Genomic DNA, 121939 nt, shown 5'->3' with positions numbered 1-121939 from the left:
CACCCTTCATTCACCCGTAGCTAGCCAGGCCCCTGTAGCTGGTGCAGCCGAAGATGGCGTAGGCCCCGCTGGCTGTTCCCCGGCAGATCCCAAGCAGCTGGGGAAAGAGGGCGGCTGGGTGACGGTCAGGAGGAAGCATAGTCCTAAACAGAAGCCCCAGGTACACCACCAACCTGTTCATGTGTCTAACCGTTTTTCCCCACTCGGCGACACACCCGCCGGGGGTCAAACTCTGGTAATTGGTGATTCTGTTCTCAGACATGTGAAGCTAGAGACAATACAGTATCCACATCTGAACCGAAGAGTAAAACAGTGAAATGTGGATTATTAAATATTAGGTCTCTCTCCAAGTCTCTGTTAGTACATGACTTAATAATTGATCAACAAATCGTTTACTCTGCCCTACAGAAACCTGGTTGCAGCCGGATGATTATGTTAGTTTAAATGAATCAACACCCCCGAGTCATTCTAACTACCAGAAACCTCGAAGCACAGGCCGAGGGGGCGGTGTGGCAGCAATTTTTCACACCAGCCTATTAATCAACCAAAGACCCAGACAGACTTTTAATTCATTTGAAAGCCTGATGCTTAGCCTCGTCCACCCCAGCTGTAAAACTCAGAAACCAGTCTTACTTGTTATCATCTATCGTCCACCTGGGCCTTACACAGAGTTTCTGTCTGATTTCTCAGACTTTATATCTAATTTAGTTCTGAGCTCAGATAAAATAATTATTGTGGGTGATTTTAACATCCATGTAGATGCTAAAAATGACAGCCTCAACATGGCATTTAATCTGTTATTAGACTCAATTGGTTTCTCTCAAAATGTAAAAGAACCCACCCACCACTTTAATCACACTCTAGATCTTGTTTTAACATAAGGCATAGACACTGAACATTTAACAGTGTTTCCTGAAAACCCTCTCCTGTCTGATCATTTCCTGATAACATTTACATTTACAATAATTGATTACACAGCGGTGGAGAGTAGACTTTATCAAAGTAGATGTCTTTCTGAAAGCGCTGTAGCTAAGTTTAAGAATGTAATCCACCCACTGTTATCATCTTCAATGCCCTGTACCAACACAGAGCAGAGCAGCTATCTGAACGCTACCCCAACAGAGTTCGATTATCTTGTTAATAATTTTACCTCCTCACTACGTACGACTCTGGATACTGTAGCTCCTGTGAAAACTAAGGTCTCTAATCAGAAGTACCTGACTCCGTGGTATAATTCTCAAACACGTAGCCTAAAGCAGATGACTCGTAATCTGGAGAGGAAATGGCGTGTCACAAATTTAGAGGATCATCATTTAGCCTGGAGAAATAGTTTGTTACTTTATAAGAAAGCTCTCCACAAAGCCAGAACATCTTACTATTCATCACTGATTGAAGAAAATAAGAACAACCCCAGGTTTCTCTTCAGCTCTGTAGCCAGGCTGACAAACAGTCAGAGCTCTGTTGAGCCAACCATCCCTTTAACGTTAACTAGTAATGACTTCATGAACTTCTTCACAAATAAAATTCTTATCATTAGAGAAAAAATTACCAATAATCATCCCACAGATGTAATATTATCTACAGCTACTCTTAGTACCATTGATGTTAAGTTAGACTCTTTTTCTCCAATTGATCTTTCTGAGTTAACTTCAATAATTACTTCCTCCAAACTATCAACATGTCTTTTAGACCCCATTCCTACAAAACTGCTCAAAGAAGTCCTGCCATTAATTTATTCTTCGATCTTAAATATGATCAACCTATCTCTAATGATCGGCTATGTACCACAGGCCTTCAAGCTGGCTGTAGTTAAACCTTTACTCAAAAAGCATCTCTAGACCCAGCAGTCTTAGCTAATTATAGGCCAATCTCCAACCTTCCTTTCATATCAAACATCCTTGAAAGAGTAGTTGTCAAACAGCTAACAGATCATCTGCAGAGGAATGGTTTATTTGAAGAGTTTCAGTCAGGTTTCAGAGTTCATCACAGCACAGAAACAGCTTTAGTGAAGGTTACAAATGATCTTCTTATGGCCTCTGACAGTGGACTCATCTCTGTGCTTGTCCTGCTAGACCTCAGTGCAGCGCTCGATACTGTCGACCATAATATCCTATTAGAGCGATTAGAACATGCTGTAGGTATTACAGGTACTGTGCTGCAGTGGTTTGTATCATATCTATCTCATAGACTCCAGTTTGTGCATGTAAATGGAGAGTCCTCTTCACACACTGAGGTTAATTATGGAGTTCCACAGGGTTCAGTGCTAGGACCGATTCTGTTTACATTATACATGCTTCCCTTAGGCAGCATCATTAGAAGATATAGCATACATTTACACTGCTATGCTGATGACACCCAGCTCTATCTGTCCATGAAGCCAGATAACACACACCAATGAGTTAAACTGCAGGAATGTCTTAAAGACATAAAGACCTGGATGGCCGCTAACTTTCTGCTTCTTAATTCAGATAAAACTGAGGTTATTGTACTCGGCTTAGAAATATGGTATCTAACCAGATTCTTACTCTGGATGGCATTACCTTGGCCTCCAGTAACACTGTGAGGAACCTTGGAGTCATTTTTGACCAGGACATGTCCTTCAACGCACATATTAAACAAATATGTAAGACTGCGTTCTTCCATTTGCGCAACATCTCTAAAATTAGAAATATCCTGTCTCAGAGTGACGCTGAAACACTAGTTCTTCCATTTATTACTTTCAAACTGGACGACTGTAATTCATTATTATCAGGAAGTCCTAAAAACTCCCTGAAAAGCCTTCAGCTAATCCAAAATGCTGCAGCAAGAGTCCTGACAGGGACTAGAAAGAGAGAGCAGATTTCTCCTGTTTTGGCTTCCTGTTAAATCCAGAATTCAAAATCCTGCTCCTCACATACAAGGTCTTAAATAATCAGGCCCCATCTTATCTTAATGGCCTTGTAGTACCATATCACCCTATTAGAGCACTTCGCTCTCGCTCTGCAGGCTTACTTGTTGTTCCTAGAGTATTTAAAAGTAGAATGGGAGGCAGAGCCTTCAGTTTTCAGGCCCCTCTTCTGTGGAACCAGCTTCCAGTTTGGATTCAGGAGACAGACACTATCTCTACTTTCAAGATTAGGCTTCAAACTTTCCTTTTTGCTAAAGCATATAGTTAGGGCTGGACCAGGTGACCCTGAATCCTCCCTTAGTTATGCTGCAATAGACGTAGGCTGCCGGGAGATTCCCATGATGCATTGAGTTTTTCCTTTCCAGTCACCTTTCTCACTCACTATGTATTAATAGACCTCTCTGCATTGAATCATATCTGTTATTAACCTCTGTCTCTCTTCCACAGCATGTCTTTATCCTGTCTTCCTTCTCTCCCCCCAACCAATCACAGCAGATGGCCCCGCCCCTCCCTGAGCCTGGTTCTGCCGGAGGTTTCTTCCTGTTAAAAGGGAGTTTTTCCTTCCCACTGTCACCAAAGTGCTTGCTCATAGGGGGTCACATGATTGTTGGGTTTTTCTCTGTATGTATGAAGCGCCTTCAGGCGACTTTTGTTGTGATTTGGCGCTATATAAATAAAATTGAATTGAATATGTTTTTTTCTATGGAGGTGATACACACATCCAGATGACACAAATCAACTAGTTTAACTACAGGCATCCATAACTTGCTACTTTTAAATTCTGAGAACTCTGAGTTTATTGCACTTTGGCCTAAAAATCTTCTATTTCTTCATTTCCATTTAATACTTGTACAGCTGCTGTTATTGTATATTTATATTTGTATTTCTTCATACATTCTTAAATATTTCTATACTGTGTATTGTGTATTTTGTTGTACAGTTATTTTATTTTCAACTTTAACATATATTTTATCTTCTTTCCCAGTTAAATTTACCCTTCATTCTAATTTGTGTTGTACAGTTATTTCAGTTTTATATTTTATTTTATTCCATCCTAGTTAAATTTACCCTTTTTAATTTTCATATTTATGTCTCCGGTTCTGTTCATAATTTTTATGGACAGGATTTCTAGGCGCAGCCAAGTGGCGGAGGGCTTTCGCTTTGGTGGCCTCAGAATCTCATCTCTGATTTTTGCAGATGATGTGGTTCTGTTGGCTTCATCGGGTGAGGGCCTCCAGCTCGCACTGGAACGGTTCGCAGCCGAGTGTGAAGCAGCAGGAATGAGGATCAGCACCTCCAAATCTGAGGCCATGGTTCTCAGCCGGAAAAGGGTGGAGTGCCCACTCCGGGTCGGGGATGAGTTCCTGCCACAAGTGGAGGAGTTCAAGTATCTCGGGGTCTTGTTCGCGAGTGATGGGAGAAGGGAGCCGGAGATCGACAGACGGATTGGGGCTGCAGCTGCAGTAATGCGGACGCTGCACCGGTCCGTCCGTCGTGGGAGCTGAGTGTAAAAGCGAAGCTCTCAATTTACCGGTCGATCTACGTCCCTACCCTCACCTATGGCCACGAGCTGTGGGTAGTGACCGAAAGAACGAGATCGCGGATACAAGCGGCAGAAATGAGCTTCCTCCGAAGGGTGGCTGGCCTCTCCCTTAGAGATAGGGTGAGAAGTTCGGCCATCCGGGAGGGGCTCAGAGTAGAGCAGCTGCTCCTCCACATCGAAAGGAGCCAGCTGAGGTGGTTCGGGCATCTGACAAGGATGCCCCCTGGGCGCCTCCTGGGTGAGGTGTTCCAGGCATGTCCCACCGGGAGGAGGCCCCGGGGCAGACCCAGGACACGCTGGAGAGATTATATCTCTCGGCTGGCCTGGGAACGCCTTGGTATTCCCCCGGATAAGCTGGAGGAGGTGGCTGGGGAGAGGGAGGTCTGGGCCTCTTTGCTTAGGCTGCTGCCCCCACGACCCGGCCTCGGATAAAGCGGATGAAGATGGATGGATGGATGGATTTATTTCCTATCCTATTCATAGCCTTTTCTTTTTTTCTTTAGGTCACGAGCAGTTGTGTAAGCATTTCACTGCATATCGTACTGTGTATGACTGTGTGTGTGACAAATAAAATTAGAATTTTTAAACATGATCTCTAATGAGTCTCTCTCTTGCAAGCAGGTAAAGCACTGCATGTGTTATATAACTATCTGTGAAACTGAAAAGAAAAACTCTACTCCTCCAAAGGAGAAATTCATTAGTTACAACAGGATAACAAGATTAGAATTTCAGCTGTTACAAAGAGTATTTGTAGCAACATTTTTGACTGACATGAGATAAATACTTTATTTAACCAATAAGCAATACACATGCAAAACAAAATAAGCAACAGCCAGTGTAACCTCTACTAAAACTTTGCTCAAGATTAGCAAGCAACTGAGTCTAAAAGTGGTGACTTCCTGGCATGAAATATATTTTATTTTATAATATTATTATATTTCAAAATTATACATGTCACACACACACATCTTAGACTTCGGTGTTTTATTGAGGAACAATAAATATCAGTAGAGAGCAGTCAGTCCCAACGCTGGCATGAAGTGTGACTACTAGGGTGGATGGTCATCTTCCACACGTCGTTTCTGGTGCTGCCAGAAAAATAGTCCGTACATAAAGACGTCCAGGAAGAGGTGGAGGAATCCATGTCTGTGCTTTGGAGCTGTCAATAGTCCCACAGGTTAATCAGCAGGGGCACATGAAGGAGAAATAGTGGTTACTTTAAAGGTGCTTAGGACGCATCGACTTACTCCACAGGTTTGTCCACCATAAAACACCAGTGCTGCTGTCAGCCAGTCAAAGTCAATATAAATTAAAAACACAGGAAGGCAGGATGCCCATCACATACTCCGTTCTGGAAACAGCAGAAATGCAACCGTGTCCACATTTTGTCGTAACAAAGCAGATAAACTCCCCTGCTATTTGTAATCCATTAGAGTGCCACATGAATACAGCTTAAATGACAGCGTGCGTTGACAATATGTACACCTGAAAGTATCCATTTAGCAACAGGCAACACAAAACTGCTAATGCTGCAAAAGTTCAAAGATAGGACATCTGCCCAAGATACACATTTCCAAACATTTTACTCTCTGCTGCCAAACATATTTACATTTTGAGCGCATTTAGAGGAGGTGAAACATAAATATGGCGCGTCCCTTCATGACACATTTATGGACCACAGAAAACAAGGTTAACAATTCTAATTGTGAAATTCATCCATTTATGCCAAGTCTGCAGTTTACATAAAAACCCCTTTAAACAATTAAAGAACATTTAGCTTAGCATAGGCTAGTTTGCTTTATTACAAAAAATAAAATCTAGATTTTAAACAGTGTATAAACAGCCAGTGCTACTGCGGCTGTTACACAGGGACTAAAAACGTAACCTGTGACTGGCTTGAAGTGGGACTTTACGGGAATCATGACACACACACAAGCATGAAAGTTGTTAAGACCATAAACCTGCTACTTCTCGCTTCCTATGCTAATTGGTGACAAATGGGTGCTATTACACTCAGTCTTGTTTATAGAAACGTCATTTTGTGAAGTAAACGTTCTAAAATTTCAGCTTATTCCTGATGTTTGATATGAATGCAGTAAAAAGCTGAACTGTGTATACTGATTATTGTTTTTGAAAGAACCGTTTTGTTGTTTTGTGGAAAAGTTTAATAACTGCCAGGACTTTAATTCATTAATGTTATACTTGAATTAATTTCTGTCGTATATTGTTAATGTGTCAGGTATCTCCATAGTGTAGGAGTTCACACTTTTGGCCCACACACGCTGGTTTCAAGGAAAAGGCATAAATCAGCTGAAATTCATTTTTCATTCTTAGATGAGCCTGTGTGTTACAGTTTAGCTGTTATTTAGTTGTTGAAACTGGCAAACTGGCAAGAAATCCTACATGAATTTGTGTGTAGGCAGATGGTGTAATTGTGTTTGTAAGGCACACAGCCTTAAAACCTGATCTTACATGCGCACATCTGTGAAGTGAGACATAGATGTATAATGTAGGTAGGAATGTTAGCCACAGGTTAAACTCTTAACACTGAGTCTGTCATTGTGTCAGTGATCCCTCAGCTCAGTCTCTTCATGGCATCGTACTCTTTCCGTGCACAAAAGCATTGTTGCTCACGCTAACAACAGTTAGGTTGATGCTACTATAACCAACAGTTACAGGTAAGATAATGCATCTACTCATACCAACTGAAGGGGGCTATGCTACACACAGCTGTTACATGTCTGCTGCTACAGCTATGTCTCTATGCTGTCATTTCAGCATGCACTCAATTTTTTGTTTTTCTTCCAAGCAGCCATATTTCAGTACACTAAGAGAATCAATAAGGCAGAAAGATGCTGTGATTCATATCAGCAACGACAATCCTGCAGCCTAGAAAAGACCTTAAAGCAAAAACAATATAGAAAGTATTTTCATGCTCAATCATCAAGGTAAGGAAATCCCAAAAAGTGGATTCTGTTCATCTGGACGTTTCGTCACTCATCCAAGTGACTTCTTCAGTCGTACGCTTGGCCACCGCTACGTCCAGATGAACAGTTTTTGGGAATATAAAAAAGTAGTTCCCTCAAACATGACAGTGAATAACTGCTTTGCAAAAGTCTTTTTGGAACAGATTTTTGACTTGCAGCTTGAGTTTAATGTGAGCAGGAAGCCAAACAGTCATTTTCCAAGTGTACTGAAATAACAAATACATGGAAGGCAGGAAGTGCTTCTAAAAGCTGATATGTCTGCAGAAACCTGTGCACTGTGATGAACAGCATTAGTTCATCAAGTAAAAAACTACAGATCCTTGGTCTGATCTTTTGTTTAAATAGTCTTTGAAATTCACAGGAAGAGTGGAAATACTGCATGCAAGCTCATGGGTCACCCACAAATTTTAACGTCTCTCATGAAGAATCAAGCAACATGAGAACATGTGGAACTTATTGCTTTGGTTTCCAAATTGTCCTTTCAATTTAATGTCCTCCAAACCTTATCATCCATCTAATCACAAGGCCAAGGAGCTAACAGTTAGACGGACAGAGTGAACTGAAGAGGAGGACAGAAAATTAACCAGAGTCCTGTGGAGCTAAAGGTTGATGCCTTTGACCAGTGAGGCTTCCAGTGTGATGGAGAAGTCGTGCAGTGTCTCAAGGACGCTAATAAGGGTATTGAGAGTGGAAGGGTCTCTGAGCATTGCTGTGTCCTCATACATCTGCAGGATCACTGGACATTCCACGAGCAGGGGGAGCCACTGGGGCAGCAGGCGGTCTCTGTGGGGCCAACAGTGATCAGAATTATTAAAACTTCACAGTTTATCGCATTTTAAATTTCAATTTTTAATTCAATTTAGTTTTTAAAAAATGTTAGTTTCAGTTTGGTTTGATTATTTTTATTCATTATTGTAGCATTATGTCACAAGATAAAGCGCCTCGAGGTGACTGTTGCTATATAAACACAACTGAACTGAATTAGCTTCAGTTTGAGTTGCTACACAAAGCCTCCCATTGCTGAGGTGACAATCCTGACCACACTGACAGAGACTCAACCCAAGGACATCTCCTAATTATTGTTTAGTTTGGTTTTAGTTGAACGCACAATATGATTTGGTTTAGTCTTATTCAAGAGTCCAGTTTAATTTTAATTTCAGTGAACAATGTTTTTCTGCATACCGACAGTAGTGTTAGCTTTAGTTTTATTAACTGTAATAATGAGACAGACAATATAATATGTGTAGTGTATAGTAAATGTGTGTGCTTATGCTATGAACAATATGTAAGTAAACAGTCTGTGTCAGTTAAACGTAGTAAGAGTTAAATCGACTTAAATGTTAATCAGTGGTGAGACTGCAGATTTTCAACAGGACTAAAAAGATAAGCAATGTGGATTACTGGGTCTGGTATTGAGATGAAGCATGACAGGTGGAATATCCGGAGGCTCAACACAGGGCCGGCAATGAAGACAGAGACTTGGGAAAGAGGCCAGAAGAAGACAAGTTGAAGCCCCTCTGGAGAACAAATGAAACCCTCAGGAGTCTTGAGAGCAGGCTGTCCATAAGAAGACAGAACAGGAGCCCAGCAATGAAGACGGTGGACTACCAGAGATGACTTGGCCAGCGATGGTGAGGCAAGACAGGGAAGCAGCAGCTACGGCAGAGGCCATCTGGTGGCCCAACAGGAGGCCAGCAATGCTTGGGAGGAGGCCGAAGACAAGGAGAAAGGCCGGGAGACTAACGGCTGAGGGAAAGCCGAGCTGGTAGCTGAATTTAAAGCAACTGATGGTGAAGCACAACAATCTGCTAGCTTTGAAAGTAGCAGCCATCTGGCTCAGACAACATGGGACCCTCTGGCTCAGCTTCTGGCTGCTCATGTTCAGCCTGTGCAGGACCCACTGAAGGCTCTGGTGACTGGGAATGTGCAGAATCCACTGAAGGTTCCTTCTAGGATCTATGCCCAATGAAGAGGATCGGCTCCCTGGCTCAAAGTACTATATCATCTCAAAGGAGCACTTTGCGCTTAGACTGTGGGATTTCTTTTAGTTCCTAGGGCATTAAAAGTAGAATGGGAGGCAGAACCCTCAGCTTTCAGTTTGGATTCAGGAGAAAAGCAGGTTTTCTACTTAGATTAAGCTTAAAACTTTCCTTTCTCATGAAGGTTGTAGTTGGGGCTGTATCAGGTGACCCTTCTTTAATTATGCTGCACTAGGCCTAGGCTCCTAGGGGCTTCCCATGATACATTGTGCCTTCCTTCTTCACTCACCATGTATTTATACACCACTTTGCATTTAATTATCATTAACTTCTGCCACAGTGAAGAGAAACAAAGAAAAAAAGAAAACAAGCCAAGTGTCACCTGTGGCCTGTGACTCAGTGTTTGTGTGCTTTAGTTATATTCTTTAATTATTGTAATTCGTGGGTTTTGGTTCTGCTGTGTTATATTTTTAGTCCTATGGTTTTGGTTTCTGTCATTAGGCTGTCTCGTGTTCCTCGTCTTGTCACACTCGTCCTCGTGTTCCCTCTGTCTTCCCGGTCAGCCATGTCTCTCTGTCTCAGTGTCAAGTCCACATCTTTGTTATACCTGTTTTATTTTGGCGGTCCCTCGTCTCATGTCAATGTATCTAGTTTTGCTTCCTTTGTCTCGTTCTGGCTAGTTAATCCCAGCTGTGTTTCCCTCCCATTTCCCACTCTGATCACTCTGGTGTGTATTTAAGCCCTGTGTTTTCTTTGCTTTGTGTCGTGGCGTACCCTCACCATGCTGGTGGTTTCCTGTCTGTGTTCATGACTAAAGCTTAGTTCATGTTTCTTAGTATTTAGTTCTTGAGTCCAGTTTAATATCTAGTTTGAGGTTTTACTTTTTTTGTTTGAATGAAAGCTGCTATTAGAGTTTCACTCTTGACGTCTGAGAGTCCTGCATTTGCTGCCAGCCACACAGCACTCGCCTCGACAGTGAGCATTTATTTTGTCCTGTCTCCCCTGCCCTAGAGGAAATCCAAGACAAATGAAAACTTCTGACCACAATCGTGACATGTTTTTAATATGTCAAATTTCTGATCGAATAATCACAAATCAAAAGATGCTATCAGAGCCCACACCTGCGCAGGAACAGCTTCCATCACAGCTCACAACATAATTTACATTAATTCGTTGTCTCCACACTGACCTGGCTCCGAGGCAGACTAACAACTGGAACTTTCCGTCCTTGCCGATGTTTCTGGAGGTGGAGTTGATCGCATTGAAGTAATGACAGAGTGACTGACAGGTCATCTTCATGGCCTCAGTGGTCTCCTGAAGGTCTCCCACCTGGTCAGCTGACTCCATGTAGGCAACAGCCTTCTCTGTAGGGTTTTAGAGGAGCATCACACACCATATCAGCTTACTTAAAGCGCTCTACTGTTGTGTAACAGCTCAACAAACTGAGAACACTAGGCTGAAGGCTATGTTACAAATTCATTTGAAAGCCCAGATTACACAAAAATAATTGTAAATGTTGTATAATCCTCTACAAACATGTATAAAAACCATGACACATGAATAAAAAGGTATTCCACATTTTTTCTTTAATCCAGTAAAACCAGTACACATTGTAACACAGTTTAGCCCTTGATTTTCTGCCATGGGCCAAACTGAACAGTTTTCCTCATCAGCAGCAGAGCGTGCCGTCTCTTCACACTCACCCACAAAGTCCCACACAAACACAGTCTTCTGGAAGAGCCTGGCAGATTTGAAGCCGTGATGGAAGAACTGTTCCAGAGCCGCGACCAAGCTATTCTCGCCGCACAGCAGAACAGTCAGACTGCCTCTCTGTGCAACACACATCAACACGTCAATGCACAAAAGCAAATGTTGATACAATGTAAGAAGTTTGACATTTAGCAAGTGACGCTGTTACTTTGTCTGTTACTTAGTACACACATGTAACGAAGCTTGCTTGTGTGGGCAGGTAACTTGGCACCCTGTCATCTAAGTGGCTTAACACTTTTTGCTAATTACACTATTCCCATGAACGTTGGAGTACCTCTAAAATTCGATTCAACAATGTGCTGTGACAGACTGTCACTGAAGAGAAATGACTACAACTTGAAAGATCATCACTCTTTCAGACTTTCTATGGTCAAAGCACAACTTTACTTATGGAAACATAATGAATGCACTCCCTGATGGAAACAGGAAAACAGAACCCACACTACTCAGAATTCACAGACAGCATAGCAGTAGTTAAGCTATAAGGCACGCACTCATTAGAAAAGGATTTCAGAGTGCTGAAAGTCACTGACCTCTTTCTCTGGTTTGTGGAAGTGTTTGATGATGTTGTTCACTGCCTCCCCAATCCCCTCTTGGATTTGTGCTGAATTCAGCTCTAGAATGGGGAAAACATCTGCATCAGTACAGACTGCTACAGACCTCTGAACCCTGACAGCCTGAGGTAGCAACAGCTAATGTCTGTAGCTACCATCCTTCCTGGAAACGCTGCATTTTTGAGCTGCAATGGAAGTCTGAGCTTTAAACCACACTTTAAGAATTACCCATATAATTGAGTTCCTGGCAGCTTAATAAAGAGATTATCATTATTATTATAGAAGTTGATATGCCTTAAAGTTTCCAAAAAACTACTGCAGAAAGGGTTTTTAAAAAAGCATTTAATGGAAGCCTGGCAGTCTTATTTTGATGATATTATGAGATTCATTGCACATAAAAGCTCTAAAATAATTGAAACATCGATAGAGCCTGAAAGTGTTTAGTGAGGTGGTGGATGACTGAGTAATTGCACACAGACCATCTTTTGTTCCTACTGTGGATAAAATCTATTTAAAATCCTGCACTTCAAATATCAGAAAGTGCGGCAAAACCTGTCAGGAAATGAAAACATTTCATTCTCAGTATTAGAGATTTCCTGTTGTGTGAGAACGCTGACAGTTACTGACTGGTATCTCGTCCGGTGAGCGATGTGATGCTGATGCGTCTGCCCTGGGAAGGTGAACGCTGTAGCGGGGGTGTACGGCAGGCCCTTGCAGAATCATCCTCTCCGCTGGGCAACACTAATTCCCCGATTAGGACCCTTTCCAGGCTGCCGTCATCCACACCCTTACCGAGCCATCGACCGCAGGGGAACCTGATGGACAACAAGGTGCTGAGGTTACACATCAACGCTCTACATCTGTTGGCATCTTTCTATTTGTTCTTCTGATTTTCAGGGGAGATATTTTATATTTGACTTGCTATCAACAAACACGCAGAATGGTTCCTACTAACTAGCACTTGGTGTGCATCAGAGGGTGATGTACTAAATGTGGTTCAGACACACAGGCGGGCGAAATCTACGCGTTTTCCATCCGTATATCGGTTTGTTCTTTCTCCACACGTCTCCGCTCTGATCTTCTCTCTTTGTCTTTCGTATGTTTTATATTTTGTATTTTTCAGTGTCTTGTTTCTTTTCTTGTCTGCTTTTTGACGTTATGAGAAACAAACAATTTAATATTTTCTCCGATTGGGTTATACAAACAAAATTGACCTCCAATATTGTCAGTGAGCCACACATTCCAGTTAATTTAACAAATGTCTCTATAATATAATATAATGCTGAATGAATATGCCTTTTTTAACTCACTAACAACAAAAAACACTTTATTAATTTTCATTTTAAATTCATCAAAACTGCCGAGAAACAGCAAACTATTAAATGCCCAGAGTGTGACACGCGTGCGCCAGCAGTTACACTCATGACAGGACGGTTATCGGCTGCTAGCTGCACTCTTATTGGTCGTAATGTTGTCTGAGGTCTACAACAATCTAATTTGGCTGCACAGAAAAGCATGTGAGGGAAGTTTACTAAATGAGTAACAACAACAGAACAAAGACAGGTCCTCTACTCGCCTGTAGGTGTGTCCTGTGATCTCGTTCCGCACCATCACACAGTCCACCAACCATTTAGCCAGGAGGCCGGCATTATCGTGACCCAGCTGCACCGTGGTGAGCTTCCCCAGGTTCTGACACTGAACACAGAGAGCAACTAGTTAATCAATACAATATCAGATCCTACTCTCTTTCATTACTGTGCATGATATACTTGTCTGTCTCTGGTTAATTCAGTTATTTGGGCACAAACGTTTTACTTTTTATTTATTTATTCAGCATATTTTCCTAATAGCTCCAGCAAAGACACACAGAGCACAACTTCAGTCAGCACTCATGTACGCAGGGTAAAGGAGCAACTTTGAGCAAGTCAAACACAGAAAAGAAAAGCAAGCATTTCAAAGGGATACGCTTGATGGTGGGAGATGGAGCTGTAGAGCAAGGGCTTTGCCTAACCTTGAATATGGCAGAGATGTGCGTGTGAGGCCTGAAAGCAGACTGAGGGAGATGGAAACATACGTTAAGACACAAAGAAAGGACAATAAAACTCACTCATGCATGCAAACTAGGCTTGGCTCACAGAAATCCTACTTGCATGATTTGACACTGTAAAACAAAATTGATTTATTGGAGTGCACTGCATAGAAGTGCAACTAGAGGGCAGTCTTCACATGACCTACATCACTTCATAATCGATCTTGCTTGATGGAAAATTTCTTGAGGTAAAAGGAGAATTGTTTAGGGCTTAGGAAGTAGACTGCTGTGAATGTGATGGCAGATGCTGCTGAAATTCACCACAACTGGTTCACTTTTAGAACTAAAACAGCAGCTTTAAATGCTTCTTAGTCAGGATGGGCGATAAACTCGCGCAGGCGACTTTTTTGTGAATTTATACGTTTTGTTTGCAGCGAATATTTTACTTTCTTTTCTTGTTTGTTTCAGAGTTATTATAGCTACTTTTTGGATTATTCATTTATTTAAGATGCACCAAATCGCACAAAAGACTTAACGTTACATCAAAGATTTATTTTTATGTTAGCTGGAGGAGAGATTTTTATTTTTAACTTACTTTTGTGTTTCATTTTGTATTTGTTGTTTGGTCGGGTGTGTAAGACGGATAAACACTGGAACGACCTGTAAACACAGTTACAATGGGGAAAAGAAGCCAGTTTCTTTGTTTCCCTCCCTCCATTGTGGGTTTTTAAAATGTAAATAATATAATAAAGTTTTTGTTTTTTTTAACATGAGTTTGAGGAAATGAATGGCTGAATTTGGGCGCACTCTGAGGAGGCTGCATGTGCCTGCAGATGGAAGGCAGTGCCGTTAAAACAGTGTTATTTTTTTTTTCCATTGGCTCCTTCTACTGGGTTCAACCAAAATTATTAGCAAACTTACTCATGGGCGAATAAATGAATGGCTCTTGTAAAAATGATCGGCGAAAGGCTCGGCCTATCGTCGATGGTCGATGCATTCATCCACTCGCCCAACCTTAGTTCTTAAAACTGCAAAACTCGTGCAACGTGGACACAGAGCAGGAGAAATTCTCCAGAAGTTATGGGAACTAACTCTCCAGTCCAATATTGCCTATTCAAGAAATGCTGAAGCCAAGGCAAGAAGCATTTTACATATCACTTCATGTTTTGGAGCCTTGTCCCGAGACTTCTGGGATGAACTATTCTCTTTACAGCACCTTTAAGAAACACTGATTTTTGATTACTGTGGCTTTAAATAAGCTGCAGTGCACCATGTGATGTTTGACAAACAGTGACAAGGAGTGAAACATAGAAAACACAAACTCAATGCCTGCACACAACATCAGAGTGGCTGACAGCATGATCAACTTGTGGGAGGTCAAAGGTCACAGTACTCACATCAAAGGTCATTTCTAATACGTTCTTGGGGATCTGCATGATGCCCGAGTCTCCCAGTTCCCCTGAGACGCACACCCAGGGGTTGGATGTGGTCATAGCGTTGCTCAGCTTCTTGATGGGGATGATGACGACTCGGTATGGGATCACTGCAAAAAAGACAAAAAAAGCCTCACAATTTCACAGTCAGCTATTGATCCGTAGCTCTATGAATAAAGTAACTGACATTTTTACTGTAAGGCTTCAGTAGGTGGTGCAGGAGGGCTGAAGAGCTTTCCAGGAGTTTGATGTCATGCCATTATAAACAACACGACCTCATTATAAACAACAACACGACCTCTTTTCATAGAAATGCTGCTGACACACAATTTCAGTTCCAATATACGTTTATATGTGTGAGTGTATATATACAGTTCATAAAAATACACATTGATATGTGACATATTTAACAGCATAATTTGCTGTTTCCAATCACCTAAAGCTTCTCGTCTTAAAACGTTTCTTTTGTTCAAGAAAAGCATTGCTGTGGGTGGCCAGAGGTCAGAGGTTATGTGTAGCTGATGGAAAACTCACTGATGGTGGTGAAGACACTGGTGAAGCAGAAGTAGTCAACAGCATTGAGAGAGAGCAAATGGAAGAGGAACTGCTCCTTCTCCTCCTCACAGCGCAGGAAGGCGTAACGTTTGTACAGCTTCCTGTGGCGGTCAGTCAAGTCAGGTTCAGATACAGCGAAGTACATCACATCTCTCCTCATCAACATCCATGTCAAAAGTCTTTTTAGTTTGACAGTTTTTGCACCCTTAATAACTAAACAACAAAATAAAACGTTATCTTTCTAGACTAACAATTAGAGAGCCCGACCATGAAACTAGCAATGAACTGAAACGCTTCTGTTTTGTTTGAAGGGGCAAAATGGAGGGGTGCAGGGAAGCTTACAGTTATACTTCACTCAGAAATGGATGTGTGGAAGTCAAGTGGGAATGTCATTTGGCCAGATGGACCTTTTACCTCCTGTAAATGAATACAGCAGAAAAATACTCCCAGTGCTGCACTGGTGTGGCTCAGGGTGCTCACTGCTGCCCCCTGTGGCATGATCAAGCCACACAAAAAAGAGCCACTTTCTCCCACATCGTATAAAACGGAGGGTTTCCTACAACTTTGTGTCATGTGTTTTAACTGTATGCAAACCCTTACTGTGAAAACGACTGCAAAATGTATGTTTAATAGTGCACGACATGTAAATATGAAGGTGGGATTCAGTCACCAAAATGCTTACTTGGTTAAGGCTTGTCGCGACAGCAACTGTTTGAGATGCTGAGAGAGCAGCTTCTTTTCCAGGGACAGGCGAATCCAGGCTCTGGCTCGGCCAACGTCCGTCTTGATCTCTGACATACTCTGGATATGCCTGGGACAGACGGAGAAGAAGAATAACGCTGTGGTTTTAAGATGAAGGAAAAGTTATTTACTTTAACTTCACTTACAGATTTTATACATTTTCACAGATGCACCAACACGGACATACAAACTACTTGTTTACAGTATGTGCAGCGAGTATACTGTATATAATATGATGTTTAATACTAACAGGAACACCTAAACAGTGTTACTCTAGTCTACCTGTTGTAGAAGAGGCTTGGACAGTGCAAAGGACAACAAAGTCATACCTCATATCCTGAATGAGAGACACACGCAGAGAAGGCATCGCTATGGAACTATCAGACTTCCTCCTCTCAAGAAAGCGAGGCGCTACAAGGAGAGATGGATTTTTTGTTGATGCTTTAACATGTGACTGAGGCTTTCGACTGCGTGTGTGTTCGTGTATGTTACCTGGTGAGTCAGCCTGCTGCGCCAGCATCTCCTCCCGGGCCTGATAGTGCAGCAGATGAGACCACAGAGCAGACTTCCCCTGAAACATCACGATCAGCATGAGAGAGCCGAGGACAGAAATGACACACATAACAGCAGTTATTGCACCGATGGATGAGGCATCACATTATACACAGACACAGAGGGAGGAACCTCAACATCTATAGCGTGTTGAAGAAACCTAACATTTGTGCAGCACTGTATATATCTTTACTTCAGTGTGTGTGCTGACCTGTTTGACCTGCAGCCCGTGGCTCCAGATTCTCTCTAGCAGGTCACACAGACTGGCGATCAGAGTGTTCTCCTCTAATCCAGTGATGCTGGCCTCGCCATGACCCAGCTCCACCGCCTCGCGGCCCATCTTCTCCACCAGCATACGCTTGGTCTACACACCCACATACAATTAGAGGAATCACTGTGATATATTATGAACATACTTAAAATCCAAGGCATATGACACATCCATGTAACCTACCCTCCAGTTATATTAAAAACCACTGCATTCTGTGGATGGACGTGCCTCTTCATCATTTCTTATGATGGCTAAATGGGCAAACTGGAGTAGAAGAGCCTTGCTTTGTATTGTGGAGAATTTGTGTCATAGTTGAGGAACTTTTTATGTGTATGGGTTAGAGATGGCACGATACCACTTTGTTATGTCCGATACCGATATTGATATACCGATAAATTTGGATATCGGCCGATACGAATCCGATATAGTGTGTTTTTTAATCAATAAAAAAAACACTATAAATAGGGAACCACCCCCCACCCTCCACCTCATGATGCTTAATCGACGTAATCAACTTTAATTCGATGCAGTGTGAAAAAAAATGCACAGAAATCAATTATTTTTCCACAATAATTAAATAGATTCAACATCTTTCTTCTACAGAACTGCAGACTGCACAGATGGTACCTTCCCAAAGGAAAAAGTGCTACAGCTTACTAGGGTATATTAGACTTAACAGTTACTATATACAGTAATGGACTTCTATATGTTTTACATCAGATTAAAACTTTGGGTGTCAGATTCGGATAATTATTTATTAAAAGCTCGACATTTTAAATGAGAATAAGAAAGAAAAGTATGTCTTTGTGCCCCCTTTTCCCTGTTCATGCCCTCTCGGCCCCCCTGGCTAAACTTTGCTAGATCCGCCCCTGCACAGTTACAGCCGTCAGCTGCGTAGAAAAAGATCCTCGAGTAGAAAGTAATATTAAATACATTAACAACAGCTGATCAAGCTTAAACGTGCTACTGTTGTTCAGCCGCTGGTTTCCTCTTTCTGGTGCAAAGTGGGCCAAAAACAAACAAGAGAGACGGACTCGCGACGGAAAAGCCGATCAGCTGATCATTGATTGAAGTGGCAGCAGGAGAGAGAGGGAGAGGCAGTCGCTCCATATATCGGTTGTTAAGCCTAATGCTGGAATGCTTTACAAACATTCAGAGATGAACTTACACACTTGCTTTACTTCTCTCTGGGATAACTTTCTCTGGGATAAAATGCCGGTTTGGTAGCGAGGCTCCAAATGCTCAACCAGACCACCGACAGGTCTCACACGCCACAGCCGCTCTATCACGTGACGCATACTGCTCCGACGTGCTACGGTTATGAGCCGAGTTACGCCATGTCGCAAGTTTTTTGAGGTGCTTTTTTGATATTTGATGGATCGATTACATTTTTTATTTCCCTCCGATATCCGATCCAGTAATTTAGGTCAGTATCGGACCGATACCGATAAGTAATATCGGATCGGTCCATCTCTAGTATGGATTTGGAGGTACTCTATGCGACACACTGCAGTTCATCGTTAAACATTACAGGAGTCATTTTGATAGAACGCAATAATGTGGTAATTTCACAGTTATTACCACTCATTCACCATGGTAGTTTATAAACAGGAAACAGAGCTGCAAAATGCAAAACTGCCCGTTTCTATTTAATAACATATTAATAACCAGGTAAAAACCCTTGGAAACAAACTTAAAGAATAGTAATGACTACCAGGAAACTCCTGTGGCAGTTTATGTGTAATAAGCAGCAATTTAATACTATGGTCATGATAGCTGATTAAAACAAGCATCAGAAAATCTGTAATGAACTGGAAACACTTATGCAAAATGTCAATAATTAAGTTTAAAAGAGTAACCCTTTAACTGAGAAGTATAAACTGTATATATATTTACAGTTTTCAGTAATAACTTCTGTAAATGAAGGACAGCGAATGAGTGCATGCAAGAATCAAGAATCATGGGTCATTTCCAAGTGCAGAAGCATTGCTGGGGTTCTGTTTCACCTTCATGCGACACTCCTTGAGCAACCCTTCCACAAACTTCCAGTTGGTCTGGGCGATCACGGCAGGCGACAGGTCGGAGAGTTTAGGCTGTCGCAGATTCTTCCCGAGGCTGCGGGCCTCCTGCATGTACTTCTGAAGTGCAGACGAAGATATTTAGTGAGATTTAAATAACAGGCACTGAAAGTGTCATTCTTTTGTATGAATGTTTGCAGTTAACACGTATTAGAGGTTGAGGTAAGCATCCTCACTCCTGGCACAATCTCACAAATACGTGCCTTCCTTATACACTGTTAATAACCTGTTCTAGTAGTTCTGTGACTGTTAATGGTAATTTTGTTCATGTGAGACACTTCGAGGAACTTAAGTGAGTTAAGTTAAAGGGTGTGACACAGGAGGCGAGTAAAAAGAAAGGCTGTGTTGGCAGGAAGTATCACTCAGTCTGGAGCATGGCATACCAAATTCAAAATGTTTCCTATAATGAGCTCTGAGTGCTTCGCAGAAATGAGAAATCCATGCTCTTACATCACTGTTCTCACAAACAGAAGATTTCCCACTGCTGCTGTTTCACATTTAAAGTGTTCAAAGCAGAACATGACATGGAAATAGCTGGAAATACTGTCAATGATGTATTTGATGTCCTTTTTTTTTTTTCAAATTAAAGGTTCAGTGTCTAAAATCTTAACCACTAGATGTCAGGAGATTGCAGTTAAATTAATTCTGTTTTTTTTTTACCATCCCAGTTTAAGAGGAAAATTCTAGCTATGGTGTCTGCTGTAGGACAAACAACTCAGGCTGCTGTAGTGAACGTAGGGTGTCACTCTGCTGTTCCCCTCAGCTGTCAATACGCCTGCATGTGTATTTACTCTGAAGGAGGCTGTACAACTTTGTGGAAGAGTCCGACATGTGTTGATGAGTCAGTGCAGCTCAAGTCTGTCTGGGGCAGGTTTTTGAAGATGTCATAAATGTTTCTGTTGGTAAGAGCTGCTGTTTTTGCCATTGTTAGCTGCTGTTAGATGGCATCAGTGAAACTGATGGGACTTTTTATGACACTGAGGCCTAACATTGGTATACTGGTGTAATGGCTATAACTGTCTGGATATGGGATGGTCACATCTTCATCTACTCACAGTGACAAATTGCAACAATATGAAGAAAAAACAAGCTTGTTTATGCACGTTTTTGTGTTATTGCCCGGACTTCAGTCAGGAGACGAGGCTTCAGGTAAGACAGAAGAGGATGACATACATACATACATAGTAGATACATACATACACATACATGAAACGATAACACGCATTTAGGTAAATCTCGACCGCTGTGTTCAAGACAGGAGGGCAACATGGTGGTTTCCATAACTCGGTGCCAGGTCCAATATATTTCTGATGGATTCACTCACAAGTTTATGAGAATGTAAATTTTTTGAAACACACAATTACATATGAGTGCAACTTTTTTCCTCTTGAAGGACCTAAAAATTTACTTGCGGTACCTTAAAAGTGAATCTCTCTGGATTTTTGACTGCTGCACATTCAAAGCAAAGAATTGGAAGATATGCCTTTGCTAACTGTGCAGCTCACCGAGCCTAAACACCCCTCAGATATGCAAAAAGATTGTATTTTGCTTGTTTTATTCTTGTTTTCCTTTAGAATTTTATATTTTTTACTATTCAGCAAGGAATTGTGCCTTAGAGAATGTGGGAACCTCGGAAAAGTAGGTGGAAGTGAGGGTGGAGGCTATGAGAGGGAATCCAAAACACAAGCATCTCCTGCACATACCAGGCAGGAAGCAGAAGCAGATTTTTTAGGTGGTTTGACAGGAGGAGGGGATGCATTGTCCCACTCCCAAAATGCCATGGAATTCTGTAGGACCAGGCAGCCCTCCACCTGCTCGAGGAGGAAGAGCGGTACAACCCGACCCCAGACGGACCGGAACAGGACACACAGCCAGATAGAAGACGACAGAGCCAAAAGAATGGAACATAAGAAGACAGTGAAGGTAGCATAAACATAACATAAACCAAACAAAGAAAGCTCAAACAGAAGGAAACATAAATGTAGTTACACAACAGAACAAAACAATAAGCAGAAAATAAAGATGAGAGAGTTAGAGAACAGTGGAGACCAGGGAGCAGTCAGAAGGATGGTTTTTCACCTCTTTCAGGTCATTATCAAGGGTTAGATGTTCCGTTTGTTGTCTGTGGCGATCTTTTCTGCGCTGAGCTGTTGTTGCCTTGTGACACCACCTGCAGAACAAACACGCTGTGAATATACTGCGTAGCCTTTAACTATCTGTGCTCCTGTGAGTCAAACTGAAGGGAGAAGAAAGTACATCAGTTGTATAAAGTTACTTTAAGATTTAAGGTAACAAAAACATTTGCCTTTAACAGTAAAGCAGTTAATTCACAACAGTTTTTTATGTTTTACTTCGTCTTTGATTTGAACTGCATTTTAACATTGATGATATTATTACGAGCAGCTTAAAACAATCCTATTAAACTATTCTATAAAGATTTTTCAGCAGTGCAAACAGATTTGTCAACATTTTTGAAGTTTTGCTTGTTATGTATCACTGATTATGGAATGCCACACGAATAAAATGGAGAAAAGGAAATAGGATCTGAGTGCATCTAGCTGGGCTTTCAGTTGTATGTGTGTAACCTGATCTAACCAATCTCTGTTGAACCTACATTCAAACTGTACTGGAGTATTCTGACAAAGACAGCCTGAAGCTTCTGCTGTCGTCTGTGAAATCTGTCCACAGTGGAGGCTGACTCACTTGTTATTGCTCGGTCCTGTGTTGAGCACTTCGGTCTGCAGTTTGGGGAAGAACCCCTGCTCGTACTTCCCCTGACCGATCTTCATGTCCAGCAGGTGTGGGTGGATGGCCGTGTGGTCAATCTTCATCAGCCGCTGCTCAATGGCCTGAGCTAAACAAAAGACGGTACAGATTCAGACAACGCTGTAAGGACGTGAAACCATCATGGCATTTGGAGAATTCCAGTAGGTGTCACATTACTGAAGGTAATTTCAGATTTAAACGCTGCAGGCATGCATGTGGATTTATGTGTTTACTGATTCCACCATCTAGATCGCATCTTATCTGAACACACACACACACACACACACACACACACACACACACACACACACACACACACACACACACACACACACACACACACACACACACACCCACCCCACTGGAAAAAAAACTGCAATTAAGATGTAAGACATTGAGTGATATGTCGCCGTCCTTCACAGATAAGTTTTGCTGCAAAGAGTGACTCAGCTTCCTGTTTGTTCTATTCTGTGTCACTTCTAGGCTGTACTTCAAAACAGGCTGTTTATATATTAAATCACAGCATGATGTATGACGTTGTGGTTCATTCTCTATAGAGACCTGGTCTGACTGACTCTTACTTGTTGATCCTTCTAAAGATTAAACATCATCAACAGCAGCGACTGCAAACACACTCCATCTTCATCTGTCATGTGGTTATACTGCGTTTGTCTCTGACTGAAGTCCTCAGAGAGCAGGTGGCGTGTTCTCTGAGTGGAGGCACTGGAGGGAGGCAGGCAGAGGAAAGGCCTGTCCATTGTCTGCATAATTAAGTATGCAGACCATTGCAAATGAAGTCACCCTTGGCAACTGCAGTTCACATGGACTGGCCTATTAGTGCATGGAAGTCGGAATCACTGAACACACTGAGCCACGGCAGCTCACTCGTACAAACAGCGTTATCTTGAGCTGACATGTGAAGAGTTATAAGCCACTGTTGTCGATCTCAGCAATGATCATGAGAACTGGCAGGAAACCAGAAGAACACCAACACTGTCAGAACATTGTGCTCCCTGCTTTTTTTCTAATTCTTGTGTCATGTCCTGCATTTTTAGCATGCTACCAAGGCACCAGCCCACACTTCATCCAAGGGGATTATTTCTAGAAGCAACAACTGGTCTGATAGAGACTACTCCTTATTGTCTTCTAAATGTTGCGAAATTCCAGACAAGGCCAGGTTATTATTCTTTGCAATTGTTAATAATGAGTTTATATGTTTTAAATGGTCATAAAGGGGGAGAAACTTTGCCTCAAGACAGTTTTTTAAACAGGTGCCTGATAGGATTCAAAAAGCTACTACGGACAAAGGCAGAGGTAATGCACTTTAAAACTGTCTGACAATGACGAATAGACAACAGATTAATGGGTAACTTAGCAAAGAACCAATTTTAATTTGTGTCTTTAGGACTTTGATACCATTAGCCTTTGCAAAAAGTCATAATTTATTTTTCATTTCTATAGTTGAATCACAGTTTGACAGGCATTACATCGTCTTTTGCAGCATCAAAAAGATCCCAAAGAGCTGTTAGTTGTGTTTTTAAAAAAACTAGAGAGGGGGACAAAAGGACTAAAAATGACCCACAGCAGATGAATAGCATCTCAAAATTATATCCTAAAGAAACTGGAAGAAATCCAGCAAAGACCTGCCCTTCAGAATGGCTTCTTAACAAATATTCTTCCACTGAGACAGTGCATGGATTAACTGAAGTATGGAAACTAGAGATGGCACGATACCACTTTTCTATGTCCGATACCAATATCATCAATTTGGATATCAACCGATACCGATATGAATCCGATATAGTGTTTTTTAATCAATAAAACAGTTTTTTTAAATATCTTGCTGCATTTTGTATAAGTTCATACTCAAGTTTAAAACAAACACTAAAGCTATTCTGTTACACCTGTATGCAAAAAATACACTGCACCCAAAATATTTCATAGTTCAGCAATACTGATCAATCTAATAAACTTAAACCTGCTCCATCCTCCCTATTCTGGTATTTTAAAGAGTTAGCAACCTAACTAATAGGGTTCTAAAACTCCCAGCAAAAATAAATAAATAAATAAAAAATAAGGAACCACCCCCCACCCCATGATGCTTAATCGACGTAATCAACTTTAATTTGATGCAGTGTGAAAAAAAAATGCACAGAAATAAATTATTTTCCAAGAATAATTAAATAGATTCAACATCTTTCTTCTGCAGAATTGCAGACTGCACAGATGGTACCTTCCCAAAGGAAAACGTACTATAGCTTACTAGGGTATATTTTACATCAGATTAAAACTTTGGATGTAAGATTCAGATAATTATTTATTAAAAGCTACACATTTTAAATGAGAATAAGAAAGAAGAGTATGTCTTTGTGCCCCCTTTTCCCTGTTCATGCCCTATTGGCCCCCCTGGCTAAACTTTGCTAGATCCGCCCCTGCACAGTTACCAGCTGTCAGCTACGTAGAAAAAGATCCTGGTGTAGAAAGTAATATTAAATACATTCTAACAACAGCTTATCAAGCTTAAACGTGCTGCTGTTGTTCAGCCGCTGGTTTCCTCTTTCTGGTGCAAAGTGGGCCAAAAACAAACAAGAGAGACGGACTCGCGACGGAAAAGCCGATCAGCTGATCAGTGATCAGTTTCATGATTGAAGCAGCAGCAGGAGAGGGAGGGAGAGAGAGGCAGTCGCTCCATATATCGGTTGTTAAGCTTAACGTGGGAATGCTTTACAAACAGAGATGAACTTACACACTTGCTTTACTTCTGTCTGAGATAACTTCCTCGGAGATGAAATGCTCAACCAGACCGCCGACAGGTCTCACAGGCCACAGCCGCTCTATCACGTGACGCATACTGCTCCGACATGCTAACGTTATGAGCCGAGTTACGCCATGTCGCAAGTTTTGTGAGGTGCTTTTTTGATATTTAATGGATCGATTACATTTTTTATTTCCCTCCAATATCCGATCCAGTAATTTAGGTCAGTATCGGACCGATACCGATACGTAATATCGGATCAGCCCATCTCTAATGGAAACAGGAAGAAAATGTTGCGCTTTGCCAAACTATGCTGTGGTTGCGGTTCTGTCATGGTGCAGGGCTGCATTTCAGCCAGTGTGAAGATGATCTTATCTAAACAAATGGAATTATGAAAGTGACAAAGTACAGTCAAATTTTTATCCACCACACAATCTGGACAGTGTTTAACCCTTTAAGACCTGCCATAGAACCAAGTCTGCCAGAGCTTATAGTATATTTTTACATGCTGTGGAGCCATTTTTGGGAGCATTTCAAGTTGCTATACATCAATACAACCATTATAGCCCAGATTTTAATAATATGTCTGCATTAAGTGCATAGAAATTACATAAATTGCAAAAGTGCAATAAACTACAAAAAAATTTAAATTCGTTTTTGTTTTTTTAACATATATTTCTAGTTAGAGAAATTTAAGAGGCTTATCCCTCAAAACTGTAAATACAAAAAAGTTGCAAAAATAGTTTCCCACCAAAGGAAATTTATTTTAATTGTCTTCATAGTTTTATTTTTGAAATACACCAATTTTTATATACTGCAGGAAAAACGAAAATAAATATTATAATGCAAATTTGCAAAAAAAACCCAAAACAGCATGTGCATCAAAATAAACTATTTCCAGCAGTGCAATATGAGTCCTCAGCATCCCAGAAACGACACCGAAAGTCATAAAGTCAAACATAACTTTTAAAAACACCAGTATAGGCTCACAAGGCCCTGATGGCAAAAAACTAAATTTCCGCAAAATGACGTCACTTCCGGTTTCGGGCAGGTCATGGTGGACATGCGATAGTTCGCGCTGATGGACGTAGGAAGTGTTACAAACAGCTGATCGGATCGGCGAAGCGTGTTTCCGGAATATTATGTTTTTGTTGCTGCAAGCGCTTTTTATGCAGTTTTTATATGTGGAAGGAAACCGTGACCGAGGACAAGCTGATGGCATCAGATGTAAGTACAACTCCTCTGGTTTCATATGCAAAAAAAATTATTGCGCTAGCTTACGTGGTTGCAGTGCTACCGGGATTTAAAAATAGTTACGCAAAACGGAGCGTGCCCGCTCTGACCGGCTTTAAAGGGTTAACAGACAACAACTTCATTTTTCAGCATGACAACAATCACAGACCTCAGCATTACTGAAGCAGTATGGGATTATGTTGACAGAGAAGTAACAACAGGCACACAACATCCAAAGAAGAGCTGTAGCATGTCCTTCAAGGAGTCTAGATGACTATTCCTGAAGAACATTCAAAGAAATTCCAAAACAAGCTGTGATGAAGAATAAAGATTGGCTTTCAAACTTGATAAGAGCTGTACAAACATCTTCCATCTATGTTTGTACATGGTTTACATGGTAACTGCAACTTTGCATCAATCACTGAGCTAATTCCCATTTCATAAGCAAAATATAAAGAAATGTATCAACATTTTTGCATAATCTCTGAGCAAACACTACTTACATATAACAACTCTTCCACTGAAAGCAGGCACTGAAAAGACTTATTTCACTTCAGTGAGAAAGTTAATTAGCCTGGAATATTTTCATTTTCACAACACATGCTTCTCAAACCAACAATCTGAACCATGTTCACACAGAAATAAATCTCTCACACACACGTCCCCATCTGAGCTTACCAGACTCTTTGAGGATGGAGCACCTCTGGTAGCAGGACGACCGGAGACTGGGAGCACGGATATTATAGAGGCGTGCCTTGTCAATACGAGTGTCAAAGACATGGAGCATAGGCTCCTTCTCCTCCCACTGAGACATGATCTTGTTGTCGATGAAGGTGGCAAACATCTGTGTCTCGATGAAGTGAGACAGAAAGGGAAGGTAGGGCTCTGGCTGGTCTGACAGGAATGAAGCCTGTTCACAAGAGCATATGTATTTTCAGTACTGTGCAGTTCAATGTCATTTATATAGCATCTTTAGTAACTTTAGATTTTAAGGTAAAGACAGCACAATATTATAGAAAAACCTCAACTATAAAACAATCCCCTACGACAAGCACAGGGAGAAAGAGCCCACTTTCAGACAACAATTTGTTTGTAATAAACAAAGCTAGCCTTAAACCACAAATGCCAGGAAAATGTAAATATAGAATTTTAACAGAAAGGAAAACAACACAATGAAATAAATAAGTCTAATCAGCACTAAACATTGACTGAAAATATGCAGACTGATTCCTCAGTTTAAAATACTGTCCATTCTTACATAAAATACTTTAATAGGAAACAGTAACAGGAACTAACAGGTTTCACAAATAAACAGAACAAAGAAAATAGAGTCCAAAGAGACTACGCTATCATTTCTTCCAATTATGGATGATCTCCAGCTAATTCATGATAAATCCTCTGGCTTTTCTTATGATCCACTGTCCTTCCCTTAGATATGCCCTTCTTTCCATTTGTTCTTTTGCTTTTTAAATCACTACCAAGTGAGATGAACTACAACTTATTTGGAAACTGTTTCCTCCTGTTTATGTCATTTTAGGGAGGTAAGCTGCTGTTTTTTTTAGTTATTTCTTGGTTATATTGTGGTTTGTTTGTTATTTTGGCCTCATGTTCTTTTGATATCATTTTGTACTTCTGTCCAATAATAACTAAAACATCTTGGGACTTGGAAAAAAAGGAACTGGTAAGAAGAAAAATGCCTCTTTTACAAATACCATGAAAACGTTGAGTACAACACTTGTTTTCCAATAAGGTACGACCTTTTTACAAACATATTTCTGACTGAGGCACAACGGGAAAGAAAACCTTGATCACCTTGTCAAAGTTGTGCATCTGCTCCCTGTTGGTGAGCCAGGACTCCAGATCAGGAGCGCTCTGGATAACAAACGATTCATAGTCTGCAAACATGGTAGTGAAGCGGCTGGCGAACACCTCCCTCAGCTGAACGTTCAGTTTGGCGTTCCTTAGCTCCTCTTCTTCACCTCCTGTTTGGTTTCCTCCGTCGGTGGGCTGACCTTTGACTCCAGCCCTCAGGGCTTCCACACGTGCCACAGTCACCCCAGTGCGTTTAGTCAGTGCCTGCAGTCTCTCCAGCGTAGCATTTCCCTGCAGCAGCTCCAGCACCACTAACTCCTCTCCTGCCAGATTGCCATTACGTCCATCGTCCTCTAGCTGTCGAAGGGTGGCGGATTTGCGTTCCCTTCCTGGGGTGGACGAGGTGCTGCCAGGACTGGAGCGGGTCCGGGGCGGGGCGCCAGTGTTGGCAGAGAAGCCAAAGCTTAATAACACCTCAGTGAGCTCCTGGATGAATTCGGTCTTGTTTGGGAACTGAGGGAAGTCCTCTGGAAGCTCGATGGAGTGGTTGTCAATATCCACAAAACACAGGTTGGCCTGTGAGAGGAAAACACGTTTTTATTAGGCTCTGAAATAAACTCTAATGGTGCAAGTTTCAGTTCTGTGATGTGCATTTCTGTTGGCACAACAAGTGAATTCAAATGTGTTCACCGCAGACATTGGATCGATGTGTCTTCTGTGCACTGCAGACAGGAGAAACAGCTGGTGGAGGCAGGATTAGTAAAGACAGATCGTTTTTAGGAGGTGGAGGTATGATGGGGGTTGGGATATGGAGTGTCGAGAATATAGGCCAATGGAATAACAGCATATATTCAGACACCAATCCAAATGTGATAGGATGGAATTTGCATCACGCCTCATGGGGGATTAAAGCAAAACCTCTAGAAACACTAAACATGTAGAAATGAGCTTCTACATATCACAGAATACAGACTGCTAAAGGACCTCTCAATTTAAAACGTTTTACAAGGACTATAAAAATGTTGCCAAACAGACCGACGTACACCACAGCTGGGGGAATTTCTTAGTTGTTAATTGATTGAATGTCCAAGTGCAATTCCTGTTTGCTGACTTCTAAATGTAGTAAATCTCACTGAGCAAAGTAAAAGAAGGTTTGGGTGAGAATATTGAATGAGTGTAAAAACAGACATCGAAATTAGGTGAGATGTACGTGGAGTTCTGTGAGATAGCAGTAAGGCACGTGAGCCCATGAGACTGTAAGCATACAGACACAACCAAAAACCAACTTGTTGAATTAAGTTTACAGAAACGTTCGTTTGGCTCTGGCCTCTCATAGCTATACTTGCAGGCAGAGAAAGGCACAGTGTAACAGAGCCAAACATCTCTCATGCTCACGTTTTTAATAAACAGGGTTAGAAAAAGACAAACTCTGGCTACACTTTCCTCCCTCTCATCATCTACTCTTTGTGTGGCTTTTCATTTCTAGGTCACATCCACTTCAAAGGCAAACACAGGGACAAACTGTTCATGCAGGGGCTCCTGTGAGGGGATAAGGAGGAGGTGAGGAGAGTTAGAAGGGAGCTGTGGGTGATGCACAGAGGCATCCTGCACTGAATTGGATAATTAACACCCATATGTAAAGTCCCAGATTAACGACCCAGGGTGATGATGGGGGTGTGAGCAAAGCCAGAGGCCTGAAAGAATCGATTTTCTGCTTTGTTAGAGCCTTATCGTGCCCTAACACATAAACACACACACACACAGTAACTGTAACCCACCCAGCACTGGACTAATACAATGGTTAAAATCCAGGACACATTCACCTCCTCACTGTCTGACTGAGGCTGAAAAGTGACAAAGCAATAAAAGACTACTCCTGTCTGGCTCTGCCTTGAGGTGAATTTAACGATAACAAGGAAACTGACTGTTTTTCATTTAATTATTTCATATCAGTTTATTTATATGTCTATAGCACTTCGCTCTCGCTCTGCAGGCCTACTTGTTGTTCCTAGAGTATTTAAAAGTAGAATGGGAGGCAGAGCCTTCAGTTTTCAGGCCCCTCTTCTGTGGAACCAGCTTCCAGTTTGGATTCAGGAGACAGACACTATCTCTACTTTCAAGATTAGGCTTCAAACTTTCCTTTTTGCTAAAGCATATAGTTAGGGCTGGACCAGGTGACCCTGAATCCTCCCTTAGTTATGCTGCAATAGACGTAGGCTGCCGGGGGATTCCCATGATGCATTGGGTTTTTCCTTTCCAGTCACCTTTCTCACTCACTATGTATTAACAGACCTCTCTGCATTGAATCATATCTGTTATTAACCTCTGTCTCTCTTCCACAGCATGTCTTTATCCTGTCTTCCTTCTCTCACTCCAACCAATCACAGCAGATGGCCCCGCCCCTCCCTGAGCCTGGTTCTGTCGGAGGTTTCTTCCTGTTAAAAGGGAGTTTTTCCTTCCCACTGTCGCCAAAGTGCTTGCTCATAGGGGGTCATATGATTGTTGGGTTTTTCTCTGTATCTATGAAGCGCCTTGAGGCGACTTTTGTTGTGATTTGATGCTATATAAATAAAATTGAATTGAATTGAATTGAATATAGTGCAGGGGATGATACAGTTAAAAAAAACATCACCTCATCCAATAAAGAAGAACAGCATTGTAGCATTATAAAGCATTAAAACTGCATGTTAGGCTTTTATAAACTAAAACTACAATAAATACAAAGATAAAGATAGCAGATCCAGAACAAAGACAACATAAAGACTGTATTTCATCCAGCTGAGCTGGCTGCTGTGTCCTTATAGAGACTTGATCAAACGGAACCATTATTAATAAAGTTTGATTCAGTTTTTTTCTGGTTTAATAAGTAAAATGTGTGCCATGCTCATTTAAATGTGCAAGTGTGTTTGTTTTGTGTGTGTGTGTGTGTGTGTGTGTGTGTGTGTGTGTGTGTGTGTGTGTGTGTGTGTGTGTGTGTGGTTAGACTTAAAGGAGGTTACCTACACACCTGAACAGAAACTAGAAGATGTGAAATTATAAATTAAGTTCTATGTTATTACAATTTCCTGTTACAAGCTTTTCAGTTTGGGTGCTCCGAAAAGGAACATTTTTATAAAAATACAGATGACATCCTGATCTGGTGTAAATGCAAAAATCCTAGGTGACATCTTTCTGGAGTTTTGTGTTCACAAGAGTTTCAGAAAACCTGACCTCTGACCTCTTAGGTGGGACATAACAAAGTACTTCGTTACTGTATTTATGTAGAATTTTCAGGTATCTGTATTTTTCTTCTGACAACTTTTACTCCCTACATTTTAAACATGCCTGTTACTCTAGGTTTATTTAAAGAGAATAATGTTTTTTTAACCCTTTAAGACCTACTATAGAACCAAATCCGCCAGAGCTTACTTTATATTTTTACATGCTGTAGTGCCATTTTTGGGAGCATTTCAAGTTGCGATACATCAATACAACTGTTATAGCCCATATTTTAATAATATGTATGCATTAAGTCCATAGTAATTACATTAATTGCAAAAAAGTGCAATAAAGTACAAAAAAATTGAAAATCATTTTTGGTTTTTTTACATATATTTCTACTTGGAGAAATTTAAGAGGTTTATCCCTCAAAACTTTAAATACAAAAAAGTTGCAAAAAATAGTTTACAACAACAGGAAATTTATTTTGAGTGTCTTCATAGTTTTATTTTGGAGATACAGCAATTTTTATATACTGCAGGAAAAACAAAAAACAATCCTATGATGCAAATTTGCAAAGAAAACAGTAGGTGCATCAAAATAAACTATTTCCAGCAGTGCAATTCGAGTTCTAAGCATCCCAGCAACTATTCAGAAAAGCATAAAGTCAAACATGACTTATAAAAACACCAGTATAGGCTTTTAAGGCCTACAAGTAAAAAAAACCTACATTTTCCGCAAAATGATGTCACTTCCGGTTTTGGGCAGGAAATGGCGGACATGCGATCGTTCGCGTTGACGTCTTTTTCAATGTGGGAAGGTTACGAACAGCTGATCAGATCAGCAAAACCTGTTTCTGGAATATTATGTTTTTGTTCCTGCAAGCGCTTTTTATGCAGTTTTTGCAAAGCTTTATGTGGAAGGAAACCGTGACCGAGGACAAGCTGATGGCATAAGATGCAAGTACAACTCCTCCGGTTTCATATGCAAAAAAAAATCATTGCGCTAGCTTACACGGTTCAGGTTCTACAGGGATTTAAAAATAGTTACGCAAAACGGAGCGTGCTGCTCTGACCGGCTTTAAAGGGTTAAGGGGCATCCAATGTCTGCACAAACATCAACAAACACAGAGAAAGAGTGAGAGACAACTTCAGTCAGAAATAAAGATGAGAAAGACAGGACAGGAGAGGAAGAAGAGAGGTTGGATTTAAAGGTAAGGACGGCTCAGTAACCGACAAATTTAAGACATTTTGTCTTATAGCTTGTGAAACATCTGCTTACATCTTGTTGAAATCAGTTTTGTAAATCCACACAGAGCAGCAGACCAGCTAATCACAGCCTGTACACAAAGGAAATCTACTGAAACTCACATTAGAAATGACTGTGAGCTGTGACTCTTTTCCCTGTGCTGAGCCACAGCACATGCTGTATCTCACGTTGACCCCTGACAGTACTCATGTGTGAAGTCATCCTCTTGATTCAGTAATTTGATATTTACCGGAGTATCTGCGCTTCTACTTAAATACAGAACGTCTGTACTTTTTCACCTCTGCCTGACCCAGAGTCAGATTTAAACTAGTCCCAAATTTCTAGGAGATGCACCTGTGACATAACTATGAAAATCCTTCATTCTCGAGTTACGGCGTTCACAAACTTGGCTGCCTTCTGACCATTGTTGATGCAGTTTCATGAATCCACAGCTTGATCAAGCCCAGTGACAGAAGCACCATACACCTACAGCACTCAAAGGATCTGCGGCCAGCATCCTGTGCCAGACCATAGACACCAACACTGGTACCCTGCCTGGTAGGACTCCTGGTCGATAGTAATTAATATTATACAGCTGGTTTTAATGTTGTGGCTGGTCTGTGCATTAACGCTACCCAGGCTGATGTTGTACCTCCTGAGGAAGCTCAAGTTTGGAGCGGTCAGTGCCCTCTTTGGACTGCAGGCCCATCAGGTAGGGAACAGGTGCATCTAGGAAATGAAGGAGGGAGGCTGGCAGGATGGGAACATAGACGTGCTGCCACTGGAAGGGAAATAGGAGGGTGGTGATGCCCTCTGCCACTGTCATCAACCGCTGGTAGTCTGAGAAACACAGAGAAAGAAGTGTGATGTGAGACAAGAGCATTACAGCAACACGTAGTTTCATGTCAGTTGTAAAATTGCACTCTGATGATCCTAAATTCACGCTAAGCTCCACCAAACACCACACAAGCACTGCTACAGTGTCTTGCAGGCTGAGTTCAGCAGCAGTTCAATCAGATTTCATCATTATGGCCTGAGTGAAAAGTCCACTTGGAGGAAACATAACTAAGGTTTCATGAATTCATCATCCTCTCCTCTCCTATGGTCCACTCCCCCTGGCTCAGCCAGCATCTCCCGATCTGTATGTGCACCTTCACTGAAGGTTTCCAAAGTCTTAACCACAGTCTGCGTGTCGGAGATACAGCTGGTTCACTTATCGGAAAACGTCCGTTTCTAGAAGCAGAATGTATTTACAATTGTGTTTAAATGTCTATATAAACACACACACACACACACACTTGGAAACAATTATAAGCACAGCTGCTCTAGGTAAGTGTGTAAAATACATGTTAGAATAAATGTCACACACTCAAATAAAAAGTGAGGCAATAGGTCTTTTTCTTTTGTGTTGGGAGAATTAGTGATGTCTAAAGAACCAATACGTGTCATTCCTCTCAAAGGCAAATTTTGGAATCTGCAATAGTACTTGATGTTTTTTTTACTAAGGTAAATACCACAGGCAGCAAACCAAGGGTGCAATTGTTCTGAAACTAAAGGGGGCAGCATATACACGTATTCTAGTCTATTCTTAAATAAAGAAGAAGAAGAACGGCAGCTAGGAGCACTTCAGTTTCCAGGCCCCTCTTCTGTGGAACCAGCTTCTGCAATTCTGCAATGGCAACTGATGTTAAAGACTCATGACCAATTATCACAAAGGCTTGATTAGGTTTACAGGGAAATTACTTTTTCAAACAGCATCAAGTGGGTCAGGATCGCCTTTTTTCAGTCATTATTTAAAAAGTGCATTTTGTATTTACTTAAGCTTTGTTTAAGATTCAAATTTGTTTGATGATCTAAAACATAAAGTTGTGACAAATATGCCAAAAGAAGTAATCAGGAAGAGGGCAAACACTTTTCCCATCGTCATTAAGAACCTCCACAGGCAGAGTTGCTAGAAGTTACTAAAGCTGCTACCACAGCAGACACTTGTGTATGTTAAAGCTCTCGTGGTATTCAAAGCCCCTCGTACACATCATGGTACTGGGCACTATTGGCATACGGGGCCATATGGTAGAGTAAAATGTGGGGCTAAGTTGGCGCAGTGCTGAGGTTTGGGCCTACTTTTTAAACTGCATTATAACACATATATGAAGATTACCTTTCATGCAAATCTAAAATAACTGCACTTAATCAAAGCACGATTTACAGGTTGGCTGTAGCTCAGGAAGTTGAGCTACTACTAATCAGAAGACTGGTGGTTTGATCCCCGTCTGCAGACTGGCAATATTAACCCCAAGTTGCTCTCCGATCCATCCGAGGCGAGTGTTAAATTTAGGGGTGAATGAGGCATAAGGACGCATTCTCAAAGTGAAAATCTGAGTAATTAATAAATGTTTTTGTGGGAAAGAGACAAGCCAGGTTTTGAAGCTCCTACCTGTAGGCGTGTGAGCATATTTTTCATATGTCTGTACATGTTCAAAGTTTCTCCTTTGTGTGGGAAACACAGCAAGCAAATCTCACAGAAACACTCCTGTTTCTTAATGTTGCAGCATGTCTCATCCTATTTGCTCTCTTTAGCTTTAAAATAACAAGTTCAGCTGTTCTACTTTAGTCATCAACACTTGCTGTTCTAATCTGACTTAAGTGGCGAGGTGCAGTATCTCATAAATTCCCTCCTCTTCCCTTTACTCACACTGACAGACTTTAAACTTGCTAACTCGAGGCACCTTCAGATATATTTTGGAAAGCCCCAGCAGTGACAGGGCTCAGGGTTGCTGTTGTTGTTATAGAACTGAAAAACAAGACGAAACAGGTCAAGTCATTGTGAAACTGTAACGGTGCATTAGGGCCTGATAAAGACCAGCAGCTCAGTCTCACAAGGCAAGAAGTGAGCAAGTCTGTGGTAAACAGCTGTTACTGTCAGGAAGCAAGTTGTCATCCCATGACAAGTCAAACACGCTGATTAATCACACTGTGTGAAAACGCTGGCCGACTGCTCTGGATAAACGCATACGATGCACCTTAAACAGCAAACAGACTAACAGTTCTTGTGAAGGTCAGGACAGGAAATGACATTTGCATCAGTGCAGTGTTAGTGCACACAGGCACCTGGCTCTGTCTGATGCTTTTTAAGCAGTTCAAGCAATTTCTGTATATAGAGAATAACTGCAGACAGATTCTTAAGGTGTATCTACAAAACACCTGTGAATCTCCTGCAGTGGTCCCATCAACATCCAGTGAGGTCAGTGGTTCCATCTTTGGCCTGTGATTGATCCACCGACCTTCTGCTGCTGGAAGTTTTTTAGCATCTACACATTTTTTTCTTTCTTTGAGTGGTTGCCAAAGTCAGAGACTCTGAGTAGGAATGTGAACATTATTAAACACTTTCACTGCATGTGACGAATAAAGAATCTTGACTAATCCTTCCGTTCTCTAACTGCATGTCTTTGGACTGTGAGAGGAAGCTGGAGCACGTGGAGACACACAACCTTCACACAGTAAGACCCCTGATAGTGGAATTGAACTCAGGATCTTCTTGCTGTGAGCCGACAGTGCTAACCGCCATGCCACAGTGCTTAATAATAACGGCTAGCTTATTATTAACACAATCAATAACGACACGGCAGGACAGCAGCTCATTAACGTTTTTGATCACTCGTGTTTGTGTAATCTGTGCAGAATGTAAAAAGACGAGGAATATGCTCATTTTTAATCAGTTTGTATTATTGAGTATTATTGTGGATTTTCAAAGAAAGTAATTGCAGAAACCGGCCTAATTCATGATTTCAAATCCTTGATTTTAAACTTGTGGCAGAAACAAAAGTACCTATAAGCATATTAAACTTAAGCTAACATTAAATGTAGCAGTTCAACTGCAGCTTAAACACACAGTCTTTCTGGAATTTGCACTCGTGAATTTGTATTCTGTAAGAAAGTTTGTTGACCTAAATTGACTTTGACGGTAACCTCAGAACATGCTGAAACAAGGAAATCACGTTGACATATGCCAAGAATGTGATTACAGTCATAGTGTCTTCATGACTGCACAGATGAAAAGGTTTTTATTTGCCTTTAATTTGGAGCAAAAGCTTCAGTGCTTGTTAAAGTCTGACATCATTAACTCAGTCGGTTAAGCACACCGTCTTTGCAGCTATTAATTGTATATCATATATGTCATTTGACACTTTAATATAATTTTTTTTGTAATGCAAACATTTTAAATGCAAACCTCACGTTCTCGCAGCAAATCTCCTTTGCAGAATAAATGTGACTCGGAAGGGCCACAAGAATCATCTTTACTAACAAGCTCACACTAAAATGTGTTGAAAAACCTTTTCTTTACTAAGAACAATACACAGTGAGGTGCGTGATCAGATCCAGAGAGTGAAGATTATTTTTATTATTGGAATTAATTGGAATTATTAATTATTAGAACAAGTCTGCCAGAGATCAGTAATATCTTCCCCACTCGCTGTCTGAGGAGGGTGCACAGTATCCTGCGGGACCAACATCACCCTGCGCGCCACCTTTTCCATCTGCTGCCCTCAGGGAGAAGGTACAGGTCTATACAGGCCAGAACATCCAGACTGGCCAACAGCCTGTATCCACAGGCTGTGAGGCTCCTGAACTCTCTGCCCCCCTCTCACGGACAATAACCATATCCAACTTCTTAATAGCAATGAACTGGTCTGCATTGGTGCATCATATCTTTATTCTCTTCCCCCTCCTGCCCCCCCCCCCCCCCTCTTTCTTAAATACATAACTATCATATCTGATATCATATCTCACAGTACAATAATATTGAATGGGTTGCATTGTTGTATTTTGTCATGTTTCTCAGGTCTTTGTCTGAATTTCTACGAACATTATTGCTAAGGATTGTCTTATTGCATTGGAGTCACACTGGGTTAAATATGTACACTTGGGTTTTAAGGGGTATTTATTATTTTCTTCTTTTTTTTGGGTTGTATGGAAGCCCCAAATGCAATTTCATTGTTCTTGACAATGACAATAAATAAATAAATACTAAATACTAAATACTAAGATGCCAGAACAATGGAACCAGACAAGATTTTACAAATGTAGAAAGGATCACTGGGACAACTTTGACATCTATAGTGAGGGAGTCGAGTTTTTGGTCACTCTCATTGATGCCCACTTCAATTGCTTGCCTCAAAGTTGAGAAGTTAAATGTCCCTCTTTCAGCAGAGTTTGTTCTGTCTGGACAGATAACTCCTTACGACATTTATCAGAATCCCATTTAATCAAACGTGACTCACAAACTAAAAAAGGGTTTTCCTCTTCATTTATTTACACGAGCGATTTCTACGTGCCTACAGAGAACCTGGACCTCCTAGAGGTAGTTTCTGATGGTTGTTATGAATGCCGCCTTTAAAACTGGTGTTTTTTGATTTGGAGTTGAAGGTCTGGTATATGAGCTAACAGCTTCTTTTTGCATGACTCATCATGCACAGAAGATAAACAAGCTGCAGAGAGAGTGCTGAAGCTGCACTGAAACTGCAAAAGAGTATGACTGAGGAATGTAGGACAAATAATGATCTCAGTCTACACACTAGATTCTCTGCATTTGGCTCTAATACTCTAACACAGTGAGGAACGCACACACTGCGTCTCACTGCAGCTGTCAATAATAAATGAAAGGAATCCTAGAAGCAGGGAAATCTGATCACTGTGTATCTGAGTGTGATATGCACATAAAGCCTCATTACAGTGTTCTCTGTTTTCATCTGAGTTTTTACTTTACAAGTTTCTAATGCTTCTCCGCTTCAAAGTATAGAAAACAGGAACAGTATGTTTTCTTTTCTGTTATCAAACTGTTCTGGAGAACTGGTGCCAGAGGAACAACCTCCTTCTAAACGTCAGTAAGACAAAGGAGCTGATAGTGGACTTCAGCACTAAGCAGGAGAGGAACTACCAGACCCCCGTCATCAACGAGTGCCCAGTGGAGAGAGTGGACAGCTTCAAATACCTCGGAGTTCACATCACGCAGGACCTGTCATGGTCCTGTCACATCAACACCGTGGTGAAAAAGGCCCGACAGCGTCTCTACCACCTCAGACGCTTGAGAGACTTCCAACTGCCCTCCAAGGTGCTCAGGAACTTTTACTCGTGCACCATAGAGAGCATCCTGGCGGGAAACATCTTAACCTGGTTCGGGAACAGCACCATGCAGGACAGACGAGCTCTACAGAGGGTTGTGCGGTCAGCTGAGCGCACCATCCGCTCCGAGCTCCCTGACCTGCACTCAATCTACAGCAGGCGGTGCTGGACCAAGGCCAGGAAGATGGTGAAGGACCTCAGCCATCCCAACAACAGACTGTTCTCTCTGCTGAGGTCAGGAAAGCGATTCCGCTCCCTGAAGACCAACACAGAGAGACTGAGGAGGAGCTTCTTCCCGCAGGCGATACGGTCTCTCAATCACACCACCACACAGTACTGACCCACACATATGGTTCTTACACACACACTGGACTTTCTGGACTTTGGTTTTGCACAACACTGGTCACTATATTCTTCATTTCCGGTTAATACTTGTACAGCTGCTGTTATTGTGTATATATTTATTTATATCTAGATTTCTTCATACATTCTTATATAGTTCTATGTTGTGTATTTTGTTGTACAGTTATTTTATTTTCAACTTTAATTATATTTATTTATTTTTATCTTATTCTTCCCAGTTAAATTTACCCTTCATTCTAATTTGTGTTGTACAGTTATTTCATTTTTAACCTTAATTTATATTTTATTCCTTCCTAGTTAAATTTACCCTTTTTAATTTTTCATATTTATTTCCTATCTTATTCATAGCCTTTTCCTTTTTTGTTTCCTTTAGGTCACGAGCAGTTGTCCAAGCATTTCACTACATATCGTACTGTGTATGACTGTGTACGTGACAAATAAAATTTGAATTTGAATTTGAATTTCTCCCACTAGGAGCTCAGTCTGAGTGGAGTTTTTTTCTCCTCCTCTTACCTCATGTAGTGTATTTTCGTTGTTTTTTCCTATCAGCCTACCTTCTGACATGTCTGCCCAATGTGATGTTTGTGTAAAGTTGGTCAGAAGGTTCCTTTGTGAGTGCGCATGCGCCATTAGCGTGCTGCCTGCTGTAACCCTAATTTCCCTCGGGATGAATAAAGTATTCTGATTCTGAAACAAATTTTCTCCACAGACATCCACAACTTCTGGCAACCAGACAGAAAGCCTTACAATAGCTTCCAGTGGCTAAAAGGCCTCAAAGTAAGAAACGACGTCATAGCATAATAGAGTGAAGACAAAAATGTATCCACTGAAACCTCTGAAGTTGATTAATTGAATTTGATTTCATTTTTTTCTCAAATATTTTTATTGAGGTTAACCAAACAGAATACACACACATTAATAACAAGCACAATAAAAAAGAAAACATCGCAGAGGTTGTGAAAGGGGAAAAAAGCATATTGCAATGAGGTCTTAGATTCTAAGAAAGAACAGAGCTAAACTTAGTTATTGTTAAGGTGGCAGTTAAATAGAGAAATATATATGTAGAAAAAATAATATAGAATAAGAATATATAAGAATAAACAAATGAATATCTACATGCAGGCTCATAGAGCAGTGATGAACTCAGGGCCTGGAGATTTGCAAATATTTCAGCAAGGACCCTCACAGCTGTTTGTATGTTTTGCTGGTATCGCTAATCAGAACAGATCTTTTCCAGGCTTAGACAGGACATCAGATCTCTCAGCCAGTGCGAGTGGGTCGGGACAGAAGGATGTTGAATTTATCAACTTAAATATTGAATCTCACATATCCTCAGACAGAGACATGCTTAAGTCCTGCTCACAAGCAGTTTAATGCCTGACAATCGAAGGGCCTTTAATGCCCACCAGCATGTGACAGATAGCAGATATTAACCCTTTCTGAGTTGGACACAAAGTTAGGAACATATCTGCCGTCTTCAAAGTACCTCAGGAAAGTTCGACATCTAAGACTGAAGAAAGTGTCTAATCTGAAGACGCCTGAATAAATGTGAATTTTCAGAGAGTTTCATAAAAGATGCTAAGTTATTATCAGTGAACAAATCATTAAAGCACCTAGTGCTCCGTCCACGCCAATCTTGAAATACAGGATTGCTTGTAGATGGTTAGAAAGGGTCATTTGATGCGATTGGACTCAAACAAGACAAATCAGTCAGACAGAAGTGTTTTGTCATCTGAGCCCATATCCTCACAGTGTGCCAGACCAGCGGATTATCAGATGGCTGTGGAGTGGAGATCCAACTACTGCCAAGACAGATGCATCTTTAACATAATTTAACTCCGCCGGCACCCAGGACGCTGAATTGTCCCAATTTTGGAAATGAAACCAAAATATGCTGATCATATGTTAGCTACCCACAAACTGGCAACATAACAATGATTAAAAATGAAAATGTGCCATCATCTTACAGTGACCAAAAGCTAGGGACCACAGCAAGTCTTCCAGGTCCTGATGCAACAAAACAGCCCCATCACACGACCACCACCATCTTTTACTGCTGCTATGTCCCTTTTCTGAAACGCTGCATTATGCAGTGTGACACACGCCTTCCAAAAAGTTCAACTTTTGTCTCGTGAGTCCACAAAGTTACCTTTGCTACTGGTCCTGGCTACTTGCAGCAGATGGCCCCGCCCCTCCCTGAGCCTGGTTCTGCTGGAGGTTTCTTCCTGTTAAAAGGGAGTTTTTCCTTCCCACTGTTGCCAAAGTGCTTGCTCATAGGGGGTCATATAATTGTTGTCTGCATGTATTATTGTAGGGTCTACCTTACAATATAAAGCCCCTTGAGGTGACTGTTGTTGTGATTTGGTGCCATATAAATAAAATTGAATTGAATTGAAAGTATTTTCCCACTTTCCACACAGGGCTGTGCAGGGTTGGATTTCTTCCCCTTTAATAATAATAATAAACCTTCATTTAGAAATTTAGAAACATTTAAGTGTTACTAACATAGAAAAAATAGGAAATCAGGAAGGCGGCAAACATTTTTCCCACTACTGTATAATGTTACAGTAGTGTAACAATTGTTCATAAGGCAACATAAGATATTACTAAAATAAGGTAAACTGAAGCTGATGACTGGACATTTAACTTATCAATGACTCTCCAGGTCCTATAACATGTTAAAATGTCCATTGAAACCATGTTGGAAGCATGTTTAGAGAATAGGTTAATGGAACTATCTAACAATGTGTGGTATAGGTGACACAGCCTGTTTGTATTCTGTATGCAGAACCAATTCAAAGTGTAATAGCACCAGAAATCCAACAGCATGTGTAGAATGTACTTACCCTGTGAGTACAGCAGAATCTGCATCTCCAGCAAGGTGCAGGTGAACACCTGGACCAGGTTTTCCACGCCTAGCAGAGAAAAGGCCTCTGCCAGGGGGAAGTCGGCCAGGGGAAGCTCTCCTGGTCCCGGCCTTTGGCAGACAATGGATTCGTATATGCCGTGGAATTTGAGTGAACGCCCCAGAGCAGGCAGCGGCACCTCGTACAGGATGTTGTAAACGTAGCTCTCCAGTGGCAAGGGGGGTGCGGTTGCAGCTATGACAGCAGAGTGCATCTGTGCAAGGAAGCGCCGGCAGGCGTGCATGAAGGGCATAGGCGTGATCAGACACAAGGCTTTGGACACATAGAGCGTGTCCCGTGACGAGTCATAGCTCCCCGCTGCACGAGATAAAGATGATGAGGATGATGAGGTGGGGGAGTAACCATCATCTAAACTGCTGGCTAGTGAGTCCATGCTGGAGGAAGAAGAGGAGGAGGAAGAAGCGGCATTTGTTTGCTCGGCATTGTGCATCTGGTAGAGAGTCTGCATGGCAGAGCAGATCTGTGGGCTGGTCACCTCCTCATAAAAGGTGTGAACGAAACCATATGTTCGAGATCCATCCTCCTTGGTGATGATGAAGGAGTGGAACTGAGGCTCGCGCTGGTCTGCCTGTGTCCTGAATGACAAACCTTTGGGCATACAGAGCTGCAGAGAGAAAGGGCAAACAGAAGTCATCGCGTCAGTTCTGATTCACTCACGCTGGAATCTTTTTATGTGTCCATAATCTTTCACTTTTCCAGATCTCATAGGATTTTCAAACACCGGTAAAAATGCTGCTTACATTTAATTCTACAGGTGAAAATCTTACAAGAAAAAGGCAGCGATTCTCTGCATGACCATTCTCAAATTTGAATTTCTGCGGTTTTATGCTTTTGTTTTCCATTTTATTGTTATAATGAGTTCAATAAGGAAGATCTATGGCCTCACATTTGTCTGCTCCAAGGTGCTGCCGGCTAAATCTGAGCTTCATCACTTCCATTCATGCCACGTACTCTCACTGCGTCTTTGTGCAACCCACCACCTCTCCATCTCATCACTCAAGCTCCATTCAAGCCACCTTCATCTCCACCAACGGTGTCTAGGCTCCAGGGGGTCCTCACCTAATCCTTTTTACAGCTGGGGTTCTGTTTTGCCGAGACAGACCATCGGAGTATTCTGTGATTCTTTCTAATGATCTGTCCTTATTGAACTGATTTGTTTGTTGCTGTGACAAAACAAAATACCTGAATATGTTAACTACGGCACTGAGGAAGTCTTTCATGGCGTCTTATACCACACATCCACTATTTTCAAGAAATGAGGAGAAGATTAATTATTAAATAAATTTGCTAACTCTCTATAGCAATCACGTGTCATATGATTACTTGATCACTTGTTGCTTTCACAGCCAAACTCTATCAGTTACTGCCATCATCAGGTTTACTTGGCTGCTGAGACGAAGGACACACTGTGGAGACAAGTCTCAAGTCACCATGTCCATGCATGTGTACATGCACACAAACTGTTATCCACAATAATTGTTTTGACGATTTGTTGACATTTTGAATTCTCTTCCTTATTGTGCTCTGTGCTGACGGGCATCTAAACAAATATTTAGGCCTGATTGGATTATCCATGGCTCTTAATGAGCAGTTCAGTCAGCAATGAAAGATAATGATATAAATGATGACATCTGGCAAGTCTTGTCTCAAATAAGCATTAACCAGGCTTCAGTACAAGCCTGCAGAATGAACCAGGAAGCAGTAACAATCATCTAACTACGTGAGTGAGGAGCAACACAGGAGATACCGGTGCAGGGTGGCTGTTCATGTAGGAGCCAATATACTTATGAGCTCCACGATGTAGCAGTTAAAGGACAAAACAACCAAATTTAAATGTCTTCCTGTTTATAATACTGATGTGAAAAAGAAATGAGGACAGCAGCAGTTCAACCTATGTGCATGGTTTATTGTTTATGGTACAGGAAAACTGCTGCTCACAGACTGCAACACATCAGAGATCTAGTATGTAAAATGTGGTTTAACTTAAAGAGCAAGAATGGGAATATATACACTAGTATATTAGTATATATGTATACTAGTATATATATTAGTGTAATGTAAAGTTTTGAAAAGTGTGCGATTTCTGTGCCTGCAGAACATGGGCTAATACTCATTTGGTTGTATTTATTCTCTTTACTGACAGGACCATATCCATAAGAAGTGGGCAAACCTCCCTGCCATTTACAAATATATGATTTTCCCTCCCAGCAGAAACCTAAAGAGGAGGAGATTAGATTCCACAGACGGTGAGACGGTAATAAGATGAAGAGATGATGGAGGTATGTAGGTAGAAGAGGAGATTTAAGGCTATAATGATAATGATTTAAAGAGCTGTAATGATCAGAAAACATGGGAAAAGAAAGAATGATATTTCTGTCATTAAATGCCCTTGACATGGCATCATCAGGTTTCAGCTGCTGCACTGCTGCATAATGGACTGTTTCCATGTCAATGTAAGGAGAGATGCGCGGCTGAATTATTTAAAAGATGTGGTGCTGGGTGAGGTGGAAAACAAGGTGTGTACTCTTTATCCACACGGAGAGTACACGCCTTTGTTTCCATCACGAACACTGTGCTGGTCATGTCTCCTTCATTCCTGTCCTGCTGTCACATGTGGTCCATCTCTGCTGTCTAGGACTACAGTTGGAGATGGTAGGATTTCTTCTGCTCGCAGCAGGTGGAGAACTAGCTGACGGCCCAGTACGTTGGGCTCACCTATGCTTCAGAGCAGAGCAGGGACTGCCATCATCAAGTTTACTTTTGCATATAAAATGAGAGATTCACTCGAAAGGCAGCTGATTACACTACTTAGTAATTTATTTATATGAAAGCACTTTAAAAATATTTTATTTGCAGAGTAGAAACTCCCTTTAAGGCACATATTTGCATGTGTGCGCATCACCTTTGCCACAGGTAGAATGTAAAGCTATATATTCAGTACATAGCCTGTCCCTTTTAACTGTTGTGTTGCTATAGATCTTCCTAGATGTCTAAACTTAAAAATCTATTATTTCTTCATCTACATGTGATTCGTATCTGTTCATATATGTCTGGTATCTCTATCCCAAATACTGTTTGGCAGTGTGGAACTCTTCTCTTGACAAGATTTTAAAAGACCTAAATCAAAACCATAACTCTGCCACTGTCAGTACAGCTTTAAATGTAAAACTTTTTGGAGGGGATTTGTATTAATTGCTTTGTTACCCACAATTCCTTGAGGCCCAACTGTGTTTTAAATCAAAGCCTCAAAAGCTTCTTCCTCTGCCTCTGGCCAAAACCACTAATCTGCCCCATTTCCTCTAGAAATGATCCCATTGGGCTCTTCCCGCCGTAATTTTGATAGAATCCATAGCCTCCTTTATCCTCTGCCTATCATTTCTCCAGAAATCACAGTCCACATACCATGTTAACAGCATCCTGGTCGAATGGGTTCCACTCCACATTTTCTGGATAACGTGCAAGAACTTTGGACTTGAATGTCCTCTTCAGGGGACTCTGCTCAAAGTTTTCACCTGGACAAATGAGAAAGGGAAAATAAAAAGGTAATAATGCATCAACAAACAAAAAATCAAACAACTTGGGCCTGAAGCTGCAGAGTCATGCTCCAGATCAGCTGAGCTCAATGCCAGCCCACCTCAGTTTTAGCTAAACGGATACCCGTTTGGCGTGCTGTTCACAAATAGCAGGATACTGTTTGCTGGTGACTCTGTAGGATGCTTTCCCATGCTTTTTCTGACTTAAGCAATGCCATATCTGTTATATTAATGCCTACTTTGTTCTGTGAGGGCTATTGCTGCTAAACTCGATGCTTGTCTGGTGTGCTTGTCATGTATGCAGGTGAAAACGCAGAGATGGGTTCTTTCCCCTCTTTAGAATTTGCAAGAAGGTTTTGGGAGGTTCCAGAAAATAGGCATATGATTTTACAAACACATTACTCCAAATAAAATATCAACCCTAGTTTGAAAAGTGGTCCTGACACAGTTCCAATTATGTTGGACATGAGATACAGAAGTAGAACATAAAGCTTAGCAGAATCAGTAGCACTGGCTCAGTAAACCAAATGGACAGAATATCTCTGTGAGCGACTGAACTGCAAAGCAGATAACACCAAGTTCACACTTGTGCACCTGGAAGCTCTGCAGTGAGCTTTCCTGAAGATGCAATCAAAGATGTTTTCAAAGAGATTATTAAATACTATATAATAGAAAAAACAACACCACTCAAGTGGTTCATAAAGGAAAACAATATATGAAAAACCTCAAATAGAAATAACTGTTCTCAATTCTGGCTAGCTGAGCCCAGTTCCAGTTAACTCAGTTCATTCACAAAGAAAAAAAATCTCTATATTTTGGTTATCCTCTGTCAATTCAAGTCTACATCATAGAATGTAAAATACCCCACTTTGGGTTTTTAATCCACGAAGAGAACCCAAAAGAAGGAAATCAAAATCCTAAAAGGTTGATTCAGTTTATCTGGATGTAGCGTTTTCACTGGGAGAAACGTTTAGTCAGTCATCCAAGGGAATTCTTCAAACATCTCCCAGGGCCTCGTCACTAGGATTTGTAGCAGTTTTCCCGCCACCTTACGGGTTTCTGGCTTCTATTTCTGGCTGACATGAGACTTTTGTACATACTTTTTCGAATCCAAACCTATTCCTGGCCAGTATACCAATGTTTGCACCCTTTATTAGGCTTTGTATCTGCCAAAGTGGCCAAATGTAGGGTCATCAACTAACAACTGTAGAAGGGTTTCCCAGAGACAATCTGGTATGCAAACCTGAAGCTGTAAGACTCTGTAGACCTTGTCTTCCAGGATGGTGAACTTGGTAGCCTCAGTCACAGTGAGATTCCCATCATCTATTTTAGCATGGTAAATCTTTTGTATTTTTGCATCATTCTGGTTGGCTCTCCATATGTCCTCATCTGATAATGAAATGTGCTTGCGAGGTTCCCCTTTAACAGATAATATGCTGGCAACCTGGGTTTCATTGCTGGCAGGGTCACTAGGGGCTCTGGATAAAGCATTTAGCAGTGTTATATTTTACTGTACTCACCTGTAAAGGTGAACTTCTGCAGATACAGGATCCAGCAAGTGACTGTGCAGATCCCTTTTAGGTTTTGAACACCCAAACCAAGGAGGAGTGATCAGGTATCTCCATTTCTTGAATGCCCACACTACAGTTAGCACTCATTTTCTGTAGTGGAATAAATGCAGGCCATAGGCCAGAATTTCTCTGCATAATCTACTTTGTTTGCACAAACACAACTCCAAGTCCAACATCACTGGGATCTGTATACACCACAAAGGTTAGGTCAGGGTTGGGATGGCCTGAGATATCAGACATCAAAGGAATGCTGACATTCTGGAGTCCAATGGACTTTGGGTCCTTTTCACTTCAGTGGCTCAGCAATCTGAGAGATACCAAACCTGTGATACCAGCCTGCCATTTCTAATAGCTGGCTTTTTTCATCTTAACAGTGAGTTTTGTCTGCCTTAATTTGTCTAATATAGCCCAAAGATGAAAAAATGCTGTTCTCTGGTTGGAGAATAGATCAAAAAATCATCCAAGTACAAAAAGCAGGTCCAACCTCTGAGATCACCCAATGTTATCTCCATCAGCCTCTGGAAACTAGCTGGCTCGTTCCTCATTTTGAAGGCATAACTTTGAACTGGGAAAGGCTAAAGGGACAGGTGAACACTGTTTTGTCAATGCCTGGACACCTCCTGGGTAACAAAGGAGTTTATTAGTGAGCACTTCTGTGCATCCCAGTCTTCACATGCATACATCCCTGTTTTTATTAAGTTAACAAAAGAAGTGTCTCTTTTACCACTGCTTCCAGTTGGGAGACCTCAACTGCTCTTGGCAGGAGCTCTGCGTCAATGTTACTCTACTCTAATAGAAGCCCTTAGCCCTTACTCCCTATCCCCAATCATCAGGTATGTCCACACTTCCTCCAAAATCAAACCTTTTCTTCTAAGCCAAACCAATACTGGTGATTTTTACTCATCCCAGTAGGATATGCCTGGCACACCTCACTCAGGAGGTCCCCAGGGGTCATCACTGTCAAATGCCCAACAAGACTCTAAGATACCAGTTGAGGCAGCAACTTGTCCTTTATCCAGAGTGGGCACTTAACTCTTTTCTGGTTGAACCATAGTCTCAAACTTGGAGGTGCCAATTCTTACTGATGCTGCTTCATACTCACTTGGCTTTGTCTAGAAATTCTGTCCATAACAATTTTGATAAGAAGGTGGAGTCTACTACCCACCAGGAATGAGTCTGACTCGCAGTGTGAACCAAGTTCAATAGCTGTGCAAGGACTGAAAGGTTCGTAGCAACAGGCCGGACACTCCATACTCCTGAAGCATCTCAGACAGAATGCTCAGAGGGACATGCTCGAATGTCTTCTCCAAGTCCATAACATACATGTAGACCGGTCACCTTGTTTCCACACACATTTCAATATCCTCAAGAGGATAAAGAGCTGGTCCAGCATTCTGTGACCAGGACGAAAACTGTGTTTTTCTGCCTGAATCCTAATTCGACTAACAGATAGACTCTTCTTTCCTTTAGCCTGATGTAGACCATCCCATTGAGGCTGCACCTGAGAGCACTGTCTCCAGTCTCACTGCTTAAAGATGGGACCCAACATCCCAGTCTGTCAGTCCAGAGGCACTGCCCCACGTTTCCAGGTGACACTGCAGAGGCATGTCAACCAAAACAGCCCTACAACATCCAGGGCCTTAAAGACCATGGCTACCTCACCCCAGGGACCCTACCACCAACAAGCTGTCTAGTGACCACCCAGACTCTGCTTTTTCTATAGAAGACATTTCAATTGGATTAAGGAGGCTCGACTATATCCTCATTTGAGGTCAGTAGCACCTCACGCCATGTACCATGTAAATAGAGTGCCGTTTTCCTCTCCCAAGTCACCCGACTGTTTGCCAAAATTGCTTTGAGACAGATCAAAGTCTTTTTCTTTTCCCATAACAAAGTCTTCCTACACCCAAGTTTTTTTCCAGTGACTGCCTGAGCTGTGTTCCACTTGGACTGCAGGAGCCTGCCAGCTGCCTCCAAAATCTTACAAGCTAACCAAGCCCGATAGGACTCTTTCTTCTGCTTGATGGTGCCCTTCACCAGATGTGAAGGGCACCATCAAGCCTGAAGCCAACGCATTTAAGAGTGCTCTCATGGGTACTGCAATACTGCAATATACTCGCTATTGTGCATCAGGGATAACATTTACAACAATCACTAAAGCAACATCTAATATACAAAGGAGAGAAACTTGGAAAAAACTGGCCCATTCTGCTCTCTCATACCTATAGACCAGGGGTAGGGAACTCCAGGCCTCGAGGGCCGGTGTCCTGCAGGTTTTAGATCTCACCCTGGGTCAGCACACCTGAATCAAGTGATTAGTTCATTACCAGGCCTCTGGAGAACTTCAGGACATATTGAGGAGGTAATTTAGCCATTTAAATCAGCTGTGTTGGATCAAGGACTCATTTAAAACCTGCAGGACACCGGCCCTCGACACCTGTGCTATAGACATTTGACTGTCTACCCCAGGAGATAACTGCTTTACTATAAGGCTGTCAACTCTAAGGCAGAAAAGAAGAGAAGTCAGGCATAAGCACAATAACTAAAAAAAAAACCCAAAACAATAACTCGCTTTAGTCATGAAGACAAGAGGGACTGATTTGGATAACAAGTTCAAATAAGCTGACCTACATTCAGCATTGTCAGTTGTAGAATGCAGACAGGAAATGAGAGACAGCGACTGGCTAAGAGGATGAAATGGATTGAAGACTGTAATCCACATGGAGGTGGTGAGGTGATCCACGGGGCTCTACAAAGTAGGGCTGCTCGATTATGGCAAAAATGATAATCACGATTATTTTCACTGAAATTGAGATCACGATTATTTGACGATATTTATTTAACCCTTTAAGACCTACTATAGAACCAAGTCCACCAGAGCTTATATATATATATATTATATTTTTACATGCTGTAGTGCCATTTGTGGGAGCATTTCAAGTTGCTATACATCAATACAACTGTTATAGCCCATATTTTAATAATATGTATGCATTAAGTCCATAGTAAATTACATAAATTGCAAAAAAGTGCAATAAACTACAAAAAAAATTGAAAATCGCTTTTGTTTTGTTTACATATATTTCTACTTGGAGAAATTTAAGAGGTTTATCCCTCAAAACTTTAAATACAATAAAGTTGCAAAAAATAGTTTACAACAACAGGAAATTTATTTTGAGTGTCTTCATAGTTTTATTTTGGAGATACAGCAATTTTTATATACTGCAGGAAAAACAAAAAACAATCCTATGATGCAAATTTGCAAAGAAAACAGCAGGTGCATCATTTCACTGTGGGAAGTGTTACGACCAGCTGATAGGAATGGCAAAGCGTGTTTCTGGAATATTATGTTTTTGTTCCTGCAAGCGCTTTTTATGCAATTTTTGCAAAGCTATATGTGGAAGGAAACCGTGACCGAGGACAAGCTGATGGCATCAGATGTAAGTACAACTCCTCCGGTTTCATATGCAAAACAAATTATTGCGCTAGCTTACACGGTTCAGGTTCTACAGGGATTTAAAAATAGTTACACAAAACTGAGCGTGCTGCTCTGACCGGCTTTAAAGGGTTAACAATGACTTTAAAAAAAATAATATAAAATGGTGTGCAACACCACTGAAGTTTTTTTTTTTTAAACTCTCTTTTCAACCAACGGCAGTCACTCTCCAAATAACTTCTGCTTAGCTTTCCGAGCTTCCCTCGGGTCCTCTTAATCAGCGGTCTCCAACCTTTTTTGCGCCACGGACGGTTTATGCCCGACAATATTTTCACGGACCGGCCTTTAAGGTGTCGCGGATAAATGAGGGAGGGGCTAATAATCGGCTCAGTCATTTTTAATGATCGTTGAAAGCCCAGATCGTAATCGTGATTAAAATTCGATTAATTGAGCAGCCCTACTACAAAGCACAGGAATGTTGGCCTAACACAAACAGATAGGGACTGACATGATTTCTCTATCCCCAAAAGGGCCAAAAGTTTAATTTGAAGCTAAATATGTGGTACGATGCGCCCTGTGCTATGTGGAGAATTTCATGCTGGCCTTTAAACTCCCTAAAGCTGGTAAATAATATTAACCTAAAACTAAAACTGTGAAAAGATTTAATGGACATAATCATGAATATGGTTTACATAATAAACACATTTTCTTAGTTCTATTCAGATGTGTTTAATTGCAAAGAGAAACTCATCATAATTCAGGAAACACAGTGAAGTATGAACAGATGTGCAGAAAGACCAATTCAAACATGCAAACAGGTTTCATAGCTAACGCTGTTAGCATAATATTGCTGATAAGTAACAACTGGTATAATAAGTGGAACTTGCTATACTGAGTTTTCATTCCATGAGTAAAGGTAGTAAACTGGTGAAAGGGACTGTTTGGATCACAGCATTATATGAAGAACATATACAATAATACAAAACAAGTGTCATCTCATCTCACACGTAATTTTTTGGGAGCTGCAAAAAAATCAGACTGCAAACAAAGAACATTACTTTGCAAAATATGCTACAAATCTGTTTGAACTAAAGGTAGAAACAAGCTGCTTGGATGGAAATTACTGGTGCAACTGCATGAAAAAGCAGGGCTTTAAACAAGTGGTTAAAAACTTAACCCAAGATACAACATACCAGCAAGATTCTTTTTCAAATTTCTAATTAGTTTAAATTTACTTATTTATTCTCTAATTTATTTGTTCTCTAATTTCCTATGTGACAATATCGTGCAGGCTCCCAAAGTTACACAGTAAGGGTACTTTAGTTCTTGTTTTTGTTAAACTAAAGTGTTAAGCAGTAATGTCATAGTTTTATTTAAACATTTCGATGGAAAACAGAACCTAGGCTATTTTGACTTATCCCATGTCACGGCGTATACTCTGCCGCTGGCACTGTTTGGTAATCAGTTCATACTTCATATTAGATAATCTGTCATCAGTGAGCTCTTTGGAAAATAGCTGATTGATGACATCAATAAATGCTGCTGCCTGCAATCACTGAAATTAACAATTTTTAAAAACATATAATTTTGAGGCTATATCACCCACACCTAGTTTATCTAAATATATTTATATAAAATATTTATTTTAATATACAACAGTCCAGTTTATTTTCCTCATAAGGAAGTTGCTGAAAATTAATACTACATGCAGGGGTGCACATAAGTGGTCCGCTGGCATTTGTTTGAAGCCAGCTCACCTCCTGCAACCACTTTTCCAAGAACACGTGCTTCTTTTGCAGTTCGGACTCCTCCTAACGTTTCTTTGGAGGTGGAGGAACACCAAAGTAAAGGAGCTTCTTCGACATCTTTAAGAGCTCTAAACAAATGTCTGTCCTCCTCCAGAAAATCGTATGTATGCAAACGCGCGTTGCAACTTCTTATCTGGTGCGCGTCTTTTATTTTGACAGCGCATGCGCACCTACGGACCACTGACTATATGTAAAGGTTGACATCACACACACTTAGAGAGCAGTTGAGTGAGAACAAAGCTGGCTTGCAGGAAAATAATGTGAAGTGTAAGCTCAGAATCGAGGAGTACAGGCAGTGTGTTTTACCTGCAGATGCAGTATCTGGATCCCTGCCTTGGCGGTCTGCTTCTAGCCACCGGTGCAAAGCTAGAGGTGAACCACATGCAGCAAGACATGGAGCAAAAAACACAGAAAAAGAGCGCAATGTCATAATAAATGGACACAGAAAAGCAAATTAAATGCATGAAAATGAGGTAAGCATGAACATGACACAATAGATGATAGCATGCCATTAAGGATGCAACACACATGCTTCAAATGGAAGCGGTAACATTGTAAAACGACACTTTTTTCCTAATAAGGACTCGAACATTACAAAACAGAAACAAGAGATTCAACTAAAATGCTTAGATTCATGTTAGTGACCTCTTTTTGAAGCTGTCGGTGAAACTCGAGGTTCAGGGCAAGTGAGTAACACATTCTTTGGAGTCAAACCAAGCAGCATATCCAAAACACAACTACAGAAGCAGCAAGTGTACCATATTTATATTGCAGTCAAATAACTTTACCATTTTCACATAGAAGAGACCACAGAGATGACAGTTCATATCTGTAATGTAAATTTGACAGCGTATAAAAGTGACTGTCTGTTTAAGTGTTTTTCCCAAGAATTCTAAAGAGTGAAGTAGCGCCGATAGACGTGGTTAGTTGTTGTTGATTCACAAAAAGTGTCGCAGTAATTTATTTCAGTTATGGGTATATTTGGTGCTACAGATAGAGGACATAGAACATTAAGGAAAAGCTACAAAAACATAATCACTTTGATTACACTGCTTGCGCGCTGAAGGATATTATTGCATTGGAAGTCACAAAAGCCACCCAAAGCGGCTCTGTGGTTCAGTGACCTGACACAATTTATACAGCTGGAGAAAATAAAGTATACTCTCAAGGGCTCGAAGGAGAGATTCTTTGCCGTTTGGGATACTTTGCTAAAACATTTAGAGAAAATTAAAACCATTCCCATCTGATACTCACTTGGCAGCTACCGTATACCCTTATTGTTGTGAAGGTGATTAATTTTGTGCAAACTATTGCCTTTTAAGTGCACATCTTTATATATGGTGAATGTTGATGTACCTCATTTAAATTTATTTTCTTTCTTTATTTCTTTATTTATTTTTCTGTCTCTCTGGATTGTGTATGTTCTTTGGGTGGGGTACATATATAAAAAGGAGCATTGTGACTTTGTTACACGTATATCTTTGAATTACATTCTTGACGCTCAATAAAAAAAAAAAAAAAAAAAATATATATATATATATATATACACCCAGCACGCCCCTGCGGGCGGTTTATCCTTCAAGCTCGGGTCCTCTACCAGAGGCCTGGGAGCTTGAGGGTCCTGCGCAGTATCTTAGCTGGACAGAGATCTCCGATGTTATTCCCGGGATCTGCTGGAGCCACTCGCCTAGCTTGGGAGTCACCGCACCTAGTGCTCCGATTACCACGGGGACCACCGTTACCTTCACCCTCCACATCCTCTCGAGCTCTTCTCTGAGCCCTTGGTATTTCTCCAGCTTCTCGTGTTCCTTCTTCCTGATATTTCTGTCATTCGGAACCGCTACATCGATCACTACGGCCGTCTTCTTCTGTTTGTCTACCACCACTATGTCCGGTTGGTTAGCCACCACCATTTTGTCCGTCTGTATCTGGAAGTCCCACAGGATCTTAGTTCGGTCATTCTCCACCACCCTTGGGGGCATCTCCCATTTTGACCTCGGGACTTCTAGGTTATACTCGGCACAGATGTTCCTGTACACTATGCCGGCTACTTGGTTATGGCGTTCCATGTATGCCTTGCCTGCTAGCATCTTGCACCCTGCTGTTATGTGCTGGATTGTTTCTGGGGCATCTTTACACAGCCTGCACCTGGGGTCTTGCCTGGTGTGATAGACCCCAGCCTCTATGGATCTTGTACTCAGAGCTTGTTCTTGTGCTGCCATGATTAGTGCCTCTGTGCTGTCTTTCAGTCCAGCTTTGTCCAGCCACTGGTAGGATTTCTGGATATCAGCCACCTCCTCTATCTGCCGGTGGTACATACCGTGCAGGGGCCTGTCCTTCCATGATGGTTCCTCGTCTCCCTCCTCTTTCTTGGGTTTCTGCTGCCTGAGGTATTCACTGAGCACTCGGTCAGTTGGGGCCATCTTCCCAATGTATTCTTGGATGTTCCTTGTCTCATCCTGGACTGTGGTGCTGACACTCACCAGTCCCCGGCCCCCTTCCTTCCGCTTAGCGTACAGCCTCAGGGTGCTGGACTTGGGGTGAAACCCTCCATGCATGGTCAGGAGCTTTCTTGTCTTTATGTCAGTGGCTTCTATCTCCTCCTTTGGCCAGCCTATTACCCCAGCAGGGTACCTGATCACGGGCAGGGCGTATGTGTTGATGGCCCGGATCTTGTTCTTACCATTCAGCTGACTCCTCAGGACTTGCCTGACCCTCTGCAGGTACTTGGTGGTTGCAGCCTTTCTAGCGGCCTCTTCATGGTTCCCATTTGCCTGCGGGATCCCCAGGTACTTGTAACTGTCCTCTATGTCTGCAATGTTGCCTTCTGGTAGTTCAATCCCCTCAGTTCTGACTACCTTCCCTCTCTTTGTTACCATCCGATGGTCGGATGGTCGGTCGGATATATATATATATATATATATATATATATATATATATATATATATATATATATATATATATATATATATATATATATATATATACACATTAGGGGTGCAACGATATTCGTATCGATATTGACCCGTTCGATACAGTGCTTTCGGTTCGGTACGCATATGTATCGAACAATACAACATTTGTAATTTATTTTATCAACTTTCCTTCTGACGATGCTGTCTGTGTTGAGCGCTCAGTGAATCTGCGTTCGACTACTCCGCCTAGGCTGCACTGTCGAGCGCAGATCCACTGAGCGCTCAACACAGACAGCATCGTCAGAAGGAAGAGCGCAGGGCAAGCTAGCAAGACAGAAGTTAAGCTCTCCTTGCAACATGGACCTCCCCCACTCTCATTCAGATCTGGCGTTTGGAATTATTTTGGTTTTCATGTGACGTATGACCCTGAAGGTAAGCGAGTCATGGACTAAAGTAAAACAGTATGTTGGATGTGCCATGCAATGCTCAATTACATAGGTGGGAACTAGTGTGTTAGCGCAGTTAGCTCGTTAACGTGTTGGCCGTCTAGCCCCATGCACAGGGCGATCGGCGGTAGCTCGTTAACGGAGATTTGCCGTGTTGTGGCATTAAGGTCATTTCAACGAGATTAACCTGAAAGCACTAGTGGGAACACAACGAATATGACTGCACATTTACATCATCCTAGTGCAAAGACAAAAACAACAAGCATGCTACTAACTTTAGCCGAGTCATTTAGACAGCTGTTGGCACATGATTCTCCTTATGCTGCTGAGAATATAGCCCAGAAGAAGCGGATAGTATAGCTTTTATTTTGGAAAGAGGTATTTCTCTGTAATAAACTCTCTTTTCCAAAGATGAGTGATTCCTCAATCAGATACAGGGCTCGCAAAATCGCTAGCCCGACGTCCTGGGGCTAGCGATTTTTTTTCAGACGGGCTACCCTGCTCGTCGGGCTATTGTAGGAAGGAAAAATCTATGTCAATGCTTTTGCATTCTTTCGGAAATGTAGCTGGGTAATTATGTCATTGGCATCGGTGAGTCACTGTCAATATGTGACATATTGAAATCGCGTTTGAATTTGCGCTTGTTTCTTTGCTTTCACTTTGCAATCACGCGAACTGTGTATAGAGAGCGACAGCACTGATTGGTGAGTGATGATAATTTGTGCACCAATTCCTCTGACATCGTCTTATTAATCGTTAGCTTACTATGCAAACATGACAAGTGAAATCTCCCGCAGCAAGCTTAAACATGTGAGAGGTTGATCGCGCAGAGAATCGCTGAGCTTATGTGAGTGAGTGTGTAAAAGCAGCAGGATATATATTGTAGCGGATCAGGGCTGTTCGGGGTTCTGTTTGTACAGTTATGTTTTGTTTATGTTGCCATAGTGACGGGTGACGCCCTCTCGCTGCGACGGTGTGTCCTTCCGGGGTCAGAGGGCGCCCTGTGTGTTGTTGTTGTTGTTGTTGCTGTGCTGTTGCCGCGCTGAGCAGTTAGCTAGCGGCAGTGTTCTTCTGCAGATGTCAATAAACGGCTGTGCTCCCTGGCTAGCTCACGGGAAGCAAGACCAAACGATACCTCCGTCTCCTCCTTGTCTGAGCTCGCCACAATATTTTAGTTCTGCTGAGCCAAATAAGACAGGTCAGGGTGAAGAAGTGACAGCCAAAGAAAAACTTACCACAAAACGGAAAAGTTATGACAAATCAGACTATAAGGCAAAAAGAAAGTGCAGCTTTATGGTTTCATGGACAAAAGAATTTCTGTGGCTGCAATATGACAAGCGAAATAACCAGGGCTGCACATAAGTGGTCCGCAGGTGCGCATTCGCTGTCAAAATAAAAAACGGGCACTAGATAAGAAGTTGCAACGCGTGTTTGCATACATAAGATTTTCAGGAGGAGGACAGACATTTGTTTAGAACTCTTAAAGATGTCGAAGAAGCTCCTTTAAGCAATTACTGTGATGTTCCTCCACCTCCAAAGAAATGTCAGAAGGAGTCCGAACCACAAAAGAAGCACGTATTCTCGGAAAAGTAGTTGCAGGAGGTGAGCTGGCTTCAAACAAATGATGAACGCACAGAGATGTGGTGCGGAATGTGCCGTGAAAATTTAATAAATGACAAATTAAAAAGGCATGAACATTTTTTTTGTATCGAAAAAATATCGAACCGTGACACCAAAGTATCGAACCGAACCGTGAATTGTGGTCATAAATATTTTGTACTTGTAAATCAGTTTTGTATGTGTAAAAAAGATTTGTGTGTGCGTAAAAGATTTGTGTGTGGACTTAGCCAAAAAAACTCTGCAAGTTACAAGTACGAATTTTGACCCTATTTTTCTTCCTTTCATCTGATTGGTCAATGTCATTTCAATCACAAATGTAACAATCCAATCAGAGAACAGATGGGTTTGGCTCTCGGAGTGGTCAGTCTTCATTACAAAGCTTTCTTCGTTATGAATTAGCATACATGTTTTTATTGAACATTTGAAGAACCAGCAAAAAAAACAGAAACTCTTGTAGAGGACATAAAGTCAGAGATAGAAACGACATGGAGCAGGTGCATCTAGTACAGGAAGAGGTGCTGCAAAAACCCACAGAGCCCAGCAGCCAGCGTAACAAATTCTGGATCCTTTGCTTTTAGTTAGCATTAGCAGCACATCCTGCATCTGGACTTTCATGCTGCGCACTGTGACTCACAGCCATGGTCCCGGGTCAGCCCTGACTTTGTGTTAAACTAATCCTAAAGTAATAATGGTATTTCTAACCACTGATATAGCACAACTTTTTCCTTTCAACAGCTGCTGAAAGTTAGGGGACCTAGCTGCTATCAGATATTTATATAGAGCTCCTCCAGCTTCAAACTGTATTACCCTTCAAGGACCTGCAGTTCAAAAAAGCGCCCCCCCCATCCCCCCGACAGCCAAACCCATCTGTTCTCTGATTGGATTGTTACATTTGTGATTGACATGACATTGACCAATCATAAGTCCACACACAAATCTTTTTTTACACACACACAAATCTTTTTTACACATACAAATCCTGATTTACAAGTACAAAATATTTATAAACCACATTTTGAGCCCATACACAGGTTGTTTATAAAAATGTGTAAAAATACAACAAACTTTTACATTTTATATTTTAATGAAATCAGATTTAGTGAACGATAATCTTACTTTGGTTACCTAAAACTAGACTAAAGCTAAAATAATTTAGATGCCTAAATTATTACTAAAACTAAATTACATTTTAGTCAAAAGACTATGACTAAAAGAAAATCAAAGTTTGCTGTCTTCTAGCATGCCTTCTTAAATCTCTGCTGCTTTTTTAAAGACGTTTTTGGCGTTAAAGTTTTGCCGTTAAACACAACATTAATAAACCAGTTTGCACAATTCAGTTCTCCTCCTGATATTTTGGCTTGCTAAAGGAGTCCCCATATCTGCAAACTTGTCACTACACTCACTGTAAATACCAACAGCACTTTTTCCCCAACAAATAATTTGCACTGACACAACATTCTAGCAGATCTACTAAGGTTGGAAATTATATTGGATCACAGATTAGAGGAGGCACTTTTGTAAATTAGCTAAGTTATTATGAATTAGCTCATCTACAAAGTTAACACAAAACAACAGATTAAAACTGACATCAACTAGGCCAGGCATGTCCAAAGTCCGGCCCGCGGGCCGTCAGATTTCACATGGCCCGCAGCTTCAGTCTAATTATGTATTAATAAAGCGCTTTACAATACCACTATTCATTCACTCTCACATTCACACACTGGTGGAGGCAGCTACAGTTGTAGCCACAGCTGCCCTGGGGCAGACTGACAGAAGCGAGGCTGCCATATCGCGCCATCTGCCCCTCTGGCCAACACCAGTAGGGTAAAGTGTCTTGCCCAAGGACACAACGACCAGGACAGAGAGCCCGGGGATCAAACCGGCGACCTTCCGGTTACAGATACGCTTCCCAACCCCCTGAGCCACGGTCGCCACGTATTATTTATGGCTCACTTTCTTCATGACTTTAAAAATGCAATTCCCTTTTTCACCACATGGTGGCAGCACATTTTTTCTGCTACCTGCACCTGAGCTGCGAGCCCGCCCTTCTCTGCTCTGCTTTTTTTTAACTTAAAATTCGAGGCAGTTGTGTTTGTCTTATTTGTAAAGAGACTGGTGCCTTGTTTAAGGATTTCAACATTAGGAGACACTACGAGACTAAACTTGCTGCAACATATAACAAGCTAACAGGGAGTGAGCGCGCTGAAAAAGTGAAGCAACTCCAAGCTGCTCTGGCTTTGCAACAGTGATTTTTTACGCGGGCCTGTGAGACACATGAAAATATCACGAAAGCCAGCTACGAAGTGGCTATGTTAACAGCTAAACATGGCAAAGCTTTCACTGAAGGTACGTTTGTCAAAGACTGTGTCATGAAAATGGTGGAGAACATTTGCCCCGAGAAGAAGCAAGAATTTCTGAATGTTTGCTTCAGACATTCACAGACAGCTGCGGGACAGAGGAGTGGAGTTGATATTTTTCATTAGCCTGTGATGAAAGCACCGATGCATCTGACACCGCGCAACTGCTGATTCTTTTACGAGGAGTCGACGACAAGATGAACGTGACAGAGGAGCTGCTGGATCTCAAAAGCCTTAAGGGTCAAAGCAGAGGAATGGATTTATTCATTTCTGTTTGCGAAGCTGTTGATGATACGAAGCTACCATGGAGTGAAGTTTCTGGGATCATTACTGATGGTGCACCTGCCGTGGCTGGTGAGCGAAGCGGACTGTCCACACTGATCTGCAATGAAGTCAGTAAAGAAGCAGGTAACGCTGTTAGACTTGACTGTATCATTCATCAGCAGGCTCTCTGTGCCAAACATCTCAAATTTGATGATGTTATGAAACCAGTAGCAAAGACAATCAACTGTATTCGCTCTAAAGCTCCGTACCACCGACAGTTTCAGCAGATTCTGCATGACATCCAGGCTGAATACGGTGACGTAATTTATCACAACGATGTGAGGTGGTCTGCACTACAGCGAAATTAGACAGTTTTTGGATGAGACGAGACAACCAATGGAAGAACTGTCTGATCCTGTATGGCTGGCAAATCTGGCTTTTCTGGTCGACGTTACGAAGCATCTGAATGCGCTGAATGTTAATCTTCAAGGAAAAGACGCAGTGGGGAGCCAACTATACGCTCACATCAAGGCCTTTGGACCCAAACTGTAACTTTTCCAAAGACACGTGTCCCTAACAGAGCCCTGTACCGCACACTTCCCAGCTTTGAAAGACGTTATTGACAGTTTCCCAGAGGACATTAATGTCCACGTGAAGAGTTACGCAACAGCTATCGCGTCTCTTTCTGGGGAATTTAACAAACGCTTTCAGGACTTTGCAGTTTTTGAAAAAGACATGCTGCTTTTCTCATCTCCCTTCTCCGTGGACCCTGATGATGCTCCTCTGCAGCTTCAGGTGGAGCTCATTGAGCTGCAGTGTGACGATGAGTGCCGCGGAAAACACCGGCAGTCTTCTCTTGTTGACTTTTATTGGCAGCTGGACAAAGACAGGTTTCCTGAAGTGCGATCACTTGCTAAGAAAAAGCTGAGCTTATTTGGTTCCAATACTTGTGTGAGCAAACATTCTCTGTCATGAAATTGAGATCCAGGATGAGTGACTCCCACCTGCTTGATATTTTGTGCATCTCAACCACTGCCCTCAAACCAGACCTGATCGCTTTACTAAAATCTCGATCTCAGTATCACCCCTCTCATTAGAGCAGGGATGTCCAAATTACTGGAGAGCTGCTATCCTGCATGTTTTGGGTCTCTTTCTGGTTTAGCACAGCTGAATCAAATGATGTCTCAGGCCTGTGCAGAACTTTGGTAAATGAGGAGATGTGCTGATGAGCCATTATTTGATTCAACTGCAAACCAGAAACAGAACTAAAACACGCAGAAGAGCAGGAGTGACATCCCTGCATTAGTCATGTGTTCCTGAACAGTAAAAAGAATAAAGCACACTAATGCAATTCACAAAAGGAAAATGTATTTTGTTTGTTTGTTTGTACATATTGTGTATATTTACATATGTGTTTATTTCTTGTGGCAAGTGAACTTCCCAGTTGTGTAATCTTCCTGTGAAGATTTGAAAGATCTGATGTGAAAAACTTCTGGAAAGATCTTGTAAAAGTCAAGAGCAAAATTCACTTTTTTTAAACTTTATTGATAACAGACCACTTTTCATTACTTATAACTCCTGTTTAAAATGTTCATGAGGCAACGATATTGCAAACTCATGGAAATTTAGGGTATTCTATACAGTTTGTTCAATGTTATCTGACTCTCCAGATATAAATGAAAGGCAGAATTGTGTCTTTAGAGTTGTTCATGCTTGCCTGAGTGGCTTTTATTTAGGTACATTTCCATTTTAAAAATAAAGGTAATGACTATTAAAATTGTTCTTCATTACGTTTTCACGTAACTTTGTTATGGAAAAAAATGTCAAAAGGAACCATTGGCCCCCGGGCATCTTCACTTCATAAAATTTGGCCCTCTTTGCAAGAAGTTTGGACACCCCTGAACTAGGCTATTTGGTTAGCGTGTTAGATTGATGTGATTGAATGTGGATGAGAGAGTCACACAAAAACACTCATACAAAAACAGTCTTGTTTGTTTGTTTTTACATACTATGTGCAACTAACATTTTTTTCATTTTCTTTGTTTTAAATTCAAAATTTTAAAAACTTTTCAATGACCTTTAGCTGCTCACGTGCTACAATAGACTGAAGTAGGGCTGCTCAATTAATCGAATTTTAATCTCGATTACGATCTGGGCTTTCAACGATCATTAAAAATGACTGAGCCGATTATTAGCCCCTCCCTCTTGCTTTACTCTCGCGCTGCTCCGTGTGGCAAATCGAGCGCACCTCTCTGCATTTCGAACACGTGTCACAACAATTAAGAGCAGCGGTCTCCAACCTTTTTTGCACCACGGACCGGTTTATGCCCGACAATATTTTCACGGACCGGCCTTTAAGGTGTCGCGGATAAATACAACAAAATAAAACTAGTACCGGTACCGAAAAAAAGAAGATTTATTCATAACACACTGAAAAGACCCAGGAAAACTGAGTTAACGATAAAAATGATAACAAAATAACGCTGAAAACCGATAAACACCCTGAAAACTATACATTTCACACCTGAGCCTCAACTCTCACGGCCCGGTACCAAACAACTCACGGACCGGTACCGGTTCGAGGCCCGGGGGTTGGGGACCGCTGATTAAGAGGACTCGAGGGAAGCTCAGAAAGCTAAGCAGAAGTTATTTGGAGAGGAGAGTGACTATTTTTAAATAAATATCGTCAAATAATCGAGATCTCAATTTCAGTGAAAATAATCGTGATTATCATTTTTGCCATAATCGAGCAGCCCTAGACTGAAGTTCACGCTATGTGCATTTGCTGTTCTCTCTACAACACCATACTCTTATCTGATCTTACTGCTGGAGCATGATCTGTAACTGTGCATCAGCCAATCAGTGACACAGATGCACAGTTACACGTCCGCATCAGTATTATGTAACTTTAGAACATGCATTAGTGTGCACCGCTGCAGCTTCCTTCTCCGTCACTGTCCTGTCTATTCTGATACTTGTCTGCTTTTACTGATACAACACATGTGCAAGTACTACTACTGTGTCTGTTTCTTCCTGAAGTTGTAGTGCTGAACTGTTGCCTTAATGATCAACTTTGATTATAGAGTCAGAGTAATCTGCTTTTCATCGATCATATCTTTAAAACAAAGCATGAACTGTTTGGATTTTATGACAACTGTAGGACGTTATCTCTTTGTAGAATTGTAATGTAACAACAATGCTACACGTGAATACTGTGTCGAGATCATAGACTACTTGTTTTTGTCAGTCTTTGGTTATTTTTAGTAGAAAATGTTGCAAAGCAAGCAAACTGTAAAGTCTTTTTAAAAAAAAAAATGTAAAAAAAAAGGTGCAACCTTCTACCTTAGGTACAAAGTGTGGCAACCAAACAGTGAAACAGGTCCTTCCTAATGAAGCTCTAAAAACCAGCGACATCGCCCACAAAAATAGAGAAGCAACGTGAAAGAGACATGAACAGAATGCAGCTTGCACACTTTACAGGTATATATGTAAATGATAATGAAAAGTTATTTTAATTGTGTGACATTGTTGTGACATTACACACATTACACCCCCCCCCCCCCCCCCCCCACACACACACACACAAAAAGCATGAATTTAGTGCTAATGCATACACACATCCACTAAAAAGATTTCATTGTATAGTTATTTACAAGTGTGGCCTGTCCACAAAAAGCCATGTCGTCATCATTTTGCATTTTCTTTTCCCCTTTGCATGCTGAGATCACAAGGCCTGAACCGAAAGTCTGTCCAGTCATTCTGTAAAAATCAGGCGTCACTTAGTTCAATCATTAGGTAGTAAGAAGTGGAGTGAACTGTTCTTCTTCTGCCGTGTGACAGGAAAACCACATACACAGTGCTTGCTGGCATTATCTCTTTATTACATCATGGCACCTCTTTCTGTTTGTTTCTGTTCGCTCCCCTCAGCTCGTGTCCCAGGTTCCCTTCATACAGAAACGTTCAGAGACACACAGAGTAAATACAGCAACAATTAAAAAGTGCTAAAACTGCAGAGCTAAGGTAATATACAGTGGGTTGTGTATATGTGGATTATATTTACATAGTGAACAGAGGTTCATAAAAACAACTTTGCCCTAAAAATAACAAGATTTCTTAAAAAAACATAAAAAAATCTTCCCACAGCTGACTACACAGCAAAAAGATGCATTTGCATTAGTCGGTCAACCACACACCTCTGTGAGATTGATGCAGAGGATTAACAAGCCTCAGTTCTGACTATGACTTAAAAGCCTGACTGTGAACTAATTCAGCTTAATCTGACTGTTGTTCTGCTCCGTCCTGAATACTGAGAGCCATAAACTGCAAACAAAGCAACCACTTGTGGCTGCAAGAAGTCTAGGAAACAGTCCTCAGCCCAAACCAAACACTTGATGACTTCATTTGCTCTCATTATGGGCCATGCTAAATAAAATATCAAGTCCAACTTTGGTCATTCTAAGTGCAAGTATAGTCATTATACTCGCTCATTTACTCAGTCATTTTTGACCTAAGTCCCAACCAGACGTTTTCATTATCCACTGATAACTCTGTTGTCACACCCCCCCCTCAGGTTAAGTCAGAGCTTCCCAAAGTGTGGGGCCCGCCCCCTAAGAGGGGCGCAGAGCCATTGCAGGGGGGGCGCGGTATGAAAAAAGAAAAAAAAAGAAAAAGGAACGCTTGGACACTGCTAGCATCATGGACAGGTTTTTGACGGGGCTCTCACACAAACGCAAAGCAGGAGATGAAGCGTCGCTGAATATGTTTCCAAACCAACTTCATTCTGAGCCAAAGACTAGAAAATATGGTGAAGCAAATCTTCCCTTTGGCTTCACCTGCACAAGTGCCGAGGTAGGTCTCCCTGCAGGATTGGTTTTCCCTTCGTCGGGAGCAGCGCTGGGCTCTCCAAATCACGGACAAACAGGATCCCACATTCTTGATTTTTAGTTCACAAACACTTCTTGCAATGACTAACTGCTCCTGACATTTTGGAGATGTTAGCTCTTTATACAGTAAAGTTACAGCTGGATACAAATAACATCAGGCTGATCCTGCAGCGATTTGTTCCCCCGGTTCAAATCACGGACTAACAGGATCCCACAGCTGTTTATGTTTTTGAACTCATTTTGCACACAGAGAGGCATTTTTTGAAAAATGTACTGACAGCAATGTTAAATATTATTACACAGGAAAGAAACAACTACACGTAAAATAATCACACCGTGACGCCTCTGCCTTTGTAAATGGACAGTAACTGTTTGTATATGTAAGCGTGTAAAACCTGCAGACAGTCAGATTAACAGTATTTTGTTTCTATCTGCCATTCTGCAGTTCATCTCATGTAAACAATAACGTGGCCACAGCGTGACGTGAAAACAGGCACATACCTCTGACGTTGCGTGACAAACTCTATTCCTCGTCCACACGTAAACACAAAAAAGGAGTTTTAAAAAATCTCTTCATGGTTAGTCAATTTTTGTTGTTTTTTCCCTTTTGTGAAAAATAAAACTGAGATTTTACAAGCATCAGTTGTTGGACCTTTATTGTCCAGGTTATATATTAATGAGACTGACGAGAGTTGCATAGGAACTCAAACACAGTACATTGGCTAGACTCGTCATGCGTAAAACCTAACATTTAAAAACCCCAACGATTTATGAGGTTATCACATGGCTGCATGTTCTGGATATGTGGGTGAAGGGAGGAGCTGAGCTGTGAGCCGATCACTACCTCGTGGTAAGTTGGAGGACGCTGGACGGACCTGGCGCCCCCAAACATACAGTGGTAATGTACAGATGATGAAAATAAAATATACCTTAGAACATGCCAATAAAAAAGGGGTTCAACAGCACATCGCCTAAAACATATAAATAATTTAATCACTGCAGAAGAAAGGCATCATGGAAAAATGAATAAAGTGTGGTATAAGTTAGTCTTTATTTTTTTAATTTTAGCATAACGACTGTGAAAGACCAAGCCAATCACTGCCTTTACTTCAAAACTGATAACATTGATAATTTAATTAATATTACTAGAAAAAGTAAAAAGAACTGAGGGGGGTGGGTGCATCTGTTTTATTGATCAGATCAAGTTTAATTGACTTGGTGTGTTCCTTGTTCCTGAGCACTGTGCATACATACAGATACATTTATTTAAAATATATTTCTTCTACCTTGTATAGTGTACATTTTAGGTTATGCTGCATCTATTTATTCCTGCTCTTTCCACTTTGCTGCTGGAATAGTGTGAATATTCCCCTGTGGGACAATTAAATGCTTCTTTATCTTATCTTCTCCTGACAAGTATCACAAGAATTTTCATTAATCGACAAACAAACAGCCAATTCACTCTTCCACAAGGACTTCCAACCCCAAAGTGTAAGAGCTAGGCTACTATGTGACACACAAAGCAACATTAGACACACAAATTATTTAAAAGTCCCTCTGATTACATGAAATAGGTCCCAGGAAGATATCGCTGGAATACATATAGACAAGTGAGATAAAACATGTTCCTGAACACACACACACACACACACACACGCACACACACACACACACACACACACACACACACACACACACACACACACACACACACACACACACACACACACAAATACAAGATAAACAGCATAATCATGTTCCCCCCAGACACTGATGAATAATGCATATGGAGCCTATTGCCCTGGCAACCAGGTAATCAGATGGCCCACTGTGTGTGTGTGTGTGTGTGTGTGCGTGTGTGCGTGCGTGCGTGCGTGCGTGCGTGCGTGCGTGCGTGCGTGCGTGTGGGATCACAGTCAGGGAGCATGAGTGATGGGCTTTGTTCCTCTGTGCCGAACTATGAAGAGGCTGTCAGCATCTCACCTCCAGCATGAAAGGTGTGCACCCATGGATTTGGAAGCTGGGCTGCACCTGTCACTATTCTCAAACCTCGGTGCTTTTATGTCTCATACTACAGCATAATACATAAAAAAGGATTCATCTTGAATATCCTGGATATCTCCTGAATATCTCATGTAAATTAGCCCCTTTCTACACAAAGTCTATCATATGTAGACGTAACAATGCATCATGGGGATACAGAACAGTCTGAGACAGATCTCAGCTGTTTCCTTTATCTGAACAGGAAGAATCAACACTACACCAGCTATCACAGCACATCGAAGCTGGAGAGGAAATTCATTAATACTGTGAAGGAATATTAGCTCCTGGCATCATATTTAAGACAACCGATGCTCCACAATTTGGAGTGTGTAGTGGGTTTCATTTAATTTCATTCTTTCACAGCTTCAAGTAGGAGCTTTATCCTTGTTTCTTACCCAATCATAAAATTTACAGGATGATTTGGAGTTCGTTGCTGCAGAACTTGTTGCAGAAAGCATTTCTCAACTATGACACCTCCTTTTAAAACTACATGGCTTTCACAAAGATGGCTCACATATGTCCCAACTCAATCAAACTTCGTCTAACCATAGGTCTACTGTGGAACAGTTCTTTTCTGCCAACACTACATGTTCCTCAGTAGATTTTAGTTTAGCCTTTAGCTTCTTCCTGTTGCAAGACTTCAGCCTGTTCTCCGGGGCACAGATCCATGTAAAATGCCTTGAGGCAATTGTTCCTTTGATTTGGCACTATGCAGATAAAATGGAATGGAATTAAATTCTAACCGTACTGAACTCATTCAGACAAACACAGAGAGTCTTTGTCTTCTCTTGTCCATTTGTATTGTGTAGACAAGCAGCATTTTGGGGCTCTTAGGGTGTTTTCAAACACATATAGTTCAGAATCAAGTGATGCGCTTGCAAACTTGTAGCTTTTTCCTGTTGTTTGGTTTGTTGTCCACAGTACACAGAAAAATCCAAGTGAACCAAAATGCGTCACTACAAACCACGTGAGAATGTTCAGTCCACTCATTGGTCAGGTGTGTTTGGGGTACGAACAACAAAATTAAATACAGGAAGAAGGTCCTGTGCTCTGGACAGTTACACCTTCCCGTAATGAGAACATAAAGCTATGTGGCTCTGGTACTTGTAACGCACATTTACATTTGGAAGTTGGTTGGATTACGTTCACACCACAAACTAACTGCTCTGGAGTTTTTGAACCACTTTCTCCACACGGTCTCAGTGCGGCTGTTGTCCGTACCCGAGTTCACACCGGACCAAACACAGCAGGTGTGAAAACACTCTTTGTCCAACCAGTTTCCCTGACAATGGTTGGCAGGCTGGCCCATCCTTTTGGCTTGCATCGGTTTTTGTAGGGCTTCAATCAGCTGTGTTGGCAGTTAAGTAGTCTTTGCTACACAATTAATTAATTAGCATTTGCTACAGAAATGCAAGAACAGCACTAATAAAAAATCTTTTGTAGTTTTGATTTGTTATTTTGTGTTTTTGTGCTTGTGTTGCACTTATACGTGGAGTGGAGAATCTTTTATTTTTAAACCAATGGAGCAAAGAATCTGAAGTATCCTGGATTGTTAGCTAATAAAAAATTAAAATGTAATAACAGTTGGCTTTTAAAGTGAATTAGCTGAAACAGTAGCAGCTGTGTAGTACCAATTAGATGTTTTTTTTTTAAAAAGGGGGGGGAAAGTGCATAACAGCGTTTATGATTCATGGCTTCTTTTCTCACTTGATTTTAGCTGTTGGTTGATTCATCCATCTCTCACGTCAGACAAGAGTTCATGTGCTCCAGCAGCGTTTCACACATTCCATGACCCCAGTGCTCTACAAGCAGCACCTGCTACATTTTGGCAGCCACACAAACATCTCATATGTGCATGGAACACAGATTCTCTCTAAACGGAGCCAGCGCCTGCTGTGCTGAGCTCAGCTGCCAGCGACTGGCACTGACTGGGTGAGAGCAGCACCAAGTCCGTCTCCTTAGCGACAATACAACTACAAATGGGGATTGTTGTTGAGGTATCAGAGGGAAAGGAAGGGGAGCAGGGAGGAGGTCGGGCTAATAACTTCTAATCTCTTAATCATGATGGGTTATGCTTAGAAGATGAGGCCTGCAGGGGGCGCTACTGAGTCTGTGTGTACAGTGTGCCAAAGTGTAGGTCTGTAGGTGGGGATGCTAAATTTGATATTTAATCAAATTTGAAAAAATGAGTTTGCAAAAGCGTACATTTGACTGTGGAAAAAAAACAGCATCACATGCTCCCACATGGCAGTACCATGTGATATGACAATACAACTTTTGGGAGGGTGTGAGGCCATTCCACCCCCCCCTTGGTAGAAGCACATATTTCAATGGTTCTAAGGTAGTTGTTCTTCTTTTTTTTTTACTTGTGTCAGTGAGTAGTAAGCACCTACTGGAGCTGTCAGTGCTCCAGTGTACTACAGTGCTCTTGTGTACCAGTGACTAGGCTCAGTTCAAGCAAATGTGCTTAAATACAAGTTATTTGGATGCGTCACCACTTGTCCGTCTGGACGGAGACTCAAAATCTCACCCCCAGATTACAGGAAGTTGGTTAAGGTGTTCAGAAATGACTCAGAAACCACCAAGGCTCAAGCCTGCCATGGAACGGAAACTGCTGGAATACCAGCATCATGATTTTTCTCCCCATACATCGAGAGAGTGCCAGCCATGAAAAAAAAAGCCTCTGTGTCAAAATCGATATTTGCAGCTGCCAACAACAAGCCAAATGGCTTCTGGAGAGAGGTTTTATGGTCAAATGAGACAAAGATTAAACTGTTTTGTCACAATGAAAAGAGAAATGTTTGAGGCGAGGCCAGGTTTTCAGACCGAACAACAATCTACCAACTGTCAATATAATGTTGGTAGTGTCATATTGTGCAGGTGTTTAGCTGCCAGCGGCAGTGGTACATAATGAAGAAGAAGGACTACCTCCAAATTCTTTAACTTCAGCTCAATAGTTGGGTGGTGTTTTCCTAGAGGACAATGATCCCATCAAAAGTGTTTTTGGAATGAGCAAAGCAGGCTAGCATTAGGTTTCTGGAATAGCCTGGTCAACTCATTGTCATTGGTGAATGGATTGGTTCTTATATAGTGCTTTTCTACTATACCTGAGGACTCAAACCACTTTATACAATCTGCAGCAGATTTTTCAAGTTCTTTATATCTAACATAAACACACATTCATACTCCCATGGATCAGAGAGCAGCTTGGGGTTCTCTTGCAAGGATTCCAAGGATATCTGGCATGCAGACTGGAGCATCCAGGGATCAAAGCACTAACTTTCCAATTAGTAGATGAGCTGCTCTACCTCCAGAGCTACAGCCACCCCTTGTTCGGAGACTGATGAAATCCTTCATGGGCACAATGAAGAAGGAAGCATTTACATACACAAAAAGAGAGAAGGAATGTGTCAGGATGCTGTGGGATTTGGAAGGGAAAATGCTAGCCCACAAGTCCCTTTATCTCTGCTAAGCTGTAGGCACCACAGTAGCTTGTGTTCAGCATTCTTTACTTATGACACAGCTGTGTCGGCACACAGCCAAATGTTGGGCTGTGAGGGGTGGAAGACCTACACACCAACCATCCATCAGTTTACTACCAAGTCTGTTATGGTATCCACCACATCACTGGTGAACCAGTAAGAGTTCAACTGAATTCTGTTTTATTTACATAGTGGCCAGAACTATTGCGTCAAGTAACTTTAGATTCTATCAAAAGAGTCTAAATATTAGAAAGAAAACCCCAACAATGATGAGGAGGCGAACCAGTTTTCATGTTATTTATCTTTGGCCCTTCTGTGTTTTGTTGTTATTTTGCTAATAAATTAATAAACACTAATTCAACACATTTATATATTTTTATTTATATTTCAGGAGGATTTTATTATTTATCTTCATTTAGGAGAAAGTCAGGCCTGATAATGCCTTGCACATAAAAAAAAGATTCTCCAGAGTCTGGAATATAGCTGGTTTGTTTACAGCTTATTTATTTTATTTACCATCTCATCAGTACATGGTGCTATCATGTACTATCAGATGCTTGAGTCAAGATATTGGGATGGTTTTAAACATGGAAAAATTGGATCAATGCATCCTGTCAGAAAGAGACAAGAGAAAGATTTAAATGTTATTTCTACACTAAAGAGAAGCAAAATGAGAGAAATTTGATCTTTGTTTCTAGTTGTTTCTAGTTAATAGAAATATAATGTCACATCTGCTACTAGCTGTGTTTGAAAGTGTACAAACCTGATGATACAAACTCCCAAGAAGTCCGCAGTTGTTTTCTGAGGATAAGGAAGTAATTTGGAACTTATCTCAAAAACAGCTGGAAACCTATGTGTCTGTCACAATAAACAAAGCAGTGTTGGCTCAATATATTTTATGTATTGATCTGTTGTGCACTGAATTACTCAGCAACTGAAAAAGCCTGAGGCACTGAGGCATATTGTTACAGTGATCTTTAACAATCTGTTTTCTTTCCTTGTTTGTTTGGAGATTTCTAGAAAATTTGTTTCATCATAATTCTTGTTAGTCAGATCTAAAATAAAATAGCATTGTTTAGACTTGCAATGTGCAATGCTGTGGGTGTCATCGTTTCATAAACACTATTGTTGAGATGAGACAACAGCAAAAGTGGCCAGCAGGTGTCACTGTGGAGAAAGGCGCCCAATTGTTCTGGAAACTCGATGCAACTCCAGCACAACTGCTTCAAACGTTTCAGTGTTTCACAAAACACTGCTTTGTCCATCACTAGGGAACACACAAGGACATGTTAGCAGTCACGCTGACAGGGAAACTACAACTATATACAAACACAAATATGCACTCTGGGGACAATCAAGAGAGCAGACCATAAGACGATTATGGATTTGTGTTATCTGGGCATTTTCACATTTTTCTGTTCCAGGTGCTATGTTTGTTTTTCTTTGTGTGATATCCTTTTATTATGTTTTCTCCTATTTTCTCCCCCCTTCCTTTTTCTGCCTGTCAGCTTAGTCACTGTCATACTACACATATACTGTAATAACTGAAATTACAGTAATGGTTCTCTCCATCTCCTTAAACAATAATAGAAATGAATAAATACACAGATAAACAAACCACACAAACAAGAGGAGACCTCATCTTGGAAAAGCAAAACTACATTTGGCACAACATCACATTAGGAGTTTAATTTTGTTTGCAAAGCTGCCAAACGAGAATTAGGATTTTTTTTTTTAAAGCAATGTGGTAAAAAATAACTGGTGGTGAAACAAGGTGGGCAGGAGCCAGGATAAGCTTTCAGGTGAGCAGCTCGAGCGAACACCAGTGTGAGTGGATCCCATTGATTGATACATGAGCTGCTAGTTAATATATCAGAAGGTCACACAGGCATCTGCCAGCTAGAAGTGATCTCAGTGAGTATGCAGCTTAACAGAACAAGAGAAATAACAAAACTCGGCGCACAATAGTAATCAAAACTAAACTAAAAACTCAGTAACTGGAAATCTCAAACTGAGCTGCAAGCAACCCAAAGGTGAGTTAGAAATCATCACCATGTAGTTTGCAAAAAGCATAATCCCAAGATGATTGAAGCAGACAGCTTTGTCCCCTTGGCTGTGCCTGAAATCCACAAAACCTATGAACAGAGCTCTCAGTGCAGTTGTAAAGGGAAAAATATAAGTTTACAATGTGGGACCTCTGCCTAGCAGAGGTCTCACCTACTGGGGCCTCTGCTAGGCGTTCCCAGCACACTACACATTTAGGTGCACCGGGTCTGTCCAGCGTCCTCCCCCGCCACCTGATCCAACTCACCACCAGGTGGTGATCAGTTGACAGCTCAGCCCCTCTCTTTACCCGAGTGTCCAGAACATATGGTCGCAGGTCTGGTGATACGATTACAAAGTCGATCATCGACCTGCAGCCTAGAACATCCTGGTGTCTAGTTTCTTTATTGCTTTAATTAGTTTAAACTAATTTTAATCCACCAATAAAACTACTTCTCAAGAAAGGAGTAAACGAGGTTGTGTTTTGCTTGCTAAGAAATTACTACGTTTTTAAAAAAATGCATATATAAAAACAATTTTAAAGATACATACTTGGGAGCAGAACCAATGGGTGTGGTGCTCTGACCCAAAAATACGAAACATAAATCGCATAGTCCCGAGAGAAAGACTAAGATATTGTTGGTTTGGGTCTCTTTGTGATATATATTAATGTAGCGCAATTTTTCCAACAGTGTGCTATTAGGTCAGCCTGCTGTATCTAAAGCTTCTCCCAGTTAGGCATAAGCATCTGGAATTTGTTTAACCATATATCTTTAAGATGAACCACAATCATATTAGTCATGCACAACAAAGCCCTATTATGTGGAATGTTGGTCTTAGTGACAGCCGGATTCTGCCGGAGGTTTCTTCCTGTTAAAAGGGAGTTTTTCCTTCCCACTGTCACCAAAGTGCTTGCTCATAGGGGGTAATATGATTGTTGGGTTTTTCTCTGTATGTATTATTGTAGGGTCTACCTTACAATATAAAGCCCCTTGAGGCCACTGTTGTTGTGATTTGGTGCTGTATAAATGAAATTGAACTGAAAATTCCATCTGAGCCTTCAAAGCACAATGACACAATGGCTCCGTTAAACCTAGAGTACTGTGAGCGTCCTGAGGCTTAATAAGGCTTTACCTGGAAAACACATTATAGAAAAAATGGAGCCATGATAACAACAGACATAGACAACGACATGTTTGTTCAAAAGACCGGTGAAAAACAGCTGGTGTGTGAGAGAGAGTGTGTGTGTGCGCTCAGTGGGTAAAGTGTATATCTATCTTTGTGCTGCCTTGACACTAACCTTCGAACTACACTGGAGCATAGAGACACAGCTCACTGGAGCGCCCAATGCAAATATGCATTCTGGTTGAAACTCTTAGAAATGACTGAAAAACATCTGTACACAAGGGATTCAACATGATATTCTGCTTTCCGTGCCACAGATGCAGCTTAGACAAAGCAAACAAACACATTTAGAACGTCCACCTGTGTTAGCCATAGCACCTAGTTATATCAATCTAAAACTGAAGAAGAAAACTAAATATAAGAAACAAAACAAGACAACACAGTTGATTTTGTGCGTGAGCCCAAGTTTTTAAAGTCTTAAAAAATAGCCCTGATATAACTGTGATGTCGTCTGGGTGATCTAATTGCAGCCATTGAGAGTCGAAGGTTATACAACAAATTGCTTTATGGAAACACTTGAGTGAAGTTCATATTATTCATTCTGATCTTTGCAATCCACCACGTCTTGAGCGAAATATTTAGCTCTTTAGCTGCTAAGCGCTTTACTATGATTACTATACTTGTATCTGGGTCTGTAGCTTCTGGAACAATGAACTAAAAATGAAATAAAACAGGCAAAAACATTTTTTAGGCTACAGTTTTTAGTGGTTTCATCTCTTTCTGTGACAGTAGTCGCAGACTGGAGTGATTTTCTTCAATTTTCTCACTATTTATTTATTTTTTTTTAAATCCCTGCTCATCAGCTTCTCTCCCGATCAGACTGCGTACCTATCAGATTTGACCGTTTTGTCACGTTTCACTGCTGCACTAAACAATCCAAGCCAGTCTTTCAGAAATAGCAGCTGAGTTGCTCTAATCTGCCTTGACAAGTACACCAACACCCTAATTACATAACCTGGTGTTGCTTTAAGGGTAGGAGAGAGGGCTTTATTTGTATGTGACTGAATGTGGCTCGAGCTCAATCACACAGATTGAAACACAGTTAACTACGAGGTAATGATGTGATGATGGAGGAGATTTTGGCTGTAGGGGAATTAATGTGGGCTGTGAAATAATAGGACAATCCATCAAGGTACTTATGCTAACAATGTGGGATTAGCAGGGTTTACCAATCGTTTGTATTTAACATCCTAAGATTAATAGAGACAGCTGATAGAAGCTGTAGTTTTACATCAGACAATATCAAGGTCAAAGAATGATTTCAAACTGGTACCAGTTATGGTAGATCAAATTTCACAACAGAAAAGATAGACAGAGAGAGAATATGACATGAACTGCTTATCTGAGAGAGGTCATGCTTTTGTTTATTCAGCCTTATCACACAGACCAGAGGTCAGTAGATGAGTTGGAGCTCATTCTCTGAAAAATCAAAGTCCAATTCGGCTAGTAAAAGGATCAGGACACACACACACACACACACACACACACACACACACACACACACACACACACACACACACACACACACACACACACACACACACACACTGTGGATTGACAAATGAGAGGATGCAGTTTTCACCCTAGAAAACTCTCTTACCCACCTAAGACCCAAACTCTTTCATGGTGTGCACTTTTAATTTCTCTTTGCTATTTGGGCTGATTGGAACCTGATGAATGTAAAAACAAAAAAATTACCTGATTTTTTTTAACCTGGTTTTTGTTTCTGAGAAAGGATTATATAATTCTATAAGAGCAGAAGCAATCAAAAGTGACAACTTAATATCTAAAAAGCATTTTAAAAAAGTCCCTGTGAGCACTGTGACCTCACAAAGGTAAAGTGAGCTCATTACACATCCCGACTGTCTCATATGACAGGCTTTATGGTGTTTGTATAAATTCTTCCAACATTTTCTGGTATCCATGAACAAAAACAGCTACAGTGATGTGATGTCAGCAGCAGCTCTAATCCGTCATAAGGGTCTTAGCTACCACTGGGCAGTCTATCTCAGTTATGTAAGGAGATTTACAGGCACTCTGCCATAACACCACACTCTGCAGTTACCGTGATCAAGTTTATCAGAGCCAATACTGCCTGTATATGTCCCCTGGCTGTATAATGCTGGAGCATTATATTTAAAATCAATGAAAACTAATTTGGACTCATTAGTCAAAGCTTAGCTTCCAGTGTACTCTGTTCAGCCTTTTTTAGTTAGCTCCTCCCAGTAGCTTCTGTTTAAATTGTGGCTATTGATTTTTCTTTCATTGCTAACTTATTTTTCTGTCAAAAGTGATAGGATGACACACACACACACACACACACACACACACACACACACACACACACACACACACACACACACACACACACACACACGTGAATCAGTTGATGAGTAAACTTGTAGCTTTTTCCCATGGTTTTGGTTTGTTTCCACACAGAGAAAAACCCAAGTGAACTCCAAGCGAACCAAAATGCGTCGCTAGAAACCATGTGAGAATGTTCAGCCTGCTCATTGGCCCGAAGTGTCTGGGGAGGTAGTAACAACAGTAAATACAGGAAGAAGATGCTGAGTTCTATCGGAGAACATAGAGAATTTCCATTTATTTCACATGTAAATTGTAAATGCATGGGTGCTTCTGCCAACAACCATTGCAGTCTCTCTCTGCAGCTTCCCTTTTAACTCTTCAGGCTCGTGCCTGTTTATTCCATAATTAAATGCAGCCGCTCTGAACAGCTGCAATCAAAGAACAAAACCTCAAGCCTCTACACAAAATCAGCAACAGAAAAAAAGTCAGTGGAGCTGACTCATCATGGTCATGTCCAACTACAACTGTTGCAGAAATCTACAAGAAACAATCTTTTCGGCTTTCACTGCCTCTTTTGTCTCTTTAAGGTCATGTTGAGACAGAACATATGGCGCTTGGGGTTAGAGGTCACTTCAAGGGAGGGGCGATGAGATGGTTGTTCAGGCCTTTCAAGAGCAACTGCTCACTTTGGTTTAAGAGACTGAGAGGGGTTTGTGAAGGGATATTACGGCAACAGCTCCCAGCATCCTTTGAGGTTGGCAGGCCCCGCTGACTCCCACAAGCAGGCGATGGACCATTACCACCCCCTGACTCTTAACTTTGATTAGCAGCCTCTCATCCAGGATGGGGCCCCATATCTCCTGACTCGTTGCTTCCCTTTTATCAATGCAGCGCTGCTCCAAACAGTAAAGTGTCATTTATACCTACATTGTAGGCTGAATCTATGTACAGCATACACACATGGCCCATGCCACTGCCAGCATTTATATCTGTGCAGTCCAGTGCAACATGCAGTTACATTTCCAGGGAAATGCACCTCACATTGTAGGTAGAGCTGGGCGATAGAACGATAACGATATCTATCGCGATATAACTTTTACTCGATAGAGAAATTAAGCTATCGCGATAGACCTCGCCGCTCTTGTCCTCAAAAAAAAAAAAAAAAAAAAAAAGGTCAGCCAATCCAAATTAAGTAGCGCAGAGCCGAACCAATCACAGCCGCAGCATCACGTCGCGTGACTTGTTACGTACAGCACAAGTGCCAAGCCGCACGTGTGTTTGTTTGGGAAGCAGCCAGCGGGTAATGGAGGAAATGAGTGTGCCGACTAGAAAAATCAACCGAGCGTGACCGAAGAGAAAACAGATGATGGTTCCAACGCCGGAGAGATTGTCGAACGGAAGAGCCATAGAAGTTCCGTAGTGTGAAGGTATTTCGGCTATTTCAAGTCTGACAAAAAACAGAGTAGCGTGCACTGTAAATTGTGCCGAAAGCAAGTCTGGAAATACAATAAACTGGAGCATGCGTCACACTGTGCGCCACGTTATTGTTTCGGTGAAATGAATTTCTACAATACTGTTACTGTTAATTCTACTCTCTGCAGTGTTTAAATGCTTACATATACACACAGTTACTGTCCGTCCACACATACGACTTGGTTCTGCTTCTATGCCCCAGCTTTGTTTACTTTTTCCCACCGAGGCTTCTAGACTTCTGATTGGCCAACATTTCTGCACGGTTAGGAATCTAGCGCCACCTGCTGCTTTGGCATGTTCATAGCAGCGTTTTCCTTCATTTCTGCCTTTATGTGTGGACGGGATTATTTTTTAAAACAAAAACGGAAAATCTCAGTTTTCAAAAATACCCGTGTACGTGTGGACGTAGCCTCAGTCTCTGACTGGAAGCGCTGATTCGTCATTCGGCTTTTGTCAGACTAAAGTAACTGTTACAACTGTTTGAAAAGCTCAGCTATACAACAAGGAGAGATTGAGAATTTCCTTTTAGTTCTCACTTTATTTGATATTGACAAAAGTTAGTCAGTTTTGTCTGTTCTTCTGTAAAACAAACTAAGATTTATTTTTAGAATTAATATTTTGTTTCTAAGTGGAATTGACAGTTTAGTCTGTTTCGTTTGTTCTATTTTGAAACTTAAACGCTTTAGCGGCTGCCTTTTGTGTAGTTTGCAATATTTGCCTTTATTTATCTGAAAAAGTCTCATGTTCCTTAAGTACATCTACCCTGTTGAACTTATTATGGGAAATAAATATTTAAATAAAAACAAGCTGCTGATTATTTCACATTTTACTTGTGAGCAACGGCACATTTAAATCTTACAAATATAGTTATTTGGCTTATATCGTGATAGATATCGTTATCGCCTGAAATGAAAAAAACATATCGTGATATGAAAAAATCTCATATCGCCCAGCTCTAATTGTAGGATTTCAGAATGGTCTGTGGTTATGATGTGACTATAGCAAAGTTTAACACAGAATTATAAAATCCCTGTAAAACTAACAATCTAAAATGTAAAGGACTAAGAAAAAGACAGCAGCATTTTTTAAAAGTTAAATCCAACATCTGTGAGCAAGATCTGGGATGTTCTTCAACACTGAACATCCGACACAACTATGTGGCACGCGTAGAGTCGAGAGGTGACAATTATTTCATAGTTCACAACGCCATAGAATTCATTTTATCATTTCATTTGTTTGTCTTCATGCTACTTGGTTAAGTGAAGCAAAATTAAACAGATTATTATTCCAGGAAATCTATACGAGATCTGACATGATATGTTGGCCCAAAAATTTAAATATGGTTAAATCACTGAGTGGGATCTAATCTGATTGAGGAGAAACACTTCAAAAGTCTACCTGAAAGCTCGATGTTCCACAGGTTCACCAAACAACACCTTCAATGGTTTTTGGTTTTTCTGGATAGATCTTTTTAACCAAAGGCAGAGCTTCCGCCAGCTTGAGCGAGTTTGGTCAAAGCATGTGACAATAAATGAAGGAGGAACCATCAGAATGGTATGAACTGGTTGTGATATCGTACTTTTCTACTCAAGCATTTAAAGCACTTTATACAACATGTCTCATTCACCCATTTACACACACATTCATACAAGTGCTTGTTGTTCTTTTGGGAGCATCAGAACTCAGCCAGGAGAAAACTTTTGTCTCCATGTCAAGTGAGGCAAAAACCTCCACAGTCATTAAAAAGTCCACCTTTAGTGACAAGTTCTATAATAAGAGGATGCTGTTGGTCAAAGATTGAAGAAAGCAGAGTGGAGTCAATAGCCTGAGTGTGTGTAGGGGAGTAGAGGAGGCACTGCTTAGGCCTGGCTGTGTTATATTACAGAGATGTGCTCAGTGTAGCCTGGAGGAAGTGTCCAAACAGATTACTCTAAAAAGCTTAACGACAGGCCGGCCATGCTGACAGAACACGAGGCAACAAATGGGGGACAGCAAAGTAAAAGAGACTGAGGCTAGAAGAGAGGAGAAGGAAGTAATGATGCGTGGAAGAAAGAAACCCACATTCAGAAAGACTCAGATCTGTAGCAAGCGTGGCAAAAGTGGAGTCACCGTCCAAAAACTCGGAAAGAAAAAGGAGTTAAAAATTCTAAAATGAGATCAACATTATTATTACAATACAAGAACTGCAGAGATGTTAGCAGTCATTAGCCATTGTAAGTGTCTGTGCCATATAATCTGTCCATTACCCATGCACGCTATTGTTAACGTGAGTCAACAGACGCGTCCGTTACTGTTGTTAGTCCCTGTCATTAGCATACTTGTCATGTTGGCCATTATGATGCAGTCGTTGTCCTGACTGCTCTCAGGCTGCTCTGGTGCAGACAGATGGTCCAGGCCAGTGGGGAGTTTTAGCAGTTTAAATCCCATTGTGGCCTGCAGCAGCAGCCCAAAGACACTCCCACGTCACGGCTGTCCTGTAAGCCCCTGTGCTTCAATGATATTTAAACCTGCACTGGGCAGCTTCCAAGCTGGTAGCAAGGGAGGTTACTGTGCAAACACAATATTAAGAGTCATAAATGGGTATAGAATGGCCCATCGGAGAAGTAAATCTCCCCAGGGATCGATCACACAGCATCTCACAATATGACACTATCACAATGAGAGATTATTATTGAGATTTTTAACATTTTGCAATGCTGAGTATTGCAATAACATATATTTCAAATTTATCACCTTATTTCAACCGCAAATCCTGTTCTCACGGTTAACTTCGTCAGTTTATGTTGTATCCAATAAGATAAAAGTTATTTTTGCTACAAAATGAGATTCTCAGGCATATCAGCGCTGTCACTACAACCTGCCATAAATGTTGCCATAAGATGAAAGTTGAAATCACATCATATATGTTTATTCTTTTTATAGTTGAGCAAGCTTAACATAAACAGTTGAACTGGTAATGAAAACATTTTAGATACATTCCTGCAAACAGGAATGGTTATGAAAGGTTATGAAAGTGTCTTTCGTAACCTGGAAGATTTAGGCTACAGGGGTCTGAAACCACCAGCTGCTTCCCCTCCACCAAGAGCGCATACCTTTCTTACATCGAGAGACAGAAGAGAGATGTGCAAGCCATGACCTCATATCTAAATCTACACGTGACAGCTCTCACCCCAAAGTTAGCTTTTCAGGCTGGTCACTTTAACTCCACAATGCTGCTGACCCAGAATGCATCTGGTGTTAGAATGCACAAACTATTTTAGGGCCTGTATGACAGCCAGGATGTATTTATACCCCTGAGGCTGAGTGGTGTGGTTTGGGCTGTGGGCCCGGGCTGAGACAGTGACCTCTTACAGGAGACAATTAACCAGTTAAGAAAAAGTTCCTCACCAGCTGATCGATTCTGAAGATTTCAGCTCAAGAGCAGAAGATAAGTTTGACTACATTCACATACTCAAAAGACCCCTTTTGAAGGATGCAGGTGGATGATATCAAGGATTGCCACAACAACACAGTGGCCAATGAGCTAGGATATACTACGCTTAGGATTGGCTGGTTACCAATAACGAAACTTTTAAAAATAAGAGTGAGCATTGTCCAAGAGGACATAAATTGTGCATGATGTTATTTTCTCTGACGTATAAATTAATGAAAATATAATTAAAAATACAAACTGATACAATTACCCACACATGGACTTTATTTTTCACCAAAGTCCATGTGGGAAACACTTGTATGATAATAGACAGAAGGTACGGCCAACTCTAAAAGGAGGTTGAGGCAGGTCTGCAGGAAGTTGGGTCCTCTTAGTAAAACAATAAGCAGACGGAAATAAGGCCACAGTAGCGCACAAAAAGCTGGGAGGAGGGGAGTCGCAGCCTAAAAAAAGCAAAAACAGCCTAATGTAGGTCACTCTGTTTGTTTCTGCCTCTAACTTAGGGGCAAAAGAATAAGTGGGGTGCTGAGATGCTGCCTAAGCTTGAAAAACAACCAAACAATCAATCGTTGCAACATTATCTTTGTGTACAACTGGAGATCACCAGAGACCGTGGCAGCAGATCTGATTACAGACAGTCAGAGCAGCTATTTCACACTTTTTACTATTGTTGTATTAATAAACATTTAGTTCATTTATAAGAAAAACTGTTTCCATATTCTTTTCCTGATAAGATTTCTTCTTTTCACAGCCTGAGAGCCCAAACAACAGGCTATTTTATTCGACTGGGATTTTTCATGGTAATAGTTTGACAACATGATGAGGCTATACTACATCATCTTTCAGCCTTTGTTGTGTCCCAAAAGTACGTATGATGAAATTGCCAAAGATACGCTATTTGAGCAGAACCAGCTCAATGATTTGGGATGAAGGATTTCTTGAGCTGGTCCAGAGGCTCCCTCTTAGAGCTGACTAACTAATCTTGTGATTTTCTTTTTTAAACAGCCCATTGGGAATCCTCACCAAGCTGGCCACTTCACCACTGATCACCTTTGATGAAGTTTAAAGCATAGGAAGCATATAATGCATCTTTGGTATAAAACTGTAGCTTCCCACCACAGTAGTTTTAAGTATATTTTTAAAATACTTACTTATAAGGGTTTTTTTTAAACAAATGATGCCTTTACAGTTTGTATCTCAGCAGTGCAGCAGAGGAGCATCACTGCTGAGCAGATGGCCACAGTCAAGCAGTGTCTTTATGGAAAGCAAGGATAAGCAATTGGTTTATGAAACCCAGTGCTGGGAAGTTATTTCCCCCTTTCAATAAAATTTTAATATATATCTGTGTATATGTTCAGTTTCGTTTGTTCTAGATTAACTTCACTCGTTTCACTTAATCATCCAGGCTTTAAGCCAAGTCACTTGTGTGCAACATGAACACATTGACTTTACGATTCGCAACTTTGCCCCAGAGGCAAAAGTTACAATTCAACTGTGATGCAATACAGCAAGCAACTCTCTTGTTGATCCACAAAGCAAAGCTTTCCACAGTGCATTTAAAAAAAACCTCCACTCTGGCTGTTGCAGAGGGAGAAAATACAAACTGAGCCCGTGAGTGAATGCATCTGGTGACAAAGCAAACGTGCTGAAACTGAGGTTGGTGCCACTGAAGAGCAGACATCGGCTCTCCTTCAGTCACCAGGATGAAAAAGATTTCTGTGAATACACAACAGGGATCCTGCCGGAATTACATGTCAAAAAATACATTCTGCTGTGGAGACAAAATCCCCATCTTAGTCCACACCTGTGGTAGTACTGAACGTAACTATGCTTTTTTATTTTACTATTAAAACTCATACAAACAAACCGGCGAAGAACGCGTAATATATCCAAACATGTCTTTATTTTGCTGTAAAAGTTACTTAAAATGTATAATTTTAAGCCACAACAAGCATCAAAGTCAAAATCGATTCATTTGGGAAACACTGACACTGAAGCTGCAGAGCAGCTCTGAGACGTAGCACAGCACAGGAAGCCCAGATCAGATTATAGGATTCGGAAAAGATAGGTTACTGCTGATTTCTCAAAAGCTTATTACCTTAAATGACACTGGTTTCCGCAGCTCATATACTGTGATCAGACAGGAATGATGCATATCTTTATTCTAATGTATAGACACTGCTTATTTGCCCTGTAGTAACTCTTTGAAGTAACTGTTTCATTCCACTTATTTGTAAAGGTGTGTGTGTGTCACTTGTGTTTTAGGGTGTTCTGAAATCTCACTATATGTCACATAAATGTATTAAATGGTTTACAATAAAAAGCCAGAGCTCCATAGCGGTGGATGGATCGTTACAGTTAACAACACCGTGTTAAGCGAGAGGGGACCGCTGCGGTTCCATTTGACTTTAAAACACGTTCATAACTCAACAACAGAAAAGAAGCCACATACCTGCTAACTCGTCCGGTTCAAGTCCCGTTTCTGTGTCTATTCCACAAATAACAAAGTAGTGCGCGAAGCGGCAGGGCGCCGCGGCCGACCCCGCGGAGGTCCCGCTCATCCCGGCTTCGGTGAGCTGCGCGGTCCGTTCCTAGTTCTTCAAGCGATACATCCAAGAGGAAAAGGCGGGGGGCTAAATAAAACGCTCCAGTCTTTGATAACGCTCCACTGCTGCGCGTCGTATGAGAAAATGAAACATTCGCAGTATAAGAGCTGCTTTAAAAAAGTTACCTTTCAGTGACCGGAGCTTCTGTGCAGCTTCCCAACACACTACTAACTCTACGGGAGAAGAGAGCTGTGTGAATCCCCGCCTCGGCAAAGCTCGGAGGAGTCGGTGACGAGGCGGGATATTCAAATACGACCTATGGTCCTCATATTCGTCAAGCTGACAGACTGCAACACACGTAGGGTTGCCAACTCCCTGAAAAATAAATAAGGGACACCTCGTGGCCAGGGCCGGGCAACCCAGTTGTCTTCACCCTTCCCAGTGTGGTAGCTCTTTTTTTGTGTGTGAAATTATTTTTTAACCATTTGACTTGAACTTGATTTAAGCAGATGCATATTCTTTGTGATATGACCATATGGGAAACAAATGATCATTTAGCCATTTATTTTTAGCTCAAAATGACAACATTAACACAGTAAAACAGGTCTCTTTCTTAAACAGAAGCCTGTCATGCTTAGCTTTTGAGAATATAAGTAAGTCTTTCTTTAAAAGAACTCTGTCCTACTTAACTTAAAATTATATAAATTAATAGAAAGCAATAGAACGAAAAATATTCTTGTAACAGTGCACATTTAGTGCATTTAGTACAATTGGCTTCAGCTGAGGTATTATTTCAGCTTTTCTAAAGCTAATCAGCTGCTCCTGTTTGTAAACCCGCTTGTTCCCATGATTACGCATCATAACTCATCATCATTATTCATCTATGTATTACTTTTATGTATTAGTCATCTATTTGTTGTAATCATCTATCCTTGCATTTGTTTATTACACAAAATAAGTTATATTATTACACTTCTGGCCACATAGCCCTGATATTCACTGCACATGCCCATATTAACCTTAACCAGAGGGTTTAAAAAAAACAAACCAGTGTTTACATACCATATCTGCTTCTGCCGTGGCCTGGCGGACAAAAAATTGGTAAAGGGTTCCCCGAGCTTTCACGCCCCTCATGTTCTTCATGTGCCCACCAATAGAAGCATGCCTATGGAAAAAGTGCGCCAGCACACAGTGCAGTGCGCTTTATAGTGCACTTTTCCAGCCAGGTGTTTTCCTTTTCCCATTCCTCCCTGTACTTTTGCAGCCTTTTTTTTTCTTTCTCTGAGGGGAACAAACATTGCTGCTCTAATGCTGGGCTCACACTGTGCGATTTTTGGCCCATTTTGAGCCGATTTTTGAGTCGTGCGACCGATTTGGTGATCAGCCCGATTTTGGCCTTCATCGTGCATCGTGTAGTATACGTGGGGTAACGAGAAGCGATTAACACCTCACGACCAGCTCCCGATCATCAATCGCTCGTGAGGGTGTCACCGCAGCTGCTCACGCGCAAACACGTAAACGTCGGTGAAAAAGACGGAGCAGCACGGCTGTGCAGCCTGTGATCTGGACACAAGCGATGGAGGCACAACTTGTAGAACTTTGGAAAGCTCATCCGAGCCTTTTCGATGTGGCATCACAAAATTATCACGACCACAACAACCGTGAAAATAGTTGGATTTACATGCTGCTCAATCACAGCTGCCTGATCATGTTTTTCATTAGCAATTTAGCAAAGTTGATGGTGGTGTGTCTGTGTGAGTGAAAGACAGAGAGAGCGAGCGACAGATTTTCTGTTATAACCTTCATTTTATGGACGCACAGTGTGCCGTCCGAGACTTGCACCGCAGTGTCGGCGTTTGTTTCCCTGTTGGCCATGCTTCTTGTTGTGGTCATCGGTTGTCTTCCGGTATTTTCTCCGTAAGCGACCTTTCCTCGACCAATGAGATGAGCGGTAATCTGAATTGTCATACTCGAATTGTCATAAGTGTGCTGTCAGCTCATTGGTCACAAAGCAGGAGAGGGGCTGGGAGTTATGTTTTCAAACAAAGTGTTAATTCCATTAAAAGTTATAGACTACTTTTGATTCTCACTGTATTACGGGACAAAGTGCGTCCCTTATTAGCTCAATACGGGACGTGAACTTTTGTTTCTAAATACGGGACGATTCCGTTTTTTAAGGGACGGTTGGCAACCCTAAACACACGGCTACTCGTTTATAAATAATTAAATAAATACCCTACTTAAAAATATGACTGACTATTTGCATTTTTGTAGGGATTTAAGGTCCTTTTCATGACTTTTCAGCACAATTTAATAGTTTTAAAAGATCTCATCACCCATACGCATATTATGTCGCTTCCATTTTCAAATAATAAGAAGTTGTGTCCAACTAACTTTTAAAGGCACATAAAAACCAACCTTTGAAAATGACAAATTAGAAAAGAGACAAAATTTTCTTCCATGTAAAAACAGGTAATTTAGCCACAGACAACAGTAAACTGCAGCGTGTAGGGAGTGTATTGTTCTGAAAAACAACACAGAAGAACGATGATTTTAATAGAAAAATAGAGTTTTTGTTGCATGTGTGCTAAAAAACACAAAACTTGCAATGGTCATTGACCCTCCACCCAGAACAGTAAAATCTACATGATTTAACATTCACGTGCTGACTCTGATAAACACAAATTTCTGTAATTGCAGGTCCTCAGATTTATACATCGTCTCAATTTAATAATTCGGCGAGTGCACTATATATTGCGTTGTCTCCCTCTGGTGGTCAAATGCATGGACGCACAAGAAGAACAGCAGTTTCAACAGCTGATAGCTGGAGATGGTTTGAAATGGTGCCTTTTCAAAGTAAAGACAAATCTTTAAACTCTTCTTCTTCCCGTTGATCATCTGCCTCCATCTCACCCTGTCTTCGGTCACACCGACCCTCTGTATGTACTCCATTATCCTTTTCTGTGATCTTCTTCTTATCCTCCTTCTTTGAAGCTCTGGTTCTAGCATCCTTTGTCCAATAATATCTACTATCCTACAGTTAAATGTTCAAGTCTTACAAGCAAAAACATTTAACAACATAAATGCTGATCCCTCTCCTATTTAATCTTAATATGTACAGTACTCTGTTTTTGTAATTATTGTACATGACTTAAATATTTTTTCTGTAAAAATTGTGTGTGTTTCTGTTCTGTGTCCTGTTTCGTTTGTATATGTGCTTTTTTCTTTGCTGCTGTCACAACCAATTTTCCCCTTGTGGGACAATTAAAGGATTATTCTATTCTATTACAAAGTAGCTGGTAGGAACAACTCTTGATTCCAGCTAACAGAATTGTGTCCTGTCCTTGTGAGTTTCTGTTTTCTGCCCCATGTTCTCGTGGATCTTGAACTTTGCTGCACTCTGCAATCAACCTTGATAAAGGTTAGGGTTTTGAGTCCTGCATCTGGGGTCCACTTCCTGAGAAATGTTGTTTCATGACAGAACAGTGTGAGTGTCACATGCAGCTGATTGCTGTGATGTTGAATTCAATTCAATTCATCCATCCATCCATTCGCTTCCGCTTATCCTTTCAATTCAATTCAATTTTATTTATATAGCGCCAAATCACACCCAATGCCAAGGAAGGTTCTCCTGTCTGAAACTGTTGTATAAGCATGCAGCACTTTAATTTTGGCTCTTGGCAAAGGCGGTCACACTTTTCTCTTCTCCTCTCCTTCCTTATTGAAAGAAATCTCCGTCCCGGGTTTCTCCATGGATCGGGTTTCCTCCAAGGCGTGAGCACCGATAAGCAGAGTTCTGTATAAAATTAATTATTCAAAGTAAGCTCAGGTATGCCGTTCAGCAGGTTAGTTACAGCGCCGGGAGTAGCTTGGGAGAACAAAATGACACAGAAACTGCTTCAGGTTGCTCTTCCAAAATCAACTCAAAGGTTTATTCATCATACAACAGTTTATATAGAGGAAAAAAAAGGTTCGTGTGTCAGCAGATTCTCAGTTCAAACCGGTACAGACCAAATAAGGAAACGTCTTCCTGCCCTCTGAGCAAAGAAGTATCCTTTGTGTAGTTTATCAGTTCAGCTACAATTTATGATCATTCCAGCAAAATACACTCCTAGACATAGAATACAGAGTTCTTTCATTAGTGAATTCTGAAACGAACCACCTGGCCTTTAACAAGCTCTTTTCTAGGAGATAAAGAAGGGAGGATGTGAGTAAGGAAGTGATCTCTGTGGTGTTTTCGACCTTGAGGTACCAGCCTGTGATTCTTACACATTAATTCTTGGGTCACAGAGAAAGAGAAAAACAACTAGTAAATGGGCCTTATTGAGTAACAGTTTTCCTGTTTAATAATATCACTATAAAGCAATATCCTGTAAATGCTACCATGGTATCAAAATATCACAACACTTATCTTCCCTGCTTTGCCTCTTATGTCCTTGTCTAGTCTTGTGTGTTTTGTATTACTTTTCCCTGGAACACTCTCTCTCAGTCTGTTCTCTAAAACCTAAAAGAGGAATTATGGATTTGATCAACTGGTCCCTAAATGCAATTAACACCCTTTTCTCAACGAGAAGTCTGGGCTCGGGTGAGCCTGAGTGCTGAAGATATCTACCTATTTGGAACCATGATAACAGGGTTCTTGCTGACCGGAGCTGGCTTATCGAAGATTAAAGAAAGCAAAAAACCCCACAAGGCTGCCCGCTGGGATTGAATCGATGGGACGAGTGGTGAGTTCTCAAAATGGGCTCATTGAGCGCAGCACGGATAAGATCTTGGAGAAGCTTACGGCTGCCGTGAACACTCAGAATAAGACCTCTGAGCGAAAATTGATCACATCTTGGAGAAGCTCACTGCGGTCGTGAGTTCTCAGAATCGGCTCTTTGAGCACAAGAATGACAACATCACAGAGCGTAAGTTTGATAAGATCATGGAGAAGCTCGCAGCTCTCCAACGGGAGATTGAGAGACCAGTGTCGGACTGTCAGAACAGCTTTGAAATTCACATGAGTTGTTCGCATTAAAGTAAAAACCACCATCACTTCATGTGGATACTGCTTCAGCAACACTTAAAAGTAATAAGAAACAACTTTATTAAGTGACCAACGTGTTTCAGCTTGTGGCCTTCATCAGGGTCATTGTCAAATGTGAAACAATTTGTGTTTAAATAAAAGTCTGGAAACAGAAAAAAAATTCAAATGGACCAATCACACCTTCACAAATAAACCAGCTGACCAATTGATATTTAATGAGGTGGTATTGGCTAATTGGTTAATTGGTTAGGTCACAGCCCAAATAGATTCTAGACTAAACCATTAAAGATTAAAAGGGGGAGGGGAAAATAAATAAATAAATACATCAATAAAATTTCCTCACATGTATTATAGTAATAATGCTCAAAATTACACAGAAAAATGCAAATAAATTAATATAAAAATAAAAAAAGATAAAAATTAAAAGTTAATATAAATACACAAACATTAAAAGAGGGAGACAAAGCAAAACATCTAGTTAAAAAACATAAAAACACAAAAGGTACAGTTCACAGAAACTCAGTAATAAATCCTCACTCATAGGATGTAAACTCGAAAACACGAAATATCCAGAATGCTTCAATTCTTTCTGATAAAATTAATATTACCACTTCTTTGACTGGGTTTAATGGCTTCAATGCCTATAAAATTAAGCTGATTTATAATGTTTTTTATTAAAATGTCTTGCAACAGGACTAGTTAATGGGGGACATCTAAAAGCTGACGTGTACCGGAAACCTACGCATATGGGTCAGTATTTAAGGTTTGACTCTCATCATCCACTGGAGCACAAACTGGGCATCATCAGGACGCTACAACACAGAGCGAACACCATCCCCACGGACACAGCAGCCAGAGAGGCAGAAGAACATCAAGAAGGCCCTGAGTAACTGTGGTTATCCCAGCCGGACACATTTACTGTACATTTACAAATGTACAGTTATAAATGTTTTTTATAACTCCATGCACATTTACAAATGTTTTGCACATTTGCATAATGTACTGTTTATAAGATTGGGGAAACCTGCAGTCAGCTGAGACTCCACTTGGATGAGTTACGAAATGTTTCTCCCACTGAAAACGCTACGTCCAGATGAACAAAATCAACTTTTGGAGATTTACTTACCTGGATGATTGTGAATGCATCAAGGCATTTTAGCCCATCTCTAATATTTTTACCTCTCTTATGAGTTATCATTGGTGGTTCTTTAAAGGTCCCTAATAAGTTTGGCATATCCTTCAAAATGATCCAATGTTTTAAAATAATTTCTTTAATGTTTCTGGTTTTTGGTGTGAAGGTTGTGCAAAAGACAAGATTGGATTTAAGTTTTGGAGGTTTCTTGGTTTCTAAATTCTTACATAAAAGATAGCTCTCATGTGAGGATATTTTATTTTTTTATTTATCTTTATCTTCTTCATGCACCTTGGAAGTAGGTGAAGTTGTGCCAGAAGTATTTGTTGCTATCAATGGCCAAGAGTACCATTCACAGACAGCTTGGGGAAAGGCTGCAATTCATGGTCTGGCAGTATAAAGGGTAAAAGGTGTCTTTTACTGAAATGTGGCTTTCAACTGACCACTCTGCCATACAAGCCACATTGGTGGAGTGCTGCAGAAATGGTTGTACTTCTGGGAGGTTCTCCTGTCTTCACAGGACAATACTGCAGCTTTGTCAAAACATCGGGTTCTTGGTTATCTCCCTGACTACAAGAAAATCCTTGAAGTCCAACCTTTGTAATGAATTATTAATTTAGTTTACCTGCATTTAACACTACACGATATTTGGTAAGAGGACGGTTGAAAAGAAAATAATGGTGGTTGCAGTTAGTAGATGAACCCATGGTATAATTTTAAAAGTCCTAGGTGTTTTTCAGAAAAGTTGACAGGCATTTGACGCTTTCCAATATTTTAGTAGCTGCCCCTATGGGATGACTTTGGATATCCTGTTACTTCCTTCTTGAGTTAACACATTCCAGTGATTCCTGAGATTAGGGACAAAACAGGTTTTAATTTTCTAAAATATATTTTTTGATTTTTCAAAAACATATTTACATATAATTGTTACACAAAGTTTTGGCTGTCTCACCGTGTTTTGGTACAATCTCCCAGGTGTAACATTTTTTAATAATTTATGTTTTTGCTGGAGAAGTGCAACGTTTAGTCAACACCATCAGACACAAAGAAATGCAAAAATACATATTCTAAATTAAGTTGTTTCAGCTATTTTGACTATTAGTAGCTTGTCTATTCTACTGTTTATGCACATATGTTTTCAAACTAAAAACCATGTTTAAGAGTAAGATTCTTTGGCTTTTTATTATTAGAGTTACAGTCATACATATTTTCAGAAGCTTGTATTTAATCTCTATAAGAAACAATCATATTTAGCAGCATGCAAATTACACATTTGAGAAAACTACGTATTTCTATTGGAAGATCATGAGGGAGGAAAATATATGGTTCTCCAAAAGAGAAAAATAAAGAAAAACTCCATATTATGGAGTTGACAAGGTGCTGACGGTGGTGACACACTAGTAGAAAACAAGATATTATTTCTTTCAAAATGACAATTAAACCTTAACAACTTACATAATATCACAAGACACATCATAACAATTCTGTTTTTGCACATGTCAAGTTCTACATCTTAATAGTTCACCAGCCAGTAGCTGCCTGCTCCTTGATTCCTAAAGTTCTCTGTGGTTGTGTTTAGACCCTGCTGGACTTTCTCTCCTTTTGTCTCTGTGCTTGTTTCCAAAACCTTCTCTTCTGCCTTTTTTCTTTCTTTCAGATCACTGATGTTCTTTATTTTTCCCTCTTTCACTCTATTTCTCCATCTTTCCCTTTATGAGAAACTCTTTCAACTCGGGCTGGCTGTTAATTTTTTCTCTCCTTTTTTGATCATTCCTGTTCCTTCTCTTTCGTTCCTCTACTGACAGCTTCCCCTTTGCCATTCTAGCCTGAAACATACCATTTTGTAATTACTATAATTTTTCTGAACCATATGAATTCATTTGGATTTTATCTGGCGAACATGTTTTTTCTCTCATCTCACGAATCACTGATTCACGAGATTTTCAGAAAACTTTACCTGTAGGATTCAAACTAATGGTATCAATTTAAAAATCCTACGTTGCCTCGTTCTCGCATTGACTTGAGTATCCACACCGACTGCCTGGCAGGGTGACAATACCCCATCAGCCTTTGAGATGTGAGAATGTTGTATAAAGTGCTTTGAAAGGACTTCAAGGAAAATTTTAAGTTTCGGTGTGATTTTTAATGTACGGTTTATATATAGGTGATGGTTCTGGTTTTCATTGACCAGTGCCATGTTCTTAATAAAGTGCACATTTTATGGCATAAATTTGCAACATGTACACTTCATTTGTCAATTTATCATTTCTCATATTTGTTTAGCAGTATAATTGAAAATACAGTTATAGTTGGTGTGTACTAGATAAGCTTTCAAGGTAAAAATGTGAAGCATGAAGTAGCCTTTGCAAACAGATTCCTGTTTAAACAAACAATGACAACGGTGACACATGTTAACAATATAACATTAATTAAACGTACATATTTACACTGACAACAGGTAAAATATTGAATATTTTACAGTTTTATATGAATGCCGCTGTACTGTACAGAAGAGCTTTTGATAAACCAAAGACAGAAATGGTGGCACCTCTACAAACATCTGAAACAACTCAAAATAGTTCCCTCAGGGCTGTTAGCAAAAAAGAAACGTAAGAATGTATAGTTTTACATTTGGGCCAGAAGCCGGATTCATGTTTTATATGCAGTCCATGTATATATTGTTGAGGATCATCTTCTGTTAGCCATGAAGCTAGTTTCATTCTTCCACTTATAGCCTTCACTCACAGGGAATCCTACATTTAGAATCAAGTTTAGGAACATGCAGTGAGATTAAACACATTTAAAATAATTTTTTACTTTACCTAAATGAATAATTAATGAATAATAATCCAAAACACTTTAAAGACTTCAAAAGTACACACTTTGTTTCTGTGGAGTGTCCCGATTTCTGGCCTTGGTCAGCTGAATGGCTTCACACTTGGTCCTCTTCATCAGAGGAGGTACAGACGGATAGAAGCTGCGTCTCCGCCTGTGTGCCACATCATCACCACATCTACCTTTCTTCATTGACTTGAAACTGTTCTGGGCTCGTAGGTTACTCTCCACACTAGTTTTTTGATCTCTCCTGGTTGGGACAAAGCTCTTTTGACTGTCATTAAACACTTGCTTCTTGGCTGAATGCTGCATGCATGTAAAGGATGATGGGTCCTTTGTATGAGTGTAAGACTGACCTAATGTTGAGGTGCTGCTGTGGGAATGAGCTTGCTGTAAACTGTATAAAGAAAAATGTCGTCTGGCACTAGCTGAGCTGGTATTAGTTTTAGAAAGTAATGTATGGTGTGTATCAGTGTGGCGCGTTCCTCTGTATCCAGTCTTGTCATTTATCTCTTTGTAAAAATGTTGCGTCTCCTTTTTAGAGGAGCGAGTGTTTTTGCTGGTTTCTGGTGTCACCAGAGTTTTATTTTTTTGGACTGTAGACTGCTCCATGTGCTTCAGGTGCTCACTAGGCTGAGAAGCTCTCTGAACAAAAAAGTGAGGACTCACAGGATTAGGACTCAAATCCAGAGTCTGGAGACACCTCTTAGGCATGTACTTGGAGGATGGACTAGTTTGTGCATAAAGTAAGGCATCATTGCTGCCCTCAGTTTGTGATGAGAGTACTATGGTTCTTCTCTTCTGTGTGTTAACGCATTTTTCTAATTCTTTTTCCAAAGTCCTTTTTGCCTTTTGTTGAACATGCTTGTGGCAAGCTTTAGTGGAGTATACCTCCCGCTCCCCAGACATCAGAAGCTTCTCAGATGAGTCTTTGGATGACAGACCGATTTGAGAGTTTTCATTGGCAAAAATGTTGGTTTGAGCTTCCATGAAGGTACTATTGCTATTCTCCATGTCTAAAGAAATGGTCTTCCTTTTGGTAAGGACTTTTTCCATGTCTGTTTCCACTGTTTTTGAGGTAGGTGGTCTGTTGGCTTTTTGCTGAAAATGCTTAGGATGCCTTATAACTTTAATCAGTTTTCTCTTCTTTATACTGTGCGATAGTCTAAAACTTACATCCCGTCTCTTTTCTTTCAACTGTGGATGTTGAAGTTTGGGTTGATGCTGAGACTTTGTGTCTGCAGGAAACATACCAGGCTCTTTGGTCTCCGTTTTAGCACTTTCATGCTTGCCGTCCTGCGTTTTATTATTTTTCCTTTTTTCACCTTGTGAAGTACCATCCCTCCCCATCGACTCAGAGATTAGTCCACTTCTCCTCTTGACATGTCTGTTGCTTTGGTTTCCATCATCCTCTGTGTCAGATATTACTATAACAGCAGGATCATCTGAAATGCTTCGTGCTTTTCTACCATGGTGAGATCCAGTATTATTACACTTTTCTGTCCTTTGTGAAAGGTCAGGGTTCCCACTCTGGATCACTTCATTACAACATCTGGATAAATCTATAGATGTACGTCCATTGGTTTGACAGTTTCCTTCCACAGTTTCAGGAGAAGGTTTCTTCAGTTGATTAAGGCTGGCAGCTCCACTGTTCTCTGTGCGCGTAGAGAATAATCTCTTTGTTTTTGTCTCTGGACAGCTTTGGACACCTTCATCCTCGGTGTCAGAATCAAGGTTGATGATGTCATCCTTTTCTGAAGACTTGCTTCTGTTCCCCATTTGACTTGGTTGTAAGTTTGCCATCTCATGGTCTTCATTTTCTTTTTCAGAACCAGAGTCATTTTTCTCTGCTGACGCAGGCGCTGACAGGTTACTTAACCACTGTTTGGACACGGTCAGATAGTTACGTCCTGAATCAGCAGAGTAATCGGAACTATCGTCAGTTTCACAACTGTCATCAGGAGCACTATGTGACTCCCTATTTTGTGGTCTCTGAGCTTTAGTCTCAGTTGTGCCCCAGGAAGAAGGCACCATGAAGGACTGTTGCATTGTCTCTCTAGATTGTATGACTTTTGCTAGATGAGAAGGTGTTTCAAAAACCTCCATCATGGAAAAAGCAGAAGCTGGCACATGGTTTGGAACAGATCCGGGTACCTCACAGACAGCTGGATTTGTGTCACTTTGTTTTACCTGGTCTTCATGCTCACCATCATGCTGTGAAACAGTTTCTGGGTCAGCCTGGCCTTCATCTGCTGGTTCCCATTTAACATCTAATACGCTAATAGGCATAACAAGCCAATCATCGTCCTCATCAGTCTCCTCTTGATCTTGCGCGTCAGAAAGGGGGCTCAAAGAGCAGCTTGCTTGCCAATCTAAATGTTTCTCACCGTCACATTTAGGACATAAGAAACGTTCAAACCCATCCTCAGTTTCAACAAAACATGGACAAGAGCAATCTTGTGCTATGCCAAGTGTTTGGTTCTTTGGAAGCTCGGCCTGACTCTGCACATGTCCAAACTGCGTATTACTGGCTTCAGACACGTCACATGAAGGTGAAGGCATCTCCTCGTCATTATCATCATCATCATCATCATCATCATCAACTTCTGGATTCTCATCTTCACTCACATCTTCATATGAAGGGTCCCTTTGATTTGTGTTTAGGAGATTCGTGTCCATATTCGATAAATTTTCTGTGTCTGAAATATCTTCATATTGTGGATCTTTTACAACCGTTACATAGAACAGCTCTCCACTGCTCACTTTATTCAAAGGAAGAGATGCGCTTAAACAAGCCTGTAAACACACACCAGTTGTATCCTCTTCAGCATTTTTATAGCTTGTTTGGTTGCGCACCGATTGTTCACTTTGGTACATAGAGACTCGCGTTTTGCCAAGCTCAGTTTTATCAGTTAATGAATCTAGGCTGGAAAGTGCAACTGCATCCTTAGATTCAACATGGCAGTAGTGTTGGTCTTCAATTTTCTGAAGTTGGTTTACATTTTTATCTTGATTTCCACCAATCACACAAGGCCCACTGCCTAAACCTACTCCTTCAATTGGTTTGAGGCTAACATCCTCCCTCTCCCATCTCACATGCTTGGATAACAAAGGTAGAGTGCCTGGTGTTTCTTTGAGTCTCTCACGCTCTCCTTGTGAGGAACTGCAGCGGACCGTTAATCCTGGGTACTTCTCAGTCTCTTCTGGCACGGTGACCCCAGACACTGCTGTCACAGTCACTGGACTCTCTGCTTCATTCTTTGTGCAAGTGGCAGCAACATCCAACATGACATGTTGATAATCTGTGGACATAAAGAGATGAAAGTTACTTATATCGCCACTCCAGGTTTGTTGCAGTGTGATTCAGAAAAGTTGTCCAGCTCTGCAATTCGTTTTACATTCTTCAGTCTAGCATTTGGATTCTTTGGTGCAGGTACTGAATAATTAGGAGTGGTTATACATTATTTCATCAACACTGGCATGTCTTTTACCTTCAGTTATCAGAACATGACTGACAACCCTTTACAGACATAATTCGATCCAAGCAGATGCATTTTGGGAGAATGTTTTAAACTTTATACAGCAGAGATTAGTGTACCTTTTAAACAGTTCTCTGATGCAGATGTATCATAATTCTTGTTAGAGCTGGGAAATAATTCTGTTCCTTTGCTGCTTTTCAACCCGTCTTGGTCAAGAGGTTGTCCAGTGCAGTGTTGAATCCCAGAAGCGTTGGAAGTCTCTTTCTTCTTTACGTCTGACTTGTAAAAGGCAATCTCTTTATTGATGAAGTCAAACATTTCATCTGTCCATGATTTGGCTTTCTCAACTTCAAAATCTTCACATTTTGTTGGTTGACGGCTGTGAGGATAAGGAGAGATCTTCCGCTGTCGTTTCCTCTTCAGTCCACAGTTTGTTGAATTTCTCACTTCTTGATTCTTACAATGTCGTTCATCTGAAATATCAGCTCCAATATCAAGTTCAACATTGGAACCCATTTTGTCTCTTGAAGATGATGAGGTGGTAATTAAGGATCTACAACAATGGGCATGATGTGGACACCTTGCTCTTAAGCCCTGGAGAGCATACATCCTGCAAAAACAATGTAAACCAAAATCTGGGTTATAGTTATACAATTACACACACACACACACACACACACACACACACACACAATTTGTTAACAGTTTAAATGGCCAACATGGAGACAAATGCCACCAGTCTCCATTTAAGATGAGGGCAGTGAACCTGTCTGTGCCTCCTGAAGCCCATTAAGAGTTATTTTATTTTAAAGATGATCAGCTTCAGTGGACAGGTTCTCTACCTCCGCCCTGTACACAGTCTTATCTCCATCAGAGTTGAGCTGAAGATGTCGTATATTATGTTATTGAATGCTGAGCTGTCCATGCAGAGCATCCTTACGGAGCCCTTCCTCTTCTCCAGATGACCCAGCTCTCTGTGAAGTGATGGTGATTGCTTACAGAGCAAATCAGTCCACGGAGGATGCAAAGTGTTGGGTGTAGACAGTCTCTGATGTGCTGAAATAGTATTCACTCAAAACACTTAATTACTATAGAAGTAAGGGCTATAGGTCTGTAGTCATTCAGGATGTCTATACCAGGCTTTTTGGGGACGTGAATGATAGTGGAGGCCTTCAGACAGGTAGACGGGGAACTGTGCCATGAGTCAGGGAGAGGATGCACAGGCTTTAACCACAGCCCCTGAGACTGGCAGCTCTCCCGGGGTTCACCGCTCTCAGTCTCCTCTTAACTATCATTAGCTTACAGCTTGAAGTGTTTAAGGTATGTGCTAACTAAAAATAAAGGCAAGATGATGGTTTATTAAACCTTTAATGACATTTGCAGGTTGTCTCTGTGGAGAAATATAAATAGGACACCGGAGTAAATTCTCTACAGTCTCACTCTTCTGTTTAACGTTTATTCAGCTGTGTGAAAACCAACTTTGATCTCAGCAAACCGATTTACTCAGGGACAAATAAAACCCTGAAAAATGCCAAAAACATTTTAAAGTTATCTAAGTGACATATATCTATCTATCTATCTATCTATCTATCTATCTCTCATGTTTAACCTGAGTAGCCAAAGACCGAGGGGGGTCTGAAAACAATGCGCCGGGAGTTCGTTGTTTACGCCGGCTTGAACCCCCCAGCTAGCTATCGAGCCAGTGGGTAACAGACGTCTCCAAAAACCCGAGAGCACTTTTGCACGTATATGATGTCTTGATAAACTGAGCAGATATTTGAAGTTTACACAGCTACATTCACACTTGAAAATATCTTTAAAGTTTATTTTGTGACCCAGAAAGAGAAATAAGAGTAATATTAAAACTAGGTAGCTGCTACCATTGTTGGAAACTGGAATTGGCTGGGCCATGCTATAAATTCTGGGATAGGTTGGGCCAAGAAGGATACACCCGACCCATCCTTCAAATCTGGGGGAAAAGGAGGACACATTTGTTGGCTGCATTTGGAGCAGTCTTTGAATTTGGACAGCCTTTGTTGCGACACTGTAACATAATCGGCCTACAAATAGAGCTGGGCGATATAAGATTTTTTTTCATATCACGATATGTTTTTTTCATTTCAGGCGATAACGATATCTATCACGATATAAGCCAAATAACTATATTTGTAAGATTTAAATGTGCCGTTGCTCACAAGTAAAATGTGAAATAATCAGCAGCTTGTTTTGATTTAAATATTTATTTCCCATAATAAGTTCAACAGGGTAGATGTACTTAAGGAACATGAGACTTTTTCAGATAAATAAAGGCAAATATTGCAAACTACACAAAAGGCAGCCGCTAAAGCGTTTAAGTTTCAAAATAGAACAAACGAAACAGACTAAACTGTCAATTCCACTTAGAAACAAAATATTAATTCTAAAAATAAATCTTAGTTTGTTTTACAGAAGAACAGACAAAACTGACTAACTTTTGTCAATGTCAGGAGTTTTCCTGTAATGCAACTCAGGTCAGAATAAATGACACTCAGACAGGTTTGCAGGTTTAACGTGCACACGGGTGAGAGCTCAAACGGAGACTCACACTCCGCAGCCGTTGCCACCCTTTATTTATACTCAAGCATGTTTGCGTCACAGACACATGAGTGGAAGAGATAACATACAACAGTAGAGACTTTATGCTGAGCTTTGCACAGTGTAACTTCTCTAGTAAAAAGAGCAAACACATCTAGAGGACCTCAAATGAAATGTACTTCTATACATAAACATAATAAAATCTTTCAACAGTCAATATCAAATAAACTGAGAACTAAAAGGAAATTCTCAATCTCTCCTTGTTGTATAGCTGAGCTTTTCAAACAGTTACTTTAGTCTGACAAAAGCCGAATGACGAATCAGCGCTTCCAGTCAGAGACTGAGCTGCACCGCTTTATTGTATTTCCAGACTTGCTTTCGGCACATTTACAGTGCACGCTGCTCTGTTTTTTGTCAGACTTGAAATAGCAGAAACACCTTCACACTACGGAACTTCTCTGGCCTTTCCGTTCGACAATCTCTCCGGCGTTGGAACCATCATCTGTTTTCTCTTCGGTAACCTTCGGTCACGCTCGGTTGATGTTTCTCTAGTCAGCGCACTCATTTCCTCCATTACCCGGGCAGTACGGCGGCTGGCTGCTTCCCAAACAAATACACATGTGCGGCTTGGCACTTGTGCTGTACGTAACAAGTCACGTGACGTGACGCTGCGGCTGTGATTGGTTCAGCTCTGCGCTACTTAATTTGGATTGGCTGTTCTTTTTTTTTCTTTTTTTTTTTTAAGAGGACAAGAGCGGCGAGATCTATCGCAATAGTTTAACTTTTCTATCGAGAAAGTTATTTCGCAATACATATCGTTATATCGCCCAGCTCTACCTACAAATGCGGCCTCCGAAGGATGCCACCACAAAATCTGGACACAGCTACGATACCAGAGACAGCTTCTTCTTCGGGGTTTAACGGCAGCTGGCATCCTTGCACATGCATTGCTGCCATCTTCTGTTCCAGTCTGTTATTATACTCTTAAATCCTACTACTTATTCCTGCATCTTACAAAGCTTCAAACAACGCATCGACAATTTTAATAGTCGATGTAATCGTGACTAAACGACTAACTGTGGCAGTCCTGATTACAAACTGAACAGACATGACTGGGGGATAGGATTGCCTTGACAGTGTGAGGAGTTGTTAGAAGACGTAAAGTCCATCGTGAACATCCGATGACTTGTATAGTGCACTATATAATATTTTGTATTGTATTCATTGTAGACTGGGATTTCTAATCAATTTAAAAGGTTTTTAAGCATACCTGAGACCAGAAGGTTTGGTCTAAGCTGACTGATGGTTCCCATTTTGTAATCTGAAGTGATTCTGATCTACCTTAGAGAGTGTCCTGTACCGTATTTTCACGACCATAAGATGCACCATACTAAAAGGCGCCGTCTCAGTTATGTGTGCCATTAATGTATTTAAGACACACATAAGGCGCACCTGATTATAAGGCGCATACAAGTATGCGTGTTTAAAAATAAAGCGGGAGCAAAACTGAGTTTGGTACTCACATTTTTATTACCGGTAATTGTCATCAAACCCATCGAAGTCCTCATCCTCTGTGTCTGAATTGAACAGCTGCGCTAAATCTCCATCAAACATGCCAAGTTCACTTTCTTCACTGTCAGAGTCACTTTCCGTGCCGTGCGGCTCCTCGGAAATGATGCCGGCTTTTGCGAAAGCTCGAACAACAGTGCCAGCAGACATGTTAGCCCAAGCATCTACAATCCATTCGCAAATTATGGCGTAACTCGCCCGGCGCTGCCTTCCACTCTTAGTGAAACTGTGGTCCCCATCGGTCATCCATCGCTCCCACGCCGCTCGGTTCACACCGATGCCCAGCGGCTGGAGTTCCTTTGTCAGGCCTCCCGGAATGACAGCAAGCTCACAGTTCATTTGTTTCACTAGTTTTTTCACATCGGCTGTGAGATGGGCATGCATAGAGTCACAGATTAAGAGTGATGGTGATGCGTGGAAAAAAACCACCTGGTCTCCTTACATACACCTCCCTCAGCCACTCTTTCATCATTTCCTCATCCATCCAGCCCTTTTCATTTGCCTTAATGATGATTCCTGCTGGAAACTTCTCTTTAGGCAAAGTCTTTCGCTTAAAAATCACCATAGGCGGCAGTTTCTGTCCATTAGCATGGCAGCCAAGCACAACAGTAAAAGAAGACTTTTCGTACCCCGTTGTGCGTATCGCTACCGTGCTGGTCCCCTTCTTCTCCACAGTGTGACTCACCGGGATGTCAAAAGTGAGCGGCACCTCGTCCATGTTTGTGATGTGGCTGGGCTGGATGTTTTTGTCGCCAATGTGTTTGCTGCAGTAGGAGCGGAAGATGGCCAGCTTTTCATTACCGGTATAATCCGCTGGAAGTTGCTGCGCTACCGTAGTCCTGGTCCGGATGGAAAAATGGCACCGTTTCATGAACCGAAAGCACCAAGACGGACCTCCTTGGAAATGTTCAATGTTCATCTCTTCAGCTAGTGAAACTGCTTTTAGTCGAATGGTGACCGTCGAAACGCTTCTCCCGCTCGTTCTTTGCTCGATGATCCACCGCTCGAGTCCTTCCTCCAACTCGGGCCACCTCGCCTTATGTCCGCGGAAACTCAGCTGCGTTTTCTTGACCTGCCGGAGCTTGTTTTCTTGCTTCCTCCATTTGCGAACCATCGATTTGTTAATCTTAAATTCTCTCGCGGCTGCTCGATTTCCATGTTCCTCCGCGTAGCTGATGGCCTTCAGTTTAAACTGTGCTTCATAAGCGTGTCTCTTTGCCATTTCCAGGGTTGTTAAAACAACGATGTTCCACATAATGCACATACCTGTCCTTTTATACAGGTATGTGCGATTGTCCGGTATATACGATCAACGCCCACACTTCACCCTTTAGCGTTCTCATGGTGTTCTCTACTACGTCCTCCTTACAACACACAGGGCGCACTGCGCTATAGGGCGCGCCGTACTTTTTAAAGAAAATCTTAGACTTTTATGTGCGCCTTATGGTCGTGAAAATACGGTATATTTGAGACAGTAATTTGAGAGTTTTAAGATAAAGAAATTGTACCACACCCGGTGTTTGTAGTTCAACTTAAGGTTTAAATTTCCTTTTTATTACAGACTTAATTTGTTAATACAATTTGTTAATAAGGGAAGTTAATCTTATTATTCTGTAGTATGTCAGGGTTGTTACTTAGCCTGATAGGGCGGAGGACACCGTCTCAGCTGAACTCTGGACATGCACCCACACCCCCCCCCTCCCTTTCCAAACACCTTCGATGCTTGTTTCCTGTGGGGGAACACGGCGGGTCCGTGTGCCGCGCTGGAATGGTAGCGCTGTGCAGGATGACTGCTTTGTTTCCTTCGGATTACTCCTCACCCCCTACCCAACCTTGTGGCTTGTCACGTACTCCATTGTTGTACTGTGGACATTTATGTGCTCTCTGTCCAGGAGATTTTTTTTTTTTGTTTCCTGTTCTCATGCTGTCCTCCCATAGGTGCTCAGCACGAGTAGAGGTCTTTTTCCTCTTCTACTTTCCCATTGTTGTGTACTTTCAGTGTCTTTCTGTAACGCTGCCGATCTCCGACCTGTATTCCCATGTGATGTCCGTGTGTGTGTGTGTGTCCCCGACTTACACACCTCGCAGTGGGGTTCTATTCCACTGCGGGGCAACCTGCATGTGGCCAATAAAGCCTTTCATTCATAGGTGTAAGTTTGCATGGGATTAATGAAGACTCAGTCATTTCTTAGAAACTCCCACCAGCTGTCAGAGAAGAGCTGACGTTGATGTTTTAAGGCATTCATGTCGTTTGATGTTTGAGCTGATAAATGGTAGATCTGAAATCTCTAAATTATTGCATAGTGCCCATTCTACATCCAGCCAGGGCTCATCTAAGAGGGTGTGTTTTAACCATCCTGTGATGAACTGAAGCCTGTTGGCTAAGAAGTAGTGCTGAAAGTTAGGCAGATCTAGTCCTCCTTTGTCCCTTGTAGTGTTTTTAAGCTGATACGCAGGGGTTTATCTTTCCAAATGCATTTGGAAATATACAAAGATGGTTTACCTGAAATCACTTAATTTTTGGCAAGACCATCATTTTTATTGAAGCAATGCTTCCCATGAGTGATGTGGGTAGAGATTAGGGCTGGGCGATATATCGCGTTTTTTAAAAATATTGATATAAGCTGTGACAATATCCTTTATATCAATAAAGTCTAGGTTACGTTATAATTATAATGGTGGAGCTGCAAGTTTGCCTCCCTTTCGTCCACTTTTGTCTCTAAACAACGTTACTCGGCGCCTCGCCTCTCTCCTTCACTGAACACAACTCCCCCTCCTCCCCCACCGCTTCACCTTCAGGTAAGGACAAGATGGACACGGCAAACCTCCGTTAACGAGCTATTGCACATAGCCCCGTGCGTGGGGCTGGACGGCATGAACGTGTTAGCGAGCTAACCGCACTAATGCCATGCAGCTTACAGGGGCTGCATGGCCTAAAATCCTTTAGTTCTCTCAAAAGTTGACAGCGCGCCTTATGTATGAATTCTGGTTGTGCTTGATGACCGCAAACAGATTTTATGTGGTACACGGCGCTCAGCAATACGTCAAAAAATTTTTTAGTACGACTTTGGTAAGCTACGGAGCTGCACCACTCTATGGATTATCGGCGCATTACGGCTACCGAGGAGCCTCGTGGAGTGATACGTACTGTGCTTCAACGTAATATTACCGTACGTGTGTGTATAAGGACCATAAATTGCACCTGTTCAGCAACGTGGTTACAAAGAGGATTTCAAACTCCAGGCTGTCAGTCACGAACTTGGGAACAGAGCAGCTGTGAAATCTGTCTTTGTTATTATGCTCATTGTGTTTTAGTTTACATTTTGACTGCACAATTGTGAGCTTTTTGTTATGCAGAAAAAACATTGTTTTCTTTTATTTTTGGAGCATTATCATTTAATGAATGCTAATAATTTAGTTTTGAGTAATTTTTTCATGTACATCTATGCTGTATGTTAATAAAAGTGCTTGTGTGCCTGGGCGGTGGGTGGAGTGCCCTCAGGCCTCTGGGCCTGAAGCCCAGTCCTCTCTGGCACAGCTGGCTGCCGGCAGAGCCCGCGGGCACGCCACTGCAACCCCCTCTGGCCTCTGCTCCGTGACCTCTTGTTTGGGGCTCTACTCAGCTCTTCCCAGGAGGGTGGCACGGTCACCCCCCCCCCCCCTTTGGTGGCCCTCGTACTCTGGGGCCTCTGGATGTCTGGGGCCTGGATCTCCTCCATACCTGCTTCATGCCCTGGGGGACGGGGCTATGGCTCTACACTCCCTAGCAGATCGTTACAAACCTTTGGAATACAAGCATGCTGATCCACACAGGTGTACACAGATGCGGACTACACCTTTCTTGGCTGCTGCCTCAAAGCACATTGTGCGCCGTCTATCTTGCATGCTGCACAATAGCGTTTAATATTTAGTATCTACTGTCATCTACTGCTAGCTAGTTTGTTGCTCTTTTTGTGTTTGCTTTCTCTTCAGGGCTCGCAAAATTTCAAAATCCCTGGTAGCCCTTCGGGCAGGGACTCTTCAGTTTTTGGTAGCCTGAATAAAAAAAACAAAACAAAAAAAACAAAAAGCAATTTTTTGATTGATGTTTTGTTTCCTGTTTTGTTTCCGTTACAATATTATACTTTAATGTATAATATTGTAACGGAAACAAAACATTAATCAAAAAATTGTTGAAACACAAATTACAACATTGTATAAAAATGACAATCAACTCAAATACTTGGTTCTAATTGAACAGAAATTTCTATGAACTTGTAAGAACTGTGTAGGACATGAATCAGTCTGTGTCAGATCCTGAATTTGAAATTTCCACTGAAGTCACGGGTAAGAGACAAGTGGAACTAAGATCGAGGCCATTTGCTGTTTGAAGTTTGCAAAGACTGCTACATTGTGCCAGTGGTAGTTCACTCTTTGCAACATAGTAGCTGTTTTAAACTGATTTTTCAGGTTTATTTTTAGTATGTTATTTGCAATTGGTGTTTGTTCTGGAAAAGATATTGCAGACTGAACAATAATGCGTTTCTTGCATTTCTCATGGGGGCCTTTCTTAAAATGACTGGTCCCAGTAACAAAGGCGCTTGTCGACTCAGAAATCGAGAGAAAACCAACAACACACCCGGCAGAACATTATGTTATTTACACGGGTGCACATAAGTGGTCCGCATGTGCGCATTCACTGTCAAAATAAAAGACGCACCAGATAAGAAGTTGCAACACGCGTTTGCGTCCATATAAAAAGCTGTTTTTGTCTGCTAGAGTGGGATTTTCACGGCACATTCCGCACCACATCTCTGTGCGTTCATCATTTGTTTGAAGCCAGCTCACCTCCTGCAACCACTTTTCCGAGAATACGTGCTTCTTTTGTGGTTCGGACTCCTTCTGACATTTCTTTGGAGGTGGAGGAACATCACAGTAATTGCTTAAAGGAGCTTCTTCGACATCTTTAAGAGTTCTAAACAAATGTCTGTCCTCCTCCAGAAAATCTTATGTATGCAAACACGCGTTGCAACTTCTTATCTTGTGCGTGTTTTTTATTTTGACAGCGAATGCGCACCTGCGGACCACTTATGTGCACCCCTGGTTATTTAGCTCGTCATATTGCAGCCACAGAAATTCTTTTGTCCATGAAACCATAAAGCTGCACTTTCTTTTTGCCTTATAGTCTCATTTGTCATAACTTCTCCGTTTTGTGGTAAGCTTTTCTTTGGCTGTCACTTCTTCACCCTGACCTGTCTTATTTGGCTCAGCAGAACTGAAATGCTTTTACACACACACACACTCACATAAGCTCAGCGATTCTCTGCGCGATCAACCTCTCACATGTTTAAGCTGCAGGAGATTTCACTTGTCATGTTTGCATAGTAAGCTAACGATTAATAAGACGATGTCAGAGGAATTGGTGCACAAATTATCATCACTCACAGATCAGTGCTGTCGCTCTCTATACACAGTTTGCACGATTGCAAAGTGAAAGCAAAAAACAAGCGCAAATTCAAACACGATTTCAATATGTCACATATTGACAGTGGCTCACCGATGCCAATGACGTAATTACCCAGCTACATTTCCGAAAGAATGCAAAAGCATTGACATATCTTTCCTTCCTACGATAGGCCGACGGGCAGGGCAGAGATAGATTTTGGTAGCCCGACTGGAAAAAAAAAAAAATCGCTAGCCCCGGGACATCGGGCTAGCGATTTTGCGAGGCCTTCTCCTCTCGTTAACTGAGAAACTGCTGGCATATTTGTTTTACATCTATACTGTCCAGTCTCTCCTGGTGGACATGGCAACACGTTATTCATGGTTACATACAATTTTCGACTGATGTGGGCCAAAGCCTAGCACATACTTCCCAACCTTGAGACCTCAGAATTAGGGAGACATTCAAAAGGGCTGTTGGGGTGGAGTGGTATACATATGCATGTACAAAAAAACTTGTATCTTACAGTGTTTATTTATCGGATAAAATAAGTTAAATGCCACCGTTATTATTGTCCAGCCTGAAACAGGCCGGGGGTTAGGGCTGTGCAATATGACCAAATCTACGCCCTTGCCTCACCAACACTACTTTTTGCCTCAGCCTCTACCAGAGCCCCGTTCCGCTTGGCCTGTCAGTACATATCAGCTGTGTTAGGAGCCCCACAGGCAAACAAGCCTGATAGGACTCCTTCAGCCTGATGGTTCGCTTCACCTCTGGTGTCCACTATCTGGTTTGGGGGTTACCAACATGTCAAGTAACAACCACCTTGGGTCCACGGCTCAGTATCTCTCTTCACCTGAGGGTCCAGAACATATGGCTGCTGTAAGAAGATTTTTTACATAATACAATATAATCAAGTGTGCCTTATATTCAAGTGTTCATATATTTCAACATAACCAAGCTTATTGTTAAAGAGAACATGATGTATTCCTTACTTCAGTGTGTGAGATGTCAGATAAGCATGATATACTTCTGTATTCGTTATTTCAGAGTGTGTGTGTGTGTGTGTGTGTGTGAGGTCAGATAAGCGCTGAGCTAACGTCTAACCTCTCCCCGACTCCTCACAGAAGAGGAAGTACTATGTAACCTGCTTTTCCCTATAAATAAAGCAAGCAAGCCTGCAATCGGTGTGTGTCTTCTCAGGGACATTCACCCTGAGAAGACACACACACCGAACGTGCGCACGTTCTTAAAACTCTGAGTTGGTCTGCAGTGTCTTATTTCTCTTACTTGTGATAGAACAAATGTCTACCCCTGACAGCTGCAGATCTGATTATTCGATTGCAAAAATCAATCATCAACCTGTTGCCTGAACTGTCTTGGTGCCACGTGCACTTATGGCTGCCCTTTTGTTTGAACATGGTGTTCATTATGGACATACAGGACACCACTCTGCTTCAGATCTGGCAGGTCAGTCCCAATCACGCTGCTCCAGGTCTCACCAGCGTTGCCCACATGAGTGTTGAAGTCTCCCAGCAGGACAACAGGGTCTCAGGTGGAACTACCTCAAACACTCAGTGACTCCAAGAAGGCTGGGTACTCTGAAGCTCCGTTCGGCGCAGAAAAACATAACCTTGAGCACTTATGATGAGCATTTTTGTTTCCTCATAAAGAAGGGATCTAACCACGTTCACATTATATTTTTTGGGTGTCTTAGCATGTAGGTTTTGAAAATGAAAAGCAGCTATGTAACTCGTTTAGAACCGTGCTAAAACCTTAGAATCTCAGCCAAACACAGAAGAAAAAAGACAGAAACTGGCTTCTCAGTTTCCTCAGTTATCTTTGAAGTCAGCCAATAGACTAATTATTATCAGGAGCTATTGCAGCTAACTAGCCACATCAGAGCCACTTCTGCCTTTCTGTGTTTCAGCCTCAGTAACATCTGCTCCAAGTTTTACACCTCTGATGAAATCTCACAAGTGTAAGTTTATTTTGATACCAAGATTGTTTACACAGAGCTTGTAATTGCAGAACAAGGAACAAGTTAATACTGGGCCACTGGTATATAAAGAGGTCAGTTGTTACCTTTGGCCTGTCATGCTCAAACTCTCACATTTCAAAGACTCTTTAGACTTTGGGGGTTCTTTTGAACAATCTACAAGAACATTTGAGCGCTACTGCCTCAAAGTTTGACTGAAGAATAAGATTTTTTTTTTTTTTTTTTTTTTTTTTATTCAACATGAACTTGTTAGTTTATAGAAGTGAAATAGCTGTCACACCATTCATGTGACATGGCCATAATGGCATAGCTCAGCTGCTGTCAGGTAACTATAGAAAATGTAATTTCAAACTTAATTTCTGTTATTACTCTGACCCACCTCTATGCGGCATTAATGAATAACAGCATCTACCACTCAGAGTTAATATTATTGTAACATACCATAGTTTATGGGGTTTTGATTTGGAATTTCATGGAAATTTTCAAGGTGTGCACGATGAATTCTTTGCGCACGCGGCTGATAAGTTCAACACGCGCGGTTTGTTGAATTTACGCGCGAGGAAGTTAATTGCTTTTCCCCACACACATTCACACTCCGACCAGTGCATCGGGAGCAGCTTGACCAATGATATTTGGCATGCAAACTGGAGCTGGTTCGAACAAAGCTTCTGATTAGTAAACAGCCACACCGGCATGTAAAACACATACAAACACTGACTTACAGTTTCACTTCTTTTGAAGAGATGACGCACAAAAAGTGAAATACATTTTGTTTTACATATAAAGTTAACATAAAATGCGCGCGCGCGCGCGCACGCACGCACGCACACACACACACACACACACACACACCTTGTCAGTTAACTTACCACATTCGCCTTACTTATGACAATTTCCGTCTACTTCGAGGCTTCCACATGAACGCAGCAGCATATTTCCACTCCAGACTAGTGAAATCCACGAGAATGTTGGTTGTCATCAGCAAGAGTCCATGCTTCCTTATAAATTAATAATTAGGACTTATATTTTCCTCACACCCGCTTCTGTTCAAAGGGAATTTTGTCGACAGAGTCCGTGTTCCTGCGAACGGCGGTGTACCAAACACGCACGCTGCCTAGGCCACACACTTCAAACAAACACAACAGGAATGACTCAGCTGCTGCGTTTCCTCTTAACTGTCCCTCTCCCTGAAGGAATGAAAGGGCGAAACGGAGCCTTTATGTGTCATGTGAGCCAACTCTGATTGGTGTGTTTTTGGTAGGCGGGGATAAACTCGTACGAGGTGGAGCATAATAAATATCTAGAATTACATGTAAGCAGGGGTGTCCTCAGGATCGAAGACGTTAATCCAGAAATCCTGTATCCAAGTGTGCAAGCTTGGTTCTGTTTCTTTCGGGTGGATTCACATTATGACAGCTGACATCTTAATGCATGACATCACAATCTGGCAGCTGCTCACTAAACATGTAACAACTGTAAAAGTGCTGCTGTTCCTAATCTAAGTACACAATATTTAAAAATATATTACTATTGATTTAACACAGACTAGTATCCAGAATTGCAAGTGTACAAATCCATATACTATCAATGAAAAATTTAACACAAATTCTCCCTGTGGTGGGGAATTTATATATATATACAGGTGCTGGTCATAAAATTTGAATATCATCAAAAAGTTGATTTATTTCACGAATTCCATTCAAAAAATGAAAGTTGTATGATGTATACATTCAGTCCACACATATTTCTTTCTTTTTATTTTTTTTTAACCTTTAACATTTTAATGATTCCGTTATACAGACAGGCTTTTCTCTAAAAAAGAAAAAAAACATCCACTGAGCTTGCAAAGCATGCATGAAGATATGTACATTTCTTTTTTTTCCTTTTTTTTTCACATATTTCAAGTGTTTATGTCTCACAACTTTGATGATTATAACTGACAACTAATGAAAACCCCAAATTCAGTATCTCAGAAGATTAGAATATTACAGTACAAAGAAAGGTTTTTCAGAAATCTCGGCCAACTGAAAAGTATGAACATAAAAAGTATGAGCATGTACAGCACTCAATACTTAGTTGGGGCTCCTTTTGCCTGAATTACTGCAGCAATGCGGAGTGGAGTGGCATGGATCCGATCAGTCTGCGGCACTGCTCAGGTCAGTGCTTTAAGTGGCCCAAAAGAGGTGCCGGTACTCTATTTTTTTCCGCCTCCCCTGAGGTAACAACAACTATATTGAATGGGTTTTATATACAACAGTCAACAGACAACCTTATACAAAATAATAAATCATTTTATTAGTTTGTGGATTTGCTTGAGCTAGAAAGAGCTACTGAACATAAATAAAATGTGCAAAAAGGTATTGAAATTTTTTTTTAACAAAATGTACATAAAATAAATTATAAACTAATTTGTATTTTGCTCTCTCTTGAGTCCCTGCTGGTATCAGCAGCAGCACTTGTAAAGTGTACCTGAAGAGCTTGGTAGTTCTCCCATACTACTTTCACTGTTCTCTCACTTGAAGCAACCCAAACATAATAACCATAGAACAGTAGAACATAATCTTGAGTCTTGAAGATGGTTCATTTCTTTACCCCTGAAAAATATACAAAAGCAGATTCAGCAAAATACAATCACAGTACACCAAATGAAAAATGAGAAATACTGTACAAATCATTTTACCTAGAAAAGGCTCCAGCACGTTTTGGGCTCCACTTTCCTTTCACTTTGGGCTTCGCAGTTTGTGGATGCTGCACTTCTCCTCCCTAGTGCCAGCCATGTCTGCACATATGTTTGTGCGTTAAACTGATCCAAGGGTGGTCCGTTGCATTTCAGGAAAATCATATTTGAAAGCCTTTTGATGTCGAGAGAGTTTCTTTTATCTGTCAAAGTATCATTCATTGAGCTGAAAGCTCGCTCGCATTCACTTGTTGATACTGCAATGGTGTGGACAGCTGTAAGAAGCGGCTTCAGGGCTGCTGGTGTCTTGGAAGCTTTAAGGTCTTTATACTCCCTAAATCCTAGGACACTTTCCCTCTCCCCAACTCTGAATCTCTGACATAAACGTCTGACCGCTGCATCCCCATATTGAATATCTAGAGATGCAGGCCAGGAGTCAGACTGGAGGACCTTGATGTCTGAGAGGAGGTGACTATCTGTCTTTTCAGATGAGGTTTTACTGACATGCAAGGAAGTTGTTGGAGTCATCCTGCACTTAACATTTTCAGCCAGGCTATGGAAAAATTGGCCATGGTTGATTTTTATAACCCTCTGATTTTCATGCAGGCATACATTTCTGAAGATTTTCTCCCTTTCAGCTTCAATGGCAGTTTGTGTGTAGGGACCAGGTGTGGATACCATTGACTCAAACACCCGGATTTGTCGGTCCAGCTGCCTGTCGGCTTGATCCAAAGTCATGTCCCGTCTCTGGAGCATTCTTGAGAGGTCACTGAGTTCTGTGAGAGCGTCATACATGATGCCAAGATTGACCACAAAAGAAACAGTAGTGAGAACATCATTGAGTCCTTTGTATTTTGCTCTCTCTCTTGAGTCCCTGCTGCTATCAGCAGCAGCACTTGTAAAGTGTACCTGCAGAGCTTGGTAGTTCTCCCATACTGCTTTCACTGTTCTCTCACTTGAAGCAACCCAACGCACTGATAAAACACGGCCTATCACAAGGAGACGTTGTCCAACATTGTGAGCACTCTCAGTTAACTCCCTTTGGTTTTTTGGTGATGCATGGTAGAGGGAGTAAAGCTGATCTAAGAATATTTTAAAGTGGTTGATTCCTCCTACCTCCTTCAAAACATCACAAACTGCCAGTTCCAGTCTGTGATTGAGTCGCCTTGAGGCGACTTTTGTTGTGATTTGGCGCTATATAAATAAAATTGAATTGAATTGATTGGAACAATGCCAGACAAACAGGTAAGGGAATTTGGAACAAAGCTGCGCAGCAACTCCTGCTTTCCTCCCAAGCATCACTGAGGCTCCATCACAAGCAAATGCCAACAAATGTTCCTGTAGGTAGTGAGGGTCAAAGCCATTATTATGAAGACATCCTAACAGTGCTTCAGTGATGTCCTTTGCTGTGGTCCCCTGCAGCTCAATCAGTTCAAAAAGTATTGTGTCTGGATTTTCACTGGAAATAGCTGACCGCAGGCACACGACAAGCACAGACTTTCCACTTATTGTAGTGGATTCATCAATGAGCACACACAATTTTCTTTCATTCATCACTATGTCATTGACTACCTTCTTTTTCATTTCAGCTGCAATGTGATCCAGTATATTTGCACATGAGTTATTAGAGTGCAAAACTCTGCCCATCTTGACACCATTTAAAACTTGCAACTGGACATCTATTGGCATGTCTGTAAAGGGACGCCCATGCTTGCCAATCTTATAAGCTGTTCTAAACACATTGCAAGTTGAAGCGTAGTCAGCCTTTCTCATATCTTCAATGTGTTTTTGCATTGTATTTTGTGTTGCCTTCTCTTTTATTTCAACTGCTTTCTTGTGATAAGTTGAGTCTCTGTGCTCTTTTATTTTCTTTCGTAGTGAGTTTTGTTGTGCAGCCTTGTCCCTTCCAAAAGACGACATTAAGCACCCACTCCACTCCTGCGACACTCTCTGCCCTTGCTGCATGTCCACGCGAGCACAAACTTGACTACACACACTACAACCCAACTTTTGATTTCTGCTGATCAGCCACTTGTAATTTGTGGAGAAATACCGGACTTGTGCTTGGGACCAACATTCTGGCCACTCATGCTCGCTAACGCGGCTGTTGTCGTCGGTAGAAATGGTGTCATTCTCGTCCTCGTCGTCGCAAAAAGTGCCGTCGTCCGTGGCTGCGACACTAGTGCAGCTTTCATTAGCTTGCGTCTGACCTGCAGCGATATCATTCTGGCTTGGTGGGGTGTCAGCCAGCGAGTCCTCTGATTCTGACCTTGTTCTTTTACTACTCAGAGTCTGATGCCAGGAGAGCATATTAAGTGTTCATTGTTTTTGTATTTTAACCGAGCAGCTGTTTGCGCGTTTTACACACACTCTCCGGACCACGTTGAGTTGTTGACATGACAACGGCAAAAGCGACGCATGCACTTTTCACTTGTAAAACACATTGGTGTATGGGTAATGTAGTCTCTGCTCTCGGTGGGACGAATTAGGAAGCGTGCTTGTGAAGGGCGCTCTGTAAAGCGGCAGCGCAGCCAAACGATTATAACAGATGTGCAAATGAGAGTACCGGTACGCTAAAAGCACGTTCTGGGCGCATGGAGAGGTGGCGGTACTCTCAAGAGCTATATTTAGAAGTGGCGGTACTGAGTACCGGCGCGTACTGGCCCACTTAAAGCACTGGCTCAGGTGTTATGAGAGCCCAGGTTGCTCTGATAGTGGTCTTAAGCTCTTCTGCACTGTTTGGCATATCGCATCTTCCTTTTCACAATACCCCATAGATTTTCTGTGGGGTTAAGGTCAGGCGAGTTTGCTGGCCAATTAAGAACAGGGACACCATGGTCCTTAAACCAGATACTGGAAGCTTTGGCACTGTGTGCAGGTGCCAAGTCTTGTTGGAAAATGAAATTTGCATCTCCATAAAGTTGATCAGCAGCAGGAAGCATGAAGTGCTCTAAAACTTCCTGGTTTATGGCTGTGTTGACAGTGGAGCAACACCAGCAGATGACTGTAGCTGCCTCCACCAGTGTATGAATGTGAGAGTGAATGAATAGTGGTATTGTAAAGCGCTTTGGGTGCCTAGAAAAGCGCTATATAAATCCAATCAATTATTATCATTATTATGAGTAGTAATATACCTGTACCTTTTCTTGCCCTTATAGGGCTTTGGAGCGTGATGTCACGGGGGTGGGCGTGGAAAGAATTTTGGCCCGATCCGCCATTTTGGGGGTCTAAGTGAAAAAGGAGCGAAAGCATAGCCATGGTTCGTTCTTGCTGTGTGGTCGGCTGCAATGTTCGATCGCACGACCGGCAAGAGAATAAGCTCGAAAAGGGTTTGTCTTTTCATTCTTCCCCAACCTGGAAGCAACACGAGGCAGCTCGTGTATCGATGTTACCAAACGAAGACGTCCAGCCTGGATAGCAGCTGTGAGACGAGCTGAAGTGCAGTTCTCTTCCATCTCCAAATATCTGTTGGTGCTCCGGACATTTTCATTCCGGTAAGTTCTAAATATGTTCATATCTTTATAGCCTATTAGTTTTATTTTCTATGCGCTCTGAGCTCATAGCAAATTAGAACAAACATCCTACTGAGTGATTTTTCAGAACTACCTTCTATTTATAGAGATGCTAATTATTTGGCATTATTGCAGCAAACCAGCCCATGAAATGGATGAAACATCGTGACTGAGTTCCAGCGCTACACGAGGGACCTGCTTCAAACATACCACCATGCCAATCAGATTACTTCTTCCATGTGAGGGTGAAGAGGTGACCCTTCTGGATAAGATGGTGAAGGTTTGCTGCGTTTAGTGAACAGTGATAATAAAACCAGGGAAAATGAAACCTGCTCCTGTTAAATATTCTTTAGTCTTTTGCTGTATAAATAGCTGTATTTTTTCAAAAGACACAGTAAATAAAGTAATGTTAGTAGTGGGTGATATCATGTAAACACTGTCATGATTTTGTGTAAACATTTTGTCATTTGTAAACTATAAATGACATCATCATTGTAACTGATGTGATGTTCTATGAAGTGGTTTTAATTTTAAAAAAAGAGGCAAAAATTACTTTGTTTCTTTATTCAACTTTTGAACAGTGGGACTCAGTCAGTACATATTCAGTAAATGCAAATTATTTACACGGCAGTGCACTACAGGCATAAATCTAGACCCCTAGATAAAACATGATGGCATTATAGCAGTGACGACTCCTCCACAGTAGCAGGTGGGGTTTTTCTTTTTTGAGGACGGCTCCTTTTACCTGTCACTACAGATGGTCTGTGAATGTTTTGATCAAGAGCCTTTTTTGGGCAGCTGAAGAGGAGAAGTCTATCTTATGGCCAACCTCTGGCTGTATCTTGGTCACATTACCCAGCAAAACCCAGTATGGAGGTTCATCTGTAACAGTCCTTGTGCCACAGATCAACACTGTTGCTTCTACTTTAAACAGAAGAGCAGTGACGTGGGTGCAGGTCTCTGCGACTCCGGCCATGCAGGTGCAGCGGGCGGCTTCAACCTTCCCTGTGATGCTCTCAGTGACCCATGGCTGCAATGCTGGTTCATTCAGTCTTTGAGAGTGCAGGACCTGAAACACACACAGACAAAGTTCATTTAAAGACAAGAACTATGAGCCAAGGCCGACACAAATGTGTTTAATCTACTTTATCATAAATGTAACAAAGTGTTTAGAAAGTTAGCACATACATGTAATTTTTCATTTCTTTATGTGTCCATCGCTGCAGGTTATAGTGTAAATCTGCCTGTTCTCTGTCAGAAACCTGCCTGCAGAAAATGAACCTAAAGTATGTAATGCAAGGATGCCATCACTGTAGAGATGGAGAAAGCATAAAGTGACAATTATGAACCACTTAATATGATAAGGAGATTCTGCAGGTCATTAATCAATGTATAAAATTAAAATAAAATGTATTTTTAGTGACTCAAGATACAAATATTGACGCAAGATGTATAATTAGAATTATTTATAATAAACATTAATAAATCATTGCAATTTCTTTAACCATGAAGAATAACTAAATCCTTCAGGACAGTGTCTCATCAATGCACTGAACTCACTATGTTATCCCTCTAACAGCCTCCACATGTTCTCACTGTAATTTCCCCTCATGAATGAATTTATGCTGCACTAATGTGAATGTTCGGATGGAAATCAAACGCATTTCACTCGCAGTACTCGAGCTGACTTACCTTTGTTTGAATGACGACTTGTACGCGCTGACTCCACAGATAAGGTACGAGAATATGTCAGGCTACGTCAATAGCGGTTGGTCTCCAGGGTTTTTATTCCACGGCCGTATTTCATACGGGTCCACATTTCCAATGCAGGCTATTTTCTGCAAGTACAGCCGCTTCGCCTCTGGACGCAATCGGTCTCTATACAGTCCGTTCTCTTTTGAGCTGCTTTTAAGCATCTTGTAATCGTCGATCCAACACAGTGTGTTTGTTTTGATTCGTAGACCCCGAAAATGGTGCCGCGCTCCCACAATGCATTGCGGCGTGACGTCAACTCCAAAGCCCTTATCTACTAGTCACACAAACATACTGCAACAATAAGACTCAATGATTAGACACATGGGTTACAGGTGGGTCCACAACAGTCATCAAAACAAGTCATAAAAAGAATACATGCTGTTTCCTTATCAAGAGCATCTGAGGACACACACCCTAACGTTCACAAAGAAAGGTACACTCCCCAACTGCACCTCTGTAGTTTCCACCTTTTCTTTACAACCTGCTCTTTATCTCTGCATGTCAGAGGGCAACTGAAACCAAGCCCACTGTGGCAGGGCGTGGCCTGCGGTGCCGTGCAGGTGCGTCCGCCTCCTCTGCACGGCACCGCAATCACGCCCCGCCGAATTAAATATTGTACTGGGTCCTGTGGTTGGGTTGTTGTGGTGATAATGTTGAGCGGGCAGCGGGAGAGCTGCAGCTCTGTGAGCATTGTGAACAGCAACCATGTGAGTCAATAAAGTATGCTGGAAAGCATGAATTTGCACCTGGTCGTTTATACCCACCTATATAAAAACACCCCATCAGACACACGGCATTTTCCTACTTCATAACTGAAAGAAATCTCCGTCCCGGGTCATCCGTGGATCGGGTTTTCCTCCGAGGCGTGGGCACCTATAAGCAGAGTTTTTGTCTTTACCCTATAAGATTCAAAATTATTCAAAGTAACACTCAGGTTGTCATGGTCCTGGGCCATGTTGGCCCAGTATTCTTAGTTTTCTTGTATGTTTGTATTTTGTTCCCTATTTAGGCCATGTTTCCTGAGTTGCCCTGTTGTGTTGTTCCCTAAGTGTTTTCCCTTTGTGGCTTTTACCCCCTGTGTGCCCCTCTGTGTATCTGTGAGCCCTCGTCTCTCCTTATGTTTTATTCCATGTTTTCCCCAGCCCGTTATGACTGTGTTCTCCCCGTGCTCTCTCCTCCTGTCTGAACCTCTGTACTTCCTGTTTGACTCTGCCCGTCTCCCGTCAGTGTTATGTTCACCCCGCCCTGTCTCGTTATGGTTATCTGTGTCAGCTGTGTTCCCCGTGTGTTCCCACTTTCCTCGTTAACCCTCTGTGTATTTATGTCTGCGTCTCCCTCTGTTCGGCGTCGCGTTCTCCCTCATAGCTGTGTGATTTTTCCCCTGTGGCTCCTTGTACTTTAGTCTCCCCAGTTTAAGTTTAGTACTGTTTTTTGTGTTTCACTTTATGCCAGCATTAAAGCTGTGTTTTGAGTTTACGTTTTTGTCTCCGTGAGTTTGCGTTTGGGTCCTCTCCTGCCTGCCACACAGCCGAACCATGACACAGGTATGCCGTTCAGCAGGTTAGTTACGACGTCGGGAGTAGTTAGGAGAACAAAGTGACACAGAGACTGTTCAGGTTAAGTGTGTTTAAAACGTGACTCATTTGTTGTTAAAAAACAAAAACATTTCCTCCAGATATGCAATGTTACTGATTTAAAACATTTATATATTTTCAAATTTTTTAGTTGGATGTCAAACATATGAAAGACTCTGAAGCATATTTATATAGCAAAATTCACAATGGTATAACCATGCTGAACAAAAGAAAACCTCAGCATGCACCAATGCACACAAATGCAGGCCTTTCAACTGTTTGTTACAGTTTTTTCTGAATGCTTAAACCCTAACTGTGATTCTTACAGCACAATTTCTAAAACTATTAATACTTATAGCAAAACCACTCACTGAGTTTGCAAAACTAAAAGCAGAAACACTGCTTTGCACTCAGTTTGCCATTTTGTAGCGCACACTTTGCAAACCTGTAGCTACAATCCACTGCACAGCACTCTCTTTGCAGAACTGTAAACACAACTCACTGCTTTACACTCAATTTCCAAATGATCAACGCACTCCTAGCAAAACTATACACATTTACGGCCATTATTTACACTCATTTGCCAACTGTCTGGCACACTTTCACATGTGAAAACTTTTTTAGATAATTAGTTCACTTTGCAATCAGCCTAAGCACTATAATACAGGTAAGCTGTGTGTGCGGAGTACAATGGAGGGAGCAGAAAGAGTGAGAAGTAGAGGAGGCCGAGGAAGAGGACGTGGAGGTGAAGAAGTAGGATGAAGAGGACGACAAGGACAAGGAGGAGCAAGAGGAGGACGAGGAGGGGGGAGAGGAAGATGAGGAGGGCGGAGAGGAAGGGTAAGAAGAGTAAGAAATAGAATTGCTGATGACATCAGAGCTACAATAGTGGACCATGTAATCAACCGTGGAATGACCCTGAGGGTAGCTGGCCAACGGGTCCAGCCTAACTCGAGCCGCTACACTGTAGCAAGCACCATAAGGACATCTTGAAATGAGAATCGGTTAGTACAGTCACTTCGCACTAAGATCTGTAGCACTGCCATATGCCAATGAGAAACACACCAATACCATTGATGTAAAAATACTGAAATTGTACTTTACAGAATTGCTAGATGACCAGATGCTGGGGCAGAGGAAGCATGTTCACTGCAGACTAAGTAACCCATATAGTCATTATGGCGACTGCAAATAATCCTATACTTGGAAATAAACACTTGTGTTTGTTTTGATGTGTTTGAATAAACACCAGTTTGAAGTTTGGATCCCTCTATGCTTATGGATCTATGACAGAAGTATGAGCTCAAACTGACATAGCCTACCTTGTGCACAGAGAAAGCAAAAGCCAGATGTGTTTTGTATTCATACCATCAGTGTGCAGTTGGCGCATTGTGTGCTTAGTAGATGATGGCTTGTGTGTACTGTTTGATACGGAAACACCATTTTTACGAAGGTGTGTAGAGTTAATCTAGCTGTGTTTGCTTTTGCAAGAGAACTACAATGTTTTGATGATTGGGTGACAGGTTTTCTTATTTGTGTGAAGAGTTTTGCAAAATTAGCCAATAGTTACAAAAAATGTGCTTACAGTTTTTCCCAAATGCTAAAACACATGTCACAAACGTTACCACCAGGTCCCCCAATGTCCTGACACAACACCCTTCTCTAAAGCTACATAAACACAACCACACCTTCCCACTGCAAAACTCAAACTCCCACACCAAAAGAGCAGCTCGAAGCTGTCAAAACTGTAAACACTATACACAGCATTACACACTACAGCAAAACAATTGAAAACACAATGCTCAATTTGTGAGAAGGTTCTTTGTTCCATAACTGCCAATGCATATTTTAGAAACTATACAGTAACGGATCGTCGTAGATCTCTGCAGAGGATTAGGCATTTAGATTTGTGAGTTTCATATGAGTAGTATAAATCTATGGAAAATCCTGCATGTACGTACACTACTGTAACACAACTCAATGCAAAAACAGAATCTATTGCACACAACAGTAATCTTGAAAACATGAACAGGGTGTGAAGTCTTTTTATTTACGTTATTCACACCACACACACACCACAATCACTGTGCGGCATCATGTCGCTGAGCTGTTGCTCGCATCTCGTCCGTAATGATGGTGCGAGGTTGTCTTGCTCTCCCTCCTGGACCTTCTCTTCTCCCATGTTGGCCTTCTCCTCTTCCTCGTTGGTCGCTCCTCTTCCTCCTCTCATTTGAACTCCTCTTCCTCATTGGCCTGCTCCTCTTCTTCCAGGGCCAGCTCTTCTCCCTCCTCTGCATCAAATTCCTCTTCCCCTGACTCTGCCTTCATCCATTGTGTTTGTTTGGAATCTTCAGCATACTGTGCACTCTGAACTTGCTTTTACATGTGGGTACAGCATTAGCAACAAGTGTCTTCAATTTTGAGTCATTGTGTGTAGTGACTGACGCCAGGTGTGTTCCCTGTGTTCAAAGATTGGTGACTGTGGCAAGCATTTTGCATCACATGGGCTTTCATTTGAGAATATGAGCAGAGTTGTTTTGCAACATGTGTTTTAGCAAGGAAAAATGTGTTTAGATTTATGAGTACAGAGGGTTGTGTTTTGTGACTTGTGTCTTCATGTGACATGTGTTTATGGTACTGGAATATGGTGGCTACATTTAGTAAATGTGTTTAGACTACTGGTCATTTGGGTTACAGGATTGGCTTTTGTGTTTTAGCATTTGAGAAAAACTGTAAGCAATCAGAAAAAAACTGGAAGTATTGAGAAATGTGTCCTAGCGTCTGTAAAAAACTGTAATATGATGGCTTGTGTTAACTGTTGGATACAAAAATACCATTTTTACAAAGGTGTGGAGAGATAAGCAAGGGTTGTTCGCTTTTACAAGGAAACTATGTTTTGCTGATTGGGTGAAGAGTTTACTTATTTGTGTGTAGAGTTTTGCAAAAATAGCCAATAGTTACAAAAAATGTGCTCAAGCCATCAGAAAAAACTGTAAATCCAACAAAGAGTGAAAATCCAAAAGCTGCAGCAATCCTTTGTATTATTGATGTCTCGCTCTCTGTGTGTGCATGTGCGTGTGTGCGCGCGTGCTCACAGACGGGACATCATGACAGGAGCTTTTTTGAACGCATTTCCAATCAGCTTTGTACAAGACGTGTAGTTCATACATTGGAATAGATGTTTTCTTCTTGATACTTTCTAAATATGAAACTCAAAAGCTCCTAGAGCTATTTCCATGGGTGAGAATGTTGATGTTAGATTCTCTTTTAAATCAGGTTGTGATCTTAAAGTCACTCTCACTGCACTGATTTTACAGTAATGTGCAACAGTTGTAATGTCAATTACAATTCCAAACTGCCCTTTTCTCCAGTGAGGGTTATAATGAACTTTAAGTTGTTCTATTGTGTGACTGCACATGGCCCATCACAGGACCCCTAGTAAGCTGTACAGCAGAAATTTCAGTTCACTTTTATCTATACAGCACCAAATTACAACAGTCACCTGATAGTGAGACTGTTAGTCACACACATGGTGGACAGAAAGTAATTTTTGAATTTAGAAAAAAAGAAAATGACTCAATTAACATTTATGCTTTTATTTATTATTATTACACCTTTTTCCAGTGCTCTTACATATACGACAAAGCGTGTATGGACTGTGTGGGGGACCGTACCTTAACTGTGAAGCTCACCTATTTTGTTTATCATACGATGTCTGTGTGCATTACTTAATATCAGTATGGAAAGCAGTTTTTATCAAACAAAAGACAGAAAACTTCCCAATATGTGAAGTTACAGCAGAGCTTCTTTTTCAGTCAGTGTACTTTTAGAGCATCTACACTAGCTCATGTACTCAAGTACAATCAGTAAATGTACTTTAACATTTGAGATTCTGAACAAGTCTTGCTTAGGTGATGTGAACTATTTCATGGACCTTTTTTTTGTATTATGCATCAAACTTACGCAAATCAGTTGTCACTTATTTGATCAAATCAAGGGAGAAGCAACTCCTTTTTAGCTTCTGTGATGCATATACTTCTCACACCTTAAACTTGATGTTAGTGCTATTGAAGTTAACATGTCTCATGTTACCATCTTGTATTTCTAAAACACAGCCTTGGCATATGATAGGTTTGTAGCTTAAACCTATTCGCTGGAACGTTCAAGACAATTTAACTACACAGCAAAAGCAAGACACGAGTAGGCAAAGTTCTTTGTGTTACTCATGCATGAGGGAGGCCTGCCTGGAGCCAAGTGTCGTTCCACCCACTTGACCTCCGTCAGACTCTCAGCCAGGTTCCCTGTAACACTCCTTTTATTGTGGTTACATGAATATGCATAGGTTCATTAACATATGACGTTTCATATAGGTATACATGTGGACAAAGAATACCTTGTCTGTGTGTGTCGTGTAAGTGTGTGTGTGTGTGTGTGGGGGGGGGGGGGTCAAGATGTGACCCCATGAAGACTCCCCAAAGCTGGTCCATCAGGAGTCTAGCGGTCCATCTAAACAAAAGGCTCTTATACTTAACCAGATACAGAGTAGGTGTCCTTCTATACCATAAATCAGTAAGAGCAGTAAACTCTCTCCTGACCTGCAGTTGTGTGTGCATGCCAGAGTGCTCTGGGAGTCTCCACAGACTACTAAGGATCAAAGCTCTACCAACATGACATTGATTATAAAACTCTAAGCATAAATGAGAATCAACAATACAAATCTAACAGCATATGCCCTGTAGACTCTCAGATGGAAACACCAATGATTTAAATATTCACAAATTTCATCAGTCCATCTTTAATGTCTTAAGTTTTGCTGTTTTTATGTTTTACATTAAAAAAATTCTATTTTAAAATGTAAGCAAAGTGACATGGAAAGATATTTTTCCTTAATGATGTTGCTGCAGCCATCTCAAATACTAATTATTCTGTGATTTTTATTGTCAAACTGCGATTTTCCAAATGTGTGTGGAGTAAAACGACCATTCTCTGATCATGCAAATGCAGTGACCAAGAATCATTCAGGATTAACGACACAAACTGTTTCGATGGCTGAAACAGTTTGTCTCATAGTTCTCACACGTGACCATTCGTTTCACAAACACATTCGTCGTCTTGTCTGTTTATGTGGTTTTTATGAAACTGATTTTCAATAGTGCAACTAGCGTCTAACTTTTCTTTGCTCTCCAGTTTAAATGCATGAATTTGCAGGCTTTATTGAAACTGTCACAATTTAACA

The 121939-nt window shown here is 41.3% G+C and overlaps 2 protein-coding genes across 10 annotated transcripts; both read right to left on the bottom strand.

Moving 5' to 3' along the window:
• Positions 1-5217: 5217 nt before the first annotated feature.
• On the bottom strand, positions 5218-85016 carry LOC146649081 (DENN domain-containing protein 5B-like). Of its 8 annotated transcripts, XM_085387437.1 has the most exons (24): positions 83053-83719; positions 52456-52515; positions 45204-45313; positions 41721-42405; positions 33044-33231; positions 27946-28521; positions 26812-27043; positions 22083-22233; positions 21459-21549; positions 21083-21193; positions 19308-19439; positions 17242-17394; positions 16971-17049; positions 16808-16889; positions 16420-16548; positions 15717-15838; positions 15147-15292; positions 13732-13773; positions 13297-13415; positions 12348-12535; positions 11700-11782; positions 11100-11226; positions 10586-10760; positions 5218-8200 (listed from the first exon to the last, which is right to left on the bottom strand). In XM_085387437.1, the coding sequence occupies exons 1-24, from the start codon at positions 83159-83161 to the stop codon at positions 8017-8019; spliced, it is 4074 nt and encodes a 1357-aa protein (XP_085243563.1). In that variant the 5' UTR covers positions 83162-83719; the 3' UTR covers positions 5218-8016. The 8 variants fall into 8 exon arrangements, with proteins under 8 accessions (XP_085243563.1, XP_085243560.1, XP_085243561.1 ...); XM_085387434.1 differs by lacking the exons at positions 21083-21193; positions 83053-83719 and adding an exon at positions 84947-85016 and having other exon boundaries at positions 5219-8200; XM_085387435.1 differs by lacking the exons at positions 21083-21193; positions 83053-83719 and adding an exon at positions 84209-84901 and having other exon boundaries at positions 5219-8200.
• A 6702-nt stretch (positions 85017-91718) lies between these two features.
• On the bottom strand, positions 91719-108361 carry LOC146649080 (uncharacterized). 2 transcript variants are annotated; one of them, XM_085386324.1, is made up of 4 exons: positions 108055-108361; positions 95741-96231; positions 92190-95444; positions 91719-92060 (listed from the first exon to the last, which is right to left on the bottom strand). In XM_085386324.1, exons 1-4 carry the CDS (start codon positions 108057-108059, stop codon positions 91996-91998), a joined length of 3816 nt encoding a protein of 1271 aa, XP_085242450.1. In that variant the 5' UTR covers positions 108060-108361; the 3' UTR covers positions 91719-91995. The 2 variants fall into 2 exon arrangements, with proteins under 2 accessions (XP_085242450.1, XP_085242451.1); XM_085386325.1 differs by lacking the exon at positions 95741-96231.
• Between the last annotated feature and the right edge of the window lie 13578 nt (positions 108362-121939).

The sequence above is a fragment of the Rhamphochromis longiceps genome, linkage group LG17 (assembly GCF_057381845.1).
Source record: "Rhamphochromis longiceps isolate RC_006_pf linkage group LG17, R_longiceps_female_GT1.1, whole genome shotgun sequence".
Taxonomy (NCBI): Eukaryota; Metazoa; Chordata; class Actinopteri; order Cichliformes; family Cichlidae; genus Rhamphochromis; species Rhamphochromis longiceps.
The sequence above is the reverse complement of the archived record's forward strand: the minus strand, read 5'-3'. Positions and strand labels throughout refer to the sequence as shown.

What these genes read in the sequence shown, in the direction of transcription:
- LOC146649081 (XM_085387437.1), bottom strand. Translation starts at nt 83,161, where the DNA reads ATGAGCGGGACCTCCGCGGGGTCGGCCGCGGCGCCCTGCCGCTTCGCG. An exon ending in GATTCTGCTGTACTCACAGG is followed by an intron (nt 33,232 to 41,720) that starts GTAAGTACATTC and finishes TGTGTTTCTCAG; the next exon opens with ACTACCAGCGGTTGATGACA. An exon ending in TCCACAAACCAGAGAAAGAG is followed by an intron (nt 11,227 to 11,699) that starts GTCAGTGACTTT and finishes TGTGTTGCACAG; the next exon opens with AGAGGCAGTCTGACTGTTCT.
- LOC146649080 (XM_085386324.1), bottom strand. An exon ending in ATCAGAGAACTGTTTAAAAG is followed by an intron (nt 95,445 to 95,740) that starts GTACACTAATCT and finishes TTATGTCCACAG; the next exon opens with ATTATCAACATGTCATGTTG. An exon ending in GGACACTCCACAGAAACAAA is followed by an intron (nt 92,061 to 92,189) that starts GTGTGTACTTTT and finishes TTCTAAATGTAG; the next exon opens with GATTCCCTGTGAGTGAAGGC.